The 134,713-nt window shown below is 43.3% G+C and overlaps 1 protein-coding gene across 1 annotated transcript; it reads left to right on the top strand.

Moving 5' to 3' along the window:
- Positions 1-21,893: 21,893 nt before the first annotated feature.
- DNAAF9 (dynein axonemal assembly factor 9) lies at positions 21,894-76,899 on the top strand. Its single transcript, XM_075189712.1, has 37 exons — positions 21,894-22,032; positions 32,303-32,382; positions 33,470-33,589; positions 33,673-33,797; positions 34,112-34,208; positions 34,591-34,697; positions 35,158-35,235; positions 35,455-35,553; positions 36,670-36,725; positions 38,109-38,244; positions 38,730-38,811; positions 40,228-40,264; positions 42,793-42,880; positions 43,848-43,924; positions 45,961-46,005; positions 46,094-46,139; positions 47,080-47,191; positions 52,291-52,361; positions 53,230-53,280; positions 53,743-53,830; positions 54,385-54,488; positions 58,406-58,552; positions 59,866-59,957; positions 62,126-62,227; positions 62,607-62,724; positions 63,717-63,805; positions 64,461-64,628; positions 66,212-66,337; positions 66,880-66,917; positions 67,032-67,167; positions 68,606-68,692; positions 71,578-71,684; positions 72,729-72,803; positions 73,515-73,720; positions 74,156-74,221; positions 74,311-74,404; positions 75,950-76,899. Exons 1-37 carry the CDS (start codon positions 21,989-21,991, stop codon positions 76,060-76,062), a joined length of 3,507 nt encoding a protein of 1,168 aa, XP_075045813.1. The 5' UTR covers positions 21,894-21,988; the 3' UTR covers positions 76,063-76,899.
- Positions 76,900-134,713: the final 57,814 nt, after the last annotated feature.

The following is a 134,713-nucleotide window of genomic DNA, read 5'->3' as shown; positions in this document are numbered from 1 at the left end:
TTCGACTTCCTCCATTCACATCCAACCATTTCCTATTTGCATCTACTGTCTCTCATTCCCTATGTCTGTCCACCTCAACCGTCCCTGATGTTATGTCTTCGGATGAATCTTCTGCTGTTTGTTCGCTCACACAAATGTAATTTGTACCAGTATCCATACTAACTGTAACTAGCTCATCACTATCCTCATATGTTTAATTACACTATGTATCTGTTAGTATGTTTATTATATTAATGTATGTTATATCTGTCAGATGATTGTCTGGCTCTCCAAATTCTGTGGTGCCCTGTAAATAAACGATGATGATTAACATACCATCCACACTGATTTTTTGATAATGACTACACATTTTATTTTATCTCACAATTATGTATTGTTTGATAAATCTAATTAAATCTTACTATCAGACAATGGGTACAGCTATGGGAGCAACATTTTCACTGGTCTATGAGAATCTTTCATTGGGTAGTGGGAATATTTTCCTTGTACACCTTGTTACTGGGTGAACTTTTCAGTTCCTTCGGCCTCCAATACCATCTTTATGCCAATGACATCCAAATCGACCTCTCACTAGGGTGTCCTGCAGCCTCTCTGTCATCTCTTCCTGGTTGTCCTAATGTTTTCTTAAACCCAACATGGGCAGAAGTGAACATGTCTTCACTGCCTCAAGAGTTTCCTCCCCTCCCATTCTCTCAATCACTGTTTGTAATAACAGCCTCTCATCTTTTCTCCAAGTTCAATGCCTGAGTGTCATAATTGACACCTCCCTCTCCTTCACCCCCCATATCCAATGCGTCATCCAATCCTGCCGCTTCGCAACATACCCCATATCAGACCCTTCCTCTCCATTGATGCCATCAAAACTCTCATCCATTCTCTGACCATTTCTCGCCTTGATTATACCAACCTCCTGCTTACTGGCCTCCCCCACACCCGTCTAGCTTCTCTTCAGTCTATATTCAATGCTGTAACAAGACTAATCTTCTGACCGTCAAGCACTGCACTGGCTCCCCCTCCGCTACAGAAGCCTCGTCAAACGCCTCATCCTCATATAGACAAGTCTCTAACTCCAAGTCCACTGCTCCCTACATTTCCAAACTCATTTCTATTCACAACTCACACCCCCATTCAAGATTTCTCCCATGCTGCCCCCCTTCTCTGGAACGCTTCCCCTTCAATCTATCAGACTATCCCCTGGCCTGCAAAACTTCAAAGGATCCCTTAAAACCCACCTGTCCAGGAAAGCGGACTATTCCTCTGTCTAACCTCTCCACTCTCCTCCTCATCCCACCTCTTCATGTGCCTCCTTCACTAATTCTAACTGTTCCTCACTGTCATTCATCCTTCCCACTCTTGTTTATTGCTCCCTTCAGATTGCTAGTTTCCTTACTCTGACTCGCCCTTATGTGTTTCCTGTTCGTCTGCCCCTTCCCTTTAGATTGTAAGCTCCTGCGAGCAAGACCGTCTTACCTTTTCTTACCCAGCTTCAGTTTGCACTACATCACTAGACTCCTGCCCTTGGTCTTCACATCACTATCACTGGCTCTGTTAGTTACACCCACACACATGGACACAGGTAGAGCAGACTCTAGTTGATTCCCCTGCATCTCCCTTCCCTCTTCTAGATTCTAAGTGTTCTGGGATGTAATCATACTTTTTGTCCTGTGTGTCTGTTCATTGCGGTATTGATATTTTAACTGCAATGTGTGTTTATAGTCCTGTAATGCTAGGTTATGTTTCACCCTATACTCTCTCAGTACGGCACTGCGGACCCTTTGTGGCACCCCATAAAGTATAATAATAATAATAATATTACATACACATATAATCACGTAGCATTATTTTTAAAATATGTTAATCACATTATCATAACTTTAATAATTTAAAAACGTTTTATTAAGAAGCAATATGGATGCTCCTATATTTACAGACGTCTCTCGTGAGCCCTATATGACCAATTCCCTCTTAAGAACAAATTATTGCAACCCAAATTTATTTATTTTTATTTCAGTGTTTCCCAGTCAGACAATTCCTGTAGTTGGAGAATTCAAATCAGAAAAGAAACCAATACAGGATTAAAAAAATGTGGGACAGGTTTTATAAACATGGGCATCCTGATTATATTTACAATGTGTATTGGATTAAGCCAAGTCTACAAATATAATACCCCATAATAATAATAATAATAATAATAATAATAGATATAAGAGAAAGACTAGGAAGGCTCTTAGAATATGTAGAGGGAAGAGGGGGAATAAGTTAATGTTTATTACTAATTTTAATTTAGATTACAGGGAAATATGCACAATTATTTCTAAATTCCGTTTGGACATGAATTGCGTTCATTGACGTAAGTCCCGTTCTGGTGTATTCGTAGAGCAAATTCATGCCAGATACGGCATGCAAATAGACTTCATCATCATCATCATCATCTATTCATTTATATAGCACCACTAATTCCGTAGCGCTGTACAGAGAACTCACTCACATCAGTCCCTGCTCCAATAGAGCTTTACAGTCTAAATCCCTTAACACTCAGACTAGGGTCAATTTTGATAGCAACCAATTAACCTACCAGTATGTTTTTGGAGTGTGGGAGGAAACCGGAGCACCTGGAGGAAACCCACACAAACACGGGGAGAACAAGGCTATTTTCGTACCCTTGAAAATTACTTAAAAGCTATTAATATATTTGATGTTTTAAGATATAGTTGTTTATAAGTAGAGATGCTCACTGATCCCCGTGTTTTGGTTTTGGATCTGGATTACCGTCGTGTTTTGGTTTTGCCAAACCGCCCTTGTGTGTTTTGGTTTTGATTTGCTATTTTTGGTCTAAAATAACCTAATTTAGTGCTCCACCAGTTTCTTGGATAAGTGAGGTAATTCTAAAGCTAATAAATTATGAAAAAAAACTGTTTAATCCCTGGTAGGCCGTCCTTAATTCTAACACTTGCCTGCAAATTATACAGACAAACCTGGTTGTCTTCCTCCTCCATCTTTGACTATTGGCAATGTAGCCATCGTCTTTGGGTATTACACCCTCCACTTGTAGTTAAATTTAAGAAAAGCAGCCTGCATAGCCTGAATATGACTGACTGACTGAATATAACAAATAAATGGACCAAGGTAGTTTGGTTGCTGTCTATGACCCCCCCCCCCCTCCACTTGTAGTTAAATAGAAAAAAGCAGCCTGCATAGACTGTAGAATTAGAATATTAAAAGAAATGGACAAAGGCGGTTTGGTATCTGTCTGCATCAGACCCCCTCTCCACTAGGAGTAAAATAGAAAACTATTCAGCCGTTATAGAATCTAGAATATAAATAGAAATTGAGAAAGGCAATTTGGTATCTGTCTGCATCATCCTCATCAATATCCTCATTAGCGCCCTCGTCACCTACACAAATCTCCCAATCATCCTCTTCTAATTCCAAAGTGGCATCCTCAATTTGTGTATCACCGGCTACACTCGGGCTGGTCAGGCACACATCAGCAGAATTGCTGAAAGGGCCCTTCTTTATGGGTACACTAACAGAATGCTCACGATTAGACATACCACTGGTGGATGGACTCTCCACAGAGATTGGTGTCATTTCTGATTCTGAGCATACATTATCCTCTAATGCCTTACTGTTTTCTTGCAGCTCGGCTTTCACGCGTAACAGTAGTTGTGCACCACTTTTAGACTCCAAATTACTTGGTCTTGCTTGGTCACGAGTGACCGTACAAGAAGAAGGCTCAGTAACATTTTTTGATCTGCCACTAATAGAGAAAGGCATAGGCCTCATTCTTTCTTTGCCACTGCGTGTGTAGAATGGCATGTTGGCAAAAAATTTTTTTTATCTGCACTTAACTTTTCCTCAGTTACACTTCTTTTTCGCTTCAACACGGTAATTTTTTTTGGTGTGTTTTTTTCCCTGATTTAAAAAGACTATGTACTTTTACATAGGCTTTACCAGATGACATACTGGGAACACTACCATCAGGACTGGTGCCAGCACCTGCTTGCTGATTCTGCTGATATGTGGACTGCTTTTAATCCATTTTAATGAGCCCAAAGCACTTGTAGTGCAAAAAATTGTAGAAATACTGCTGATAAATATGACTTTTGACAGCCAGAAAAATTAGTGTTTCACACTGGGGAATATGGGACACCCCAAAGCACTTGTAGTGAAAAATATTGAAAAAAAAAAGACTCCTCTTTCCTCCTCTAACAATTGCTAATAGAATTGGAATTAATAATAGAATTGAATAGATTAGAAATGAAATAATACAAAGAATAAGGTGTGCAATTATTGCTCTGTCCCTGCTCTAATACAGCCTGTGACCTAATTCTGCTCTCTCCCTCTGTCAAATGGCGATGGACTGCTGTGGAGGCGTGTATTTATGCATTTCAAATATCGCGAAAACCGAGCTCCGACTACGTCATGATGACGTTTTGCCTCGATTTCGATGCCTGCTCGGCTCGGTACTCGGATAGGCGAAGTTCGGGTGGGTTCGGATCTCGGGGAACCGAGCCCGCCCATCTCTATTTATAAGTCTATGGGTCTTATGTACAGTTGGCCATACATCTGTTTGTGCTCCATAAAATACACATGTCCCTACTGTGCATCTTGTACTTACGGCTGCTTATGCTCAGAGAGGCAGAATGGGGAACAGAATGGGCAGGAAAGCGCAGGCCAAGTACAGTAACGGAGGTTCATGTAATTGGAACCGATGTACAGACAGAGCTCTAAAACCGGGACATTTGGGAGGTACTGATTGGCTGATTGTGGAATGACCGCAGCCCACTGATAGTACTTAATTCCTTAGTGTGGCTGCTATATTATATGAAAGACCAACTGCGAGCTGGTTAGTAGTAACCAAATAGAAGGTCTTCACTATGATTGGTCAGAATATCAGAGCTACTCTGAATTTATATAATGAATTAATTACAATGTATGAATTTAATATACTACTATAAAAATATTACAAATACTATGACTACAGAACCTGCAGTGAATCATTAGACGGAACGGCAGAGGGTTTAGGTGGAAATTAGAATAACAGTTGCCAAGTATTCTATCTTCAGAGCCCTGTAAGATTTATATGAGGTGGTACATGGTCCTTATCCAACATTACAAAATGCCATCCTCATCGCTCATATCCTTAATAGTCCGGGAGGAAAATGTATTAAGCTGAGAGCTTTTTGGCGAGTTTGAAAAGTGGAGATGTTGCCTATAGCAACCAATCAGATTCCAGCTATAATTTTGTAGAATGTACTTAATAAATGAGAACTAGAATCTGATTGGTTTTTCAAACCCGCCGAAAAACTCTCAGTTTAATACATTTACCCCCGGGTTGTATTTACCTATATCAGGTCTTAGTAGCAGTATTGATAATGTTCTATGTTCTGCAGGCAGCAATGTCTGAGACAATCTAACCACCTTCTATTCCAGCTGTTAAGAACAAAATTTGATTTAGAGCTGCGATGGATCACTTACTTTCCTCGTAATAAAGCAGATAAATAGACTCAAATATGGAACCATCGTTCAGGTATTCCTGGTAGCATAGAACAGGAAAGTAGGGTCTTCAACAGTTTTATCTTGTGCAGTTTATTTTATAGGTGATGCGCTCTCTGACAGGATGGACCTTGTTAGAAACTGTCCCATGCTCCTGCTCCACACTCCTGTGCTGCTGATCCCCCTGCCTCTGCGTATAGCTCAGAACTTCCTGGTTCAGGTGGTAACATGATCCTGGCTGGGAAGCGGCATATACAGAGTATATAAAGCGCACCTTGACACTAAAGCTTTGTCAGAGGAACAAGTTACCACTTTGGCTCTCCCTGTGTATCCTTGTGCTACGTTCTGTTCCCTGTGTGTGACCTATTGGATTGTTAGACCTCTGCTTCTAAACATCCACTCTGCTGCCTGTTCCCCTGTGTATCCGACCTGGCTATCCATAACGACCAGGTTGCTGTCTGTGGTCCTGTGTATCCAGCCCGGCTAGTCATACTGACTACTCTGCAGTATGTGCTCCAGTGTATCCAACCCAGTTATCCATACTGACCACTCTGCTATCGGTGCTCCAGTTTATCCAACCCAGCAACTCTCCTGTGTACATGGTTTCTTCAGTGTATCCGACCCAGTGTTCCACTGAATACAGCTTAGGATTCTTCTGTTTGTACTGTACCACTTCAGCTAACTAGATCCTGCTTTACCTTGCTGTACTATACTACCGCTAGAGTCTGCTCCCCCTTGTTCAGCCTGATCTGTTACCAACCATCTATCATGTCAGTTGGCTGACATAAAAGTCCACGACCTGCGGACTAGCTTTGCCGCCGCCCCCTTTCCCTATCCAAAATTTCACCCTCCTAAATGCAGTATGATAGGCTCGCTGCATCACTAGGCTCCTTCGTCAGCACCTAGAACCAATTTCTTCTGTGTAACTTTTGCTGCTAGTGTACCCCCTCACTGGGCACCTAGGCTGGTACACCTGATCTCTTCCTTTAGATCAGGGTTGCTGTGGATGGTTCCCCTTGGCCTATCACAATGGCCAGACTTGCAGGGTAGTGGGCAGAGCGTTGGTATTAGATACTGGGTCCCAACCTCAGAACAGCCGGATAACGGATTAGATTGGTCTAATCTGTAGGTCACAGAAATTACAGAAGGTAAGTAGGCGTCAAAGTAGGCTCTTGAAGTAGTGATGTTTTATTAGCTCAAGTAGCCCTTATAAGGACAGTTACACACCAGTTTGTGGTACTAGTGATCATCCAGAAGTTACAGATGGAATGATACATTACATGGATAAACAAAGCTCTTTTTCTACAGATTCTGACACACATGTTGGCAGGAGATAGCCCAGCCCCCTGATCCTTGCTGGCACTAAAACGTCTGAGATATTACATCAAATTATTTAACATTGGGGGTAAATGTATTAACCTGCGCTTTTTCAAGTTGCCGATAATCAGCAACTTTGCAGGGGAAATTTAAAGCGGCAATGGCTTCAAAGGCAAAACTTGCCTTTAAAGTTATTGCTGCTTTAAAGGCAAGCCTCAAATTTGAAAGTGAAAAAGGAGGCATAGTCAGTGGCAGTAAGAGAGGACGGGAGTGGAGAGGGACAAAGGAGTGTGCTAAGTGACAAAAAGGTGGCAGGAATTGGAGGACTTTGAAGAGATGAGAGAATGATTGTTTAGTGAAGGAGAGGGCGGAACTGTAGGGTGAGAGGATGAACTTGAAATAAAGGAAGTCTGCCCAGGGACGAGATTTCCTCCAGTGGTATTTGGCAGTACATGTGCATTTTTGAAAGAACCAGGAAATTTAGAGTGCCAAAGTTGGGGTTTAGAGCGGAGGAGGTGGACCGAAGAGGACGGGGCAGCAGAGTTAAGAGAGGTGGTGAGGGTGTGGTTGTAGAGGGAGGTCGCTTGGTTGGCGCAGTCCAGGGTGGATAGAAGGGAGAGAAGAGTTTCAAGTTAAGAGGCAAAAAATAGCAGGTTCAAGAGCATCAAGATTGCATCTAAAAAGGGTAGATTTGGTTATGGGGAGGGTTACAGGAGATGAGGAAAGAGTGAAAGAGAGATGGTGGTCAGAGTGTAGAGGGAGAGTTGGAGAGGTCAGAAAGAGCACATTGATGGGAAAATACAATATCAAGGGAGTAACCAGTGGGTAGGGGAAGAGGTCCATTGTGAGAGGCCAAAGGAGATAGAGAGGGTATGAAGTTTGATGGACGCTGGGTCGGTTGGGTTGTCGATGGTGACATCTAAGTCACCTATGATGATGGAGGGGAGGTCTGATAAAAAGTAATGGGGAAGCCAGGCAGCAAAATTATGAAGAAATTGGGAAGTGGGACTAGGGGGGCGGTAGATGAATGAGACATGGAGATGTATAGGGTAGAAGAGACGGATAGAGTGGACTTCAAAGGAAGAGAATGAAAAGGAGGGCTCAGGCGAAATGACACGAAAGGTACCATTGGGAGATAGGAGGATGCCTGCCCCGCCGATGTCTGGACGGTCATCAGGTCTGACTGAATGGGTGAAAGAGAGGCTCATATTGGAGAGAGCAGTAGAGGGAGCTGTATCAGTGGATGAAAGATAGATTTCTGTGATGGCAAGAAGGATAAGAGAGTTGGAGATGACCGCCATGGATAGAGGAAATTTATTGTGGAAGGATCTGGAATTCCAGACTACACAAGAGAAAGGGGGAGTGGGTAGTGGGGAGATATGGATGATTTTGGCGGGGTTGCTGGTGTGTGAGGCTGGATCTGGGATGGAGAAAAGAGCGGGGGGGTGAGGACGGTTTTGAATGCTAAGGAGACATGGTGAAAGACTATAGGAGAAGGGAGAGGAAGAATAGAAGGGGAGAGGATGGACTAGTAAATAAGTGGGTGCATGGTACAGGGGTACTAGAAAGAGGATCAGGTGGAGAGAAGAAAGACAGCAATGTGTAAGTAATTGACTGACGTGTGTGTAACCGACCTACTGGTAGAAATCGAGGTGAGACGTACGGCGGGTCCACAGCAGTATTGGTACTTCTGTTCTGCACTTCAGAAATTAGCTTTATTGGAAATAGTTGAAATTTGGTGTGGCAATACAAATTTGGGGAGCTGCGGATTTTAAGACGGGTGGTTTATAAGGGATGTGCAATTTCCTCATTGTTATAAAAACAATAAAATAACTATTTTTCAGTACACTATAGTTTGTTTTATTAAATCACAACATGTTAATTGATGGTGGAGATGGAGCAAGACCAGACCAAGGTCCTAAACCAGATATCTTAGCTGGGACACCTGCAAAACAAACATGTAATGTCACACATCCCATTATCAATGGGAAAATGTGATAAATGAAGAGGGAAGCCACCCTCAGAGAATTCTATACTACGGATAGATTTATATTCATTACCATTGGATGAAACAGATAATCTCAGGTCTATGCATTGTATATGATTGTATCTACACAGTGGACCTTTTGTTGTAACGTACGACAATTAAAGTAACGAATCTACTTAGACAATACCCTGAAGAGGGAGTTTCCCTTTAAGAGCAGCCTTCGGTCTTCCCAGGATACGCCAAAAGGTTCATCCCCAAATCAAGTTAGCTGCACTTTCGTGTACCATAAATTTAGACTGCCTATTGAAAGATGGATAATTGGGGGGGGGGGGGGGGGGGGGGAGGGACTGCAGAAGTGTCTTCTGCAGCAGTGCCATAAAAAGACTGTGATTAGCTGATGCAGGATTTCACTTAAATGGACAGTATAATGGGTTTTTCCTATGCATTTTGTTATTATGGAAGTGATGTGTGAATAATTCTCCACCTAGTTAGACTAGAAAGAGTTATACTTAGCTGTTTGTTCCCACGGAGCGCTGCCTGCACTCTGTTTGTGGCATCCCGTGATTTTGGATTTCCTTTGATTTAGATGTCCAGAGAGGTGCAGCAAAACACCTGTCTCAAAAGTGTGACTGATCTCCATCTATACTCACAGAATCACTGAGGAAGCCACAACAGGTGGTGAAACGCGTTTGTGTATTACCAGCAGGCTACCACTTTATTTTATATATTTCCCAATTTCCTACTTTCCCCTTGGATCATTTAATTATTCATTCACTATATTGCATTATTCACAATTTGGGATAACCATAAAGGCTTAGTTAACATACTTCAATATTGCCATTCTGTTGATTTATTTCTCAGTTATTTCTATAGCTTGATTTTCATTACTACAGTCTTATACACATATATATTTTTACCACAAGCTCCCAAACAATATTATGGAACTTAAAAAGCCTGTTAGTTTGGCATCACTTTAGAAGGATATCACATGTACTCCTTTAATCATAATTAAAGGATTGTTGGAAACAATAAATAATTAGGTTTTACTGAGTCATGACTCGCATTGCGCGCCAATTTCGAATCTCAAAACAAGGCAAAACATAATTTCCATGAAAGAATCTCATGCAAAATGTGATATATATATGTTCTTAAAATTTTCGTCCAAATCCATCTAGTGGAAGGCTCAGTACAGGCTTCGTGTGTCAAATTTCTGGTCAGTGTACACCAACCGGAGGCCCGACCATGTATGGAGGAGGTTAGCTGCGGAGCTCTGCTCAGAAAATAGCCTTCAGGGTGAAAGAGGGACATAAAAAGCAATAGAATCATGTCATTATGGTAAAGCAGTTCTGTAGAGATTAGTCAGCTAGAATAGTTTGCTGATCAATTGCTTTTAATTTCACTCTTTTAGAGAGTTTACACAGACTAGTGGCTACTGGTTGTTATTAATGCATATATAATAGTACTAGTATATAGAATGAGTTAGATATGATTCTGAACTAATTCGTATATTTAGTGGAGGAAAACAGTGTGCTTATGCTGTATGACAGCTATAGAATCTAAAAAAACAAATCGATTTATTTCCTTTCAAATTTTAAGTTTTTCTAGTGAAAGTAATCTTGTGTGGGGCAGTGGCATCTGAAATAATTTTGAAAAAAACTGGGTGTTTGTGTGGGAGTGTCTATATATCTGCACACCCCAAAAAAGCACTGTATATTCTAATGTTTTTCTATTTTTCAATACTTGTCAATTTCTAAGGGTCATTCAGTGACATCTATATTAAGAAAAAACGGGCGTTTGTGTGTGAGGGTTTTTTCTGGCCATTTTTTTTACATTAGATAAATTAAACAACAAAAATTTAGTGTAAGGTGCAAGAGATAAAAATGTTGAAACGCTACGCACACACTAAATTTGGAACGAAATAATGAAGAAGCAGTAACAATCAGATGTCACTCACCTCACACGCTTCCTTTCCGCAAACAACCTGTTGGATCCTCTTCAGTCTGGCTTTCGTTCTCAACACTCCACAGAGACTGCGTTGACCAAGGTTGTCAATGATCTGATCAGTGCTAAAACTAAACTCCATTACTCTCTTCTAATTCTCCTGGATCTCTCGGCTGCATTTGACACCGTTGACCACTCTCTTCTCATACAAACGCTGCAATCCCTAGGTCTTCAAGACACTGTTCTATCCTAGTTCTCATCCTACCTCTCTAATCGCTCTTTCACTGTTAATTTCTCTGGGGCCACCTCTGCTCCGCTTCCTTTATCAGTTGGAGTACCACAAGGCTCAGTGCTAGGTCCTCTGCTGTTCTCTATCTATACCGCTTCTCTTGGAAATCTAATAAGTTCCTTTGGATTTCAGTATCTTCTCTATGCGGATGATACCCAAATTTATCTATCCTCTCCTGATCTCTCGACATCTGTGTTGTGCCGTGTAACTGTCTTTCTGCCATTTCATCTTGGATGTCCTCTCGCCAACTCAAACTTAATCTTTCTAAAACAGAGTTAATAATATTGCCACCCACCAACAAGAGCATATCTGACATTTCTATCTCTGTTGATAACATGACCATAAATCCCACCCCACAAGCTCGTTGCCTAGGTGTAATCCTTGACTCACACCTATACTTTGTACCCCACATTAACTCTATATCTAAATCATGTTACATACATCTAAAGAACATTTCCAGAATTCGCACATATCTCACGCAAGACACTGCAAAAACCTTAATTCATGCACTTATCATCTTCCGCATTAACTATTGCAATTCCCTCCTTACTGGTCTTCCCCAAACCAGACTCAAACCCCTACAATCTATTTTGCACGCTGCTGCAAGATTGATTTTCCTTACAAATCGTTATTCCTCTGTTGAATCACTCTGTATGTCTCTACACTGGCTGCCTGTTTTCTACCGAATCCAATATAAAATACTTTTACTAACCTACAAAGCCATCAACAAAGCTGCACCAACATACATCTCCTCTCTTGTCTCAAAATATCTCCCAACTCGGCAACTCCATTCTGCACAAGATCTGCGTCTCTCATCCACCCTCATTACATCCTCCCATTCCTGGTTACAGGACTTTTTCCAGGCTGCTCCCACTCTATGGAATTCTCTCCCACGCACAATAAGACTTTCCTGTCTACAAACTTTCAAGCGTTCTCTGAAAACCCACCTCTTCAGACAAGCTTATAATATTCCTCAACCACCCTATTAACCTCATTACATTACCCTATTACCACCCATTACACAATTTCACACAAGACAACTACCCCCCTGACCAACATTTTTGTGTGACAGGATCATGTAGCTTATGAGTCACTTTTACCTTTGCAGCCTGGCTGGACCGAAATGCAAAATGTAGACTTAGCCTCATGTGTCAAACTCCCATTGTCCCATAGATTGTAAGCTTGCGAGCAGGGCCTTGTCACCTCTTTGTCTGTTTTACCCAGTTTATTAGTTTACTATGTTTGTCCCCAATTGTAAAGCGCTACGGAATATGTTGGCACTATATAAATAAATGATGATGATGATGATGTCATTAGATGGACAAAGGCATCAATAGATATTTACACAAGTAGATACCCTATTGTAAAGCACTACGTAGTTTGCTGTATATAAATGTTGATGATGATGATAGACGAATGTGGCCTGCACCCATGCTATAAAACTTCAAAGACTAGTACTATGCACTTTTCGATGGGCAGAGAGAGCATTCATTGGTTATCCAAGAGCAAAGTTTTTAAAAACTTGCACTATATAAATAAATGTGGATGATGATACATGAAGGTGGCATACCCCATACAAAAAACATCAAAAACTAGTACTATGCACTTTTCGATGGGCAGAGAGAGCATTCATCGGTATCTAAGAGCAGAGCTCTCATATCTTGTTTTACTTATATGCTCTGTGCCGTAAAGCTGCCCTTCTGAATCAAACCAGGGGACTTGTATATATTTATTAAGAATCAATCCCCTGGAGGAAATATGCGGTTATGTACAATGTTTAACCTTTTGTAACGTACATTGTACATAGCCGCATACTTACATCACCCCCTTAAGAGCGGCGTTAACAGCGTCGCCTATGTCACTGACGTCATGAAGTCACGCCGGCGTCTTCCTTCATCGGGATTGCTTGAAGTCGGTTCACAGAAGAGTCGTCATGGATCTTCGTCGGGAAGCAGCCGGCCGGACTGAAGATGTCGGTGTAAATGTTGTTGGTGTAGTCAGCACCGTTATGCCGTACCGCACCCGTTTATTATTGTTTGAATTGAATCAGAGAAAACAAATGCAATGATGGCAAAGTTACAAAATCCTTCAATAAGACAGCTCGCTGCAGACTTGGCCAAAATTGGTTAAAATTGGGACAATTGTAAAGGGATTATTAGAAAATAGACTGGAAATGAATGTTAATGCTATAAATAGTAATATAAGAACAAAAAAACATCTCAAATTACATTATTTTACCTATCTTTCAGTTTTTAATTAAATCCAGATCCGAAACCAAAACCTTTTGCGATTTGTTTTGGCAAAACCTGTCACGAAACCAAAACATGGGGATCATCGCACATCTCTATCATTTAATTCATATAATTAATCATTTCTACTAATCAAGATTTCATTGAAATATGTCAGTGTGCGCTAATCAACTTCTAAATGCTTTTCTGGGTAAAGCGCTATTCTGACATTTGTGCAAAGATAAGGCAATGTAGTTTATTCTATGCACCAATACGTTTTAAAAATTATTTTTATCCCACGTTCTGCAAAACACAATATAAGCTTGTCCAGCAGAGCTCTGTGCCCCAGTAATGGACAAGTTGGGACAGATCGCTGCACATTTTTGTCGTGTCACCTATAAGACATCTGCCTCCCTACTTGTCTACTCTGAGAAACACTAAATTGCATGTTTTGAATTATGCTTGTGACGCTGCTTGAGAGGTTACATACAAAATTGTAACCAGCTCTTTAATAACTACACCTGACATCGACATACAGTGAGAACTTCCAGTTTTACCAATAGTCCTGACCATGGAAAAGTGAGTACATTCATTTTACATCAGTTTATATGTAATTTTACATCTGTGTCTATTACACTCAAGGACACAAAATAGTTCAAACTACGAACAGCTAAACTATTCAGAGATCACTATATAGCAGATTATCCGCATAGCAAAAATACACCATTCACTGCAATAAACTCTACTCTCCATCTAATGTAGCTACATAGAAAGTGGTAACTCTTTGATGTTGTTGTTCAGTCTTTTGTAGTCTTTGTATCTTTTGGGTTATTTTCTGTCCTCATGTTATGTCGTTAATCTTTATCACTTAATGTTTTTCGTTGTATTCATTCTTACCCCTTTAAACGTGCACATTCATTCGACAGGTCAGGCAGCACAATTGTGATAAAACAGACTTGTGATATATGTAGAACGTCGTAGCACTTTGATGTACTCATCCTTTTTCAGGAAAAAACACTGTTCTTATTAGATGCGTAGTTAAATATGTTGCACGTCCCCTCACAACTAAAATCTTAACACAGCTCTTAATAACATCCTGATAAATGTATATCATGCAGACAAAAAAAATGGAAACATTTTTTTTTCTTGTTTAAATGTTTTTTCATTAATTAGTGACAATAAGTGATTATTTTTTGTGTGTGTTGTCCTATTACTATATATTCCACATATGCCTTGGACGTATCCTGCAGTGTACTGTGTGTGTCAGAGCAGAGCGTACCTAGACCTGTATTCCGTAACAGACGTATCTTCTGTTCCGCTCCTGGATGAATACGGACGTGCGTATACCCGTTTTATGTGCGTTTTTATAAAAGGCACATTACGTTCCTTCATGAATCAGGCCCAGTATGATCTACAGCCCCATTCTAAGCACTGTACAAACTACAAATCTCATTCCTATGTGCTCCATGTACACAAACTCCATAGTTCCCATTACATTTTTCATACAGTCACTTCTAAATTTTCACTTTGAAAGGATCAGTTAGGGACTAGTAAGTAATGACAATAAGGTGCAGTGAGCACTAGTAAATAATAGCAATACGGTGCAGTGAGCACTAGTAAATAACAAGGTGCAGTGAGCACTAGTGAATAATAATAACAAGGTGCAGTGAGCACTAGTGAATAATAACAAGGTGCAGTGAGCACTAGTGAATTACAATAAGGTGCAGTGAGCACAAGTGAATAATAATAACAAGGTGCAGTGAGCACAAGTGAATAACAACAAGGTGCAGTGAGCATTAGTGAATTACAATAAGGTGCAGTGAGCACAAGTGAATAATAATAAGGTGCAGTGAGCACTAGTGAATAATAACAAGGTGCAGTGAGCACTAGTGAATAATAACAAGGTGCAGTGAGCATTAGTGAATAATAATAACAAGGTGCAGTGAGCATTAGTGAATAATAATAATAATAATAATAATAACAAGGTGCAGTGAGCACTAGTGAATTACAATAAGGTGCAGTGAGCACAAGTGAATAATAATAACAAGGTGCAGTGAGCACTAGTGAATAACAACAAGGTGCAGTGAGCACTAGTGAATTACAATAAGGTGCAGTGAGCACTAGTGAATAATAACAAGGTGCAGTGAGCATTAGTGAATAATAATAACAAGGTGCAGTGAGCATTAGTGAATAATAATAACAAGGTGCAGTGAGCATTAGAGAATTACAATAAGGTGCAGTGAGCACAAGTGAATAATAATAACAAGGTGCAGTGAGCACTAGTGAATAATAACAAGGTGCAGTGAGCATTAGTGAACAATAATAACAAGGTGCAGTGAGCATTAGTGAATAATAATAACAAGGTGCAGTGAGCATTAGTGAATAATAATAACAAGGTGCAGTAAGCACTAGTGAATAATAACAAGGTGCAGTGAGCACAAGTGAATAATAATAACAAGGTGCAGTGAGCACTAGTGAATAATAATAACAAGGTGCAGTGAGCACAAGTGAATAATAATAACAAGGTGCAGTGAGCACTAGTGAATAATAATAACAAGGTGCAGTGAGCATTAGTGAACAATAATAACAAGGTGCAGTGAGCATTAGTGAACAATAATAACAAGGTGCAGTGAGCATTAGTGAATAATAATAACAAGGTGCAGTAAGCACTAGTGAATAATAACAAGGTGCAGTGAGCACAAGTGAATAATAATAACAAGGTGCAGTGAGCACTAGTGAATAATAATAACAAGGTGCAGTGAGCACAAGTGAATAATAATAACAAGGTGCAGTGAGCATTAGTGAATTACAATAAGGTGCAGTGAGCACAAGTGAATAATAATAACAAGGTGCAGTGAGCACTAGTGAATAATAAGGTGCAGTATTAGTGAATAATAACAAGGTGCAGTGAGCACTAGTGAATAATAAGGTGCAGTGAGTATTAGTGAATAATAACAAGGTGCAGTGAGCACTAGCAGTAGTAACATTAAGCAGTAACAGTAACAATGAGCAGCACAGAACACTATCAGTAATAACAACACTGACCAGCAGGGGGCGCTCTGGGGTAATGACACAGTGACCTTAAGCCACTGGTTTGTTTACATGAGAACATACCACATTTCCCAAGGGGTTATGAAACATTTCAAAGACTCCTCTCATGACTCCTAAACATTCCCTATATACGCAGCCGGATCTGTGAGTCTCTGACAGTACACCCGCTCCCAGCCTGGAGGGACAGCTACTTACATGACGAGAGTTCTCAGTATCTGCTCCCCCCTCCGGATAGAGAGGAGTGGTACAGCCCGTTGCCTGGGCTGCTGCTTTTGGCGTTCGCGCTTCAGCCGTTATGGGCGTGAGGCTCGGGGGCGCGCAAGCGCGACAGAGGCGATCCGCGTGCACGCGCGTCACTATTAACCCTTTCATCTCCACAATGCCACTGAGTGTGCCTGGTGCCCCTGGTAGAGGGCATCACTGTGATGGTTACTGCCCAGATCACACCTGTGGCTCTCCAGATGTGGTGGCTGTCTGTAGGACATGCTGGGACCTGTAGTACCACTGTAGCTGGGGAGCCACTGGCTGTCTGTAGGACATGCTGGGACTTGTAGTACCACTGTAGCTGGGGAGCCACTGGCTGTCTGTAGGACATGCTGGGACTTGTAGTACCACTGTAGCTGGGGAGCCACTGGCTGTCTGTAGGACATGCTGGGACTTATAGTACCACTGTAGCTGGGCAGCCACTGGCTGTCTGTAGGACATGCTGGGACTTGTAGTACCACTGTAGCTGGGGAGCCGCTGTCTGTAGGACATGCTGGGACTTGTAGTACCACTGTAGCTGGGGAGCCACTGGCTGTCTGTAGGACATGCTGGGACTTATAGTACCACTGTAGCTGGGGAGCCACTGGCTGTCTGTAGGACATGCTGGGACTTATAGTACCACTGTAGCTGGGCAGCCACTGGCTGTCTGTAGGACATGCTGGGACTTGTAGTACCACTGTAGCTGGGGAGCCGCTGTCTGTAGGACATGCTGGGACTTGTAGTACCACTGTAGCTGGGCAGCCACTGGCTGTCTGTAGGACATGCTGGGACTTGTAGTACCACTGTAGCTGGGGAGCCACTGGCTGTCTGTAGGACATGCTGGGACTTGTAGTACCACTGTAGCTGGGGAGCCACTGGCTGTCTGTAGGACATGCTGGGACTTATAGTACCACTGTAGCTGGGCAGCCACTGGCTGTCTGTAGGACATGCTGGGACTTGTAGTACCACTGTAGCTGGGGAGCCGCTGTCTGTAGGACATGCTGGGACTTGTAGTACCACTGTAGCTGGGGAGCCACTGGCTGTCTGTAGGACATGCTGGGACTTGTAGTACCACTGTAGCTGGGGAGCCACTGGCTGTCTGTAGGACATGCTGGGACTTGTAGTACCACTGTAGCTGGGGAGCCACTGGCTGTCTGTAGGACATGCTGGGACTTGTAGTACCACTGTAGCTGGGGAGCCACTGGCTGTCTGTAGGACATGCTGGGACTTGTAGTACCACTGTAGCTGGGGAGCCACTGGCTGTCTGTAGGACATGCTGGGACTTGTAGTACCACTGTAGCTGGGCAGCCACTGGTTGTCTGTTGCCCCAGTACATACTCATAAGGTTAAAAACACATAATCTGAATTTTAATACATTTTAATAAATATGGTAAATGTACATAATATAGGTCCTAAAGAGCAACACAGTGATATCCTGCCTGAATGTATATCTCGGTAATACCATATTCTGGTCATAGCCATGTGTATCCTTATTTTACATAATTATATGCTGTACTTTATGTGTACAGTACATGCTCTGCCTGTGTGACATTAATTGTAGTCTTATTATCCAGCCATGATGGTCAGTATTATTATTAGTGTGTACATATTATGCTTGTTATCCACTTTTCACACGCTGCATGTGGAACTACATCCTATAAAAATGCACTAAAAGATTTTATAAATGTGCCCCCTCCCCCCTTACCGGATCCGCAGGGGCTGCTGCAGGAAACTTTTTTTCCTGGTAAAATACAGAACCATCCAATCATTTAAACGAAACATCTTTAAATGCCGGAGGAGGGGTGAGCGGAGGATCAATTACAATCGCAACCTCTTTACTGCGGCTTTTGACACTGGACCACCCACTCAGACACCCCCCTCCTGTCAAGTTTTCGGATACGGCTGCGAGAGAAACGCAGGAGCCTGGGAAGAGGAGCCGCTCCTTGGTTTCGACCAGGTTGCAGGGGACACATTAATAAAATACTTTCCTAGGTGGTAGTGCGGCTTTACTGACCTGAACGTAGATCAGGTGAGTGTGAGGATGAAGGGGGACACGAATGATGTGATTCACCAGGAATCGCGTCACGGAGACTCCCATCTTGCCCACTGCAGGAGAGTCCAGAAGACCTTCCCGGAATTTGTGAATCTCCTGGATATTCTGGGAGAGTAGGCGAGTATGACATAGATTTATGTCCTGCAGTTAGGTGGTTGGCATGCATCTCCTTCTGCCCGCCTACACTTGTCACAAACTGGGTGGCCAAAGACATTTGTTTTTTATCCAGAAAATTGCCACAAACAAAATTTCCAGGTTCCAAAGGACGTATTTCACTTCACAACCCTGTGAATCGATACCAAGGTCTCCATGTCTTATTACACCCAGAGAGCTCTCCCCACGCTGTTCCTTATTAGACTTACTGCTATTGATTACATTTATTAAGCAATATAGGTTTTCCAGATTTATGCAATCTATATATTAATAGCATGACTTTTATGCGTGACTTATTTCTATGATGCCATTATCTGAACAGGGCACATCATATACCATTTAAAGGTTTTGGGCTGTAGACTTGCAGACAAATATTGGAGTTCTAACCGGTTGCATCGTTTCGGAGTTATTTCGCAACACGTCCACCTGCCAATGCATTACCATTATCCTCTGGAAAATGTGAGTTGGCATTACACCCGTGCACCTGCTGGTTGCTCTGGAAACTGTGCCAGTGAACTCTCCCTGTGCACCTGCTGGGTGACCTAGAACATGTGACCTGCTGGGTGGTCTGGAAACTGTGACAGTTATTGCAGCCACATATATCAGAGAATCTTGCGGGGACCATGCCCAGCAACGTAACTTCGAAGGAAGAAGTTATAAATATATTGTAGTGTATAAAGAAATTATTTAGTTCCTTTAATATAGTGATTGATATTATAGTTATTTATTCATTATACTCCGTTGTTAGCTTTTCGACATGTAATGTAGTGTAAAAAACGTTATTGAATTGTGTTAATAAAGTAATTTAGCTGTTACATTTCAGTTTAATTTAAGGTGGTTACCACCGGGTTTCTCTAGTTTTTTAATAAATGTAAAGATCATGTTGAATTTGTTCCATAGCTGGTTGAAACTCACAGTTTCAGTGATCAGAACTCCTTAAGCTGCTTTTATATATATCCCTGAATTTGTTTACATGCTGTAAAATGAACATAGATGTCAGTAGCTTCTAAGCTTGTATAATTGCAAATAAAAAGATGCTGAATTAATTACTGAAAAGAAAACAAGTCTTCCTTACTGTACAGAAAAAAACATGAAAACATGTTAAACAAAGAAATAAAATAAAAAAATGTACAAACATAAATTTATTTCAGCCCACAAAAGTCTCTACCAAGCCTGTAATAAAATTCACATATAAATAGTATCCCTACAAATCTTTGAAGTATTTTGTGGTTTAAACTAATGGTGTAAAAGTATCGAAAGAATTGGAAAGTGGAACTTTTTTCAAATTTCCAAATATAATCTTTTTTTTTTTGCCTTTTTCTTCTTTTCCATTTATTTTTTAAATTGTATTATTTTTATCTTGGCGAAAGTAGAACTGGAAGCCTGTCCGGGCACTGGATGCTGCGATGGGAAATCTTCCATGTTGCCATGATAATGATAAGTAGACCCCTTACTGCACACTGTCACCTACCAAAAAAGAAAAATGACTAACTCATAACTCCAAACACTGTTCTTGGAGGAATCGGAACAAGCTCACGGTCACAACACATTAGGGAAGGGGGTGTGCGCGCCCCCCTAACACCCCTCCCCTCTTCCAAAACCCCCCTTGAATGGTTAGCGGGAACATACCTCCATAATACCTCCCCCTCCAACTGGAGGACTATTGGACGATATGCAAACTTGCTCTCCAGGTAGCCGCAGAGTATTACAGAACCGACCCTTCCCTCTTCAGGTCTCAGGAGGAATGGAGGAGACTCTGTAAAAACGTCGGTAGCATGCAGCAGTCTCTACAGCATACTTACCAACTTTATAATGTTGGATTCTGGGACCCTGCGGGGGAGGGGCTCCAAAACGTGCATCATTTTGGACGTAATGACGCAAACGCGTCATTTGACAACGGGGGGGGGGAGAGGGGGGGCAAACACTGTGATTCACCGGGAATCGCGGCGTTTGGGACCTAATTCTGGGCACTTCCTAGTGAAGTGCACAGATGCGGGAGATTTCCACACTCTCCCGGGAGTCCGTGAGACTCTCGCAAAATGCGGGAGTCTCCTGGACATTCCGGGAGAGTTGGCAAGTATGCTGTAATCCAATGAACCTTAAAAATTCATCACCGTGTGCCACCCCTTCAGCGTTGCACCCTGGGCAGTTTCCACTCTTGCACAGTCCTAATTACTGCCCTGACAGGGGCAGGCTGGGCTGGGGGGCATTTGCCCCCCCCCCGGCTGGTCCAATAGTGGGCTACCTTGGGCTGGGTCACTGGACCACCTGCCAGGAGCAGGGTCGGATCAAGGGAAGGGAGGCCCCTGGGCTAAGGGTACTGTGAGGGCCCCCCCCCATGAGGAACCCCCGTGAGTTTACCTCCTGTTGTTCCACTCCCTGTAGCAATTACATGGCGCGCAGTAATCTCCTTACTGTGGAGATCTCGTGAGAGTGAGACTATAACTCATAGTCTCAGTCACTAGATCTCCTCGGTAAGGAGATTACTGCGCGCCGCGTATCTCCTACAGTGACATCAGGCAGCTAACAGCATAACATCTGCTGTTAGCTGCCTGCCATTCTCCTTGAACAGTGACAGCCGGAGCCGGGGGCAGGGACAGCCCCGACCTGGTAAATGCCGGTGGGCCCCCCAGCTGCCCGAGGCCCCTGGGCTGTAGCCCCTTTAGCCCTATTGTTAATCCGGCTCTGGCCAGGAGAGGTGGTAGTACAGCTTTAGTAACATATGGGACAGGGGATGTCATGCTGACATCCAGCGTCACCTTTACACATACTGGTGCACCAGAAAAAGTTACTATATCCCATATAGCAACTAATCACCTTCTAACTCATTTTTTTTAAATTGCATTTTACAAAATTGGAAGCCAATGCTCCATGGGTTCCCACAGGTCACTGCTTATTATCTATCAACCAGTTCTGATAAATGTGACGTAATATCGTGTAATAATAATAATAATAATAACATATTCTAACCTGTGAGTGACAGAGCCCTGGTCACATGACCGGCTGCCTGGAGCCTGCGAGAGGGGGGGGGACAACCTCGGGAACGCGCGCGCAGGAGCCAGCCCCGGGAGCGCGCTCCATCACAGAGACAGGAGGCGGGGACGCGCGGGGCCGGGAGAGAGGCGGGGACGCGCCCTGTGAGAGGTCAGGGGGACGGACGGGGTAACGGGGTATATGCTGAGATCGGGACACGGACACCGTGTGATCGGGACATCTGCAGCGGGATCATGTCCCTGAGGAGCCGGCACCAGAGCTGCCGCCCGGCTGTCAGGTATGGCTGATGCTGCATCATACCATTATATATATATATATATATATATATATATATATATATATATATATATATATCTGCATGGTCTAATAATCCTACTCGGCTGCATTGCTGTAACATCAGTGGGCTGGCTGTGGCTTGTTGTGGAACCACTAGTCCCAGCATGTCATATGCAGCCCAGTGAATGTGTTCATGGTGTGTTGGAGTAACATACACTGCATACATGTGTGGGTATATATTGTACCTATACAGAATTCAGGATTTGTGAAATATTTATGTTTTGCATGTGCATGCAGTTACATTACTATGCATATGTGTCTGTGTGATTGTGTGTAAGTATACACAGTGTATGATTTGTAGAATAATGTGTGTTATATGCAATTATGTCATGATGCATTTTTATATGATGTGTATAATAGTACAATGTGTGTGTATATGTATATATATATATTTCTGCTCTGCATTTGGTAATGTTAGTGCTGTTGTCGGTCCTGTTGCCTGGGAGCGTCAGACACATACAATGGGGCCACACACGGTGGTTTCAGCCTGCAGTTTAGCCAGTGGGTACCTGCCACAGGCAGCAGTCTGCCGGATTTGGTTGGTGCCAGCGACCAGGTCACAGGGGACCCCTGATGTTTGGTCATTGACTGATCAGAGTTCAGTTGCTACAAAGGTTCCAGTTGGGTACAGTGCTCTGACCTCTCACCGATGTCAGTACTTTCAGAGCGCGAATGTGTCAACATTTCAGAATAACGTCCTTTTGTTTGTCACAAACCAATTATTTCTTATGGTGTAAACATGGCACATAGCCGTCTACTTAATAAAAAAAACCAAATAGCATTATATGGCATTCTAGAAGGTAACAGGACCTGGTCAGTATATGTGCGAATGCACTTTGGCTCAGTGGTTAGCACTTCTGCCTCACAGCGCTGGGGTTATGAGTTCAAATCCCGACCATGGCCTTATCTGTGTGGCGTTTGTATGTTCTCCCCGTGTTTGCGTGGGTTTCCTCCTGGTGATTAGGTTTTCTCCCACACTCCAAAAACATACTGATAGGTTAATTGGCTGCTATCAAAAATTGACCCTAGTCTGTCTGTATGTATATGTCTGTGTGTGTGTGTGTGTGTGTGTGTGTGAGAGTCTATATTAGGGAATTTAGACTGTAAGCTCCAATGGCGCAGGGACTGATGTGAATGAGTTCTCTGTAGAGCGCTGCGGAATCAGTGGTGCTATATAAATAAATGATTATGATGATGTTTTAAGTGTTAGACATTTTCTGTTTTGATTGCTGGATGTAAACATATTTTAGTGTCTTGTATAACAGAGTCTGATTTTCCTGCCTGTAAAAGGCCTTGGCCTGGGATTGTTTTGGATTGGGAGGCCTGGATACCAGGGAGGGGAGGGCTGGAGGAAGTCATCAATTAACGGAATCTGAGTCTTGCTGGCTGAGCTCATCCACCCCCCTCCCCTCCGGCTGCTTGAGAAATGTAAGAGGCTGAAGGAAAATGTCTTCCCATGGGTGACAGCCATTGGTTAGGAAATCATTCCTCCTCCACCACCTTTTTGGTTTTTGAATAGCTAAAGGTCATACAGTTCCCTGCCTGGCACTATGTCAGCAGCTGACTCCAGAAAGGGGTTTTCCTGTGATCTCGGCACTGATAACAATAAGCAGATTGTTCGGCTATGTATTCCAGGGCATGGGATGGGAACAACATGGTCTAAAAGGCTTTATTGTTGTCAGTTGCTGGAGTCTGAAATGCAGAAGTAGCTGAGGTATGCCATAGGGGGGGATCAGGGCTGGGAACGGCCCATACTAGGGGATATAAAGTCAGTGGTGTCCCAGCTTTTGTGCTATAGATGGGTAGAACAAGACTCCATTCAGTGTAGTCAGATTGGATGGTCCCGCTGAACATGTGAAAAGCGCATTAGAAACGCATGTGGACTCTCGACGCACAGGGCGGAGACTCCGTTGGTTATTTTTAAGTCTTATATGTACTTCCCTCAACATTCGCTCTGTGTCACTATATTACACTTAAAGGCACGTGTAACACGTTTATATGTGACTGCCGTTCATACATGAAGCTTGTTTTGTTGCGAAACCCTACCCTGATCACATGCAAATGTTATATTACAGTTCTATGCAAACGTTTCTTGTAGTTACAAAGAGAATTTCTGTTCTTGTTTTTATTATCAGACATGTTTCAGGGACTGGCAGGGACAGTGTATTATCAGACACATGTAAAGGACAGTGTATTATCGGACACATCATCATCATCATTTATATAGCGCCACTAATTCCGTAGCGCTGTACAGAGAACACACTTGCATCAGTCCCTGCCCCATTGGAGCTTACAGTCTAAATACCCTAACATACACATACACATAAACATAAACAGAGAGAGAGACTAAGGGCAATTTAATAGCAGCGAATTAACCTACCAGTATGTTTTTGGAGTGTGGGAGGAAACCGGAGCACCCGGAGGAAAGCCACGCTAATACGGGCAGAACATACAAACTCCTCACAGATAAGGCCATGGTCGGGAATTGAACTCATGACCCCAGCGCTGTGAGGCAGAAGTGCTAACCACTGAGCCACCGTGCTGCCCATGTCTTTTGTTTATGGCCTTCGCTGCTTTGTAAGAGATAACAATCTGGTTGGTGAGAGGTCAGGCGGATCAGTATTTATTCAACGCTCAGATTGTTTTCACCTGACTTCATTTAAGTTAATCCTGTTTTGAGCTCTTTGACCAGGGGGTACCCAAACTTCTGCATACACCTATGTAATGTTCTATCTGCCTGCGATGGTTACTGGCATCAATGTAATATTCCCGTGAGCAGCCTCTGCCATTATTACTGCGTGACAGGTGTTTGATAATTCCACATATAATTATGTTTTACTATGAAAGAAGGAAGTGGGCCAAATAGTCTGTAATCCTGTGCCATAATGTCATTGACAATGTTCCAGAATGATTATACCTTTATAGCTTTAAATGTGTAATTACAGCTGGTTGTGAAAATACAACATTCTGCATGATCAAACATGTATAGGATCACCTGTGTTAAAGATACCGCTCTTCTTATATTAACTTCATACTAGAATGGGTTTTAAAGATTTATTCTGTTGTGTACTTGTCCAACCCCCAATCCCTTTTTTCAATACCCCCCCCCCTCCAGTTTAGTTTAGAAAAACAATTAGAAGCAATAATGTTTGATGTTGAAATATGTTTATTGTACTCTCATCAATAAATGATTCATGTCTATTTGGGGACCAATATTCCCTATTTTGTGGTGCAATTTAGCTGTGTCCTGTTCTGGTTGAATGCACCTCAGGGAAACAGAAAGCGGGTGCCAAGATATATTTGGTTAAATTTACGGAACTGGTTCCAGAGTAGTTCTTGCAGTCTCCTATCATCTCCTATGGTCTCTTATCCTGATCATTGATTTATTTGGCTTCACACATTGAAGGTCCAGTAGGATGAAGTGTGGCTGATTGTCTCTGGGCTTGAGCTGCCGGATAACGTCATTGCGGACTGTTTCCTTGAAGCTGATTGGTTGTCTGCCATGCCTGGATATGATCCTATCGTATCCCAGAAAAGATTCCGCTGTTTTTCCTGATTTCTCCAGTAGGGGGCAGCGTTCTATTATACTCTTTCCTTGATATTTCATTTTTTGGGCTCCATACTGGAGAGAGATAGGGGGCTACACACTAGCAGTGGGGATATTTTGTCTGTAAGGACCTCATACCCACTGGCATTGTTGAGGTGATTGGAGGAAACGTTAATTCCTGAATGTGTTTACATGCGGTAATCACAAGTGGATGGTACACAGTGTGTTCGGAAAAACACCCCCAAACACAACGCACCCTAATGCTGTTAGGAACACCAGTTGTATGGGGACATTTATAACAATGGGTGTATGTTTACATGTGTTGTGTTAAATGCAAGTAAAACACATGTGCGTTAGGCCTTATACCGCGTGAAACATCTGCAAGTAGTTTTAGTTTGATTGACAGTTGGAAACCTCGCAGAGGTCCAGTGATTATGTGCACTTGTAGGACTGCTGGTTGCATGCATCTCCTTTCTGGAATCAGAGGCATAATTATACACAGGTTATAGAAATCAATTCCATATGGAGCCGTGTCTCAGCATTTCACCATTTCAGGATTATGAAACTTTTAGGATTTTTTAATTTAACCACCCTGCCGAGAATTTGGCCGTGATCACGAGCCTGCAGGCAGCAGTCTGAGATGGCTGCACTAAAATCATCTTCTCACAAATATCTACACACTAAGGATAGTGTTATTTAGGAGATCCCCTGAGTCTCCTCTTGGTTCAGCTGCTGGACCCATTGATTCTTTGCTGTTGCCATATCTGCCTCCTTGGTGGCAGCATGGGGAAGAATTCTGGTTCTTTTCAGCAGCAGGCATGAAACCAAATAAAACCAGAAGCAACAGACAGCTCCTCCGAGCTGGTGGATAAACACAAGATTGCAGCACGGAAGCTGCAGCCTGCCAAGATCCAGCAGAGGTTTGGTTACTGGACGCGGTGAAAGACCGTTATGGTTACCGGCAGCTGACTTTTTATATGTTTCTTCAATGATCAGTTCATCTTTTATGTCTTGACCTATCGCTGTCTCTCCTGATTCCAATCTTATCCACCTACTGGTCTCTGCACAGAGGTGCCAGTCACCAATGGCTGTAATATTATTGGTGGCGGATAATGCTTCCGTATAACAGCTAGAACTGTTATTCCTCTACCTTATATATTTGTGTCATGATCCCCTCCATGTATGGCGCTGTGTAATATTTTATAAAGCATAATAAGTGATGTAGGCTAAAATAAACATAATAATTACATACTGAGATAAATAGAGATAAAAAAATACATTGTAAATTCTGTAATGGGTAATTTTTTAGAGAATAATTTTTTATATTTATTTTTTCTCACCTGGTTAGAAGACAGAACCTGGTAAAAAACTTACTGGCTTGAGAATTTTTATATTTCATTCCAAAACAATACGTCAGGTTTGTTTGTAAGTTGAAAGATAAAGGATGTTTTATTATTGTCAAGCTCAGTTTACATGACGTTTTTTATCATTTTATGACTTTTAAAGACTTTGTCCTTTTGATTTTATTATGTTTAAAGCTGCACCACCACCTAGGATATGTTAGGAACTAGCCAGGTGCCAGGGAGCTGGCCATTATAATACTGCACTTTGTTTCCTTTTGTGGGATGATGAGACATCCCAGCACTGTGAAACAGAAGAGTCTACGTATTTCCCTCACGAGGATTACGTTCTTCTTCTTTGCGGCTGAAACAAACTTATGCACAACATCCACTAACATTTACACACAATTAGCGGACTGTTAGCGGCTGAAAGCGTTGCAGATTTGTTTAACCATTTAAGGACCACTCTGGTTTATAACATGCTACTATAGTAATAACTTTCACTGGACAGAATAGATTTGATATAAAGGTGATCATGTTGGGGGGGGGGGGAGGTTTTTCTACTATTCTCACAAGTAATGCGGCCTGCGGACTGTTACCGTTAGTGCGGTAATTTACCGTGGACTTCTGTTCGCGGCTCTCCAGAACTGCGAGCAACACTGTGTTGAAATTACCTTACTAACAGTAACACTAATTACTCGTGGGAATAACATGGCCCAGTGTTTAGTTTTTAGAGACTATGTGTAGAAGGTCTTAAGCCGGGTACACACTTTCAGCCGATCTGCGGGCCAATCACGCGATAAACGACCGCTCGGCCTATATTGCAATAGTGTGTACGCTTCAACGATGAATGGTTATCCTTCCAAAGCACATTGTATCGTTTCATTTGATTTTATAAACAAACTAAAAATCTCCTTCAACAATGGAACGGTGGCTCAGTGGTTAGCACTTCTGCCTCACAGCACTAGGGTCATGAGTTCGATTCCCGACCATGGTCTTATCTGTGTGGAGCTTGTATGTTCTCCCCGTGTTTGCATTTGTTTCCTCCGGGTGCTCCGGTTTCCTCCCACAATCCAAAAACATACTAGTAGGTTAATTGGCTGCTATGTATGTCTGTGTGTGTGTGTTAGGGAATTTAGACTGTGAGCTCCACTGGGGCAGAGACTGATGTGAGTGAGTTCTCTGTACAGCGCTGCGGAATTAGTGGCGCTATATAAATAAATGGTGACGATGGAACAATGTCGTTCCAATCCTGCAGTGTGTAAGCACTCGAGAGCAACAGTGTCCATAGATCTCTATGGAGTGTGCAGAGTCATGATCTTTTCAGCAGACGGTTTTGACAAATGAGGAGCACAGATCTGAGGGTAAATCTTGTAAAATGTGTATAGTGTGTACACATGGATCGGCACGCTGATCGGGACTTTGTCATTGGTAAAATTGTTAAAGATCTAGCATCAGAATATCACAGGCCAGAGATTCAGTACTACATGAAGTATTGAGCTTTCTATTGGCAAAAGAACCATTTACAAAAAAAGGTGCATTTATAGGGAAATTATGGCATATTGCAACACTAAGCTCACACAATTGGAGATAACCTAACACATGTGGAAGATGAGAAGTATATAATGGGGACCATATTCCTTCTGAGATCGCTCCTGAATTAAGTGGTTACTAAACAAACGTTTGATCATGAGAATGGGACATTTACTACAGCATGTGTGCATTGAGTTGTCTTTGTTCAGCTTGTCATTGGACTTTGTCCTCCTGATTAGTATGGGGAATTGCGGTCATTATTATCAAGTGATAACATTGTAGTGATTTGGCAAATGTGGGACTTTTTAAGCAATAAGTGACATGCAAAACACCCATTATTTACAAAGAATGTCATATTTGGTGTAACTTCTGACCAGATTTATTCTACAACCTCATTCTCCGATTTGTTAATTTAGTTACAGTCTTTTCCCCTTGTTATCTGTATTGAGGTGTTCGTTTCATCCCGGGGAGCTGCTCGTCCCTTCTTCCACAAGTTGATGTGATTGGTCCCAGTAATCTCATCATTAGACATCACCTCTAGCAGAATGAGCGCCGTATGCCGCTGTGTGTACGTGTCACAGTGACAGTATATAGACACGTCATGGATATTGGAGTTGTGCTAACGGTGTGGTTTGAAATCCGTTACCTGTATCCCAGTCGTCTGATGCCTCCTATTTACAATATATAATTTAGCTGTCACACTCGTCTTACCTGTAATAAATGTGTCACAATACAGCTCCTTATATATAGCTTTAAACTGGTACTGCCTGGTTTTCAGTTCAGGGGGTATATTTACTAAACTGCGGATTTGAAAAAAGTGGAGATGTTGCCTATAGCAACCAATCAGATTCTAGCTGTCATTTTGTAGAATGTTGTAAACAAATGATAACTAGAATCTAATTGGTTGCTATAGGCAACTTCTCCACTTCAAACCTGCAGTTTAGTAAATATACCCCTAGGAGAAGGAAACATTGAGATATATTGAGGGATTGAAGAGGAAGGGTATGTACGGTTCTTTATAGAAGTGGTGATAGATCCAGCAGGGGTGCCGGGTACTGGATGGATGCGTGGGAGACACATACGGCTATTGTTAAGGCTTATTATTAAACCCCCTCCCACACCCCAATAAAAGGAACTGAAATGAGCAGCCCATATGTATTGTTCTTTTATCCCATGTTTCTATATTGACAGCCATGTAGGGCACAGTTGGCTCATTGCACTACTAGTATTACATCACAGGAGTACTTTACATTATTATCATGTTATGACTTGTGATGGCAGACGGGTTTATCGCTATAATCATATGCTGGCTGTATCATTCATATCAATTACCTAATCCTTACATGCCAGGGAATGCCGTGTTTCCATGTCCTATTTCACTGTTTATAGATATCTTGTTTTAATCTCTGTCATACTCGCTTTGTATGCATTTGCTGATATTTTACATGTACAAGAGGGCAGTAAAATATGCTTTAATGTATCGTTCTTTTTCTTCTTATCCTCTGTACATTTAGGGCTAGATTTACTAAGCTGCGGGTTTGAAAAAGTGGGGATGTTGCCTATAGCAACCAATCAGATTCTAGCTTTCATTTATTTAGTACTTTCTACAAAATGACAGCTAGAATCTGATTGGTTGCTATAGGCAACATCCCCACTTTTTCAGACCCGCAGCTTAGTAAATCTAGCCCTTAGTCTTTTATCTGTATATTGTAACAATGGCCACAGGTAATAGAACACAGACACAAATCTAATGTGCGACTATCCAAAATGATTGGAATGTAATGTAATTGGCTGCTCAGGTAGTCACTGCTAAACGGTTCCCAATAATCTCACGGTTGTGCAGATAGCGTCATCACACAGCGCCTCTCATCCTACGTGATCAGTGGCTGATCAGATTTCCGTTGTGTAGGTTGGGATCCGCACACACTGCTGATTGGTGGATCGGTACGGCTGAATTCAACAAACTGACCAACCAAAACCACATGGGCGTCTGAAGTGTCCGAGATGTAGCTGGGTATAGGTTACATTAGGCCAGGATTATTTATTAATGGTGCAATTTTGTTGCTGCTATTTTCTGACGTGCACTAGAAAGGCAAATGCTGATTGCTTTTAATGGCTTAGTGCAAATTTACCCTGATTTGCAATGTTGGTAAATAACCCTCAATCGTACATGTGCAGGGCCCAGATGTCAGCTGGGGCATGAAATAATTATTAATTATTTTAATAATGAAATAAATATTTTATATACATTGCTTTGGTCTACGAATATAGCATTTGTTTTTAATGCTTTTATTCTGTTAGCAAGTGGTTAGATGTATAGCGATAAGATAGCAGCAATCTGACTCTCACCCTTTAACTAATAGACCCCATGTCCTTTGCTTTACCCTGGTGGCTCACAGTATATAGGGCTTTAATACCGTACAGAGAATGTGTAGTGAGTCCTGTGTAGGTCATATGAGCCACAGATCATGTGTCTGAGTAACGTTACATATAATTAGAGCCATTACCCGGGCCGCAAAGCCAAACCCAGGTAGATTTGTGTACATAACTAGCCAACACGTTGCCCCATGCATCAATCTGCGAGAGCCATCAGACCAGCCATTCCTCTGCTAATAGTCCACTGCAGCAGCCAGTCACCACTCCATGCCAGCGGTTTTGAATTTAATATGTTCTTAGCCTTTAATCAAAGCTCCAGATTACATTGACTAATTGGAGACTCCTGTATAATTAAAATAATTATGATGAGCGACGCTCGTTCAGAATGACTGTACCTCTTAATTTCTGCTAAATTCAGTAGAGTCCAAACATGACTGTGACTGTCTCTGAATTATGCATTTACTAGGATTCGATTTATGCTGCATTATGTATGGGACAAGCGCATACATTATAAATGAGTGGAAGCTAACACATAGGTGTTTTCTCACGTTAATGAAACGCTTAAGGAATTATTCCCTAAGGTGTGTTGCAATCTGAGCCTGGGTAATCGTTGTTTACTCAGACGCCCTACAGGAATCATATGATGCTGTCCCTGTGTGCCATGTTCCTCTCTTCTGAAATTTTGTATAATATCTCATTCTTCCCGTTTCTGCTGTATGATGTCTGTCGATGTAGCGGCTTCTGCATATGCGGAGATCTTTGAATATCCCTTAGGGAGGAGGTGGTAGCATCTGGTGTAATTTACAGAGCAGTTTTATTAGGATATACGGCTGTGATTTAGTACATGATGTAGGACAGAAGTGTTGCATTGCGGCTTCTATTCACCTCTATGATTTATTATGCATTTTTTCTAGTGTGATTGCTCCAGCAGCACAGCAACCAATCCACTATTAGCTTTTATCTGTCCAGTGCCGGCCAGACAATGAAAGCAACCGTGTGATTGGTTGGTATGGTTTTAGTGCAGGTTGAGTGTAAGATGTATGTAGAATTTCCAGACAATGTTGTGTTCGCTACTGACGTTCTTGTTCATCCCTCAGCAGAGTTATTTTTGATTAAACTAGTGATGGTTTTACACCTGTCAATACTTTTGTCAGGAAATAAATGTTTGTACGTGTATCGCCCCTTTCATCACTTGGTAGGTTCCTGTTGGTTACTAGCAAAGTATAAAGTGGAACGTACCACATGTCTGTTCTAGGGTCGGCTAGAACCATAGCGTATGTCTAAGGGTTTTCCTTTCAGCTATAAGCTTTTACATGATGTGTAAGGACAATATGAAGGGCATTGTGTTTGTTCTGTAAAGCTCTTATTCTCCAGGATCTTTTCATCTTTCTGTTGTATGTCTTATTTACCTGCAGCTGCAGCCGTCTAAGGAGAATACAAGAAATCCTCACACACTCCAGCAAATCAACTCCGGACGGCATCCTCTGTATACTGGGTAAGTGACTGCAATGAATACTGTATTAGCCCAGAGCAAGTATCCCTATTTTGTACACTCCTGGGAGTATATTTACTAAACTGCGGGTTTAATATAATACAGACCATATTACTAGCGTTTTATGTATCCAACATACTAGTACAGCTTGTACCCAACACAGTAAAACCTGCCTGAGCACCCACCTCTGATGCAGGAGAAGACATGGGAGTATATTTACTAAACTGCGGGTTTGAAAAAGTGGAGATGTTGCCTATGGCAACCAATCAGATTGTAGCTGTCATTTTGTAGAATGCACTAAATAAATGAAAGCTAGGATCTGATTGGTTGCTATAGGCAACATCTTCACGTTTTCAAACCCGCAGTTTAGTAAATATATACCCCCATGTCTTCTCCTGCATCAGAGGTGGGTGCTCAGGCAGGTTTTACTGTGTTGGGTACAAGCTGTACTAGTATGTTGGATACATAAAACGCTAGTAATATGGTCTGTATTATATAAAATATTTTCAGCAGCCGTTTGCAGGTCATTGTTGGGAATGATCCACTTTAGATAGGAGCAGTATATAGAAGATGCGGCTCTCTGGCTGTTGTAACACAATATATCGGATGAAAGGCACCTGCCATTATCTCACTTCTTCTCATTAATTTGCTATAGTCATGTAATGCTGGTTTCTATGCTGTTTGGTGGCAGTTCTCTCTTTATATCATGAATTGAATCACATATAATTTGGATCCAGCAGGCCTTGCCTTTTACAATGATGTAATTTAGTAGAGATTTAATGACAGGTAGAGGACTGTAAACAAGTATAGTTCCCCCACACAGATTATTCTGTAGAGAGGCCTGGGGGTAAATGTATTATGCTCCGATTTCTGCAACTCGACGATATTCAGCGAGTTTGACAGCTGAATTTAAAACAACAATGTCTTTTAAGGGCAAGTTTTGCCCTTTAAAGACATTGCAGAATTGCAGAAATTGGAGACATTGCAGAAATCGGAGCATAATACATTTACCCCCTGGTCTGTGCATGTTACACAGCCCTGACTTGTGTTGATTTGTTCGACAGTTTGCTTATCAGAGTTTGGTTTCCAGGGATCGACAGCCGCTACAATGAAGGATGCCTGGAGCTGGCCAATTATCTGCTCTTTGACTTGTACAGCCACAGAAACGCTGAGTTTGAAAGGACCGGCTTCCCGGAGGAAGTTCTCGATGGTGAGATGATCATAAGTGTCTCAGGCGATGTTCTCGTCTCCCTGGAAGATATGTAATCATTGCTTCCCTGTTTCCTCTCTTAGATCTTATTATCTTAGTAAAAGCAGACAGCGTCCACCTGTACTGTAATCCTGTGAACTATACCTACCTGCTACCGTTCCTGAGCTGCTGGAGGAACCTGCATTTCCACTGTATGACTGAAAACGAGGTATGCATTATCTTCATAGCTCCTCAAGGGGGCAGCAACATGAGGGATAGATGCAATTGGCTATTAAGGACCACTAAAGATTATATTTCCACCGCCCCGACATAAGCCACCTCCCCTGCCCCTCTTCTACAAGGCTTCAGGGAGAAGGACTGCTGGGCTAACACTCACCCAAAAGTAAGATGGAACACATGTTCAGCTAGTCCCGTGACCATGCAGAAACCCTGCCCTTGTGATGAGCTGACAGTCGCTATAATTAGTATACCACCTTGTGTACCTGAAGGCTTTAATAATGAAGGGGTTTTTATTTTTTGCAGTATGAAGATGAGGAAGCAGCAGAAGAATTCAAAATCGCTAGCTTTGTCAATATGGTCCGAGACTGCAGCTGCATTGGCATTCCTTACAGCTTCCAAGGTGAATCTCCCGAACTGCGAAATGTCGAATGATTTATTAAAGTGTGCTGAACACGTATCTCCATCAAGACTAGCAAATACGACCTTCCTTTTACAAAACGTGTTGCCGAGAGGCGTACATCAGTGTTTGAGTAATAAGCTGCCAGTAAGCGCCTGTTGCAGAATCTGACATTACTGGCTGATCTACCTGGCGTTTACTTAGTGTGATGCTGCGCGGACAACACTCTGACATCCCGCGCTCATATATTTACGGCATGTGAGTCGGTGACGCCAGTGTGGCACGTTATCTCGTCACCGACGCGTTGCCGCATTACACCTTATATTCCCTCTGTCCGTATACAACCTGTTACACAGTGTAACTGCCTACCTGCTGTCATCCTCAGGTCACCTGCAGATGTTCGACATGTTTATTGTGGAGAAGTGGCCGATCGTGCAGGCGTTTGCGTTAGAGGGCATTGGTGGCGGCGGTTTCTTTACAATGAAATACGAGGTACGTGACCTCTTATAGTATTCCTGTACTTTAATAACATTTTCATCCCCTCTTGTCCAGTGTCTGATCTTCAAACAACTTGTACTCGTCCTGTCATCATTATGTGTCTATAATGAACTGCTAGTGTCTGTCTCCCTCTTATATATTTTCCCTTTCTCTCTCTTACCCTCTCCCTTCCTCTCTGTTTATTGTCCCTGTGTCTCAGGGATTTGGTGAGAGGGTGGGGGCAACATGTACACTTGGTGCTTAGAACCCAGTGTTGGTGTTATGAAGGAGAAGGAAGACTTCTGCCCCCCGCCTCCTGCTCTGTTGGGTAAGGAGCGATGTTACGGTGTGTTGTTATTTGTTGTTCACCCCCCTGGGGAACATTGCATGTAACACAACAATGGCAGGGAGGAGATAGTGGCTGCGGGGCCGGTGTTACGTCTGTGTGATTGTCTCTCCATCCTGTATCTTGCAGCTGATGGACGTGAGCGAGTCTCTATGGAGGGCATACAGCGTCATGGATCCTGTGTCTCTAGAGGCGCTGCTGATGGAGGTGAGGTTCTCCGGCTTCATTTCATGTCAGCTGGGGTACATAGAGCTTTATCATCTATACACCTACAGCTGTGGTGTGTTAAGGGGGGTTACAGATTGCTGGAGTTACTCCCAAACTACAAATACCGTCCAATAGACACTAAGAAAAACTCTTTTAATGAAAACATTTTAGCTTTTGTGGCCGTTCCAGCTATACTAACGCTCCTGCGTGGTGTTGTAGGATCTTATTGCCTTCCAGCATCAGTGGAGCGGCTTCCTATCAAACTACGAGACTGAGATTCCCTTTCTCCTGGAGCTGTCAGAGTCTCAGGCTGGAGAGGTACGGTGTCTGTTATACCTGTGTATATAACCCTAATTAATGGTCCCATCCTTAATAGCTGAATGTGTGTCTCTGTGTTTCCTCCTCGGTAAGGAGAGGAACATTTATCATATTATTATTATTATTATTATTATTATTATTATTATTATTAGTGTTGTTTATATAGCACCAGCATATTCTGTAGCGCTGTACAATTGAGATATGATTTGTAGTAGTAGTGGCTTCAATTATACAATGAGATTCTAAAGCTCTGTAAATGGCTATGTTTGAGTCTGTTATGAATCTAGAGCACATCAAGAGATGCATGTGGTTTCAGGCACTGGTATCCTTGTGTAATACAGTGGGTACTCTCTAGCACAGTATTATATGGTGCTAATCACGTAGTAGACAGTGTATTGAGATTGCAGTATACACATTATACTCTGACTCACAATATGTTTTATATTTCTTCATATATTGATATTTATGCTGCATACTTTATGGCTGAGGATGTATTCATGCCTTGTGTCCTGCATGAACTATTGATAGTGTTGTGTATGAGGTCACTCATATTACACATTAGAACACACGGACTCACAGAATCATTGTGCCCGCCTGCCTGCGAGCCTCTCAGCCTAGTGCAGTTCAGAAATCCCAGCTCATTTTCCTTCACGTCACTATGGGAGGCGAGGAAATGTGAGTGAAGACTTTAATTAAAAAAAAAAAAAAACCCCTCGGACACGCGATGTCTCCGCAGACACATCCAATTGAATTACCCCCATTGTATCCTTATTCAGAGCTATATTGTTCTCAGAAAATAACTGCGCGTTTTTGGTTCTGATAATATCAGCAGATACCTCTCTGATTACAGTGATCTCTTTTCTTTCATATTTTCTTTCATATATTAAATCAATTTCACAAGGACACATGATAAAGGATTGTTTGATTTGTAACCAGTGTATTAATAAAGCTTGTGTATGAACATCCTTGTAATATCTGCGGCCAGCGTCATCTGTACTCTGGTTTTCTGTTCTTTCATGTATATTGAGGATTGTAAGACCTAATGATATTAATTTTGTGTGTTCCGTCTTTTTCTTTTTTTTCTTTTCTTTTACATCTTTCAAAATTTGACTCTAGCCTTTACGAAGTTATTTCAGCCACGGGATGCTCTCCAGCCACATTGCAGATAACAGGTATGTTTCAGGATATTTAGCTTATTTTAAAGGGGATGTTCCACCCAAACCCCAGTATTCCGCAGTCTTTTGTCCTCATCTGGGGAAAATCATTGACCTCCTCAACCACTAGTATGGTGCAGACCTCCCTCTATATACTGGTGACCTCTGCTAGCGACTGGCTGTTCTCTGTAGCAGTAGCACAAAGTACAGCCTGGTACTGATTGAACAAGGACACTGGTGTGCAGCCCTGGGCCAGCTATCACTTTGGTCCCTGGGCCACGAACTAGCTGTCTTTTTTTTTTTTTTTTTTTTTTTTTTTTATTATTATTTTATTTCAAATAAATTTTTCTTATTGAAAGAATAGCATTTTTGTTTTACAAAAAACAAAAACATAGAAATAAACCAAAATGCTAAACACTGGGCACTGCAAACTCACAAGTAGAGAATGATATCTTCAAAATAATAAAGCAAGAATAAAAAAAAAAAGTTTTTTCCAAATGCTGTAAAATATCTATCTATAGCACATACAAAATATATACCGTATTTCCCCATGTATAAGACGCACCTTTTCCCCCCAAATTTTGGGTCTAAAAAAAAGGTGCGTCTTATACACTGCAAGTCTTACTTACCTCAATGAAGAAGCCGGCACCTGGATGTGAGAGAGGAGTCCTCGCTGGCTGTATGGAATAGCGTGTCCCCGCTGGCAGGAGCCATCCCTATGCGAGCTTTAACCCAGCGATTTATGAGGAGCAGTGGGGGTAACTTGCACTAGAAGCTCCAGTGATGAGGTGCTGACTCCGATCGATCCGGGTGAACCGGAAGTCCCGCCGCGTAATCGGAAGTAGCGGGTCCGCCTGGCTGTTCCAACTCCACCGGAAACAGGCCACAATTGCCGTGATAGGTGCTCCGAGAGGTAAGGCACTCAGCTAGGAGCCACCAGGGCCAGGGGGGACTCTCAGAAGGCGGGGGCACCCGGGAATCTGGAAACCGCCAGGAGGGCAGCATGCTCAGAGCATCAGATGGCGCGGGACGTCCAGCCGGCAGTGGGAGACCCCAGTTGTCTCAGGAAGCTTTTTTTGCATTTTGGGCCCCAAAATTAAGGTGCGTCTTATACATGGGTGCGTCTTATACTTGGGGAAATACGGTAATCTCAATAGCCACGCACTAGCTGTGGCTTCGGTCCCCCCCCCCCTGGCCACGCGCCAGCTGTGGCGTCGGTCTTGGCCGGGGGCCAGCTGTGGCTTTAGCCCCTTTGTAACTACTTGTGTGTCCTGTGTCCAGCCTGTTCTGTGGCCCTCTGCTTCCCTGTTACCCTCCGTACATTGTACAGCTCTGACCTATGTCTGTGTAACGTGTTATCCCAGCTGAGTGGCCTTGTCTAATGATGGGATTTCCATCCAGTCCCTGCAGGCAGCCCTTCGTCCTGTTTGGCAGTCACTCCACCAGAGAGAACTTGATGCCTGGCAGCTTTATCTTCCCGTCTGAAGGTCACCTGGTCAGGAACACGGGTCCCGGAGGCAGCACCGCCAAACACATGGTAGAGGAGATTGTGTAACCATGAACCTCGTTGTGAGGATGTGTTCTAGGCCCATCTATTCCAGGGTTGTCATATAAAGCTTTGTCGACTGCAGTTCCTGAAACCTCATGATAGATCTGTTCATACAAAAAGAGCTGTAAAGATTGTGCGAGTTTACATGTGTGTACAATTAGCATGTTCAGATTTTCATGAGTGTATAGAGATGTCATTTGTGTGTGTTGTTATATATTTTGGCACATGGGGGCTGTATGAGAGACGTGTAGTATGACTTAAGTCAAAAGGTCCAGTTTTGAGTGGCACCAAAAGTTTCTTACCCTGAGGGCTGCTCCTGGATGGCGTTGACACCAATACCTGTCTGCCCTCCTGAATAATGACTACATGCAGGGACCTTTATTGTTAGGTCTCCTTTGTAAGAATACTCACATGTAATCGATGTGTCTCTATCTGCATGTGACATGTTAAATCTACATGTGTTGTGTTAACAGGTGGTGCAGTGTGTCTCTCCTAAGGGCCCCTTAGCCTGTTCTCGGACCTACTTCTTTGGCAGCACACACGTCCCTTACTTGGGTGAGTTAAACATTTGAAACTTTTTTTTTTCCTCTTTGCATTGATGTTTTTAACAAATATGGCTCCCGCTGCTTTCATTGTATTTACAATGAGTGGTCGGTACTATTCTAGGGTCTGGTTTATACCAGAAGCATTAGTTATAACTATCAGTCTTATGCTGACAAAGCATCATTTATTCTCCTGTCTTCAGATTGCTGAGGATCATTCAGGATCTAGTGACCTGGTCATGTTGTGGGTGCAGTGTCCTATGTCTGTATACAGTGTAATAGAATTGTATTATGATCATGTCCAGTTGTCAGGTCATGTTGGAGGTGTAGTGTCCTATGTCTGTATACAGTGTAATAGAATTGTATTATGATCATGTCCAGTGGTCAGGTCATGTTGGAGGTGTAGTGTCCTATGTCTGTATAGAGTGTAATAGAATTGTATTATGATCATGTCCAGCGGTCAGGTCATGTTGGGGGTGTAGTGTCCTATGTCTGTATAGAGTGTAATAGAATTGTATTATGATCATGTCCAGTGACAGGTCATGTTGGGGGTGTAGTGTCCTATGTCTGTATAGAGCGTAATAGAATTGTATTATGATCATGTACAGTGGTCAGGTCATGTTGGAGGTGTAGTGTCCTATGTCTGTATAGAGTGTAATAGAATTGTATTATGATCATGTCCAGTTGTCAGGTCATGTTGGAGGTATAGTGTCCTATGTCTGTATACAGTGTAATAGAATTGTATTATGATCATGTCCAGTGATCAGGTCATGTTGGAGGTATAGTGTCCTATGTCTGTATACAGTGTAATAGAATTGTATTATGATCATGTCCAGTTGTCAGGTCATGTTGGGGGTGTAGTGTCCTATGTCTGTATAGAGTGTAATAGAATTGTATTATGATCATGTCCAGTGACAGGTCATGTTGGGGGTGTAGTGTCCTATGTCTGTATAGAGCGTAATAGAATTGTATTATGATCATGTCCAGTGGTCAGGTCATGTTGGAGGTGTAGTGTCCTATGTCTGTATAGAGTGTAATAGAATTGTCCAGTGGTCAGGTCATGTTGGGGGTGTAGTGTCCTATGTCTGTATAGAGTGTAATAGAATTGTATTATGATCATGTCCAGTGGTCAGGTCATGTTGGGGGTGTAGTGTCCTATGTCTGTATAGAGTGTAATAGAATTGTATTATGATCATGTCCAGTGATCAGGTCATGTTGGGGGTGTAGTGTCCTATGTCTGTATACAGTGTAATATAATTGTATTATGATCATGTCCAGTGGTCAGGTCATGTTGGAGGTGTAGTGTCCTATGTCTGTATAGAGTGTAATAGAATTGTATTATGATCATGTCCAGCGGTCAGGTCATGTTGGAGGTGTAGTGTCCTATGTCTGTATAGAGTGTAATAGAATTGTATTTCTATTTTTATAGGGAATGACAATGCGACACACAAGAAAAATGAGCAAATGTAAGTGTTTTTACCCTTTTACTAACCTAACAGTCATGGCCTTATCTGTGAGGAGTTTGTATGTTCTCCCCGTGTTTGCGTGGGTTTCCTCTGGGTGCTCCGGTTTCCTCCCACACTCCAAAAACATGCTAATAGGTCAATTGGCTGCCATCAAATTGACCTTAGTCTCTCTGTGTGTTTGTATGTTAGGGACTTTTATTAAAAGCAGTTAAGAATGATTCAGTGCATGGACCTCATAGTTAGAAAGGTAGTACCTCAATATCGGGATATAATAAATAAATATATTTATATATATATATATATATATAATGATGGGATATCGGGATATAATATATATATATATAGTGATGGGATATAATATATATAGTGACAGATGATATGTTATTTGAATAGTTTTGTTCACAGGAGCAGTTACAAGCTGTGAATGTGCATCTAAATCACACATGGTATTATCTCAATTAAGAGAACATCTCTATATAATTATCTACTCGATTAGAGAGAACCCAGCTAAGTACATAGATTCCATAGTAGGAGAAATGAAGAAACAAACTTGATACATATTAGTCACGGTTATATTAATAACTGTGTTTATTTTGCAACATGTAACAATTCAAGTATCAAATTACAGTAGTGGGACCAACTCTATGTAATTGGTATAATGTATTGGAGACAGATCCTGGCAAATGATACAGATTGTTTATTAGCTATAAGAAAGATAAAAATATACCCCTGAGCTTTTCATGAACTCCATATTTTAATATTTCGCTTTATATAATAAATATTTTAATAAAACATTAAGAAAAAATGGGATTTTTACATTTGTCAATGTTTTCAGATTCATCATGTAAGCACAGTGATGGATTTGGGTATCTACTGTTTATTATCCTATGTAGTTTAATATATTAATCACAATAGTATTAGTTTGTGTAAAGATTAGAAGACATACTTTAGACCAGGAGTACTACATTACCTTACTATATAGTACAATTCTGCAATCTTCATCCTTATTTAGTTTTTACTTGAATAAATACATTTTGTAAAATATTCTAGGCAGGCGCACAGTGGTGATTTTCCTGCAGCTGTGTGTAGTGGGCTAGTTATCACCTTCACCTCCTTTGTGGGGGCTGCACCTGTGTCCTATCTAAGAGCATCTTATTATCCTTCCTGATGGGCTGTGCTGTTCCCATAAGCCCGATATGCTGCCCCCATGTATTTCTGTGACTATTTCCTGTGTCAGTCGTATATTAGACACTACTTTCAGTCATTTACATGTCATTTCCCTGCCAGTCTCTCAGTCACCAAGCATTCCTATAGCGTTAGGAAGCAGAATGTTAGTTTGAATCCCCCCCCCACCCCCTCACTCCCTGTTGCTAATGCAGGTGACAATCACACTTAAAATAATGTAAGCCCAGCTCATGCCAGTTCTTACACTTGTAACTTAATATTTGAGAGTTTCGGGAATAACACTTCGGCTGCCCTGGACAGGGTACTCTCCTGTACTTGTTGGTGCTCTCCTGTGCTTGTGGGTGCTCTCCTGTGCGTGTGGGTGCTCTACTGTGCGTGTGGGTGCTCTACTGTGCGTGTGGGTGCTCTCCTGTACGTGTGGGTGCTCTCCTGTAGGTGTGGGTGCTCTCCTGTAGGTGTGGGTGCTCTCCTGTAGGTGTGGGTGCTCTCCTGTGCTCGTGGGTGCTCTCCTGTAGGTGTGGGTGCTATCCTGTAGGTGTGGGTGCTATCCTGTAGGTGTGGGTGCTATCCTGTGCTCGTGGGTGCTATCCTGTGCTCGTGGGTGCTCTCCTGTACGTGTGGGTGCTCTCCTGTATGTGTGGGTGCTCTCCTGTGCTCGTGGGTGCTCTCCTGTAGGTGTGGGTGCTCTCCTGTGCTCGTGGGTGCTCTCCTGTACGTGTGGGTGCTCTCCTGTACGTGTGGGTGCTCTCCTGTACGTGTGGGTGCTCTCCTGTACGTGTGGGTGCTCTCCTGTGCTCGTGGGTGCTCTCCTGTGCTCGTGGGTGCTCTCCTGTGCTCGTGGGTGCTCTCCTGTACGTGTGGGTGCTCTCCTGTGCTCGTGGGTGCTCTCTTGTACTTATGTCATAGCTGGCAATCACTGCTGGAACATCCCTGATAATGAGATTATTGCTTCTCTTGTGCTCTAGCTGCACTTCTCTACAAGCACCTGTCTACATGAACTGAAGTTAACCTCCAGTACTTGCTCATCCACCTAGTGCAGATTGTTATTTGCTGCCCCTACAGTGCCACTGTATGAATTACATATGTATATTCATTATCAATGCTGCGGTGTTTTGCCCATTAGTAGGGGATGGGAGGGTGGTCAGTCCACTGCTGTTCTGTTGGTTGGGCAGCTGGATTCTCCTTTTGCTCAAGATAACATAATTCCTGCAATGACAGATGGGTGGAGTCTGTTAGTGACTCCTCCCCTCTTTTGTGCATTAACCGATCCTATGATATACACATTTATTCCACCTTTTAGATTGCCTTAATATGATGAATTTTGTATTTTTGTCTCTTTAAAGTACCTTGCTGTCCCAAATCTATGCAGCGGTTGTTGAAGCAGTGCTTGCTGGGATTGCATGCTACGTCAAGTCTTCAAGTTTAACAAAGGTAACAAGTTTTTATAGTGTACAGTTTGGTCCTATCACTTCCGGTACTAGTCATCTAAAGCAGTTGTTTACACTCTTCCTTGTGTCTATACACATCTATGAGCACAACTGAATCGTTGTGTGTTTATATAACACACCTGCAGTAATATGGACTGGATTCATTAATAAAAGAAATCCCGCCAGTGTAATTTCAGTGATGTCACTGGTTCCTAGTGAGTGGATAGGCTGCGTTCTCAGTGATGTCGCTGGTTCCTAGTGAGTGGATAGGCTGCACTCTCAGTGATGTCACTAGTTCCTAGTGACTGGATAGGCTGTGTTCTCAGTGATGTCACTGGTTCCTAGTGAGTGGATAGGCTGCATTCTCAGTGATGTCACTGGTTCCTAGTGGGTGGATAGGCTGTGTTCTCAGTGATGTCACTGGTTCCTAGTGGGTGGATAGGCTGTGTTCTCAGTGATGTCACTAGTTCCTAGTGGGTGGATAGGCTGTGTTCTCAGTGATGTCACTGGTTCCTAGTGGGTGGATAGGCTGTGTTCTCAGTGATGTCACTGGTTCCTAGTGGGTGGATAGGCTGTGTTCTCAGTGATGTCACTGGTTCCTAGTGACTGGATAGGCTGTGTTCTCAGTGATGTCACTGGTTCCTAGTGGGTGGATAGGCTGTGTTCTCAGTGATGTCACTGGTTCCTAGTGGGTGGATAGGCTGTGTTCTCAGTGATGTCACTGGTTCCTAGTCAATGTATAGGCTGCGTTCTCAGTGATGTCACTGGTTCCTAGTGACTGGATAGGCTGCGTTCTCAGTGATGTCACTGGTTCCTAGTCAATGTATAGGCTGGGTTCTCATGAATTTGAATTCAGTCCATATAATGGCTTCCACGTCTTGTGCTTATATGTGTGTACTCGCTCCCTTTGGATCTAGTGACTGCAGTGACCTTGATGTACTAGTCTGACTTTATTTTATGTTTTCCTACAGGCAAAGGAAGTGGCAGAACACAATCTCTGGACGCTGCTGGACTCCTTTAATCTCGTTCAAATGAAATCCGCTTTGAGGTTTGCTGAAAATTTCCTTTTTATTTAAAAATAGAGCTTCAATGGGAATACACATGGGGGACACGGTGTAATTATACTGTGCTTGCTGCAATAGGACGGGGCGTGTAACACATGATTAGCTGTCGTAAAGCTCTTTGGTGTCTCATTTTCTCACTCACACTAGGAAGATTGCAGTTTATGTTGGGGCCCTCCCAGAGAGATCCTTCCCTATCACTGTTTGTTTTACGTTAAGAGTTCCCTCGCACAAGCCGGATTTATGGAGGCACTTTTGCTTGTTGAATCATCCGCTCCTCCTGGCCCCTAGGATTCAATAAGGCATATCCCATAATCATTATGGATGATGCTGGAGGGCTGCTGAGTGTTGGGGAACCAGATCTCCAGAACAAGGCTGCTCCCATGTGACACAAAGACCCTCACACCTGTAGATCAGTGGGGAAGCTGCCAGTGAGGGTCTTTGTGTCACATGGGGACGCTCCCGGTGAGGGTCTTTGTGTCACATGGGGACGCTCCCGGTGAGGGTGAGGGTCTTTGTGTCACATCGGGATGCTCCCAGTCTGCTTCTGACTTGGACAAAATGAAAAGGTTTGCAGCAGGACTGAGTTTGCAGTTTTAGTGAGTAACCCCTAGCTGCAGCTCTGTCACAGGGGTCCCGTGGACAGGAAGAGGAAAAAAACAAACAAACAAAAAAACTTACCAATCCGACGGCGCCCAAGACCCAGCATCCTCCTCCCTCCTCGCTTGACGTCATCATGCCCGACATATTCAGTGAGAAGCGGTTGGATGCAGAGGGGGCAGAAGCGGTTGGATGCAGAGGGGGCAGAAGCGGTTGGATGCAGAGGGGGCAGAAGCGGTTGGATGCAGAGGGGGCAGAAGCGGTTGAATGCAGAGGGGGCAGAAGCGGTTGGATGCAGAGGGGGCAGAAGCGGTTGGATGCAGAGGAGGCAGAGCGAGTGGATGCAGGGGACACAGTGTGTGTTAGCTGTAAATTATTCTTTGACAGAAATATAATTGAAAAAAATATATAAAAATATTATTTTCCCTTGGATTTATGTGTATTATTTTTGCATACAACTAAATAAGTATTTCTGTTCTGACCTAAATACTTATTACGTTTTTTTGACTACTTATTAAACAGGGCTGCTCGGTAATTATTTTGGAGGGTTGCCTTGAAAAAATTATGGAGACTCTAAGGGTGCTGCGAACTGCAAAAGTTTGGGAACCACTCGAGTAACCAGAGATACAATTACAGATCCTATTTGGTCATTCAGGCCATGATTTGCAAATAAAAGCGTGCTCTCCATTATGCTGGGGTTTTTTTTTTTTTCGGGTGGGAGGTATTTGCCATTTTGTAGACAACTCAAAATGTTGCATTCTGTGCATCCTTAGAATGAAAGCTGGGACATTAAATAATATGTAACCGTACCTCTCTGGTCAATGATTCTCTGCTCGTCTGCTGCGTAAACATCTTGGGGCTTATTCAATTAGGTCCAGAGATCGCTGGCCGTTCTGGAGCGTAACCGCGAAGGTACTACCTTTGCGAAGGGAAATCTGCGTTGTTGCAGTACCGTATTACCTAATGTAATGCGCAGCTGCCGTGCAGCCACGATCTCCAGACCTAATTGAATAAGCCCCCTTATGTTCCATCCAGCAATTATAATCTTAAAGGACTCTAACCTCAAGCATTGTCTGTGCTTAGTTGTGCACTGTAGACTTCTAGACGTCTGTCTGTTTGTATAGGCGTTAGGAGTTCTGTCTAGATCTGGGCAATGATCTCATGCCACGTGCTGATGATTTCTGTGTCTACCCGAATTACTTGGCTTTTTCTCCCTAACTGTTTTCTTAGAGGAAAAATAATACTGAGGACATAACAAAAACAGATCTGTAATAAAATAAACTCGGACAAACTCGGTGACCTCTCCGTAGAAGTTAGGACCATGCCTAGAACATGATCGTCGTCTCTGAATAATTACCTAGGAATGTAAAATAAAAATGGGGATAGTGGGCCTTACTTTTGATAATGTTTTTCTTTTTTCTAGGTCTAAAGTAACATTTCAAATTGAAGCTGTGAATAGTCTGGGCAGGTAACGTGTCATTTCTGTAGTAACGTTACACAGGGGGATTATTAGATGTAATCTGACAAATGTTTAAAGGCTTTTTCTTTACATCTAGGATCGTATCACTGGACCACAATGATAGCACACATCTAATAAAGTCTGTAAGTAAAAATACACATCTACCTACTGCATACGTGTGCGCTGGAAACACATCTGATCTGTTAGACTTGATAGTCTTGTGTGTGCTGGCACCGGACTCCCCACATATAAACGTCTTTCACAGAAGCCTCCTCTCCTGTCTTGGATATCTCCATGTTGTCACTGGGGCGTATATGTGATCCTTTTATGTCCCTCTCCTGTATTCAGTGTTGTTCATAGGTGAGCGAAGGAGGCCGGTCCTCACAAGAGACGACACATGAACACTTTATAGAATAATGGTGTTAAGTGTGGGGAAAATAAAACCTTCAGTGCTGGTTATCTCTACGTGACGGTATTTCTCTCTCGTTCACCCATGAAATAATGCACCGCGGAGGAGGCCGATATAAAGCCTGAGGGCCTGATTCATTAAGGATCTTAAATTAAGAAGTTTCTTATTTAAGTCTCCTGGACAAAACCATGTTACAATGCAAGGGGTGAAAATTAGTATTCTGTTTTGCACATAAGTTAAATACTGACTGTTTTTTCATGTAGCACACAAATACTTGATACCTTATTTGTACACTGACATTTAAAGTTGATATTTGTGTGCTACATGAAAAAACAGTCAGTATTTAACTTATGTGCAAAACAGAATACTAATTTTCACCCCTTGAATTGTAACATGGTTTTGTCCAGGAGACTGAAATAAGAAACTTCTTAATTTAAGATCCTTAATGAATCAGGCCCTGAATGCGTAACATCTAACTCTTGTACCAATGGGGTTTGCAGCGTATGTTAATGCAAAGCACTCCGATATCTGGAGATCACATTGAGTAACTCTTTATTCGATCAGTTTGATCACCGTAAGGTTTATGAGAGAGAAGCGATACATTGTGTATATGAAATAGCGCCATAAAGTGAGCGATTCGGTAATTGGCGACCTTATGTGCGCTCGTCTTTCAGGCTTCCATGGCCGTGTACGACATTCCTGACCTGCAGGGTACAAGAGGAAATTTGGGATCCATCGTGTTCTCTGAATCGTTTTTGAAGTCAGAAATTCTTGTTAGAGATAAAGGTACAAAAAAAAAATCTCACAATTTTGTTTCCCTTTATACCAATAGTTCTTTAATGTGGAGAAATGATAGGAAACCGTCCGTCAGATCTGTAGAGCAGGGACTATGTTACCATGTTCCCAACACTGCTTATATAAACGCAGGACCAGTGGGAGAAGGGATCATTGCTGGGACAGGGTGTGAATATTTATTTTGGTGATGCCTTTTTGGGCGGATAAACACCCCCTGTGTATTTTAAGGTGTTTGTACTGACAGATAAACAAGGAAGTGGGAGAGTAAATAAAAGATTGGGTTTGTGTTTCTTTATAATTATACACTTGATGTCCTTCTTCCCAAGTTCCAGAGGTGGTTTTATAGGACAATTGTTATCTATGGGAGATTACATCATATAGAAGCAGATTGTAATGAATCATTCGTAACACTGTCCTGTGTAATAGTTGTGTCTCTGTAAGTGTATATAGTAGATGATGTAAGTACAGACAGCAGTCACACCATTCTATGTGTGTGTGTATATGGCTGTGTGTCTGTAAGTGTATATAGTAGATGATGTAAGTACAGACAGCAGTCAGACCATCCTATGTGTGTATATGGCTGTGTGTCTGTAAGTGTATATAGTAGATGATGTAAGTACAGGCAGCAGTCAGACCATCCTATGTGTGTATATGGCTGTGTGTCTCCTGTAAGTGTATATAGTAGATGATGTAAGTACAGGCAGCAGTCAGACCATCCTATGTGTGTATATGGCTGTGTCTGTAAGTGTATATAGTAGATGATGTAAGTACAGACAGCAGTCAGACCATCCTATGTGTGTATATGGCTGTGTGTCTCCTGTAAGTGTATATAGTAGATGATGTAAGTACAGGCAGCAGTCAGACCATCCTATGTGTGTATATGGCTGTGTGTCTCCTGTAAGTGTATATAGTAGATGATGTAAGTACAGACAGCAGTCAGACCATCCTATGTGTGTATATGGCTGTGTGTCTGTAAGTGTATATAGTAGATGATGTAAGTACAGACAGCAGTCAGACCATCCTATGTGTGTATATGGCTGTGTCTCTGTAAGTGTATATAGTAGATGATGTAAGTACAGGCAGCAGTCAGACCATCCTATGTGTGTATATGGCTGTGTCTCCTGTAAGTGTATATAGTAGATGATGTAAGTACAGACAGCAGTCAGACCATCCTATGTGTGTATATGGCTGTGTCTGTAAGTGTATATAGTAGATGATGTAAGTACATACAGCAGTCAGACCATCCTATGTGTGTATATGGCTGTGTGTCTGTAAGTGTATATAGTAGATGATGTAAGTACATACAGCAGTCAGACCATCCTATGTGTGTATATGGCTGTGTGTCTGTAAGTGTATATAGTAGATGATGTAAGTACATACAGCAGTCAGACCATCCTATGTGTGTATATGGCTGTGTGTCTGTAAGTGTATATAGTAGATGATGTAAGTACAGACAGCAGTCAGACCATCCTATGTGTGTATATGGCTGTGTGTCTGTAAGTGTATATAGTAGATGATGTAAGTACAGACAGCAGTCAGACCATCCTATGTGTGTATATGGCTGTGTGTCTGTAAGTGTATATAGTAGATGATGTAAGTACAGACAGCAGTCAGACCATCCTATGTGTGTATATGGCTGTGTGTCTCCTGTAAGTGTATATAGTAGATGATGTAAGTACATACAGCAGTCAGACCATCCTATGTGTGTATATGGCTGTGTGTCTGTAAGTGTATATAGTAGATGATGTAAGTACATACAGCAGTCAGACCATCCTATGTGTGTATATGGCTGTGTGTCTGTAAGTGTATATAGTAGATGATGTAAGTACAGACAGCAGTCAGACCATCCTATGTGTGTATATGGCTGTGTGTCTGTAAGTGTATATAGTAGATGATGTAAGTACAGACAGCAGTCAGACCATCCTATGTGTGTATATGGCTGTGTGTCTGTAAGTGTATATAGTAGATGATGTAAGTACAGACAGCAGTCAGACCATCCTATGTGTGTATATGGCTGTGTTTTCTGTAAGTGTATATAGTAGATGATGTAAGTACAGACAGCAGTCAGACCATCCTATGTGTGTATATGGCTGTGTCTCCTGTAAGTGTATATAGTAGATGATGTAAGTACAGACAGCAGTCAGACCATCCTATGTGTGTATATGGCTGTGTGTCTGTAAGTGTATATAGTAGATGATGTAAGTACAGACAGCAGTCAGACCATCCTATGTGTGTATATATATATATGGCTGTGTGTCTGTAAGTGTATATAGTAGATGATGTAAGTACATACAGCAGTCAGACCATCCTATGTGTGTATATGGCTGTGTGTCTGTAAGTGTATATAGTAGATGATGTAATTACAGACAGCAGTCAGACCATCCTATGTGTGTATATGGTTGTGTGTCTGTAAGTGTATATAGTAGATGATGTAAGTACATACAGCAGTCAGACCATCCTATGTGTGTATATGGCTGTGTGTCTGTAAGTGTATATAGTAGATGATGTAAGTACATACAGCAGTCAGACCATCCTATGTGTGTATATGGCTGTGTGTCTGTAAGTGTATATAGTAGATGATGTAAGTACAGACAGCAGTCAGACCATCCTATGTGTGTATATATATATATATATATATATGGCTGTGTGTCTGTAAGTGTATATAGTAGATGATGTAAGTACAGACAGCAGTCAGACCATCCTATGTGTGTATATATATATATATATATATATATATATATATATATATATATATATATATATATATATATATATATATATATATATATGGCTGTGTGTCTGTAAGTGTATATAGTAGATGATGTAAGTACAGACAGCAGTCAGACCATCCTATGTGTGTATATGGCTGTGTGTCTGTAAGTGTATATAGTAGATGATGTAAGTACAGGCAGCAGTCAGACGATCCTATGTGTGTATATGGCTGTGTCTCCTGTAAGTGTATATAGTAGATGATGTAAGTACATACAGCAGTCAGACCATCCTATGTGTGTATATGGCTGTGTGTCTGTAAGTGTATATAGTAGATGTAAGTACAGACAGCAGTCAGACCATCCTATGTGTGTATATGGCTGTGTGTCTGTAAGTGTATATAGTAGATGATGTAAGTACAGACAGCAGTCAGACCATCCTATGTGTGTATATGGCTGTGTCTCTGTAAGTGTATATAGTAGATGATGTAAGTACATACAGCAGTCAGACCATCCTATGTGTATATATGGCTGTGTGTCTGTAAGTGTATATAGTAGATGATGTAAGTACATACAGCAGTCAGACCATCCTATGTGTATATATGGCTGTGTGTCTGTAAGTGCATATAGTAGATGATGTAAGTACAGGCAGCAGTCAGACCATCCTATGTGTATATATGGCTGTGTGTCTGTAAGTGTATATAGTAGATGATGTAAGTACATACAGCAGTCAGACCATCCTATGTGTGTATATGGCTGTGTGTCTGTAAGTGTATATAGTAGATGATGTAAGTACATGCAGCAGTCAGACCATCCTATGTGTGTATATGGCTGTGTGTCTGTAAGTGTATATAGTAGATGATGTAAGTACAGGCAGCAGTCAGACGATCCTATGTGTGTATATGGCTGTGTCTCCTGTAAGTGTATATAGTAGATGATGTAAGTACATACAGCAGTCAGACCATCCTATGTGTGTATATGGCTGTGTGTCTGTAAGTGTATATAGTAGATGATGTAAGTACAGACAGCAGTCAGACCATCCTATGTGTGTATATGGCTGTGTCTCCTGTAAGTGTATATAGTAGATGATGTAAGTACAGGCAGCAGTCAGACCATCCTATGTGTGTATATGGCTGTGTGTCTGTAAGTGTATATAGTAGATGATGTAAGTACAGACAGCAGTCAGACCATCCTATGTGTGTATATGGCTGTGTGTCTGTAAGTGTATATAGTAGATGATGTAAGTACAGACAGCAGTCAGACCATCCTATGTGTGTATATGGCTTTGTCTCCTGTAAGTGTATATAGTAGATGATGTAAGTACAGGCAGCAGTCAGACCATCCTATGTGTGTATATGGCTGTGTGTCTGTAAGTGTATATAGTAGATGATGTAAGTACAGACAGCAGTCAGACCATCCTATGTGTGTATATGGCTGTGTCTCCTGTAAGTGTATATAGTAGATGATGTAAGTACATACAGCAGTCAGACCATCCTATGTGTGTATATGGCTGTGTGTCTGTAAGTGTATATAGTAGATGATGTAAGTACAGACAGCAGTCAGACCATCCTATGTGTGTATATGGCTGTGTCTCCTGTAAGTGTATATAGTAGATGATGTAAGTACATACAGCAGTCAGACCATCCTATGTGTGTATATGGCTGTGTGTCTGTAAGTGTATATAGTAGATGATGTAAGTACAGGCAGCAGTCAGACCATCCTATGTGTGTATATGGCTGTGTGTCTGTAAGTGTATATAGTAGATGATGTAAGTACATACAGCAGTCAGACCATCCTATGTGTGTATATGGCTGTGTGTCTGTAAGTGTATATAGTAGATGATGTAAGTACAGGCAGCAGTCAGACCATCCTATGTGTGTATATGGCTGTGTGTCTGTAAGTGTATATAGTAGATGATGTAAGTACATACAGCAGTCAGACCATCCTATGTGTGTATATGGCTGTGTGTCTGTAAGTGTATATAGTAGATGATGTAAGTACATACAGCAGTCAGACCATCCTATGTGTGTATATGGCTGTGTGTCTGTAAGTGTATATAGTAGATGATGTAAGTACAGGCAGCAGTCAGACCATCCTATGTGTGTATATGGCTGTGTGTCTGTAAGTGTATATAGTAGATGATGTAAGTACAGACAGCAGTCAGACCATCCTATGTGTGTATATGGCTGTGTGTCTGTAAGTGTATATAGTAGATGATGTAAGTACAGACAGCAGTCAGACCATCCTATGTGTGTATATGGCTGTGTGTCTGTAAGTGTATATAGTAGATGATGTAAGTACAGACAGCAGTCAGACCATCCTACGTGTGTATATGGCTGTGTGTCTCCTGTACAGACCTGTCTCCTCTTCTCATGTTCTCAGATGGAGCTATTACATCAGATAATAACTATATCATTCTGACGGCTGCTGTTCCACGGTTTATCTCATGGCTGGTTAGTATTGTGTCTAACAAGAGCGTAGGTATGAGAAGCAGCTTTCTTTTTCTCCATTACAGGAGATGGCGTGTGGCTGTATAATATCCATCTCATCTGTAATAACTGAATGTATGAAGCCATAAAGGACCATTATAAGTGCAAGTTTCTTTACTTGAAATAGCCAATAAAGCATCTCCCCTCTGTAGGACTATTTGTGAGCTTATTAGGGAGAGAATTATTTGAGCTGTGATTACGGGGCGGTAATGTTAGCTCATGTGTGTTATAATGCTCCAGGAGCTTGTCGGGCTGATAAAAGGGAACAATAGCTTACAGAGTAGCAGTACCAGGCATCTTACTTCCTGCCTTGGTGTGTGTTATTAGAATATACATTTGAACATAATCATTTATGCTCCATAGTGAGGGCGTCCTATGTTGTGTCTCTGTAAGAGTTCAGGCTTTATCTCCAGGAGAACCGTAGTTATTTCCTTTAGGGTGGTACTCGCCATACACAATTAGCCGGAATACTCCTGAACGTAACGGAACACAGGTAGAAGATAATCTGTACGTTCATTCCAGATCAGTGCAGGTCCATTCAGTGTAATAAGCATTTATACTAATGGGAGGCGCAGACCGAGCGGACTGCCCGTGTGTGTGAATCCATAGGGATCTTTATGCTGTCCTGTCCATATTGAAGTTTAGTACACATACCCTTTATTAAAATTCAAACTCGTTTACCCACCGGCATAGAATTGACCTCCTATGACATAGGCACTGACCACTTCTATTTCTTCAGTTAACCGGATGTTTAAATTGTCTGGATTTTTATCTCAGTAAGTCATTCTAAACTGTGTGTAATTATTTCTTTGCAAACTCCATTGTTTTCTAGGTTGAAGATAATGAAGTTAAACTTTCTGAGAAAGCTCAGAATACTGTGAAGGTGAGAACGACTGACGGACCATTCTCTTCAACTGGGATGGAAGTAGGGGGTATACGGGGAATGTCATACCGCCACTTCTCCTACTGCCTTCATTGTAGCACTATCACATTACAGTCACTTACATTATATATATATATATATATATATATATATATATATATATATATATATATATATATACACATACACACACACACACATACACACACACACACACACACACACACACACACACACACACACACACACGTGAAAGTAGGGGATATATGGGGGTATGTCATACAGCCACTTCTCCTACTGCCTTCATTGTAGCACTATCACATTACAGTCACTTACATTTTCCATACCACCACTTCTAAATTTCCACTTTGACCACTGATGTACAATAAATATAGTCCTGATTTCCATACGTTTTACTGACCATCTATGAAGCTGATATAATCGGTCATTACTGCTTTTTAGGAACATGAATCGTTTCTCGGGAGTTTCCTGTCCGGCGGAGACGGAGCCTTCATGTGTTCCAGTAGCCAACACATATCTCCTGAGGAAGGTAGGACGTTAGATCTACAACCACAATGAGGCTTCCGGCGGTGTGTGCCGCTAACCGACACATTCCTTGTGGAAGTCGGTGACTAGGGCACCTACGGTTGTAGAGTACCAGTAAGAAGCGGTAATCGTCATATTGGAGAACCTAGTGATGTCAGCGATGTACTTTATATATCTAGTTCTTAGGGAAACGGCAGGTTGTAGTCTTGTGGATATTGGTTCAGTACACAGTGACTGTCTCTGCTGTGTGTAGGGCTCATGTAAAGCAGACTCCCCCTGTCCTCCTATCCCACCTACATCACTGTTATGGATGTATCTTCAGCATGGTAGTAGGGGCTGATTGTGCCCTGTCTTATAGCGTTACGTGTTCCTTGTTTATTCCTTTCATAATTACAAATAAAAGATAAAAGCCTTATGCACCGCAATGAACACAATGCTGGTTGTCGCGATACATTAACTGCAAGTCCTGTGGATTAAAGAGTCTTTTGTTTATCTGCTGACTGTTTCCAGCAGACAGGCCACTGACTATGTTAATGATTTGTACGTTCATTTCCGCAGGTAAATTGTATTTCTTTTCTGATGGTGTCCTGTTCGTTCACCCTAACCACGGAAGTGTTACAGTACCGAGGAGTCACATGACTTCGGTCAAGTTTCATGATGGCGTAAGTACCTGCGCTGTGTGGATGATTATAGCACAAACAGGTGGTTATGTTGATATACTCTATAGCAAGCATCTCTCTTCCTTGTTAGACCAGGTCTGAATTTCACCGGTCTGGCATCCAGGAACTATGGAGTTTTCTATAGCGCATTTATGCATTTAACTATGTGTTTATTGAAATAAAACCCACACACTTCCACCAACTATCCAGCTGTCCCTGCTTTGTCCTACAGGGACCAACACACTGGAGAATTTTAATGAATAGGAGTGGTAAACAAGAATGCTGATTGGCTGCCAGTCTGTCCAATCAGGGTTCTCCATCACTTCACTGTATTCATTCAAAATTCTCCAGGGTGTTGATGACTTAACTTTCTAGCTGTATAATACAATTTAGTTGCACAGTGATCGATCACCGACTGCTGTATTTCCCCTGAACTGCATGGTGTAATGTTCACTATATTGGAGCACTTGTTTTCTGTTTATTAGAGAAAACAAATCCTGGAAAGTTCATCAGACAGGTCACCGTTCACCATTATGTGAACAAATATTTTCCATGTGCCGAGTCCTATAAGTGACCGTACAGCTGTTTTGCTGGAGGTGAATGCAGTGTGAGATTTTCCATGAGAGATGATTACTGAGTGAGGAGTTTGATATACAGTGTGTGGAGGGTTAGAGTTAGGCCACAGTAAAATATACATGTGAGTCCTTCTTCCATCCTTAAAAAAAGATACTAAAGTGACATTTCATGGATGAGCTGTATGAAATATTTGTAATGTGTGCTTGGTATGTATCTTATTGTTACTCTCTCGTGTAAAAATCTCTTTCTCACAAATACAATGAGCCTATCGGTACACTGCTGACCAGTGACATTACTGAGAATGCAGCCTATCGGTACACTGCTGACCAGTGACATCACAGAGAATGCAGCCTATCACTATCACTACACTACAGACCAGTGACATCACAGAGAATGCAGCCTATCACTATCACTACACTACAGACCAGTGACATCACTGGGAATGCAGCCTATCCCTACACTAGTGACCAGTGACATCACTGAGAATGCAGCCTATAACTACACTAGTGACCAGTGACATCACTGAGAATGCAGCCTATCGGTACACTGGTGACCAGTGACATCACTGAGGATGCAGCCTATCCCTACACTAGTGACCAGTGACATCACTGAGGATGCAGCCTATCCCTACACTAGTGACCAGTGACATCACTGAGAATGCAGCCTATCGGTACACTAGTGACCAGTGACATCACTGAGAATGCAGCCTATCGGTACACTAGTGACCAGTGACATCACTGAGAATGCAGCCTATCGGTACACTAGTGACCAGTGACATCACTGAGAATGCAGCCTATCGGTACACTAGTGACCAGTGACATCACTGATAATGCAGCCTATCAGTACACTAGTGACATCACTGATAATGCAGCCTATCAGTACACTAGTGACATCACTGATAATGCAGCCTATCAGTACACTAGTGACATCACTGATAATGCAGCCTATCGGTACACTAGTGACATCACTGAGAATGCAGCCTATCCCTACACTAGTGACCAGTGACATCACTGAGAATGCAGCCTATCCCTACACTAGTGACCAGTGACATCACTGAGAATGCAGCCTATCCCTACACTAGTGACCAGTGACATCACTGAGAATGCAGCCTATCGGTACACTAGTGACCAGTGACATCACTGAGAATGCAGCCTATCGGTACACTAGTGACATCACTGATAATGCAGCCTATCGGTACACTAGTGACATCACTGATAATGCAGCCTATCAGTACACTAGTGACATCACTGATAATGCAGCCTATCAGTACACTAGTGACATCACTGATAATGCAGCCTATCAGTACACTAGTGACATCACTGATAATGCAGCCTATCAGTACACTAGTGACATCACTGATAATGCAGCCTATCAGTACACTAGTGACATCACTGATAATGCAGCCTATCTGTACACTAGTGACATCACTGATAATGCAGCCTATCTGTACACTAGTGACCAGTGACATCACAGATAGCGGCTCCCTCCACTGTGTAGGCATCAGCCATACCGGACATTATGAAGCATTTTATGTTTGTCCTCCACATGCTGCTGGTTTATCAGCCGTGGAAGTGCTGGCGACTGTCTGTCTGGTGACATCCCGGTGCAGCGTCCGTCCACATTATCATTATCTATACATCCAGCGAATGTGTGGTGCTTACAGTTTATCATCCTTGATTTTCTTCTCAATAATAGGAAATGGTTTTGTTGCTAAAAGCAGAAAGTGAACAATAAAGACGGGTTATTTTATCTCGCGTGCATCATACTCCAGTAACGTATTTATCTCTCTTCGTTCTTACCGAGTGCTGACCTTCCTCCTATTGTCACCGCCAGCTTATTAGCTGCATGTTGGTGCTAATTATAGTGTGGGCACAGTGCCAGTTGTCTATCTAAATTCCTGAGAGATAACATTATACATGTGCTGATTGCGGGATTGGGGAACTAGACAAGCTATTGTCCAGCTGTACAATGTATGGACATTTATCACCCAGCGGTTGTTACAGATCCACTAATCTCCACATACAGCTTTCTGACATGAATTATGAAGGTATAATACATTGCTCAGTGTCACCCTGACTCCGCACTGCTGCTCTGTTGTGTACTAAATTACTACCCCAGCCACATGTATGTAAAGGTGTCACTGTAGTAGTTATATGGTGTCCAACCTCTTCTGTGATACCTTCCCCACATCCACAGCGTGCCCCACTAATAAACCTCCTTGCTGGGGGCATTGTAGTACAAGGCAGCTCTCCTATAATAAGTTCATGTAAGTGAGACGATAGTCAGGCATTGTGCAGATTGGGTGACGGGTCACTGCCATGTAGTGATGTTCCATGATGAGCCTGTCTTCAGTAATTCTTTCTCTAGTGCTATGATTTATAAGCTTCTATACCATTAACATTTTATAAGGGGGCACACTATATGTGATATCTATATGTTACGTCAGTACTGTGCATTATTTTAGATTTGCACAAACTGCAGTCTCCATAGCAACTAAGAATTGCACCCTGGCTACTGAAGTATGGCCCCCTGTTGACTATCCTTCGTCCATCTTTTCCCGATGGCTTTGCATGGGCACATTGTGGGCAAAGTGGCACTTGCTGGAAAACTCCAGTCACCTCATAGCCGGGGTTTGTGTGTATAGAAGCACAGTCATAGCTAACCTTGCATGTGATGTTTCATCGCCGTAACATTCCTGGTCGCTGTGATTATATGCCTATGCTTATAGTGTGTGTCTGTGTGGCCAGGTTTAACATTGCTGGTTTTTAACATTTGGCCCTAGCTCCTATATGTGGGGTAGATCTGCATTATTTACTTACAGAACCAATGAGCAGCCCGATAATGGTAGCTACAGACAGGTCTCATGTATTGTGTAATGAATTGGATACACGTAGTACTTTAATGCTGAGCTATGTTCCCGGTCGTGGGAACACACCATTGTGCAACCTTTGCGTTCTATGTTTAATTTTTCCCACCGAGGATCTAAAAACACATATCACAATGGTGGTCATCTCATGAAAAGTCTATAAATGCTAATCTTCTGACAGCAGATCTGCAGAATGATGTCTTACCCAGTGACCTTGTGTCAGAAAGGTGACGATAAATGTTCTCTGCATAATTAGACTGAATGACACTAGAGTGGCTGAATTGTGTCTTCCTGTCGCAGACCATTCTCTCCCAGCACTGCAGTTATTAGATGAGCTACATTGTGGGTCTCTGGGATAATGTGAAAGGCTTTATTGTAACGCAGGTTACCTTATATAACTGCAGGATCAGTGAGCCCCGTACCTGTCATGTAACTGCTGTTACTCACCTGCTGTAAATAAAGTTGTTTCTTTCTGCAGGACTCCAGCGGCGTTGTGGCTCTTCTGCTGATTGAGTATAAGAGCACCCTGCTCGCCCACCTCCCAATTCATTTCTGTGCCCCCGGCAGCTTCATCACATTTGCACTTTTACCCAAGTCCAAGAGCTATCGGGCTTTTTACTCACAGGTAATGTATACATTAGTGTTCAAGCTCCTCACTCTTACTTTCAAGGCCCTCTCCAACTCCACTGCTCCCTACATCTCCAACCTAATCTCCATTCACGCTCCATCCCGCCCTTTGCGCTTGGCTAACGACCGCCGCCTCTCTTCCCCCTGGTTACCTCCTCCCATGCTCGCATCCAAGACTTCTCCCACGCTGCCCCCCTCCACTGGAACCAGCTCCCCCGCTCCATCAGAACTTCCCCCAACCTGTCTAGCTTCAAACGGGCCTTTAAAAACCCACCTCTTCCTTAAAGCCCTCCAGTCCCCACCTAATTGACCTCCTCCCAGTCTCCCCCTACCCCCCTCCCACTCCTGCCCTCCCTCCTGTCCCCCTCTTACCTCCCTCCTTTTTATTCTCCTCTTCCCCCCTCTCCGTCTCTGTTCTCCCCATTCCCTCTTCCTACCATTGCGTCTCTGTCCGTCCTACCCTCCCCTTAGATTGTAAGCTCCTTCGAGCAGGGCCTCCTCTCCTTCTGTTCTCCACCACCTTAACTCTGCTCTCCCGCTCCTTGTCTCTTCCACGAGGTCCTCCTGCCCTTCTACCCCTCTCTCTACCCCGCTGGGGGCTCTCACCTCTCATCTAGCTGTACATTGAGCTTCGGAGTTACTGTGATTTTTGTTAACTGTACCGTGCTGTCTCACCCTGTATCGTGTTTCTGTCTATCCCTGTACGGCGCTACGGATAGCTAGTGGCGCCCTATAAATAAAAAAATAATAATAATTACGGTAGGACACTGTAGGGTTAGGTCACATGTTCGGCGATCTTGTGTAATGCATGCGCATCAAACTATTGTCTGATATAGCCGCGTGCAAGTAGAAGGGTGATGGTGACTACTTAGCTATTCAGAATACTTATTCTCTCTCATCCATCACTAACCACCCCTGGGTACATCGCACAGCACATAGCCAGTGGACAGAACCTGCTCACCTGCGTCAAAAAGCTCTAATAACAAAGCTTATCATGTCAGTTAATCCCTTTCAAACTTACAGGAACATCACTTGACAGATTATTTGTGAATCCATTGATATATACTGAGCATTTTTGCTGTGTAAGTGACTGCAAGCCCCATCGCTCATAGTTTTATATACAGCAGAGATGCAAGACACAGACACACCACCCTCCTATTGTTTATTTGTAAAGGGTTACCCATGGATTGGGAGTCTAGTATGATTAATAGATTTACATATATTTGTGCCACACTGTGGGACCTCAGACGTGACAGAGACCATCACATCATCACTCTAATAAACATGAGCTTTGTCTTTAATGCCCTGTAGGTCCTGAAGCAATGGCAGCAACAGACGGAGAGCTCAGGGACTACTCTACAATTGATGGAGGAGCACCAGCTCTCGGAGGAACAAAGGAAAATGTAAGTCTGATCCTCGGTACTGATCTACGTGTCTGTGCTCCAGATGCTCATTATCCTATCACATGTTTTATCTGCAGGTCACATTCACGTCCATTCATTTACTAATCAGGTCCTCGCCTGGAATCTGGGCATAGATTACATTATAGACATATGTGTTGTGTTCATGCCGGGACATATAGATTGTTCTGCTTTTCCATTAGTCTGTGGCCTTTTCCTCTAATAAGAAGGTAGTTGTCAGAGACATGCGCTTTGTAGATCTCTCCTTAATAAGTAAACCGAGAGTTTTCCCATGGCTGGGAAATGCTGTTGCTTTGTTACACAGGCACATTCGCCACTAGGTGGCGTAGTTACACCATCCTGTACGGATGATGTCTCTCTACCCATTCTATAGAAAAAAAATACATTGAAAATGAACTGGTAAAAGTGACGTAAATGTTCCATCATATTTAATTACAATCCAGGTACTTAAAGTTTGTAATGTGGGTAAATTACTGAAGTCAATGTTCAATTAAACCCCCCCCTCCCTCAAGAAGGCGACCTCTCAGGTAATATTCCAGTAGAGGTCCCTGCCTTGACCAGATGCATGCATCTCTCCCGTTGGCCACTAGTAGGCGCAGCCATCATCTGAGTCCAGCAGTGACAGAAAAATTGGAGCATAGTGTAAACTTATTGTTACCTGCGAGTGTGCACTGTATGGTGATGCAATAAGGTGCCGGTGTCAGTGCGTATACAGCTCCGGCAGAGCTTAGAGCATGTCACCACGTACGTAGGCTTGGGCGATCACAAAAATGTCCATCATGATAATCCTATATATCTCCATAAATCTACATTTAGTAGAAAGTACATATATATCTCAGAACTTCAAGCAAAGGAGGTTGAGGCAGTGTGGGGCAATGTTTCTGTCTGCCAGATCATCTTCACTCCACGCCCTGAAAGTCTAGGCTAGTTCAGGGAGTTAGGAGATTGGGGCAGGTGGTTGGTGAGGTCAGGGAGTTGGGAGAAGGGGACAGGTGGTTGGGAGAAGGGGACAGGTGGTTGGGAGAAGGGGACAGGTGGTTGGGAGAAGGGGACAGGTGGTTGGGAGAAGGGGACAGGTGGTTGGGAGAAGGGGACAGGTGGTTGGGAGGAGGGGACAGGTGGTTGGGAGGAGGGGACAGGTGGTTAGGAGGAGGGGACAGGTGGTTGGGAGGAGGGGACAGGTGGTTGGGAGGAGGGGACAGGTGGTTGGGAGGAGGGGACAGGTGGTTGGGAGGAGGGGACAGGTGGTTGGGAGGAGGGGACAGGTGGTTGGGAGGAGGGGACAGGTGGTTGGGAGGAGGGGGCAGGTGGTTGGGAGGAGGGGGCAGGTGGTTGGGAGGAGGGGGCAGGTGGTTGGGAGAAGGGGGCAGGTGGTTGGGAGAAGGGGGCAGGTGGTTGGGAGAAGGGGGCAGGTGGTTGGGAGAAGGGGGCAGGTGGTTGGGAGAAGGGGGCAGGTGGTTGGGAGAAGGGGGCAGGTAGTTGGGAGATGGGGACAGGTGGTTGGTGAGGTCAGGGAGTTGGGAGAAGGGGACAGGTGGTTGGTGAGGTCAAGGAGTTGGGAGAAGGGGACAGGTGCTTGGTGAGGTCAGGGAGTTGGAAGAAGGGGACTGGTGGTTGGTGAGGTCAGGGAGTTGGAAGAAGGGGACTGGTGGTTGGTGAGGTCAGGGAGTTAGGATATTGGGGCAGGTGGTTGGTGAGGTCAGGGAGTTAGGATATTGGGGCAGGTGGTTGGTGAGGTCAGGGAGTTAGGATATTGGGGCAGGTGGTTGGTGAGGTCAGGGAGTTAGGATATTGGGGCAGGTGGTTGGTGAGGTCAGGGAGTTAGGATATTGGGGCAGGTGGTTGGTGAGGTCAGGGAGTATATATGTCTCAGACTTTGGTGAAGCTAAGTTGGTTACGTCTAATATCGTTTCGGAAACTTACTGGAGAACATGGAGTATGTTTGTATGCACTGCATATTATTATAGACTGCATATAAATTATGGGCCTGTGGTGCATCTTGTATTGTCTGTAAACCTCACTGTACTGATGTGTAGCAGACTGATCCTTTCACCTCCTGCTTTTACAAGGTTATTCACAATTCCTGATATATGCACCGTTGCTAGTTTACTTCTGGCTTGTTTAAGTCGATTTTTATTTTCCTTTTCAAGCCACTTGAACATGCAGAATCTATTTGAGACGTTATCCTATCCAACCACGGAAAGATGGAGTCATCGAAAAATGATCACTGCTAACCTACCAGGACTGGAGAGGTGCGTTACTGGGGTGTTATCATCACTCCATTAGTGTCAGGTCTTTACAGATATAACTCTATATTGATACATTATATCTCCTCTAATATATGTCATAGAACTTGTGCCCATAGAGGTATTGCTTTGTGTGGATCCCTCCATTAGTGAATATACTGTATCATTGGGATCTATGTGTATTATTATCATTCTGTATTATCCTCTTCTACAGTATATTTATTATTACTGAAGTCTTTTGATCTGTTTTGCACTCTGCAGTTGTATTGATTATGGCTGCTTTTATTTTATTTATTTTTAATCTTTTTCGTACTGCACGGACTACAGCACGATATACTGTATAATTTGTCAGTGATTATTAATTACTGGTGTCTTGTTTCACCAGCTTCCTCCAGCACCTGTCAGTCAGCAGTGTGGGGAACGAGCCGGTGCCCAGAGCACATCTGCCGGCATTGCTCCAACAATCCGAGACCATCTCTGGGAGCCAGGCGGAGACCGATAAGGTGATTATACATGACCAGAGTGTGGGGGTTTACTAAATTACAATGTATGTTCCATAGTTTGCAGCTAATAATTCCATTTTTATTTAAAAGTTACCCTTCCCCACAACTTCACCACTAAGTGGCAGAACAGCAGAGATCCTTTGTACAAGACCCCTACTCTTCCAAAGTAACTCCTTCCTGCCAGCGCTGGTAATGTTCCCACGGGCTCCACACCACAGAGGAGGTGATATAATTACTCCTCCCAGAGTGGGCGGCTCCCGCTGGGACCATAGCAAATGTCCAATCAGTGTTCTTAAAATACTGGGCTCAACGCTGCCTTCATTCAGCCTTCTCTGGAGACGGGACAGTTCCCGGCAGCGGTAGATGTGAGCAGCCTGATGACTGCAGGTCGCCCCTCTCTGCTTCTGTCACTTGGGACGAGTCTGGTTAACGCCAAAAAATAAAAATAAACTGGCATTTATCAGGCACTAAAAATGTATAACGTACTCTACACTAATAACGAGTATGGAGTATAATATAGTGTAATAACTGATCTCTACTCTCTCCAGTCTTCATCTGGCTCCTCTTCTAAAGTTAGTGCTTGTCTATAGTAACTGTGGATTGCGCAAGGTAGTATTAACATAGAATGAGGCCCACAGCATCTGTCTAATAATCGACTATTGTTGTTTTAATTTATTTGTTCTTTTAAAGAACCATAAAGGCAATATTAGACACTTAATATATATCAACGCTTGGTGGTTTACTATGGGAAACATCTCCGGATAATAGCTCTAGGATGGGGAAGGGGAGCAGTGGCCGCGCACAGAAGCCTGAAGCTTCATAAACCATAGGCCTGAGCTTGTCCTGTACAGATGACCGGTGATGTAACTGCATGGCTGAAGAGACCTCCCCTTTGCTACTCTCTCAGCATCTGTTTAACCATTGACTGAAATTGGTGGTATTTTCTTTATTTAAATACAAATACGTCATTGGATCCATTGTTTGTCTTTTAGGTGACTGTGAACATTCTAACCGGATTGCCGGGTAGTCACTGCAATGACCTGTGTGATTTTCTTGTGTCCTTCCAAAAGGAGTATGGCAGGTGGGATAGTTTTATTCCGTAAAAATGACATTTTTCAGAAGAATAGTTTTAGGACTTGTAATTTTAGCGATTACATAGCAGATTTACAAAATGTCCTGTATGTATTTACTAGACCCGTGACCTGTTCTTTTATTTATTTCCCACTAACAGATACAGAATTACTCTGTAAGTTTTACGCATTTAGTTGTAATATATTTTGTCATTACATATTTAGACCTAAACGTTCCCCCTTGTTTTGATGCCTAGTGCACAGGACCTATGCAGTTATAAGTACAGGAAAATGGGTAACCCTATTCCCCCATAATTGAGCATTTAGTTTCTCTCCTGACCATCAGCAGTAGAGCGGTACAGAGTGAGCATAGCGCAGTCTGATAGCTTATCTCAGGAGGAGAGTCCAGCGGTCAGAGCTCGCTCACAGACTGGCGCAACTGTGTGCTTGATTACATGCTCTCTTCTGGGGGGACAGGAAGCGTCGTCCTCATACAAGAATACCCGTGAACGTTTTCTCTCGGCAGCGGAAGGACAATCTGGCCACCGGCTGTTTACATGGCTGATTTGTTTCTGTACCTCTCCGTCCTGTCCGCCGATATGAATAGGCAGTGTAGCAGGATGTATAGAATATGTATGGAAGGTAAGCTGAGTTCTGTCTCTCCAGGTGGATGGTGTATCGTCAGCCCAGTGATGACTCTGAGGAGTTCAACAAAGCACAGAAAGCTCAGTTTCAGCGCTTCCTCTCCAGCGTCCTGGAAGCGCAGCGCAATCGCAGCGCCCGTCAGGCTGTCTATTCCAGGAAGAAGATGAGGCTCCTCGTCGTTCTGGAGGGGTGAGAAGTGTTCTGTTATCTGAATCCCTGAAGTCTCACAATCTTTATATCACAATCCAAGGCTGTATAATACTTCAGGCTAAGACTGTTGTCCAGGTAGAAGGCAGAACTGTACTCTAAATATTGGTTTGAGGCATATTACCCATCTAGCTTCACATTGCTCTGATAAACTTATAGTATTGTCTGTCATTTTGGAGCGGTGTCTTTTGGGCCGATGATATCTAATATCAATACAGGGTCACTGCAGGTATCTAAACCATCAGATCTAACCTTATCATAAGTCATCTGCAGGTAAATCCCCTGGTAATCCAGACTCTGAACCAGTAATTACTGTCCAGCACCCTCTCACTTATAGCTGCCCCCTCACCCCTGTGTGCAGGGCTTTTGTGATAAATCCAGATGGGTGAAATGGGTTCCCCCATACAACTGGGGGCCCATCTTTAGACAGAGTGTCAGAGAGATTGGGGTGAAGGGAATTCTCCAAAATTGGAGGAAGCCGATAGATAACGCAAGTTTTACTCCACCAAAACACAGTGTAACATTGGAGGAAAGTTGTGGTACTTGTTCTAGAATAAGGAGCACATTTACCACCAATTTGTCCCTATTTTCCTGATTTCCGCCCGCCCCCCACCCAAGGTGCAATGCGGTGTAACAGCCACATATGGGAATATGGTATATCAGGGAAGGAGAGGGGAAGAGGGGAAAAAAGACAGTGTAATGTGAGGCACTACCAAGATGCTCGTTAAAATATAACTTTTATTAGTAATTGATTTAAAAGGAAAGAATTGAGCGAAATAGTTAAAAGAAAATAGAATAAAAAACGAGATGTGATTAAAATGCAAAATAATTTGCAATGTCCCACTTGTCCTCCTAATCGTATCAATGCCCGCTACATTAGCACTTAAGGCTGCGTTTAAGAGATATACAGTTGGTATATAATATAGCAACCCTAGATTACATGAATTGCGGAGACCAGTTAGTGTTATATCTCAACACTAACAGCCCGAGGTTTCTATCCAAATATCCTTAAATAGTGCTAACCTGCATCGGGCTGAGCCTATAATGAAGGCATCGGAGGTGGAAAAACTGATTGTGATAATTGCCCTGCCTCAAATGAAACTGGGGAGCGATTCCTGCTTGAATCTAAGCAATCTAAACAAGGGGGAATATGGGAATATGTCAGAAATGTAACCCGGGGACCAGAGTGCGCACACACATTAATCCTTTCCTGGCTCACATACAGATCATTGCTATCTATGGAGAGATGCAGTTCCTGAGCACACGAGCTGTAAGAGAGGCCTCTCCTGTCTCCGCTCTCCAGAGATATTAATGTGAGATCTCCCGTCTCCTCCATTCACTTGTCTACAAGTAACAGAGATGTAAATTCTTAGCAGCCGTCAGCCCAGACTGTATAGATGGTGTTAGAAGGTCGGCAGCATAAAGAGAATTTCTAGGGATGTTATCTGACAGTGGCTGAGATCTGCTGACAGATAATTGTCTCTATGGAATGAATGTCTGGCTGCTGACAGCTCTTCTTGTATTCAATGGTCACCTTCTACATCTCCACTTGTGTCTTCTCCCAGATATGCGGATGTCATTGATGTAGTGCAGGCCATGCAGACTCACGCCGACCCTCTCGTCAAGTCCTCCTTCGTTGTTGGCGCTGTGACCGCTTGTGTAGATCCTCTGAGCTGCACTATGGAGCACAGGTGAATAGCAGAACCCCACAGTCCAATGATCTATGTTCTACTGATATCCTGTTCCTCCCTCACAGTTATTTAACTTGCAATAAATTAAATCATTTCATTTTGAGGTTATTCCAGAATAGGTTTGATTTAAAGCTGGAGCTACTCAGTTCTTCTCACATCCCAGGCTGAAAACCGGGGCTGTCCGGCGCTGCGGAGAGGATGGCTGAGCGGTAGCACCGATCGGATGAACTACGGCTTGTGAGGCTTCATCCAGCTCAGCCGTCCTCCGCTGCCATTTTAAAGTGGCAAACCGTTGATACGATGTCTGATGACCGTGTACCTGCAGTAATGGAAGGCTTTAAGCAGTTTGGGGGATAAGATATAGCTTCTGCTTTCAGGTTTTACGAAGCACATTATCCAGCAGTATACCGCCATAGAGCAGTGCAGGTGTTCATGATATCCCTGTATGAGCAGCCAGTCCTGCATTGTCACATGACTTGTCTGACGTGACCTAGAGGACACGTATGATAACACAGGTTTCCTATCTTCCTTTCTATTTTAAGGTTTTATTTTCCCAAGTTTCTGGAACAGTGTTCACAAGGTATTTATCTCAATATCCATGATATACTTTCTAGTAAATAATTTGTATCTGATAGCACATAATCATCACACCTGATGCACATACATATATTGTCACCTGTGTGTTATGTTGTAGGTATTGTCAGCAATGTGGTGTTTACCAGCCTGACGTCTGAGCAGAGACATCCGTCCCTGGGACTCCTCCAGAAACTGCTCCGCACTGTGAACCCCGGGGCTGCGTTTATTCTAGCAGAAAAGGGTGTGGTCACCAGGTAATGAACCCTGAGGTTGTACTCATTCTAGAGAAGGTAGCGACACGTGCTGTACTCATTCTAGAGAAGGTAGTGGCACATGTGCTGTACTCATTCTAGAGAAGGTAGTGACGTGTGCTGTACTCATTCTAGAGAAGGTAGTGACGTGTGCTGTACTCATTCTAGAGAAGGTAGTGACGTGTGCTGTACTCATTCTAGAGAAGGTAGCGGCACATGTGCTGTACTCATTCTAGAGAAGGTAGTGACGTGTGCTGTACTCATTCTAGAGAAGGTAGTGATGTGTGCTGTACTCATTCTAGAGAAGGTAGCGGCACATGTGCTGTACTCATTCTAGAGAAGGTAGTGACGTGTGCTGTACTCCTTCTAGAGAAGGTAGTGGCACATGTGCTGTAGTCATTCTAGAGAAGGTAGCGGCACATGTGCTGTACTCATTCTAGAGAAGGTAGCGGCACATGTGCTGTACTCATTCTAGAGAAGGTAGCGGCACATGTGCTGTACTCATTCTAGAGAAGGTAGCGGCACATGTGCTGTACTCATTCTAGAGAAGAGTGGTCACCAGTTAGTAGTGGCACTTGTGCTGTATTCATTCTAGAAGACAGTGGTCACCACTTTGAATACAGCACAAGTGCCACTGCTTTCTAGAGAAGAATGGTCACCAGGTAATGACCCCTGATGTTATATTCATTCTAGAGAAGAGTTGTCACCAGTTAAGTAACCCTGGAGCTGCACACATTCTAGAGCCGAGGGATAAAGCGATGAACCTTGTGCTGCATCCATTCTAGAGAAGGGATTAGTTGCCAGATAATGAAACTTGTGGCTGCATTCTATAAAAGTGAGTGGTCACCAGGAGATGAACCCTAAGCCGGTGTGCCCTCTTGAGACGCGAGTGGTCACCAGGAGATGAACCCTAGGCCAGTGTCCCCTCTAGAGACGCCACTGGTCACCAGGTAATGTACCCTGGGCCGGTGTTCCCTCTATAGACATGAGTGGTCACCAGGTATCTAACCCTGGTGCTGCATTCATTCTAGAGAAAGGAGTTTCTGATGGGTTATTAGGAGTACTATTCACAGTATATGTAAAATATCTGCTTGAGAATTACTTGGTCAAAAAAGACTTTTTCCCTTAACGGACCTGGTGCTTTCCAACATACATCTTACTAGTACACATTGGGTATTGAGATGTGTGATTGTTGGGGTTGGAGCTGGTGTCTGTGTGTGTAGCTAGTGACTCGTGTGTCCTATGTTATATGTATGCGAGTTCATTTTGGTTATATAAAGCCACTGTCAGTCTCAGCTCAGGCACGTATGGCCGGTACAGTTTATAGTACAGGTATAGTGCCATAAATTGCTTTTGATTGCTGATAAAGACGCTGTTAAGCTGTCACAAAGGAGGTACAGACTGTACTAAAATGCCTTTTTGTGCTTCTATTCTCCGGCAGAAACGAGGACATCGAGCTCGTTCTTTCTGAAAGCAGCTTCTCCAGCCCTCAGATGTTAAGGACACGTTATTTGATGTACCCTGGCTGGTAAGTGGAGCTGAATTCTTACATCTCATTCTAGAAGCATGGACTTCCTTTGTTGTCTTTAGTTGTGTTCTAAGTGATCTCAGTATGACAGTATCACCGAGCTATATCTGCACTGGCTGAATATATTAATAATGACATAGCAGAGTGAAAATTATGGACACTTGCTGGCAAACTGGCAATAACATTTCCTTAACATTCACTTTGTAAGAGTTACATGTCTGCATTTTATAATAAAATTATTCCAGTTTCTCCATATAGTGGTGACAGCAGGAGGAGTAGAGACATACAGTAGGGGGACACATACAGTGGATTATGTTTCACCCTTTGGGAGGCAGGATACTTTGCCCAAAAGGGAAAAGGTCTTTACTGAAACCTCTTTCTGCTGCCCAAAAGGGACAGTTCTTATATCCCGAACTGTCCTAAAATACCTCAACAAGTTCCACAATCACAGGAGAGATTTAAGATGCCCCTGATACATTCCATGAGGGACGGGGACAAAACCTTGAGCAGACTATGTAGACCTTGGAAGTTGATGGTTGGATTGTAGTTGTTCCTGGTGCCATCTACCTCCATGGGGGTTTTGTTCTTGCCTCCCTGGGGTTATGAATGTATTTGTCTCCTCTATCAGGGGTGAGGTTTCTCTCTGTTCCCTCTCCTGTAGAACTGTGTTGGAGTCTGGTCTATCGATCAGTGTCTAGGAGCTCAGGATTATTTATCTGTCTCGGAGCACTTGGACATTACTAAGGGCCAAGGAGTAGGGTCCAGACTGATAAGACCACTGTGGCGGCTCATCTGAACCTCCAGAGGGCACCTGCTACTCCCCAGCCTGAAGGAGGCTTTGTGATGGGCAGAGCGGTTTGTTCTCTCCGCAATCTACTTTCCAGAGGTGGAGATTTGGGGAGAGGACTTCATGAGTTGCCGGTGCCTAGACACGGCCAGTTGTTTCTCTTTCCCGAGGTGTTCAGCAGACCAGGTCTACAGAGCGGCCACTTGACTTTCCCTGCCTACTTTGTTCAAATACTGCAAAGACGCCGCCTCTGCGGGCATTTTTATGGCATCCCTCCCCTCCTATAGAGGATTTGAGACTTCTTGTCATCTGTGTTTTCCCAATTACTTTCTGGCCCTTCGTTTCCACTCTACGTCTTTTGGAGAAGTTGTTTGTTCCCCAAGTGTCTGACCTCCATAGGGGTTGAGCATATTTCTTGTCTGTCTCTCTTCAACATCAAAGAAAAGGATTACCTTTTTATACTTTAATCCCACAGTATACTGAATATATATATATATATATATATATATATATATATATCTCTATCTATCTGTCTCTACTATATAAAAGCCTAGTAGCGTGTCTCTGTGTGTGGAAAAAAAACCCAAGCTGCAGCGCCACCTGCTGGGCGGAGTTATACACTGCCCTACTAAATTCTTAGTGTGTGTGTGGGGGAAAAAACTCAGAAAGGGCTGAAATTTGGTATGCTAAGATGTTTTTAATTTGTTAATTTAAATTGTTAATTGTTAAAAGTGTTTATAAAGATTTAAAAAAAATATATATATATTTCTTGAAGGAGAAGTGACAGTGGGGAGTGGTTGGTGGTTGCCGGGGGTGACAGTGGGGAGTGGTTGGTGGTTGCCGGGGGTGACAGAGCGAGAGGAGTGTGATACTCAGGACCGCTGAGAGAGATCCCTGTGTCTGGATAGACATCTGGATAGATGTGGCGATAAAGATGAAGGATGAGGTGATGGAGAAAAATGATGAGGTGGTGACATATGGACAAAACCACGTTAAAAAAGGGCGCTTGCGTCGGGAAGTAACGCTCTTCCCCTGAGGAGGCCTGGGCTAGGCCCAAATGCATGACAAGAACCTTTTTAACACCTTAAGTAGCTTGATTTGACTAGAATGCATGAGTATCATGCACGGGTTAATTTGTGTGTGTGTGTGTGTGTGTGTGTGTGTGTGTGTGTATATGTATATATATATATATATATATATATATATATATATATATATATATATATATATATATATATATATATATATATATATATAAACTGTTGGATGTGTAAAGATGAGTAGTGCAATTGGTCATGTCGCACACTTCATCCCTTATTTATGCGACACAAATAATCCCCATGTAGTTATGCATCATTTTATGTCTTGAAACATTAAGAGTAGCGTGGTGACATAAGTTGTACAATGTCAGCTATTACCGGCTTAGACCTGGGATGTTGTAAAGGCCGTTTCTTTAATCTTGCAAGTTAGTGACTTGGAACCTGGTGTAGGCTTTCTATTAAATATAGCATTGTTCGCTGAGCAACTTATACGTTATTTTCTAAATAAATAAAGCTCTTTGGCATCCAAAGACAAATAAGGCAGTATCATTCACATTAACCTATTACCTGAATCTTTTTTTTTTTTCTTTTTTTTTTTTATCGCAGTTCTGTCATTCATATATGAATTTTAACATTTTGCCTTCAGTTAACGGCTGCAAATTACATTTAATACTCCTTCATTTTCTTACAATTCAGCCAGGAACAGTTTTGAAAACTTCTATTGAAGTGTTAGTTTTACATGATTAAATAATATAGTGATACATTGTACATGTCTGTTCCCTACAGCACACGGATTCCGCTATAAGATTAGGTGCGCATTAGAAAGGCGTTGTCTGGGCCCACTGATAAGTCTCATTTGGGCTGGAAACTTTGTGGGGTTTTCTTACCTGCTCTGTCCTGATCCTCAAAAGTTATGCTGCAGGCCGATAAGTCTTCATTAGTATTAAATATATTCTTTATAATACTGTCTGACAAAAGCAATTACTTCTCTAACAGCACAAAATAAATGTGATCTTTTAACACAAAGGGCAAAATTATTATTTTTTTCTAAATTCCAGGTATGACGGCAAATTCTTAGCCGGACCCGTCTCGCCCAAGATGGACCACGTCAGTGTGTGGTTTAGCCGACACCTGGAGAAACCTCTGTTTATGACCAGATGTAAAGGTGAGACGTTATCTTCATAAAGCTGCAGCAACTGTTAGTACAATTGTTGGAAATTCCTCTTCAGGTTTTAAAGGATCAGCAAAATGTGATTTAAAAGCTTAGATAAAAAGTCCTGTTCTATATCAGAATCCCCCATTGTTGGTTAGGTACACTCCTTAACAGGGTATATCTAGGGGTGTCCTCTCCTGTTGCTGGTTATAAATGGTCATTTGAACCATTGGGACTGGGTGTACCATCGTCATGTCCACCTTATGATCTCTCTGAAAGTCAAACACCAGTTGTAGAAAACTATTTGTTTGCACTGCAGAGAGAATGACATGGTGACGAGAGAGGACCTCCTTTAGAGAGTGTATCTAACCAAGCACCTAGGTGGATCTTACCTGCACATGGGTGTAAGCTTTAAACGCATATGTTTTGTGCAGCGAGCCTTTAATAAGTGTGTGTGTGTGTGTGTGTGTGTGTTTTGTGCATTGTGTATATTGTTTGCACACATTTCTGTGACGTATGATTACACCACCCATAGTCATTTACCTAATATAGAAAATGGTAGAGGTGTTTATGGATATGTTGGAAGGAAATTGGCTGCAAGAGTTTATTAGATGATTGGAAATTATTGTTTCACTGTGTAAGATCTGATGTTGTGAAAGGATAGTTTGTGTAGAGTTTCTGCAACTGATGTGAGTGAGTTCTCTGTACAGCGCTGCGGAATCAGTGGCGCTATATAAATAAATGATGATGATGCAATCTGCCACAAGTGGGCAGTTGTTGTTACAGTCCCCTGATTGTCATGTATACTCTCTATTGGGGTCCGTCTCTTCTGGGGTCCAATAACAATAGCACATTAACAACTTAAAATAATAAAATGGTTGAACACGACAGCAATAGAGAAAGCAGTAAACAACTTGTGGCTCTCCAGCTGTGGTGGTACTACAAACCACAGCATGCCCTGCCACTCACAGCTGTAGAGCCACTGACTGCCGGCTCTTGTTTGTAGAGGTGCCTTGTATGTACGTAACATATGTCCTCTTACTATCGTCCTTACAGCCATGAAGTCCTCCATAAAATCCTTCCCCTTTTTGGGGAACATATACCATATAAAGGGGAGAGTCAAGTTTTCAGGTAAGATGATATTGCTAAGTTTGTGGTCTGTTAACGTAATGTTGTCCCTTCGGTTACCTTTGCATGTCGAGATGTCTGTACGCCCATGTTTTTTTGTTTTATTTTTATTAATGTTTGAATGATTTCAAAGCACACTAATGATATTTGTATAATTTAACTTTATATTTGTGTCAGATAAATATTATGAGATAAATGTTTAATAAAATTCTTGTGGCAGAACTTTGAGATTTCTGTTAAACTTGCAGCAATCATTCAGTAGAGTACTATAATCCCCCTATCGCCTTCCTGCTTGTCACTTGGCTCCCAATACTAAGTTCTGGTGGTGTATTGCGGCTTAGATGCAGGGCTGGGTATGATACCGGCGTGGACATTTTTGTAATGGCTTGTCCAGACTTGCCGAAAATATGACCGAGCGGGAGAAACGGAATGGACACAAACTCCTAATTTGGCCTACAATGTACACAGAGATGATGCAAATCTGTGTCTCTAGCAGCCGTACTAATGGGTGCAATGTGAGCGGTTAACCAGTAGGTGGCGCCAGTAAAGGCTCTAGAGGCTGCACACTTATTGAATGCTGTTAATGGTGTGTGTGTGTGTGTGTGTGTGTGTGTGTGTGTGTGTGTGTGTGTGTGTGTAGATAGAGATGTAAATAAATATTTATTCATTTTTAGTGCAGTCAGGCTAATAAGTACATGTTCTGCTCTCTCCTAGACTCTGAGCAGATGGTAGAAGTTTGCCATAACACGTTGGCCAACTCTTTGAGTCTGGTCCCGTTGGAGGAAAGACCAACCCCGCCACCTAACCCCAGGCATGAGCTGAGAGAGAACAGCATCCATGAGCAGTGTGTCCTAGTGTTCATTGGCTCTTCCCTCAAGGAGGAGGGTATAAAGGACTGGCTCCGGCAGTGTGCCAAACAGGTGAGACCTTATATAGTGCCGGGTGGTCTAACCCTGGATAGATAATTATATCCTCAGGTCGGGATGTGTATATATTCTATATATAGTCATTCAGGTCCTTACTGATCAACCATGTTTGATTCATATTAACGGTGCAGTCGCACTCTAGTGGGTTTAGTGACACGATTGAGTGTGTCCACCGCGCTTCGGAGGTCTTCATGGCATCATTAGGCTATAAGCAACTTGTGCTCCATTCTATTTGGCCGTATATCGGGCTCAGACAGCCGGTGGCTCTCCAGTCCCAGCATCGCCTGCTAGTCACAGGTTACTGGGAAACAGCTAGATAATCACAGACTAGATTTGTAGTACACCTGAAGAACCACAGGTCACTGGCAGGGCGAATACAGTCTATTAATTGCTTTATATCTTAATTACTTTGTCTTGAAATTTGTACAGAAACCCCAGAAGAAAGTTTTAAGAACAAGAAGATCTTTAACTGTTCAGGAAATCCGGAATATACATGTAAGTCAAGATAAAGAATATATGTGTGTACACATGAACATTACGTTTCTCAAACCAGTCTGTAAGTCTCCCCCTCTCTTTATCCATAGGCGAAGCGTCACTTGGACCTTCTTCCGGAGGGATATTTCTACAACGGAACTCAGTTTGTGAACTTTCTTGGAGAGAAAATGGATTATCATCCATGTATCCTTTTGTGCTGCATTAAAACACTTTTGCTTTAATATGGAAATAAAATAGTGGTCCAGCTCTTATGTGGGAGTGCAGATTGATGTTACATGATAACATTTGTCGTTTGTTATTGTAATATGGATTCTGTGGCCCAGCTACTTACATACGTATCTGAGGTAGGCTCTCTGCTGCCATCTCTGTCTGACTTCCAGCACTGCAGGCACTTACTAATCCGCTACATGAGCTGTTGGATGGAAGTAATTTGGGTAAAGTCAGTTTTCCTTTAATTTCACCATAAGAAAAAACACATTTAGGTTACACTTTGTATGCAGTAGTCTATAAACTACATCCATCACTATAAGATTAAAGGGAACACTGTTCCAGACTAACAACCATGCCTTGGGCAAGGGCCTCTACCTGTAGGGTCCCCCGGGGGGCAAGGGCCTCTGCCTGTAGGGTGCCCCGGGGGGCAAGGGCCTCTGCCTGTAGGGTGCCCCGGGGGGCAAGGGCCTCTGCCCTGTAGGGTGCCCAGGGGGGCAAGGGCCTCTGCCCTGTAAGGTGCCCTGGGGGGCAAGGGCCTCTGCCCTGTAAGGTGCCCTGGGGGGCAAGGGCCTCTGCCCTGTAGGGTGCCCTGGGGGGCAAGGGCCTCTGCCCTGTAAGGTGCCCTGGGGGGCAAGGGCCTCTGCCCTGTAAGGTGCCCTGGGGGGCAAGGGCCTCTGCCCTGTAAGGTGCCCTGGGGGGCAAGGGCCTCTGCCCTGTAGGGTGCCCCGGGGGGCAAGGGCCTCTGCCTGTAGGGTGCCCCGGGGGGCAAGGGCCTCTGCCTGTAGGGTGCCCCGGGGGGCAAGGGACTCTGCCTGTAGGGTGCCCCGGGGGGCAAGGGCCTCTGCCCTGTAGGGTGCCCAGGGGGGCAAGGGCCTCTGCCCTGTAGGGTGCCCAGGGGGGCAAGGGCCTCTGCCCTGTAAGGTGCCCTGGGGGGCAAGGGCCTCTGCCCTGTAAGGTGCCCTGGGGGGCAAGGGCCTCTGCCCTGTAAGGTGCCCTGGGGGGCAAGGGCCTCTGCCCTGTAAGGTGCCCTGGGGGGCAAGGGCCTCTGCCCTGTAGGGTGCCCTGGGGGGCAAGGGCCTCTGCCCTGTAGGGTGCCCTGGGGGGCAAGGGCCTCTGCCCTGTAGGGTGCCCCGGGGGGCAAGGGCCTCTGCCCTGTAGGGTGCCCCGGGGGGCAAGGGCCTCTGCCCTGTAAGGTGCCCTGGGGGGCAAGGGCCTCTGCCCTGTAAGGTGCCCTGGGGGGCAAGGGCCTCTGCCCTGTAAGGTGCCCTGGGGGGCAAGGGCCTCTGCCCTGTAGGGTGCCCTGGGGGGCAAGGGCCTCTGCCCTGTAGGGTGCCCTGGGGGGCAAGGGCCTCTGCCCTGTAGGGTGCCCCGGGCAAGGGGTTTCCCCTTATGATGCCGCCTCCCCTGGGTGGAGGTGGACGGGGGGGTGACCCTTCATTTGTAAATAGAACCTAAATGCAGTTTGAAAAAAATGTGTTATGGTTTTATTATAATTACTCCTTAACGTGACCACATCAGTAATGGATCAGTTTATATACGATTATATCAAAGAGGCAAACCGAGAGATCGAGAAGTACAACCGGGAGCTGGAGCAGCAGGAGTATTACGACGTCTTTGGACAGAAGCTGTGAGAGGTCTGCAGTCTGGTTGATGCACGGTTCAGCGTTACCCGTCATTATTGAAATGACTGCAGAACCGGGATCACATCTGGAAGGAGCGTTTCTAACCTGTTTAGATGTCATTACTTCCTCTTACAGTCTGCTTCTTTTTTGGGGAGTTTATAAATCAATTTGCACCTTAAGTATCCAATCTGCTCACAAGAGCGTCGCTGGTTTCCTTGCGGGCTTTGTAGCCAATTATCCGATGTATGTTCATAAAATGAAACCAGCTTTTAATGAACCACTAATTACTGCAGGTCCATGTGTCTGAACATCGATCATCCGTGTCCGCATCCATTCGCTTCATGTAAGCAATCGGCGCCAGCCGGAATTGTACTTTATTCCTGTATTTCACACTATTTCATTCCTTGTTATTGATATTGTTTCATTCCCTGTTAGTACTGTTCTAACTACTTTATAGAGTATTGAACGGCTGCTTTCTGCTCTCTATAAGAGAGTGTCCAATAAGCACTTCTGATTCAGGTCCACCGCACAGAGGGATCGTTCTTATTAACCTGTAGCTTGCAGCTGTCAATTGTGTTGCTGACAGCCACGTTGTGGGCTCAGTCAATATTCATGAGAATACAGCGCATTAGTTCACAATCACAAATTGCCTCATTCATATCACCGTTTCCTGGTGAATAAGCCCCATTCTCATGAATAATGGCTTCTGCCCTCAGGTTGACGTCTTAATGAGTAGTTTAGGATAAAGCTTTAAAACCTCTGCTTTCCGTAAACCATAAATTTTATGTCAGTGCATGTAAAAGGACACTTTCTCTGTGATATAGATAGATAGATAGATATATATATATATATATATATATATATATATATATATTTATTTATTTAGTGTTTAGGTATCTCATTAACGTTTTATTTGATTACTCCGTTTAGATCCTGAACATTTATAATGCACTAATTGTAGAGATACAAAACTAAACTTGATAAATGTTGGGTTCTTTCCCCTGCCGTGTGCAATATGACCTCTAAGATTTATTCCATATCCTTGGACGCGTGGTCAGGGTACAAGAGGGTCCTCTGTAACGTTCACAATATGGACTGTTACACATCTGAAAGCCTGACAGTGGCTGGGCCTGCAATAAACTGTACACATTTAGCATCTAATGTGGATTATCACAATATAACGGATGTCCATCGTATGGCAGACACACAACCACCATTATTCATGTTGTATTTTACCAGCGTTGTGTAGTCTGATAATAGGTTCAGCGTTTCAACATTGAACATGAGATGACTTCGCTCATTGTCATGGTGCCGGGTCAGCTGTCCCACATCAGAGCCATATCCAGTATGGTGGAAAGCTTTCTGATATGACCCTGAGGGTTATCCATGAAGAATATACTGCTCATCTTCCCATGTCTCTGCTAGTGATTGGAATAAAGCCATCAAACACCCAGCGCTGAGGCAGTCATAGGCTCCACCGGGGGTATACAGAGGTGTGCCATGTTTACTGTGGGCTGTTACCATGTGAGACGTCTATCCTAATGAGCATCTGGTCCCTACACGGCCATGTTGTGTGCTGGACCATTCTTCATAGCCTATCAATTCACCAGACTCAAGTCACCTGACCAAGGTGTATACAAGGAACTATTGACAACATAACGTTTCCCAGTGATGTCACCAGTTCCTAGTGAACGGATAGGCTGCATTCTCTGTATTGGCCCAGCCCACAAAAATGGCCACACCTCTGTAACTATGGCTCCCGAACAGCCTCTATATTACATTATTCTCGTGATACCATCCGTTCTATATTGCTTTCTGTGTATTGTGACTTTTAATGCTAATACCAAGACTTTAAACATGTGTTTGTGGCGTAGATGTAGACTGATCTGTACATTGAGGTCTGGGACATGTTGGCATCGGCCCTATCTGTAGGAACCAGCATGTGGCCTCATGGTAATTAGAGAGCTTATCTATGCATGAACTTGATTTATACAGTGCCTCTGAATACGAATAGGGATTAGCAGATGTTCCAAAACAATTGATAGTTTACAGTTTCATCGGCAGTCCCACATATATCCGCGATAGGGATCGTTTTTATTATTGATCTTTCCAGTAATCGGATGAACGGTGCAGTGTTCATTTTGTCGTGGCTGGTAACTGAGTACCTTTCTGGATTTTGGAAAGGTATAAAGGATTTAGCTGAGAAATATTTTGTAGCGGAGCCAATTCTTCTCCGTAATAACACTGCTAGTCTCTACAGGAGGATAGAATCATTCGTGAAAGCCATACTGAAGTAGAATAGAGTCTTATATAACAGTAATTATAGTAGAAGAGGCATGGATTGTATAGGAAATGTCTCCAGTATAACTGTGCAACTAGACTCCTACAGCTGCGTTGTTTAGTGATCGCTCTCTAAGCGACGCAAATAAAATAAATTCAACGTTTGACAGTCTTTGTTCAAACATGTAGATATGTCGCCACTAGTGGAATAGACTTTAAATTGTATCCAGTGCCTACACACAATGAAGGCAGCCATTTTGTGGGAGGAGCATTCACGGCAATGCAGCCTGTCGATTCACTAGGGGCTAGTGACATCATTGAGGCACATGGAGCCTCGCGCCTCACTCATGCTGCTAGTTCTGAATGAAGGGATAGGCCACACTCTGACGAATATCCGTGTAGGCGACGGGGTCCGCACACATTCGTTGGCTTGTCACGAAATCTAGTGCACTTTGTATTGTTTTGTAGTTTTGAGCTGTAATAAAACAAAAAATCCCTTTCACCAGACTGGTACTTCTTCTATTAAGAAATTTGATGCGTCTTCGTATCAGAAGTCCGTCAGTTTTACCTCATTTTGTAGCTGTAATTGTTTTTTAGTAAATGACAGGAGACTGGTGCTAATCTTTGTGAGATAGCAGTGCCTTGCGTGTGGCGTGGAGACGCCCAATTAGTTCAACGGCTCCTTCCCCGATTTTACGGGACTTACAGTGCTGGTGAAAGGATTTTCAGTTTGCTCAAATTATTATTATATATCTTTAGGAATTTAAGAAGAAAAAGAAAACTCTTTGAGGACTGAAGTGTAGAAAGAGGATTTGTAAAAATACCGAGAGCAGGGCGGTTTTTCCAAAGCGTCTGCTGAACGGATTGCGGATTCCAAGCTGTTGTTACAGCTGAATGGTTTGTATTCTTATTAAACTTGTACATACTGTAACTTCAATAGAGAGAGAAACCTGTTTTAGATTTAAAATTGAATGACCTAATTCTGTTTTAACTACTGTAAAAGGCAATATCTGTAAATTGAAGCCACTCCAACGAGTACAAAAAGTGCCATTACACTGTGCGACGACCGCCGGGCGACAGCGGCCCAGCGGCTGGATAGTACGAGTAGCGTCCTCAAGGAGTTTACAAGCTTTGCTGACCTTCTGTGGCAGCTTGTGTTTTTATCACAGAGTGCGTGCGTCTAGGATTGCTGAAGTTATAGGGAGGTTAGAAACAATGTGATAAAACGAACACAAATCGACATTTGCACCCAAAACATTTCCTTCCTACAAATTCTCTTACCCTTTTTTTCCAATTTTTGTTGTTGTTTTAAAGGAGATCTCCGCCGTTACAAAATTCTATTGCCCAGGTAGATTTGCTGTTTGGCTTCAACCACGCAGGAATTTTTCTGTTGTCTAAGGGCCACGAAAATAAATATGTCTGGGCAAATCTAATTATCTAAAGGAGGAGTTCTATAGTTTTTTGTTTTTGATTGGGAGAACTGACCCTGTATACAGTGGTAATAACCGTATTACGGGACATAACTGCTGCGGGGAAGCTTTTACTCAATCTCTTGATTTTATTTTGCACAAACCCAAACTGTTGAACGCCTGGCGGTGTTTGGAAAAAGGGAAATTGTAACTTAGGAAAACTAGAAACTGTGACTTAGAGATATAAAATGTGTACCTCAGAACAATAGTGTATTCACAATGGTGAAATGCTAATATATTAAAGTCTCACTCAACAGTGTGCCAAATTCACTTTATTTTTATTTTATGTTGCTGGGTTTTTTACCTATTTTTAATTGTTTTTGTTATAAGGTTGTTGTTGTTTTTTTGGTTTTTGTCCACAGACACTACTGTAACTTCAGTAAAACTGAACTGTGTGATTGAAGCTTTTGCTAACTATTGTATTTATTACTACTTAGTATAGAGAAATGTACGAAATGACCTTTCCATTTATTTTTGTATTACTTTTAATGTTTTTACTTGCCGTTGTGCAAATCTGATTTTTACACTTAACGCCAGTGTACCGCTAGATAACAATAAACTATTTTATGTCTGTTCCCTGCGTGTCCGTGTCACGTTTGTTATTTGCTGACTATTATTGTTTCTGATTTCATTTTCATTGATGTGTCAACACCTTCCTAGTAATCCGTCTTTCAGTCCCCATCAGAGATGCGGGTTGAATGGAACAGAGCTCGGTTGGACGGTCATTCAATATCATCATCATCATCATTAATTTATATAGCGCCACTAATTCCGCAGCGCTGAACAGAGAACTCATTCACATCAGTCCCTGCCCCATTGGAGCTTACAGTCTAAATTCCTTAATATAGACACACACACACACACACATACACACAGACACAGACAGACAGAGAGGGAGACACTAGGGTAAATTTTGATACCAGCCAATTAACCTACCAGTATGTTTTTGGAGTGTGGGAGGAAACCGGAGCACCTGGAGGAAACCCACGCGAACACAGGGAGAACATAGAAACTCCACACAGATAAGGCCATGGTTGGGAATTGAACTCATGACCCCAGTGCTGTGAGGCCGAAGTGCTAACCACTGAGCCACCGTGCTGCTCTTATCATTTGTTAATTCAGTTCAAATGGTCTCCCTTTAATCTTGAACATGTTACCACTCAATGGCATTGTTGTATTGCTTATCTATAGGTAATATATCAGCCAGCAGTCTCCACTCCTACCAATAAATACATAGTGTTTCCAAGCTGTACCCCAGCAGCCAGAACCTGTCTCCTGATTGTCAGCGCTGTACACGCGTTCTGACTTAATGTGTGGATAAGCATAAATGTTATTAATATTTTATTTTACACGGAGGGAAACATGTTCAACAGTAAGTTACTGGGAATAGTCTTGTACAGTAAATATTTGTTTTGCTGAACATTTCTTTTTTAAGAACTTTATTTCTAAAACACCAACACACATTTTCCACAAACAAAGAAAGGACCGAAAAAAAGGCTATTATAAATTACAATGTATATATCCAGCAGGGACTGTGCAATTGCTTGCACCAATACACAGAAAAACATAAAGTTCCACATCCATTTAGTTAGTCTGAAATGTGCAGAAAAAGGTAGTATAATACCTCTAACAGTTGTGTAAGAGTGTGAGGTTTTGGTTTTTGTTCCAATATATTGGGAGTAGAGGGGGGGGTTGTAGATGTAGGAAGGGATGGGGGGAGGGAGGTGGCAATTGGAAGAACAGACTGAATAAGGGACTGCCAGTGGCCAACAATCCAATGGTGAAGGGATTGAAGACAATACTGATCAGCACTCAGTCAACAATCAACACAAGTTATAAGAAGAGGGAAGAAATATCTTGGAGATGAGCGTGTGAACTTGGGTAATTATATATAGACCAATCACACCATATCTAGGAGAATTTATAGGATAGCATTCAAATATGCCAAAAAAAATTCTATTGATGCCAAGAACCAACTTTTATTTAGGAGTTGTCTGGGGGGTGGTCTGGGTTTTTCCAGCTCTTGGCCACCAAACATCAGGCCACCTTAAGGATTTATACAGAGAGCTTCTCCACGTTCTTGTCAAGAGCCTTCAAGGGGGAGCCCAGAAGGAAGGAAGGACCAGGGGCATTTAGAGATTTGAATTTGAGTGACCTCACTGAGCAAAGAAGCCATGTCAACCCGGAACAGAGCAATTTTTGGGCAGGACCACCAGTTGTGGCTAAAGTTTCCTTGTACTCCACAGCCTGGTCAACAAGGGTCAGATGTGGTTCCATATTTCGTTTTCAGTTTCGTCTGGACCAAATACCATGAAATAAACTTCATAAGCGTTTTCGTTCACAAGGGAGCAAATAGAGGTTTTCAATATCTGTTCCCTAATTATTGACTAGGTGTCCTAATCTGGTGGCCTGCCCAAATCCGCCTCCCTTGTAAGTTCTTGGGCTGGAATTTTGGTCTGTTTGGAGCTGACGAGGAGGTTATACAAGTTAGAAATAATACCCCTTTGAAGGGGGTCTCGTACACAAAGAGATTCCAGTGGAATCGGCTCTTTCGTAATAGGTTTTGAAAGAGATTCAACGTAATTTCTCACCTGAAGGTATGCATAAGGGCTGCTAGACAGGAATCAAATCTGTCTTGTAGGGACGACAGAGGCATACAGTGACCAGATTCCAATATGTCTTTAACCATCCCGATACCTCTCATGTGCCAAGATTGAAATTGAGATAGACATTTCCCTGTGGAAAAAGCAGGTTAATCCCAGAGAGGCGCTATGGGGGAGGTTACGGAGGTGGTTACAAAATGTAATTTACAGTAGTCCCATATCCGTTAGGTGAAAGAGGTGACAGGATGAGGTTTGCTAAACATTTGTTTGTTGATCAAACCACACTTACCTACGGTAGCCAGGTAGTCTCATACCTTAGGTTCTTTATAGTGTGGGGCCCATGTTTAAGCTATTGAAAACTAGAGCGTTGTTGCATAGCATAGTGTCCTTTTACCACAGCAAGTGAGAAATGAGAGGGGCTTGAAAAATTCCCATTATCCTCCCCATCATTGGCTGGAACTTGTCTGAGATCCATAATAGCTCAAGATTAATTTCCAAAGCAGATGCTAAGCCTTTGTAGAGATATAACTAGAACCAAGAAATATAAGTGCCAAGGACTCAGAGGGATTGGAGAACAAGAGCTAATATAGTGATTCAATATGTGTGAATACTTCCCTTTAGATTTACAGGTATGTAGACTATTGGGCAATGAACAGGTTGTGTCTAGTGAAGTATAGTAAGTCATTAGTGTCTAGAATTTCAGTTAGTTTAAAGGGTGAATAGGAGTAAGGGTGGTAACTGGAAGGTCGGATTGGGTCCAGGGAGTTATTCCTCAATATGTCATACAGAGACCATGACCTGATCAGTAATGTGGCTAATGGGTGGCACATATAAATAGGAGGGGGCTAGGGTAGTGACAGATACAATGTCCCCATAATACTCTGGTGGAATAGAAAGAGGTCGAAGTAGAGAACCAAAAACTGGGAAGAGCCAATGTGGATTTGATTTGTGTTTGTTGATGAATGAATTGAAATGTGTTGGCTTGGACTGCAGGAGAGGCGAGTTAAAGCATGACAGGATACATTTGTAACGGGGAGAATCTGGAAGATATTTGGATTTCCTACAGAGCTAGTCAGCAGAACGAGTACAAAGAAACGTGTCTTATTAAGCTATGCCTGGGGGTTTGAGCGTTTGAGTTTTAACAGAGCAACTGTTAATAAAGCAGAGTTGTAGTTTTGTACCAGAATGTTTACGTTGAAAAGAATTAGATGAAGATAAAAGTGTAGATTTGATATCGGAGTCGAGAAACATTGGATCAATAGAGTGCAAGGTATGAATGTGAGAGAGGGGTTCCTAACAACGGAAAAGATGCAACAATATGGTTAGAAAATGTGAAAAAGGAGCAATTTTTAGTAAATACTAGGTCAAGGAAGTGACCATCTAGGTGTGTGCTGGAGTTTGATTTGGACAACATTTAATACTACACAAAGGCTGAGTGGTAGGATGTAGTTGAGTGGCCTATAAATAATTGCAATTCTCAGGCGAGAACAAACAGAATACAAGGACCTCAAAATAATTGAATTTAAGGCTTTTATAAAATGTCCATTGGGATTGTTGGATAATGCATATGGTGGATAATTACGTTGCGACCTTGTTTGACCATCATCCAATCACAGCTATTGGGCATTTGAGCCTGAGCACCAAATGGGTGTCAGATTTTCCCGACAAAACCTAAACTTGTCCTTCTATTATGATGCTACGAGACTTGTCACACCACGGTCTGCTTGTGTGTGTCTTAGAATGTCCGAAGTTCTTGGGGTATTGTTACACGACAATTAATCAGACCCGAATCTTTTCCATTCTAAAAGCAGCTACGTCTCATGAACTGATGAGATTTTCAGCCATTTCACACGCAGGTCGCAATTTTCTCTGAGTATGGATTAATTTAGCTGCTGACAGAAGGTTTCTCCTCGATAATTCTCTGTGCCAAATCTGTAATGAAATGTAGGGTAGTAAATGATGGGGCGGAGATGTGTGACAGTTCTTCTAGAATGTGGTGTGCTGAACTAAGCATAAAAAATGACTTCTAAATAACGGAGCGGTGGGAGAGATGGAGGACTAAATTACTGTCTAAGACTTTTTATCTAAAGGAGCACCAGTCACCATGATCTTACAGTTGTACATGGAAATCTAGATTTTTTTTTTCATTTACATTTTATCACCTTTATTCTTTGCTGGTAGTCTGTGGCCAGAGTCCATGGCATTATATGCATGTGGGGAAACTAGGTATTAATATCGCCTTAACCTGTCTGCACCTCGTTTCTCACAAACTGCGGACTATAAAAACATGTAATTTTTCTAGCTCTCTGGTTCCCCATATTTCTCAGTCATATTTAGACTTGTATGTATTCTATTTTCAAAGTAGTAAAATGTCTGCCAGCATGTATTGTTATCTTGCAGACTAGTCCATTGTTTCAGTCCTGTATGAATGTACATCACACCAGGGGGTCTTTTGTTTTTGTTTAGATGTGAGCTCTATGTTTAATTACAGAGGACTGTATTGTGTATTTAAATGTAAATGTGTCTGGATTGTGATCTCTCCTGTTTTAACAAACTCTGCTATATAGCCACAGAACAATTCCTGTCCCTAATTAAATCGGGAGTGACTCATCTGCTATCCCTTTGTCAGTATGTTTACCTGTGAAAAGGTAAACAAAGAAAAGCACCAATCAGGCATGTCCTGAAATTGCTGATGAGCTCGTTTTTTGGGTTTAAAAGAGAGCTCTAGAGGACAGCAAATTGGCATTCACTTCCAAGTGATAGCTGAAGTCAGGCTGGCGTTGAGATATAGATCTCTGCCCCTGACAGGAAAGGGACAGTCGGTCCCTGGAGTACTGACGTTGCCCTGATCTACCTCTCCAGGTCTTGGGGAGCTGTGTGTCCGCCGAAAGCGGAGTGACAGTGACTTAGGGCTGCTACGTTTGCTGGTAGTCTTAATGGAGAGAGGGGAGAAGCTTGGATTGATAGACAGCAGTCCCTGAAAGTGACAAGGATACTGGTGAGGTGTTTTCATTATACCCTGTATGTTGTCTGTGCCAGACTGTAGTTTTATTTGTTGCAAGTTATTATTTAAATATGTTTATTGCTGTTTTGTGCTACCATTTTGTTAAACTTATTTGCATTATTTTGGATATTTGACTGGGTGATTTTGAACCTTTGGTAGGTACCGGGTAGGCCAGCTGTGCGCCCCAGAAGGTTATGTTAAACCCGGTATCCTCACAATGCAAATGAGAAGAGATTGGCTAAATCTGATGCATCCAACCATTTGCCGAAAGGGCCACATGGACACAGGTCCCATGGGGCAGTCAGATGGTGATCAGAATAAGATGTTGTTTTGACCCGCTTCTCTTTCCTGATGGTCGGGCTTGCTCTCCCACCCATTTATCCCATGGTCCTAACTTCCTCTTTCCCTCAGTTCCTCTGCTGCCTGCCCTTATCTCTATGTGAGCCAACCCCCACCTCCATCCTTCACTATTTATAGGGCTGATACCGTGCCAGAGACAACCTTCCATAGCTAATCGTCTACAGAACTACAGGTAATGTGTGTTGGTGAGATATTAATGTAATGTGGGGATCATTAATGTAACGTGGGGCCAGTGGATACTATCTAATATGTGGTCTCTTTTTTTTTTAATAATGTTTTTATTGATGGATTATTAGAGATACAAGTCCCAAGTAAAATCCATAGTAGGTACAAGTGAAAAATGGTCTCTTTTTACCAATGCATGGTACCCACCACTCATCACAAGGGCATTCTTTACATCCTACGTATAAATACTTCATAAAACATTGTGGCATAAAATTATGAAGTTGTCGCAGTAAATATATTTTTAAGAATATATTTAGACTCCTCCACTTTTATCGAAACGCCCTAATGGCTCCAGATATGTCATCTGGTCCAACCAGTAATGAACAAAAATAAAAATTGGACGATAGGACAGCATGGAGGCGAACGCGGACACGTTAAGCGATCAATAGTTACGTGCTTTGGTAAATCGCCCCATTAAAAGCTGTCCAATATCACAACCTAATATCAATCAACTAAACTCAAAAGAAAGAAAAATCCAAAAAACATTAGTGTTAAAACAAAATATAAATTACATCTATTCCATCACCTAAAAGCAATAAGTGAGTATTTTTCCTGATTTCTGCCACCTCTGTGCTGCAAGAGGCTACTGTGTATTTTCTGTGCAGCATATCGAGCAATACAAAATTCTATGCAACAACCTGTTTTGTTTATTATGCAATTCATATTGATCTACTAAGGCCCACTGCTGTTAGACAACGTGTATATTAGCATTTATAATGCTCCTACAACAAATGTAAACGGGTGTGACAATGGCACAGTTTTTTTGCAACCTCTGCATACACACTCGTCTATTTACATGCGTTTGGACGTGTTACTTGAGCGTCGTTTCTTGTTCAAATGCACAGTTTGACTTTACGTTTTTAATCGAACATATAAAGCCTGAATATAATGCCTGATTTGTAGCCTTAAGGAAGCTACAGATCTTTATCATACCTGATAATTGGTGTGAATGGGGAGAATAACCTCTCAATGGTGTAAACAGTGGACCTGACCTACAATATAGTATGGGCTTTTATTCTACTTCCTTTACATATTTACTGTAGGGTTTTACCAGGGACTGGCTGAGCTTGTGCACCTGGGCTGTCTTGGGCTGTGCCACCTGCATTTATTTCCTTTAAAATAGGCTGCTGAGCTGACACTCGCCCCCCATCGGGCTAAAAATTAGCCATCCAGCCCCTGGTTTTTACCCTGTAATTATAATATAGTCTGCAAACTAAAGAAGAACAAAGTAGAGTAAAATAATATGGATCAGGAGATATTTCGGGCAGACAGAAGACCCGGGATCTGCTTTGTGTTCGTCACAGTCCCTCTCTCCAGAACTCTGCGCTGTGTCCTCTTATCTGTTCACACAGAGTTTGGGATAGGAGCTTACACCTACTCTCGGTCCTATTTCTGTCCACGGCCTTGACGGTGGTAATCTCTGCACTAACAACAGTAGGAGCTCAGTGTCTCTGCGGCTTTGAACATTGTCCTGGTATAGACGTGGTGCTGAGTGATGGGTGATGTGGGAAGTTTTCAGTGTTCTTGTTCCCTAGAGACGCTGACGCTCTTATCTGAGTCCCTAAACTCTGTGATGGCAGTGATGTATTTTTGTCTTGGTTTTCCTAGAAGGTAGATGGGACCAGCACTGGTAGTAGGGTCTATAAATACCTCTTATAGTACTCCAAAAACATACTAGTAGGTTAATTGGCTGCTAACAAATTGACCCTAGTCTGTGTGTCTGTCTGTCTGCCTCTGTGTGTGTTAGGGAATTTAGACTGTAAGCCCCAATGGGGCAGGAACTGATGTGCGTGAGTTCTCTGTACAGCGCTGCGGAATTAGTGGTGCTATATAAATAAACGGTAATAATATCAATAGTAGCTCTTACACAGCGGCTACGGGTGAATGTGCACTAGGGCGATGTAACCAATCCGATTATTGTCATTTATCTAGTGTAGTCAATAAAGTTGGACGTCTGACAGTGTTGCCGTGGGTTACGGTACATTTGCGCACACAGCACCATTTTGTTATACAAAACCCTAAACCAGGAATGTGAAAGTCTGAACATAATACAAAATATCATCAACTCAATTGATAATTATTTCTTTAAAAATAAAAAAAAACAATTGTATTTAAAAATATGACAGGTGCAAAGTGAAATTGTAAAGCGCTATAAAATACATTTATTTATAAAGAAATGTTCATTAATAAATAAAGTGCTTGCTGCTTATGGCAAAATAAGTGAAATAATTATTATTTTATTTAGAAGTTGTCCCACAAAGTGACATTGTGGCAAATATATTTTCCAGATAAAATTATGTTAATTTCCCTTTGTAAAGAATCTACATAAAATATAGAGAAATCTACCATAAATTGAGGGTGGGCTGAGGAAAGCTACAGATTGAGTGGGGAGAGAGAAGCGATTGCATGAGAAGCTCTGCAGAAGGAATATTAACAATAAAACAATCGATAATGCAGTGTTATATGCTACATATTGTATTGGGGATATTGTACGCTGTATTGTAGACTGAGAAGGATATTAGAAGTGTGGTCTTGTGCCTTTATATGGGTGATAGAAATTAAGTTTGCTTAAAATATCCTTGTAATCAAATAGTACATGGCCTGTTATCTCTTATAATACTAAGATTGCATACTTTCTAATAATTAATATAAATAGTCAGTTCAATGTATACTGTTATTAAAAAATAAATAACTTGTTAATTATACGGGCACCACTTTCAGACAAACGGCTCTGAATAAATTGAGACATCAAGTAGGCAGCGGAAGAAGATCACTGATGTCCTAAATGTAACTTGATAATTAGGCAGGTACCACTTCCAAACAAACGGCTCGGAATAAATTGAGACGACATTTAGACAGTGGGAGAATGCCACTGTTGTCCTAAATGTAACGTGTTAATTATACGGGCACCACTTTCAGACAAACGGCTCTGAATAAATTGAGACATCAAGCAGACAGCGGGAGAACATCACTGTTGTCCTAAATGTAACTTGTTAATTAGGCAGGTGCCACTTCCAAACGAACTGCTCTGGATGAATTTAGACAGCAGGAGAAGGCCTCTGTTGTCCCAATTATAACTTGTTAATTATACTTCCAAAACGAAGGGCTCGGAATAAATTGAGACATTTAGACAGTGGGAGAATGCCACTGTTGCCCCCAAAACCTAAAAGACTTCATAGAAAACTACCCCACCCCCAACAGGGGGTTCAACCTGCCATTGTGAATTGCCATGTAAAACACACTTACATGTTAGTAGCATCTCAGCAGCTGCACACTGAAAGGGATTAAAGTGCATAATACACAAGTGATGCTAATATGTGTGTAAACGACTATAAACAACTATAATAGCTCTGTTGTCATTGGTAAGTTTCTAATCACTTCATTGTTTGTTAGGGAAATACGTTGTGTAATATTAGCAATAACAAAGCGTCTACTGTAAATTATCACAGAAGTTGTCTCGGGTTTCTGTGACCGGTATAAAAGCCCCTAGGTCTCTCTCTGCAACTATAGTGACGGTGAGTGACAGGGAAGGATCATGTGCTCTTCGGAGCAGAGCTGACAGCACTGAAATTTTTCAAGTATGATAATGTACGCCAGCTCAAGCTTTATATTGGCATCCTGAGCGTGGTTTGTGCAATACAAGAGCACCAGAGTGAATTCCCAGCGACATAACTATAACATACTGATGGGTTAATGGATTTCTGAAAAAAAATGGATCCTAATGTGTTTGTGTGTGTGGGAATTTAGAGTGTAAGCTCTAGTGGGACAGGGACGGATGTGAGTGATTACATATTCACAGTGCAGTGTTGTGCAATATGATTGATATAAATAAATAATAGCTTATAATGTAGATGTGTGGTAAAAAATGTACACATACAGTGACCTTTGTAAAATGTGAACTACAGAATACTTGATGAATTGAGTGTCAGATATATGGGATGTGCCCATCACAGGATTAACAAGAACTTCCGCTCCTAGAGACCGGGCATCGGAGAAGGGGGATGGGAGAAGGGGTGTGATACTACTCACCATGATCGAAGGTCCTAGAGGTTGATACGAGAGTGAGCAGTGTTTGAGTTAGGTTCAGGCTTTGACCTTAGACGTGTACGCAGAAACAGAGCCCATGACCGGAGCACAGGAGACCCTCTAGGCAGAGTACTGGGGGAAGGTTAGGGAGAGCTATGAGGAACCGTAGAGATATTGAGCATTGGTGGACTTCCGTATGTCCACCCACCAAACCCATAGAGAGATGCATGTCTGAGCTAGCCTAAGGTACACGGAGGAGGTGGTGGGTGCACTGATACATATCGGCACTGACGTGGGGCATGAGAACCTACAACGACAAGTTATGCACCTCCACAAACACCACCAATGGATAAAGGGGCGTAACAGAGATAAATGGAAGGATTGTAGCTGGGGGCCTAAACCTGTTTTTTTGCCTAATGCCCCGCTCGGTCATAATTTCAGATAAAACAACCAATGTTATTTCACAGATGATGGTCAAGCTGGACACACACACACCTGATGGATCCATGGACGACAGGGGTATACTTTTGCTGCTGATGTAGAAAGGGTTAACATAACACTCTGCCATGATTGTAACACGCCATAGCTTTTCATGGAAACACATTGCATCATGTTGCTGAGGTTTCGTTAATTTTTTATTAAATAGTTTAACATGCAATACTCGTAGTCTACCACCAGATGTCATGATCAAGAAATTGATGTGCGCGTACACCAGTAAAGATCATTCCCATTTTTTGGTTTAGTCTGTCTTCTCTGCATCCACAGACTAAGACCCTCTTTATAAGGCTATGTATGTACAGGTGGATAGAAAGCCGCACATTGTACATTACCGTATGTTGGGAATTGCTGTGTTTGTTATCTAGGGCTAAAAATCTGTAAAAATATGTTAATAGTTATCAGCTTCTATGCCTGTCTGCATACTGTGCTATGCTCTCTCCTGACCGGTCTTCATCCATACAGTTCTGGGTTCTCTTTGCAGTCAGCTTTGTGAGTAATGACAATCCGGTTCTTATTCTGATCAATATATGGTTTTACAACCACTACCACATCCCTGCAACCACAATTTAGTTGGTGTTTTCATAGTGTGAGGATTCACAACACTAACTCCAGATGACAGTCATCAGAAAATAGATCACAATGACAGCTACAAACATCTCTCAATTTCTGTAATCAGCACTCTAAGAACATTGATCTAGCTAGACACCTCACCTGGACTACTGCACAGCTTCTCTGCAATCAGCCCTTCAGTGAAAAGGTGAAATCAAAAATATATCTCACCTGTTTGTAGCCTTTATAATGTCCCTAAGTTCTACTAAACATGTGCAGGAGCAAAGTGTTGTTATAATTTATCTGCATGTGCTTTGAAGATTTGTTTTGTTAGACTGTACATCACGATTAATCCTTTTCAAATCCTTTGACCTCAACTTTGTTCCCCTCTATTCTACCTTCCCCAACCCCTAAACTTTGGCTTCGTCCACCACTATTCTACCTTCTCCAATCCCTAGACTTTGGCTTTGTCCTCCACTATTCTACCTTCTCCAATCCCTAGACTTTGGCTTTGTCCTCCACTATTCTACCTTCTCCAATCCCTAGACTTTGGCTTTGTCCACCTCTATTCTACCTTCTCCAATCCCTAGACTTTGTCTTCGTCCACCTCTATTCTACCTTCTCCAATCCCTAGACTTTGACTTTGTCCTCCACTATTCTACCTTCTCCAATCCCTAGACTTTGGCTTCGTCCACCTCTATTCTACCTTATACGATCCCTAGACTTTGGCTTCGTCCATCATTATTCTAACTTCTACAATCATTTGCATTCAGCTCGTACCTCACTACCACTTCTCTCAGGACTAAGTGGTTTGGATAGATGGGGTGTGTCTCTGGCAGCTACTCCAGGCAAATGGTTCTTACCATGTCGCTGCCGGCACCGTGACAGGGGACCCCAACTATTTTATGTCGCCAGTTGTAATGATTCTTAATATTTTGTATTTGCATAAGCAGCTAGGTAAATGTGTTGGTGGCTTTATTTCAAATATGTTGAAATCCCTTGTACATAATGCAGAATGCAGTTATACCTGAAATCTGACTTTAAAATTTCAGGGATAGTCCTAACATTCTAAATATTTGCCTCTGTAAAAGTCCTTGGTTTTCAGTATTGCTCATCTACACCATGCAACCTCAGTGCAAATATGTGAAAAATGTTATCACAGTGGAACTCAAAGCCCAGATGGGGCTCCCCAATTTATCTCATCCCTAGACCCTCTCCATTGTCATTGTCGACCGGGATAGAGATTTGCCTGCAAACCATGGATGCCCATTGAAAAAAGATTGCAGCAGTATATGTATTGTATCTATGTATATGCATTAGGGGGTGTCTAAGTGTATGATCTGTGTGAAACTGAGGTTTTCAGATGTGTGCAGCATTTTCATAGAAACGTGGCAGCGTGCACTGAACAAATGCTAAAAGATTTTCCTTTTTCTTTTTTGTAACTCTTAATTTATTATATTCCGGATACAGACATTAAAGTAACAATATAATGGATACAATTTAACACCATTTCAAAATTTACAATATTGAGTGAAAACAAATGCAACAAAATATTGTAACTGTTTCTAAAAATTAAACATAGATTTACATCAGTAATATCTATTAAGAAAACTTGTTCAGGGAGTAGGATCTGGGTGGAGAACAGGTAGGAAGGGAGTAAAAAGGGGAGTGGTGGGGATGACACAGTAGAGTCTCTTGTTAGGTAAGTATTGAATTGTGTAGTAGGGATATTCTATATTAGTCTTGGGGCTAGATTTACAAAACTGCGGGTTTGAAAAAGTGGAGATGTCGTCTATAGCAACCAATCAGATTCTAGCTGTCATTTATTTAGTGCATTCTACAGAATGACAGCTAGAATCTGATTGGTTGCCATAGGCAACATTTCCACTTTTTCAAACCCGCAGTTTAGTAAATATACCCCTTGGTCTATGTTTGTTTGCTGTTTGCATTACTTTGTTTGAAATATCATCTGAATTGGGTAAATTGCAGGCAGGGGAGGCAAGACTCGACTCAGCAGCCTATTGGGAACCTTTTTAAAGGGGGGGCGGGGAAATGCAAGTGGTCCAGTGATCCAGCCCATGGTAGCTTACTATGGGACCGCCCCCGTCCCCCAGTCCAGCCTGCCGTGATTGCAGGATACCCCAGAACCTAAGCTTTAGCTTACCAGGAAATATTATGGAAAAACTGTGGGGTCCAAAGCCGGGTAAACGTGTTATCCTTATCGTGTAAATGGTAAGTAATATTCCCATGCAGACAATTAATCAAATGTAGGATTTCATAGAAGAAAAAAATTGAATTAACAAGAATTATGCAGACATTCAATATAAGTAAAGATTATTCTGATTAGTTTCCTCTTCAGCCCATCAACATACTTTCTTCACGCTTAGTTCCAGAAGTAAAAAACAGCATGCACGGTAATAATCACCATCTACACTTTAAATGTAATCCCATTTGCTAACTACACCTATATTTTTTCATGGTGGAGCAAAGTAAAGTATTTGTAAGAATGATAAATATGTGTAAGACTTGAAAAATTGCATGAAGGAGCACAAGAACAGTGTAGACGCACCTTTTCATACTCCCATGCACCCAAATTCTCTCTAAAAAAATTTAACCTAGCGTTAAATTCACCATGTATTCAAGTCAAAATTAATACGGTCAAATTTGACTCTGTTTAAATAAAGATAAATTGCTCTGATTCACCTTCGAACACAAGTCCATTTGCGTGCCGTATCGTGTGTGAAATCGTTCTGTGCATGCGTCAAAATGGAAGTTACGCCAGTGAACGCAATTGCATGTCGGCACGCAAATGACACTTCAACTGCCTACGATTTGAGCAGGGGGGGAAGGGGAGGACTAACGTAGGCTATGTACAGTAAGGACTGAGGCCGAGTGCCAAGGTCTAGTCAGTAATATATTCAAGTGGTGGTGATGTCTTTATTAGCAATAATAGCTCTATGGTATGGGGAAACATGCCTTCTTATTAAATGTGAGTGCTTTTACTTTAATGTGGGTCTGAAGACCTATCTTTATATGTTAAGATTATTTCTTTAATGTTAGAATGGTTTGTGGTAAGGAGGCGTAATTATTAAACGTGGATGCTATCAATTTAATGTCAGTGCTGCTTGGGGGTAGGGTGACCTAAAGTGTTGACTCGTTGCTCGGCTTTCCAAGAGTCTCTTTTCCAAATAGAGCCCCAGCAGTAACTGATTTTTTGACACCAGCAGCAGGACAAGATGGTCAAACCTGTAAGGGGTAGGATTGAGCAGCACCAGAACTCTCTCTCGCCCAGGGACCTAAAATATTTAATTATGACACTGTCTATTACATGCTTGAAAATATCCATTTTTCTTGTTCTCTAATTTTCATGATTTTGTATCAATTCTGGTCCCAGTTCTTTGCTAACCCGAGGATTTATGAAGCCTGGTTTTCTGAGTTTTAAATGACATCACAATATCCATTTCTGTGGAGCTTGGTGTAAATTTCACCGCTATTTTGATAAGTGACCCAGCAGTGCCTGTGAAGACCTTTCCCTGCCAGATCTTATTCTCTGTGAGCTGAAGTTCTGTCTTTACCGGACCAATCACAAGAACTTTGTAAGCTCCAGGAATTTTCACTCTAAAATTCTCCCAACTTTCCACCGGCAGTAGTCCAACTTGCGGCTGCAGCAAATTACATCCGTGTCTCCACGCACTATAAACATTCGGGAAAGGAAGTAAAGATTTATTGGAGTAGCAGCGAATGACGTAGTCACAGGCGTGGGAAAACTCCTGGGCTCTCTGGCTTTTAGTAAAAATGCTCAACTTGTAATGTCCCGACTCTGGAAGGTGAACACTCAAACATATCTTACCCTCCAGGTGAGTAAGGAGACAATATCTGTCTAGCGAGTATGAACTGTTATTCTCTTTACCGTTTTCCAGAACGGGAAATACTTCCAGGTCCCACAGTGTGTAGAAGGTGATATTACATTTACCGGTCGTTGTCCTTATGACCGGAGATGTATGGCTGGGATTGGTGAGACCGTTCCTTCTCGTGTTGGTTCCAGGTCCGCAGTGAATGCTGAGGTTTATCGGAAAAACTTCATTATGGTTAATAGGGTTCTTGCATTGAATTAATATGTTAGCAGTATTTCGGAAGCTTTCTGTTTCTAGATCCCTCACAAATAAAGACAGTCTGTAGTATCCATGGAAGGGTAGGAGAAGTTTACATCCAAGTTGCTTGTCCTCTATTTGAGAAACCAGGCATTTTTTACTAAATGACTCGGACATCTCTGGGTGTGTAAGCTGGTAGGTAGCCTGCAAGGGTCTGGACGTCTTAAAGATGAGGTTCAGACAACTGGTTTCTGCAACAATAAGGTCCTCATCAGTGTTATAGCTGATGACCCCCAAGTCTTTGGCTTTTTGATGTAACCCCCAAAAATGAAATGGATTGTCTGGGAGTCCGATCTGAGATTTTGGCTGAGTGCAGTCAATGTGGTAGGAACAAACCCATTTGTAGGGTTCTTTGGTGTCGGTGGACTTGGCAAATATCATTAACTCATACTGTCCATCTGTAGGGGGAATAACACGTAGGGTCATGCAGGACTCCTGGTTAGTGAGTATCCCAAATTTCTTCTCTACCAAACTTCTACTGTCGTTGAGAAGTCTATAAATCTTATAACTAAATTCCAACGGGAACAGGCAGCTCAGGGACACTTTGACTTCGCCGTCTTCTGTAAAGAAATAAGGTACACGGTGAAATAATTTCACTGGGATTTAAGAAACAAAACAAAACACAGATGCACATATATGAAATACTTTATACACGTGTACTTTATACACGTGTTACCCTGAATGTTTTCCTTGACCATACAGAAGTGGACATTTTATTAAACAACCATGGGATATGGCAGACAATGTTTGTCATCCTATACATATATATATTTTTTTTGTAATCAGACAATAATGAGGTGTAGGTGAGAGCATTGGAAATTGTGGTGTTCTTGCCTGACCTCACCATTAATGGAAGTGGCTGAGTTATTTTAGCATGATCCAACACAAACACCACACTTTGGGTGTCATTAGATGGGACCTTTTATTTTCCTCACAGAACCATGTTGGATGGTCACTCCTTCACTTGTCAGCCAATATATTTTCAATTCTCCAGTCTTCAACTTTATATAGTTAAAGAATACACATTCACCCAACTGAATCAGGACTTCTGGTTGTCCAACAGCAGAGGCACCGTTGACATCACCTGACCAATTAAATTAACCTATTTTATGATACAGTTTTTAACAGGGAGGGTACGAAGTGGAACCTTCACAGTCCTATTAGTTTAAGGGGTAGGAAACTTGTGCAAAAGACCACTAATACCCAAAATGGCAAGAAGGTAAAATAATTATTCAGCATGACTCCCTGCAGATCTGTAAAAATAGTCAAGTTTATTAGAGTATTACATCCCAACTGAAATATAGACAGTTGAAGCCACATCCTGCAAATTTAGTCGAGGGTCTTAATGGGGTCTGCTACAGGTCAGAAATATGAAATGTCAGTCAGTTAAGCTGCTGTGACATCAGTTAAGCTGCTGTGACAACAGAAATATGAAATGTCAGTCAGTTAAGCTGCTGTGACATCAGAAATATGAAATGTCAGTCAGTTAAGCTGCTGTGACATCAGAAATATGAAATGTCAGTCAGTTAAGCTGCTGTGACATCACCAATCTTGCCCCACATTTATGAAACCACTAATCTACACAGTGCATTACTGTTGAACTCTGTAGGCTTCTGACGCGCACTCTAACTCCCAGCGATGTATGGTAGTGATGCAGCACCCCTCTAACTTCCATACTTCGCCTAATATGTATATTATTCAGCTCAGTAATACACAAGCTATAGACATGTGAAAGAGCGGCTTTACTTCTTGTTTTTTTTACAAAGTAATAAATATCATTTAATAATATTAACAGTAATAACAACGGTGATTTTGAATGCTGTGTGTGGATGTAGATATGATTTGATTTAAGCAAAAGGAGAAAGAAGCCATTGGTTCTCCACAATTTACTTTTCCATTGTCCGTCTGTTGATTGTACAGGATTTACAGTTACGTATCACCAGAGTCCCTATCCTGGTCTGTGCCCGGTTAGCCAGAGCTGCTCTTATCTCTGTTCAGCACCGGTGCCCTGTGAGGGCACTGATAGCCGTAATGAAAACACAGCGGCCACTGGCACATTCTGATAAGTGAGACACAATGCTGACCGTCGCTGAGCCCCGCCGGCCTGTTAAATCAAGTATTCAGTGTTTGTTCTGTATAACAAGATTACTTCTGATAAGAAATTAACTGTGACTGGGTCATACAGATTTAGAAGAGGTGGGAAAATATTTACGTCTATTATATTTGCCTTAGTTTTCTACTGTGGGCACCTGCCCCATGGTCTAATGGTGGCTGCTGCAGTTACCCAAGGGGCACCTATCGGTTTTAGGCTACCGTCCCGAATCTAAGGACCGGAGAGTTGCTAGAGGTCCGCTCAGCATCTATGGAAGGGTACTAATCAGCCTGGAAGGGGTATCACAGGTGGAGAAGTGCCTGGGCAGAGGTCAATGGACTCCAGCTGCCCGTGGGATCTGGATCCCGACCTCCAGTCGACTGCGATTGTCTATGCACGTTATAGGTCATCACATATATATGCATTTTTCTGATGTATTATCTTTATGTAATATGTTTTATATCTTGAATTCCAGACTGAAAGGAAAGCCCCCCCCTGATCAAAACGTGTGGAGGGGGCAGGCCCAATCGCGGTTGGTGGGTGGGATTTTCCAGGGCCAGCCAATCAGAATGAAGGAGGGGTGTGATTATGCAAATTCGCCCCCCTAAAAATTACATCTAGGTCCGCCCCTGATTAGGACCCTGATAATGCAGGGGGGATATTAACAGGGCATATCATCAGGGTCCTAATACATATGAGTTTGACTATCTAGGCGAGAGTGACCATGGGAACCCGGGGTAAAATGCCACTGGGCAGCTGTGTCTCCAGGGATGGGGTGCAGCTATAATTCCCCAGACGGAGGTACAGCTTTAAAATCTTGTTTTTATCCTGATCACCTTAGAACCGAATCTGGGCAGTACTGACAACTCAATGAGTAAACAATTTCTACACATTATTGGCTCATGGGCTTGTGTTCAATTGGGCTACTAACTGTGACCAAACACAGACTGCAGTCATCAGACCATTGTTGGGTTTTTTCTCTACAAGGAACAATAAAGATCTAATGGGATGTTTGTAGCTCTTGGTGAAAGCTCTCACATGTGACAAATTGGCACCTACTTGCTCCAAATCAGCAAAATAATCTGACATAATTGCTGTGTCTGTGGCCAGCTTGAAACCACTGCTAAAATGGACTTCCCAGAACTACAAATGCTACAGAACTGCCAGGCTGGCCCTATTATGTCACTGTCAGAAATCAGAGTTTGATAACCGGGGTCTTCTGATCCCGTCTTGCACTCGGGAGGCGGCCGGCTGATCGCTGCGTTGTACTAAGGGATATATGAGAAAGGAGCGCTCTGTTCTCATCCACAGCCTGCTCTAATCATTTATCCTGTACACTGGATACGCTTGGCTTACTCTGTTTGCATCTCGTGTAACATGCCCAGTCAATTTAAACAAAAATCCAATTATAAAACAGAAGGCTTAGAATAAAACAATCTGCTCAAAGAGCTTGTGGGTGTTTTATGCAACCAGTCAACTTTATTCTCAGCACAGAAAATGGGCTTAGTGTTTCCCCTCTTAAATACACCTCTTGTCGAACTTTTGAGAATATAAAACTTACTGTCTTGTATATAATAATAAAAAAAAAAAGTACAATCTGTTCGGGATCTCCATGGAAATTTATCCATAAATAGATGTTCGTTTTCTTAAAGTGACATTAACCCTATATTTTTTCATGACCGTGGCGCTCCCCGACTCCTCGCGCCCGACATTCAGTGAGGACTGGCGCAGAGAGAAGTCGGCAAGAAGACAGAAGAAGAGAAGAAAGAAGCCACTAGAAAAGGTAAGTGCAAGAACGGAAGCAAGGGGGAGTAAAGGCAGCATGGCAGAGAGTGAAGGGGGAGCACAGACAGCATGGCAGAGAGTGAAGGGGGGCCAAAGCAGCATGGCAGAGAGTGAAGGGGGAGCACAGACAGCATGGCAGAGAGTGAAGGGGGAGCACAGACAGCATGGCAGAGAGTGAAGGGGGGCCGAAGCAGCATGGCAGAGAGTGAAGGGGGAGTAAAGGCAGCATGGCAGAGAGTGAAGGGGGAGCACAGACAGCATGGCAGAGAGTGGAGGGGGGCCAAAGCAGCATGGCAGAGAGTGAATGAGGAGCACATACAGCATGGCAGAGAGTGAAGGGGGGCCGAAGCAGCATGGCAGAGTGTGAAGGGGGGCCAAAGCAGCATGGCAGAGTGTGAAGGGGGGCCAAAGCAGCATGGCACAGGGTGATGAAGAGGTGCCCGGAGGAGAAGGAGGGGAGCAAGAGCAGCATTGTGATGAAGGAGCACAGTAATGTGTCAGTGATGGCACAGCGGGGTTGTGGCAGTGTAATGTGTGTGTGGTAGGTGGTGGCTAACTAATGGGTGCTATTTTGTTTGTAGGGTGATGGTGGGGCAATTTAATTTTATAATGGGGACTATTAATTTAAGATGGGGTGGTTTGTGCGCTATTAATTGAATGCGGGGCTGAGTTTGAGGAGCATTTATTAAATGCGAATATGAATTATTTAATGGCAGTGATGGTTGCAGGAAATAGGTATATTTATTATACGTAAATGCTATTCATTTATTGCTGGGGCTGGAGGAAGGCCTAAGTATTATTTTTGGGTCCTATTGATTAAATGCAAGGCTGGTTGGAATTTTCTAAATGTACGCATTTTTTTTTCCAAATAGGGACCCCAATATTCCAGGATCCAGACAAGCTGCAACTAAAGAAACCAGCAGCCACAGGTGGTAAAAGTGACAAGAACAGGTAGGACAGTCTGTCAAATGTTCTAGTGCAGGCTTGGCTAACCTGTGACACTCCAGGTGTTGTGAAACTACAAGTCCCAACATACCCTTCCAGAAAGAAGCTGCTATATATTGGCATAGCATGCTGGGGGTTGTAGTTTCACAACATCTGGAGTGCCACAGGTTAGCCAAGCCTGGTCTAGTGGGACAATTCCGATTTTTGGTGACTGCTCTGCCCAATCTAAGGGGCAGGTCAAGACTGTACTCTTTATATACACACTGCATTCTTTAAATACTATACTATGGTGCTAGCTGTCCTTCGTGGGCTGTCCACTCCCCCTCTAGTGTCTGGTCTCGCCTCTGTGATGGTTGGCCACACCCCCTCTGGTGGGCCCCTAGCGTTACAGTCCCCCGGTGGGCCCTTCATGCCCAAGTCCGACACTGCTTGGGGGTGTGACTTTGTGGCAAGGATCAGAATGACGTCATTAGGGGCAGGGACTGTCAGGTCTGGAATTGATTAAAAATATGATAGATGACATTCACACATCCAAACTGTTGTCAAAAATATCATACGTGGATAAGACTGAAGGGGCTTTGGGAGAACATATGTAGAATGGGGACAAAGATTAAAACACTGGCTCTATGCTTGTATAATTTAGCCTTTAACACCTTTATAGAAGATAGATGAAGTAGTGCAATGAAATATAATTATTTGTTCAGCACTTAATATTTGCATTTGACAACTAGGAAAAGAGGAAAAAAATAAATTAAACTTGGACTTATCTTTCAAATAGTCTTTTACCCCTTTCCATTTTTTGCTAGTTTCCATTGGCATCACAACGACGTGATTTAACATTTTTACAGCTGGCGGTGTTACAGAGTGTTCCATCGCACAGTTGCGGTTTCCCCTGCCATGTCGTACCTGTAGTGAGGTAGAAAACATTTGGCGAGATGATGGAAAGTCGGAGCCTGAAGAACTCGGATGTCTTGAAAATTTTCTGCTCGAAGTCTTTAAACGGAACTGTGCATTCCAGGAGCTGCCAAGAAGGGTCATCGGGCCAATGAGTTTCTATGAAATCCTCAGGGTCGGTGAGGAAGAAGAAATCGTCGTAGCTGCAGGAGAGAGGAGAGAGGATTCATGTGGAATCTACAGAGATTGCTGGGCACTATTAACCCTTCTGTGCCCTTTTCACAGAGGGGGTGATTTTATGGTTGGTATATAGCAATACTCTGCATCTCTCATTTTATTCAGTTCTAAGGTCATTTCTCTACCTTTCTTAGAAAACCGACAATCCTAATGCACGTTATGTGAGTAACCCCATCTAATAACTTCTATAGGTAGACTACATTAATATCTTACTACCATATTGCTGGATATAATAATAATCCTTCAGTAATACAATGATAATTGATCCCAACTTACATAGTGTCATCCCGCCAACGTTGCTCATTGGAAATCCCAATGTCATTAATTCAGAGACATCAGTGGAGTGAAACCGAATCACGTTCAAGGACCTATGCCTATCATCCGTCCTTATAAACCCCTCCCACTCCTGCCTTCAAGAATTCTCACATGCTGATCTAATATTCTGGAATGAACATCTCTGAGCTACTTGTTTAACCCCCTACTCTTCAAAGATTGAAGAAGTTTGCTTTCACGGAGCAGTACAGAGAACCTTATCAAACTCTTAGATTACATACCTGATAAAGTGCTTGTCTGGCACAGCTAACATATAAATTGGAAACTGCACACCGTCAGATATGATGGAGCCCTCATTTTACTCAGCAGTCAAACAAAACATCTGTCATTTTAAACAAGGGCATTTTTCTTGAAATGTGTCTTAAAATATGTTCCCACAACATATAAAAGGATACCAATGATTATGATAATAATAATAATAATTACAGTAGAAATAATAATTGATAATAACTAGGGCAGATACAATATAATGCGACAGAGGTTTTCTCAGTTAAATAAAAACTATTTTTTTATAATTTCTGGAGATACTCAGTTAAACATGTTACTAAAAATTACTGCGAACACAAAACCTTTTAGCCAACAGGGTAACAACAATACTAGCAGGGGGCATGTGAATTCGGAAGGGGGATAGGGGGAGTGTGCCCCCTTTCAAAGTCCCAAATGTATATGTGATTTTTCCACCCTTGGGAGGTACAGGGGAGCCAACAAATGTCTAGTTATCACCCTGCTTTGTTTCATTCGATAGTACGAGTTCAAATATTCCATGTTAATAGTGACACCAAGTCAAACCGGATAAAGTGCTTGTATGGCACAAGTAAGAACTATATTAGAAGCTGTACACATCCCAGATATGATAGTGTCCTTATTTTACTCAGAATTCAGACAAAACCTCTAAGGACATTTCTCTTGCAATGTGTCTTCAGCGGACACTGCCCAGTGTAGTCAGATTATTGGTTGTGCATTTACAGTAATGTTTTCATGTGAATATTAAATTTCATTTATAGGATGGAAATATCCAGTGTACAGCATTGATCAATCTCATGAGTCTCATCATATTAATCTGACCTTGGTATAAATATTCCCTTCTGAAGGTCAACAGTCCCGGCTCCCCAGCAGGCGTCTAGAAGGTGCCACTCTCCGGCCAGATCCACCACGTTCCACATGTGGTTAGACTTTGTCCTGTGGGAAGTGACGCTGTCGCTGTACTCCACACCGCGACTGTACCCTGAAATCTCACGGCACCCTATTCCTATCTCCCTGTGAGAAAGAAAGTTATCAGCTGTAAAAGGCTTTTATCTTAATTACATCTGACACCCCCACAGTCCTCTCTGCGCCTACTTCCTGCGCTGTGGCAATTATCTTAATTACTGCAGCTCAGTATGGGGCCACTTCATTCATTTAAATGGAATTTATTTCCTCAGGACTGTACTAGTTACTTGGCATGTAGAATATACTGTATATGCTGTAGTACAACCTTTCTTTTAGCTTTTAAAAGATGTTGTTTTTCAGTGCCAGTATGTAAAGTGCCTAACCTACATACCTATTTGGCAGAGCTGTAACTTAGAATTCTAGCGCCTGGGGTGAGAAAGACAAATGCCGCCCCCCTAGCACTCAATTTTAAACAATTGAACCTAAAATATTCCTGTCGCACAGCCCTAGTTATGGCCCTGCTATTTGGTAATTACTTATATACTGCAAGGGTACTTGACAGTCATTTGTGCACAAATTAAATAGTAGTCATATATTGATATAAGGTGTACATGTCACACATTCCGAAACAAAATATTTACATAAGAAACAGAATACCTGCAAGCATGTACAGATGTTAATGGGTACATTTACTAAGACTTCTTAAAAGGAAAAGTGTAGGTGTTGACATTATTAACCAATCAGATTCTAGATTCTATTCATCTACTACATTCTAGATAAACGACAGTTAGAATCTGATTGGTTGCTATGGGCAACACTTCCACTTTTCCTTTTCAGACGTTTTAGTAAATATACCCCTAGGTGGTATTTTGGTAATATTTACAAGCATTACAGGGTACAACATAGGAAAAGATTTATAGAGATTAACAGTACTCAGTAAAAGATTTAAGGGATAAGCTTTAAATATAGGGACTGCCCCATGAAAATTGGGACTGTTGGGAGATCCGAGGAAACGAAAGATAAGTTATCTGATCAATAACGTTGCAGGATTTAGTACAAGTGACTGTTACATGCAACAAACTCTCTTTATAGAGACGTATTATCGCGACCTCTAGTTCTTTGCAATCAAATTTGATTTAAAAGGCATTATAACTCCTGTGTGGAGTTTGTATGTTCTCCCCGTGTTTGCGTGGGTTTCCTCCGGGTGCTCTGGTTTCCTCCCACATTCCAAAAACATACTGGTAGGTTAATTGGCTGGTATGAAAATTGACCCTATTCTCTCTCTCTCTGTCTGTCTGTGTGTGTGTGTGTGTATGTGTGTGTGTTAGGTAGTTTAGACTGTAAGCCCCAATGGGGCAGGGACTGATGTAAGTGAGTTCTCTGTACAGCTCTGCGGAATTAGTGGCGCTATATAAATAAATGGTGATGATGATGATGATTATACATTCTGATGCCGCAGGTACCAACTTACAGCATTGCATATAGCGATTAGTTAAACCTATAAAAACAAACTCTGCACAAATCTGTCAGTGGATCTGGAGAGGTTAAATGATTTAATGTATTAACTAGTTATCTACCTGCACATGGCCTTACACAGTCCGGCATATCCAGCGCACACAGCCTTCCTCTTCTCCAGGACATCGTCCTCTCTGTATAACTTTTGGGAGCGTCCGAGAAACCCGTCTACGTCATAGCCTGGGGGGAGGCGATGGTCAGAAATGCACAATGTGATCATGGACAAAGAAACATTATATATGAGTGGTTTAATACTTGTATTTACCTGCAGAAAATAGAAAAGCTTCATAGTTAAAAAAGCAGTTTTTAAAAGTGTTTCCCAGAATTTTTGCCTGTTGTACATTAGCGTCATGTTGTCCTGAAGCCGGCGCTACTTACCTGAACGTACGGCCACCAGCCAATAACATTACAGAATGACGCTGGTATCAGAGAGGAGTATTCTCGGGTACCATTTATATATGTTGCATACATGTGGCATCTTAACTAATTAATTAATAGCAAAAAAGAGGACGTGGCCCAAATTATTATAGATTATATTTTTAGTGTCCTAGGGGGCAAAAGCGTAAATCCAGGTTCTGGTTGGTAAAATGTTTTGTTTCGTTGACCCTATTAATAGGGTAGTGCTAACTGATATATACTTACTGATGTTATGGCAAAGCCAAATCCATATTGCTCGTATCTTCTCAAGGTTATTTGTGGACGTTTCTGTGATTTTATGGACAATTTCTTTTACAGATAACTTTTGTGACTGAATCTGAAAAACAAGTTCAAGATTATATGTAATAACTATTGTCTGGCTCAAGCAATATGAATTGCGTCCTATCAATACACAAGGGGCCAGTGACATCACTGAGAGTGCAGCCTATCCAGTCACTAGGAACCAGTGACATCACTGAGAGTGCAGCCTATCCAGTCACAAGGAACCAGTGACATCACTGAGAGTGCAGCCTATCCAGTCGCTAGGAACCAGTGACATCACTGATAATGCAGCCTATGCAGTCACTAGGAACCAGTGACATCACTAAGAGCGCAGCCTATCCACTCGCTAGGAACCAGTGACATCACTGTGAGAGTGCAGCCTATCCAGTCGCTAGGAACCAGTGACATCACTGAGAGTGCAGCCTATCCAGTCGCTAGGAACCAGTGACATCACTGAGAGTGCAGCCTATCCAGTCACTAGGAACCAGTGACATCACTGAGAGTGCAGCCTTTCCAGTCTCTCTAGGAATCAGTGACATCACTGAGAGTGCGCCCTATCCAGTCGCTAGGAACCAGTGACATCACTGACAGTGCAGCCAATCCAGTCACTAGGAACCAGTGACATCACTGAAAGTGCAGCCTTTCCAGTCTCTAGGAATCAGTGATATCACTGAGAGTGCAGCCTATCCAGTCACTAGGAACCAGTGACATCACTGAGAGTGCAGCCTTTCCAGTCTCTCTAGGAACCAGTGACATCACTGACAGTGCAGCCTATCCAGTCACTGGGAACCAGTGACATCACTGAGAATGCAGCCTATCCAATCACTAGGAACCAGTGACATCACTGAGAATGCAGCCTATCCAATCACTAGGAACCAGTGACATCACTGAGAATGCAGCCTATCCAGTCACTAGGAACCAGTGACATCACTGAGAACGCAGCCTATCCAGTCAGTAGGAACCAGTGACATCACTGAGAGTGCAGCCTATCCAGTCACTAGGAACCAGTGACATCACTGAGAACGCAGCCTATCCAGTCACTAGGAACCAGTGACATCACTGAGAACGCAGCCTATCCAGTCACTAGGAACGAGTGACATCACTGAGAGTGCAGCCTATCCAGTCACTAGGAACCAGTGACATCACTGAGGATGCAGTTTATCTACTCACTAGGAACCAGTGACATCACTGAGAATGCAGCCTATCCAGTCACTAGGAACCAGTGACATCACTGAGAATGCAGCCTATTCATTCACTAGGAACCAGTGACATCACTGAGAATGCAGCCTGTCACTAGGAACCAGTGACATCACTGAGAACGCAGCCTATCCAGTCACTAGGAACCAGTGACATCACTGAGAACGCAGCCTATCCAGTCACTAGGAACGAGTGACATCACTGAGAGTGCAGCCTATCCAGTCACTAGGAACCAGTGACATCACTGAGGATGCAGTTTATCTACTCACTAGGAACCAGTGACATCACTGAGAGTGCAGCCTATCCAGTCACTAGGAACCAGTGACATCACTGAGGATGCAGTTTATCTACTCACTAGGAACCAGTGACATCACTGAGAATGCAGGCTATCCAGTCACTAGGAACCAGTGACATCACTGAGAATGCAGCCATGTCACTAGGAACCAGTGACATCACTGAGAATGCAGCCTATCCAGTCACTAGGAACCAGTGACATCACTGAGAATGCAGCCTATCCAGTCACTAGGAACCAGTGACATCACTGAGAATGCAGCCTATCCAGTCACTAGGAACCAGTGACATCACTGAGAATGCAGCCTATCCAGTCACTAGGAGCCAGTGACATCACTGAGAATGCAGCCTATCCAGTCACTAGGAACCAGTGACATCACTGAGAATGCAGCTTATCTGTGCACTTGCCACCAGTGACCTCAGTGACCTCGGTTATAAATAGCACAGGTTTACCATGGTAAAGCGCACACATTTAATTATGGATCATAGTAAGATGGTTATTGCTCCTTTTATGTCTTAGGAATTGTGTAGAATAACAATATTTAATCTTTCTTCATTTCTATTCACCAAGATGGTGACTGTGAACGGCCTTCAACAAACAGGAACAAATGAGCATATTTTTCTGAAGCTAACAGCCTGGGTGATACACTCTGTACCCGGGTATGTACGAGTTGGCACGGTGAGCATAGTTATTGTGGCATAGACTGTGTATGTTTTATATGTTGAGTTCTGCTGGCATAAGTTACCAATATATTTTTTGACATGTTAAATCCTTTAATACACAACTAGCTTTAGCTACACATACAGTTGTATCTTGCATTGAACTGTTTATTCAGAAGGAAATCAGTCGACTATATATGGAACACTTTACAAAAAAACAAAATGGCCACCAGGAAATAGTATTGTACAATCAGGGATTGGTCTCCAAATTGTACATTACCCACCAGGGAATGGGCGCTATATTGTGTTCTTGGCCATAAAGGACCTGGCTACATATTGTGTACTTCGCCACCAGCCACTGGATTTGTATTTTATGCTTTATCTATCAGGCTCTGTGTTATGCTAGCCATTGGGCAATGGACTTTGTATTGTACACTAGCCACCAGAAAATGAGTTATGTATTGCACACTAGCAAGCAAGAATAAAGTCTGTTTTGTGCATTGATCAAAGGAATTGGCTTTGTAGAGTTTAAGTGTACATGACCTCCCTCGCTCCATCCGTCTCGCTCCCAAGCTGTGCTCCTTCAAACGAGCACTTAAAACTCACCTGTTCCTTAAAGCCTACCAATCATCCACCTAACCCCTCACCTACTCTGCTCGCTCTTCCCTCTCTCCCCTGGTATCACCGCTCTTTCTTGTGTCTGTTTCGTCCACCCTCCCTTAAGATGTAAGCTCGTTTGAGCAGGGCACTTCTTCCCTCGTGTCTCCACACCTGTTCTTCTGCTCCGTCCTTACTCCATTTGTCTGTCCCGGAGTTTCTGAAGCACTGGTACTTTGTGTTTACTGTTCTGTACTGTTTAACCCTGTATGGTTTACTGTTTGTACTATGTACGGCGCTGCGGACACCTTGTGGCGCCTAACGAATAAATGATAATAATAATAATAATAATACTTGTATACTGTGTTGGTCATAATTCTATGCTGTTCTGATATACTGTGTCAGTATCATTGTTGGGTTACGCGTGTAGGGACACCTATGGTGTCATGTGGGACTAATAATGAGTTGAATAGTGAGGGATTCTGTGGAGACCTGACGCATTTTGCCAACTTTGTCTTAGATGTCAAAACAGCTCCTCCCACCACTGGAAATTACTACAGGTTTACCAAAGATTTAGCTGGTGACTTGGTGTGTAATCAGCATCTTCCTATGTTATTCTACAAAAGTGGAGAAGTCTGCAAGTGTTGTTGGAAATTATCAAACATTAGAATGGTGTGAAAAATCTTTGTGTGATGTTTCCTCAAAATGTCATCACAATTTTCCCTATTCTAAAAAGTTTTGTCAAATTCCACTTAATTGTTTTTTAACTTGACACAATTAGTTTTAAAAAGTGATACTGCAGTTAAAAAGTTTAAAATGGAAGTTTTAACTTTAGTTTTACAAAGGATAAACATCTCCACAGTGGACTATATCCTTTATCTTAATTTTTTTGTAGAATTATTTAGCAAATTCTATAAATCTGCTGTATTTTTGTTCACTAACTTTTGCACGTTCACTTGTGATTTGGAGTTTGTGGTATTAAACTGGAGATAAAAGTGTTCTTTATTTTATTTTTATAGAATAAAGTTTTAATTTAACACAATTTTATTCCACTTTTTGCCCTTGCTCCTTTATTACAAAATACTGCCCCTCTGAGTCTGTGGCTATATAAATCATCATAAGTCAACATAAGCGAACAGAACCAACACACGGTTTTGAAGATACCTGATTGTGTAAGGAAAGAACATAATCATCAATGTGGGTAAAACCTTTTACTGGAAAAACCTCTTTCCTCTTCTTCCTCCCAAAGGATTTTATCACCAAAGAGTTCTTACTGAGATCGCATCCTTGACCTTGGTCAACAGTAATGCTGTCTGCAGACTGTTTTGACAGGATATTTTTGTGATCTTCACTAGATTTTGACTTGGCCATAAAAGTCTTTCCATCAGGACTCTCATGAATATTAACCTTTGTTGACCAGAACTGGAAAACTTCTTTCTTCTTTTCAGAATTTGCTCCTTTTTTGTCTCGATGACTTGCGACCTTGAGAGTCCTTGACTTCTGCTCAATTACCACCTGGTGAGATGTTCTGCTAGAGTTCTGGTTGAACCTATGGTTACTCCTTTGTAACTCATATATATTCCCATTCTGAAAGTCAAGAGTTTTAGACTTGGCTTGAATAAGTCGCTCATGCTCTTGATTGGACTGAGAGGAACCCTTTATGCATTTTTTGTAATTGCTGGGATTATTGACATTTTTTGGCAAATGGATTTTCACGGGAAGAGGTTTATCATGTTGTCCGTTTTCAGAAATTGTCCCAATACCGTCGCCATGACCCATTTTCTTGTGTATAACCAGAGGAGGAACCTGGTGGTGATAGACAAACAGTTAAACATTTTCGTTCAAAACAAGCCAAGACATCAGGAACATTGGTCATTGGACAACAGTGGGCGACATCATTCTGTCGGCAGTTTCAGTCAAATGTGATGAAAAGCTCTAAGACAGGTTTAGCCAAACTAGGGTTATGGGTTGCCAAAAATGTACAAAAGTAGAATATAGGTTTAATCCTGATGTGATGTCCACAACAGGAGAGGAAATGGACCTTAAAGTCTCAGATGATATGAATGTAAGCAAACAGTATGATTAAATTGTGGTGAAAGCCAATATAATACTAGTACCATTGCACGTTATAAAAAAAACCCCCAAAATATCAATACATAATTGCAAATTTATATTATTGTGGTACACAAACTAAAGGTTAAAATCCCACATAAACAAGTTTTATACCTGTTTAATATGAATCGGACTATTCTAGGATGTTTTCCTAAAATTCACTCTTATCTTTGACAAACCTTATATAGCTTTTAGAGACTCTCAGGTAGAAGTTTAGAGTTTAAGTACTTTGAGCTTGTTCACCAGGAAATGATAACCTGATCTCTGAGTCACAGCCCTCCCTCCATCTAGGGGCCTGGGGGATTGTGCTGAGAATGTGCATGTTGTTCTCCTCCAACCTGATTTTTCCCATTTTATAACTGCACTATATTATCCAATATAGTCCTGCTGCTACCTGTAGGGGCTGGCAGGGCTGGGGGGCATCTGCCCCCCAGGATAGTCCCATAGTGGGCTACCTTGGACTGGATCACTGGACTACATGCATTCTTTTTTTACCTTTAAAATGTTGCTAAAAGCCTGCTGAACCGAGTCTCGCCCATCGGGCTAAAATTTGCCAGCAGTCCCTGGTGCCTGGATTTACACCTCTGGATAAAGGGCTCAAAATAAAGCAGAAAGAAAATATCTCTTAAGAAAATTAATTTCCGTCCAGTTGCAGAGTCTCCGCATTGTCAGTTTATGTGCCTGTGGAAGGTCCAAAAGATCTGGCTCCCAATAGGCGTATATACGTGTGTCTGCAGGTCTAAATGAGCCTAATTTGTGTAAACACTTTTATTGCACTTGGTCTGCATTAGATTGCCTCTTCCCTGTCCTGCCACTCTAGGCACAGGTGGCCGTAAGTACAAGAATCCCACAAATCTGTTTTGGAGAATGTGTGTGCTTCCACTTTCTGGGCATGCATAGAGCGATTTCATGCTAAATTGGCGTCAGTCCCACAATGCACCAGTCCCTTAGTCCGTAGATTACACGCAGAACCTGCTTTCCTATGTGGCATTATTATGCAGCCGGAAGACTATACCTCCCTTCTAAGGAACAGGGCCTTCTTAACAACATTATGGGCCCCCGGGCAAAGCAGTGCACTGGGGCCCATATATATATATATATATTATATATATATATATATATATATATATACAAGTTAACCCGTGCATGATACTCATGCATTCTAGTCAAATCAAGCTACTTAAGGTCTTAAAAAGGTTCTTGTCATGCATTTGGGCCTAGCCCAGGCCTCCTCAAGGGAAGAGCGTTACTTCCCGACGCAAGCGCCCTTTTTAATGTGTGTTCATGAGGTAAAATTACCTCACGAAAATGAGTTTGAGCCCTCAACTCGTAAATTTAGCCTTTACTACCCCTCCCACGGGGTGAAGGGGGGATGATGGAAGTTAACTGACTTCACTATTCTAATTTCTTTGTCAAATAATGTCAGTATACCAAATTTCAGGTCAATTGGATGAGCCCTTTCTGAGAAAATAGTTTTTTCCACACACAGACACACTAACACACGCCACTAGGCTTTTACTTTTATATATTAGATAATGCTAAGAATTTAGTAGGTCAGTGTATAACTCCACCCAGCAGGTGGAGCTGCAGCTTTTTTTTTTTTTCCCACACATAGACTAACACATGCCGCTAGGCTTTTATATTATATATATATATATATATATATATATATATATAGAGAGAGAGAGATATAGAGATACAGATATAGATATATAGAGATAGAGATACATAGATGTACTTGCTCAGTGACCCTTGAAGGTTTTTTTTGCATGTTTTTTCTTTAGCAGGATTATTTATTCTAATTAAGAGCCCTGCTTATGGGGCCCCCTTGCCCATGGGGCCCCCGGGCACCTGCTCATCATGCCCAATGGAAAAGATGGCCCTGCTAAGGAACCCTACACTGAGAAAGTGCTATAACATGGTTGGTGTAGTAGCAGGAAATCTGCTCCGGGCAAATTTAAGTTTAATATTCCCATTTTCTTGCAACTTGCTTCAAGTCGCTGTAATTTGCAGGATCCCAGCTGAAATTATCCCCCCCAACAATTTCTTTGGGAGCAGCTGTCAGCACAGCTAGCAAGAACTAGGATGGGTGCATGACCCTTAACTTTTAAGTTTTTTTCTTAGCACCAGAGTATAAATAGGGTATAGCGTTATTTAAAAAATAATAGCGACTACTTTCTTGTCATAGCGGTCCCGTGCAGCATTCCACTCTACTCCAGCTGGATGAGTGTCAATGTCATCCCATGCACCTGAATATGACAATTATTGGAGGAGGAGCATTGACAATTATTGGGGAGGGGCACTGACACCTGTCTGGTTTGCTTCAAGCAGAAGAAGAGGAGAGTGGAGGAGGGCTGGTAGACTCATCGGGGAGCATACTAGGCAAGTAAAACTTTAATTTTTGGTGCAGATCTCCCTTGGTTAAATTTTTGTTCGGCTGTGCTATTGGTGTGTGGGTGGAAAAGAAGTGAATAACTTATAACACAGCCCAACAAAAAAAAAAAAAAATTTAGTTGCTAATTGAATTTGAACGAATTTATGGTATTTTGTGGTTGTGGAATTAAAAAAATTAAAGTATTTTTTCCCCAATTGGCTTTAGTTCTTGAGTCAATTAATAGGGAACTTAGCCATAATATGAGCATATGGGACTCTACCAGAACATGAGAGACGCGACTATTCTAGGTGTTCACTCCGCGATCATTCTAGAATATTCCTCCTCTGTTTATAAGTGATCGGTCACCCAACCAGCAAGCGGTTGGCAGTGGGATATTATCATAGTATCATATGACAGTATAATCTGCTTGTGGCCTAGTAGGGCGAAGCAAGATCATTGGAAAAAAAGTGACCTTAAATAGAAAACATGAGTGTAGGTGCAGCGAACATCATTAACGATTTGTTAATGATTGTCATTGGTTGACAGGGAAAAAATTATTCTCCCACCACTCTATTAGAAGTTGGGGTTAATGAAACAACTGGGGTCATGAGTTCAATTCCCGACCATGGCCTTATATGCAGGCCTGGCGCTCCCATTAGGCAACCTTAGGCAGTTGCCTAGGGCGCTGGGTCCTGCAGGGCGCCGCTGCCTCTGACTAGATTTGAAAATCTTGCCTAGGGCGCTGAGAACCCTAGCACTGGCCCTGCTTATATGTGTGGAGTTTGTATGTTCTCCCCGTGTTTGCGTGGGTTTCCTCCAGGTCTCTGGTTTCCTCCCACACTCCAAAAACATACTAGTAGGTTAATTGGCTGCTAGCAAAATTGACCCTTAGTCTCTTTCTGTCTGTCTGTCTGTGTTAAGAAATTTAGATTGTAAGCCCCAATGGGGCAGGGACTGATGTGAGTGAGTTCTCTGTACAGCGCTACGGAATTAGTGGCGCTATATAAATAAAATGATAATGATGATGATGAAAAGTAGGGAAAAACTAAAAGCTGGAATCTTTGATAACCCTCATATACCTAAACTTATCAAGATTCTAATTTCATAAAAGTTATGATTGAAGCTTCTGCCTGGTGCAGTTATGTCTCAGTTGTCAAGAACTTCTTGGGTAACCACAAAGCAGACACTTATGAAGAACTGGCGCAAAACATGCTTACAAGCTTTAAATATGTGGGCACTAATGTGAGCATAAAGGTACTTTCTCCATAGCCACTTAGACAGATTTCCGGATAATCTTGGTGATTTTAGTGAGAAACAAGGGGAGAGGTTTCATCAAGATATAATGGTGATGGAGGGAAGGTATAATCATCATCACCATTTATTTATATAGCGCCACTAATTCCGCAGCGCTGTACAGAGAACTCACTCACATCAGTCCCTGCCCCATTGGGGCTTACAGTCTAAATTCCCTAACACACAGACACACACACAGACTAGGGTCAATTTTGTTAGCAGCCAATTAACCTATCAGTATGTTTTTGGAATGTGGGAGGAAACCGGAGCACCCGGAGGAAACCCACGCAAACATGGGGAGAATATACAAACTCAGATAAGGCCATGATCAGGAATTGAACTTATGACTCCAGTGCTGTAAGACAGAAGTGTTAACCACCGTGCAGGTATCCAGGCAGATGGGATGGCTCAGTGGTTAGCACTTCTGCCTCACAGCACTGGGGTCATGAGTTCAATTCCCGACCATGTCCTTATCTGTGTGGAGTTTGTATGTTCTCCCCGTGTTTGTGTGGGTTTCCTCCGGGTGCTCCGGTTTCCTCCCACACTCCAAAAACATACTAGTAGGTTAATTGGCTGCTATGAAAGAAAAATAATTGACCCTAGTCTCTCTCTGTCTCCCTGTGTGTCTATGTGAGGGAATTTAGACTGTAAGCTCCAATGGGGCAGGGACTGATGTGAGTGAGTTCTCTGTACAGCGCTATGGAATCTGTGGCGCTATATAAATAATGGTGACGATGATGATGATGACACATGATGGCTGACTATTATTGGAGGCTCCAACAAGATTGTCCTGATAACCCACATAAAAGAAAATCTGTTATTATACCGAATAAAATGCCATTATGTATTTCAGGTGTTTACTTTTGTATAATTTGAGACAATTTCAGTGCGATTTGTAAGTAGCCTCTGCCTGACCATGAAATTTTTAGCATTGTTATGTTTTTCAACGGGGCACCAATTATCTCAAAAATTAGAGCCAATCTAGCAAAAACCGATGTCCTATTCGGACTCAGCACCACACAGTTACCCCAAAATCACTCTATGATGATTGCCAATCAAATGAGTGTTGACCAATGTAATCGTTACTTACCCATTTTATATAATCTTTTACAGAAAACAGTTCCATTAAGAGTAATGCACAGCTGAGATCTATATAAAGTAAATTATATGTATAGAAAAGATTATATAAAACTAATACAGAATCCAATTTTTCTGATGCATAACACTGTGTATGATTACTTTGTACTTTTTTCTAATGCATTATCACTATTATCTTTATCGCGTCTCTCACCAGCTCTGATCGAGTCCTTTACATAGAATTTGGCAGCTGTTGATAGCCAGTGTAATTGTAGACAGGTTTGTTGCTATTTAAATGTTACTAAATGTCTGTTTGGAATGTTGATTAATGTCGCTTTCTGCATTGCACACAGGCAGGTTTACCATAAACAAAGAACGAGAGATTTACTAAACTTAGCCCAGAAGGTTATCTCCGTGTATTATTAGCTGTGCTGGGATTCTATACCTTGGGTGTTTCGAGGAACCATTAAACATCCTGTCATCGTGCCTTCTCGTATAACCTTGTTCAATAGATGTAACTGCTCGATCCTCAATTGTTTCTCAACACAGTAACAAGTGTTTGATTTCTTACAAAACAAGTCATCCATTTTTGACTATTGCATCTTTATGTAAATATCTTTACTACAGCGGAACTATTGTTTTAAAAAGCAGCAGCATGGGGCCCTAATGCTATTAGGGGCCCAACACCACCACCACCATTTTTAAAAGGAACCCTATATTATATATGAATGTTCAAATTAGAGGATCCCTCTTTCTGAAAACGCAAATGGCTATACATGAAGAATATAATAACATTTATGCAAAGTTACACCGATCAGCCGCAACATTAAAACCACTGACTAGTGTAGTGAATTACATTGATTATCATCATCATCATTTATTTATATAGCGCCACTAATTCCGCAGCACTGTACAGAGAACTCACATCAGTCCCTGCCCCATTGGGACTTACAGTCTAAATTGCCTAACACACACACACACACACACACACACACACACACACAGACTAGGGTCAATTTGTTAGCAGCCAATTAGCCTACTTGTATGTTTTTGGAGTGTGGGAGGAAACCAGAGCACCCGGAAGAAACCCACGCAAACACGGGGAGAACATACAAGCTCCACACAGAAAAGGCCATGGTCGGAAATCGAACTCATGACCCCAGTGCTGTAAGGCAGAAGTGCCAACCACTGAGCCACCGTGCTGGCCAATTATTATCTCACTACTATGGCACTTGTTAAGGGGTGGGACATATTATTAGGCAGCGAGTGAACAGTCAGTTCTTGAAGTTCATGTGATGGAAGCATGAGAAAGGGCAAGCGTAAGGATCTGAGCGACTTTGACAAGGTCCAAATTGTAATAGCCAGACAATTGGGTCAGAACATCTTCAAAACGGCAGGTGTTGTGGGGTGTTTCCGGTATGCAGTGGTTAGCATCTACCTAAAGTGGTACAAGGAAGGACAACCGGTGAACCGGTGACAGGGTCCTGGGTTCCCATTAATGCATGTGGGGAACGAAGACTTACCCATCTGGTCCAATCTCACAGAAGAGAGCCTGTAGCACAAATTGCTGAAAAAGTTAATGCTGGCTGTGATATAAAGGTGTCAGAACACTTATACACGTACCACTTATCTAAATATTGTTACAGACCAAGTACACCCCTTCTTGGCAACAGTATTGTCTGATGGCAGCGGCCTTAGTCAGCAGGATAATGCGCCCGGCCACACTGCAAACATTGTTCAGGAATGGTTTGAGGAACATGACAAAGAGTTCAAGGTGTTGACTTGGCCTCCAAATTCCCCAGATCTCACTCCGATCGAGCATCTGTGGGATGTGCTGTAAAAACAAGTCCGGGCCATGGAGACCCCACCTCGCAACTTACAGGACTTACAGGATCTGCTGCCAACATCTTGGTGCCAGATACCACAGGACACCTACGGAGGTCTTGAGGAGTCCATGTCTCAATGGGTCAGAGCTGTTTTGATGACACAAGGGGGAACTACACAATATTAGTTAGGTGGTTGTAACATTGTATGGTGTATATGTAAAGATCCTCACAACTTGAATGCAAACTATTGTTTTTAATTACATTAGTCTGAGGATGTCTGCAGTGTATTTTAAGGGGAATCTTAAAAGGAAGCTGAGATCTGGAGAAATATATTTCCCCCCAATCACAACCGTATCTTAAATATCTTCAGTTCTGATATGCGTCTGAAGCTTTTACATGCACATACTTCTGTGACTGTTATTAGTATTAAATACGAGAGCTTGCATTTTAAATGCAGTGGTCATTTCATTTATAACTCACCAAATAGTATCCGAAGCTTCTGGCAGAAATTACATGTAAGAAATAATATAAAACAGGAGCACCGAGTGCGAATGGACAAAAAAACATGTAGGATTGAAGTCACTGTCCCAAAGAGCTGACAGTCTGTTGCGAGTAAGTATAAATGAAAACCTAATCATGCTTTCTGAGAAGTATGTGTGTTTTATTGTATGTCTTTATTTTCTTACAAAGACCTTTTTATGTTAAATCAGTCACTGTTGACGGATCTAACGAATGAAACTTCATACGGTCAAAATCCAAAAAACAAATTCATTTGTTATACCTCCTGTGTACATTTAGCCAGGAAGTAAGAAGATAACACAAATTACCTTATGGATCTCACCCACCGGAAATATAGGCTACAAGAGTCACATTACAGACAAGATCAGGGTCTACTTATCTATACTTATGTGTCCTAATCAATATCACTTACATAAACTAAGAATGTATCCATGAATAATAGATACTGTGTTTGCTATTGAAATCAATGAACTGCAAGTACCTCAAATTGGGTCAGTTAATGATGAGGACAGATGTCATCTCCAATGTTGTAAAGTAAAGAGAAAAAAATAGGATTTTTGTACTTACCGTAAAATCTCTTTCTCTGAACACGAATTGGGGGACACTGCTCAACTTGGGGTATAGAGGGTGCTGTTTATTTACTAACCGAGCCACAAGAGAGGGTGAAAACACAACCAACAGAACACACAACAGAACTGTCAGAACAAAGGGTGGGAGCGCAATGTCCCCAAACTCGTATTCAGAGAAAGAGAGTTTACGGTAAGTACAAAAATCCTATTTTCTCCTTCACACTAGTTGGGGGACACTGCTCACCTTGGGGACGTTCCAAAGCTGCTCCTATGGGTGGGAATGCTCAGAATGAGCGACACATAAAACTTTACGGCCAAAACTTGCATCTTTTGAAGCAAAGAAATGATAAAACCTGGTGAATGAATAAACAGAAGACCAAGTAGCTGCCCTACACAACTGCTCAGCCAAGACCCCATGCCGCATCGCCCAAGAGGCGCTAACCGACCTCGTGGAATGAGCTGTCAGACCTTCAGGAACTGGAGAGCCCACCAAAATGTACGCCTGCCGGATAGGAGCGGTGATCCATCCAGCCACCGTCTGCTTTGTGACCGGCCAGCCACGCTTGCGATCGTCATACAGGACTTACGAACCAAAGCTGTACGGTCCACATAAATCCTCAGAGCTCTGACCACATCTAAAGAGACAGAGTCCTGACCAGGCGCCAGCGAATACTGAGAAAGAACCGGCAGAACAATATCCTGATTTATGTGAAACCTCGAGACCACCTTTGGTTGAAACAAAGGCTTAATTCTAAGCACCGCACGATCGTCATGGGAAATCAGAAGAGGATACTGACACGACAGGGCTGCCAACTTCGAAACCATTCTGGCCCAAAGCAATGGCCAGCAAAAAGGTCACTTTCCACGAGAGAAGATTTAAATAAACAGACTCCAAAAGTTTAAAGGGCGACTTTTGAAGCACCAAAAGGACCAAGTTTAGGTCCCACGGAGCGACTGGTGGAACAAAAGGTGGTTGTACATGTAGAACACCCTGTAGAAACTTCTGCATCTCTGGTAACAGAGCTATACATTTCCTCTGACCCTACTTCCCCCCAGTGTCAGTACATGTCCTCGTGTTCTAATACTTCTCTTCCTTTGTAGAATGTTTCTCTCCTGCACCTTGTTAAAACCCTTGATATGTATGAAAGTTTCTATCATGTCCCCCGTTCCCTTCTCTGCTCCAAACTATACATATTAAGATCTCTTAGTCTTTCCGGGGAAGTTTTGTGCTGTAGACCATGCACCATTTTAGTTGTTCTTTGTACAGTCTCTTATGTATTTATATCCTTCTGGAGATAAGGCCTCCAGAACTGAACACAGTATTGTAGATGTGTTACGGTTCAGGTTACCTTAGTCAGTATTTTCGCAAGCCTTCCTAGGGCGCGGAGTCTAACGGCCCTCCCGGTCTTCACCAAGAACCACCGCAAGGCAGGATGGGCTTTGCTGCCGGAGAACCGCAGGTCGCGGCCCCTAGGTTAGCCGTGAATTCCGGAGGATGGTAGTCTAGAACGGAAGCCGGTTCGGTACACGGAATCTGTCCAATGCGAAGTACTATGGATGAGACCAGAGGATAGTCAGGAACACAGCCGGGTCAGTACACAGGAATCGGTCCAATACGTAGTGCCAGGGATGAGTCCAGAGGATAGCCAGAAACACAGCCGGGTCGGTACACAGGAATCGGTCCATTACGCGGTGCCAGGGATGAAACCAAAGAATAGCCAGAAACACAGCCGGGTCGGTACACAGGAATCTGGAACAATGCAGGAGAACACAGGAGGCAGGAACAGAGGGGTCAGGAACACAGGAGAGGGAGCCAGAAGCAGGAAAACACGTTGCTCTGACACAGATAGTGTGTCAGAGCAGAGTAGATATAGAATTTGAATTCACCGCCCAGGAGTCACATGACCACTGCCGAGAGAAGCCGGAAGTGGGGGGGCGCGAGCAGAGGAAAGCGCTGACACCCGCCCAGGAGATCATGACAGCTGCCAGGACATCGCCGGAAGCACGGCGGAGCGGGGAACAAGTAAGCCCGTGACAAGATGAGGCTGTGCCAATGACCTATACAGTGGTATTATTACTTATTTGTGCTACTGATTCCTCTTCCTCTGTAACCAAGCATCTGACTTGCCTTCCTCATTGCTTTCTGGAGGAGTGCAAATAATGACAGCTTGCAGTCACAAAATAGCACAATTAAATGTAATTATTACTTCAGTATCTAAACTCTAAATACATATTTCTGAGTGTTATATATATGTGCTTTTATATTCATACTTGCCAACTCTCCCGGAATGTCTAGGAGACTCCCGAAATTCGGGTCGGTCTCACGAACTTCTAGGTGTAGAGACTCCAAGGATAGGATTTTGTACAGTCTATCCTGCTTGCTGACAGAGGGACTAATTAAGTGGTTTACTGTCTTCTTATAACAGATGGATTTGCTTTATACAAAGGTTATACCAGCAACTTACAGCTAAGTCAGACGTTGTTGGCTGCAGAGCAGACAAAATTAATGACACATCTCCTGATCGATAGAAAGAAATCTATGGACACAAACTTCTAGTCAAACCTTATTAAGAGCTGCAAATACAAATGCACAGAACACAGACAGCAGCCAGGAATATAATTACAATTCTGTGTCCAATCTGCACAAAAAATGTTTGACTTATGGCAGCAGCCGGGATGCTGTAGGTTCACAGATGTTAATTTAGCTGTGAAGGTAATTGGCAAACATGTGCCAGGTAATTTGTTGTAACTGCAGCCATTATCTGACTTCACCGTTTGGCAAACTGACTTATGTATCAATATGAACTACACTCTGATGTAGTTTTATGCTAACATCCAAGTCTATTGCACTAGGGTTATCATTTATTTGGTTTTACATCTTTTTAAATAATATAAACTTTAAGAGGCAGCCAGACTCATAAATGTAGCATGTCTTCTGATATATCACAAAATAATCTTTATCTTTGAAACTTTAAAAAACAAAAGCACAAATAAGCTGGATCCTGACACAAATTACTGGAGTCAGACAGGCACTTTCCAGCTAGCATTATGGGAACAATATATCACCGCATAAGCACCTCACTCTCACAGCACAAGCACCTCACTCTCACGACACAAGCACCTCACTCTCACCTCACAAACACTTACCTCTCATTGCACAAACACCTGACTCTCACTGCAAAAACACTTACCTCTCATTGCACAAACACCTCACTCTCACCGCACAAACACCTCCTGACTCTCACTGCAAACACCTCACTCTCATGCACAAGCACCTAACTCTCACTGCACAAACACCTCACTCTCACGGCACAAGCACCTCACTCTACCTCACAAACACTTACCTCTCATTGCACAAACACCTGACTCTCACTGCAAAAACACTTATCTCTCATTGCACAAACACCTCACTCTCACGGCACAAGCACCTCACTCTCACGGCACAAGCACCTCACTCTCACCGTACAAACACTTACCTCTTACTGCACAAACACCTGACGCTCACGGCACAAGCACCTCACTCTCACTGCACAAGCACCTCACTCTCCCTGCACAAGCACCTCACTCTCACGGCACAAGCACCTCACTCTCACGGCACAAGCACCTCACTCTCACGGCACAAGCACCTCACTCTCCCTGCACAAGCACCTCACTCTGCCTGCTCAAGCACCTCACTCTCTCTGCACAAGCACCTCACTCTCACCGCACAAACACTTACCTCTCATTGCACAAACACCTGACGCTCACGGCACAAGCACCTCACTCTCACGGCACAAGCACCTCACTCTCACTGCACAAGCACCTCACTCTCACTGCACAAGCACCTCACTCTCACTGCACAAACACCTCACTCTCCCTGCACAAGCACCTCACTCTCCCTGCCCAAGCACCTCACTCTCACGGCACAAGCACCTCACTCTCCCTGCACAAGCACCTCACTCTCTCTGCACAAGCACCTCACTCTCACCGCACAAACACTTACCTCTCATTGCACAAACACCTGACTCTAACGGCACAAGGACCTCACTCTCACGGCACAAGCACCTCATCTCACCGCACAAACACGTACCTCTCATTGCACAAACATCTGACTCTCACTGCACAAACACTTACCTCTCATTGCTCAAACACCTCACTCTCACTGCACATACACCTCCTGACTCTCACTGCAAACACCTCACTCTCATGGCACAAGCACCTCACTTTCACCGCACAAACACCTCACATTCACTGCACAAGCACCTCACTCTCACTGCACAAGCACCTCACTCTCACAGCATAAGCACCTGACTCTCACGGCACAAGTACCTGACTCTCACGGCACAAGCAACTTACTCTCATTGCGCAAGCACCTGACTCTCACGGCACAAGCACCTCACTCTCACCATACAAGCACCTCACTCTCACCGCACAAACACTTACCTCTCACTGCACAAAAACCTGACTCTCACGGCACAAGCACCTCACTCTCCCTGCACAAGCACCACACTCTCACGGCACAAGCACCTCACTCTCCCTGCACAAGCACCTCACTCTCCCTGCACAAGCACCACACTCTCACTGCACAAACACCTGACTCTCACGGCACAAGCACCTCACTCTCCCTGCACAAGCACCTCACATTCACCGCACAAGCACCTCACTCTCACTGCACAAGCACCTCACTCTCACAGCATAAGCACCTGACTCTCACGGCACAAGCACCTGACTCTCACGTCACAAGCAACTCCCTCTCATTGTGCAAGCACCTGACTCTCACGGCACAAGCACCTGACTCTCACGGCACAAGCACCTCACTCTCACCATACAAGCACCTCACTCTCACCGCACAAACACTTACCTCTCACTGCACAAAAACCTGACTCTCACGGCACAAGCACCTCACTCTCCCTGCACAAGCACCACACTCTCACGGCACAAGCACCTCACTCTCCCTGCACAAGCACCTCACTCTCCCTGCACAAGCACCACACTCTCACTGCACAAACACCTGACTCTCACGGCACAAGCACCTCACTCTCCCTGCACAAGCACCTCACATTCACCGCACAAGCACCTCACTCTCACTGCACAAGCACCTCACTCTCACAGCATAAGCACCTGACTCTCACGGCACAAGCACCTGACTCTCACGTCACAAGCAACTCCCTCTCATTGTGCAAGCACCTGACTCTCACGGCACAAGCACCTGACTCTCACGGCACAAGCACCTCACTCTCACCATACAAGCACCTCACTCTCACCGCACAAACACTTACCTCTCACTGCACAAAAACCTGACTCTCACGGCACAAGCACCTCACTCTCCCTGCACAAGCACCACACTCTCACGGCACAAGCACCTCACTCTCCCTGCACAAGCACCTCACTCTCATGATGCAAGCACCTCACTCTCACCGCACAAACACTTACCTCTCACCACACAAACACTTACCTCTCACTGCACAAGTACCTCACTCTCACGGCACAAGCACCTCACTCTCATGGCACAAACACCTCACTCTCCCTGCACAAGCACCTCACATTCACTGCACAAGCACCTCACTCTCACTGCACAAGCACTTACCTCTCACCGCACACTTACCTCTCACTGCACAAACACCTCACTCTCCCTGCACAAGCACCTCACTCTCCCTGTACAAACACCCCACTCTCACTGCACAAACACTTGACTCTCACGTCACAAGCACCTCACTCTCCCTGCACAAACACCTCACATTCACCGCACAATCACCTCACTCTTACTGCACAAGCACCTCACTCTCACTACACAAACACCTGACTCTCACTGCACAAGCACCTTACTCTCACGGCACAAGCACCTCCCTCTCCCCGCAGAAGCACCTCCCTCTCCCTGCACAAGAACCTCACTCTCATGAATCAAGCACCTCACTCTCACCGCACAAATACCTCACTCTCCCTGCACAAGCACCTCACATTCACTGCACAAGCACCTCACTCTCACTGCACAAGCACTTACCTCTCACCACACACTTACCTCTCACTGCACAAACACCTCACTCTCCCTGCACAAGCAATTCACTCTCCGTGCACAAACACCCCACTCTCACTGCACAAACACCTTACTCACATGGCACAAGCACCTCACTCTCACCACACAAACACTTACCTCTCACTGCACAAATACCTGACTCTCACGGTACAAGCAGCTCACTCTCCCTGCACAAGCACCTCACATTCACCGCACAAGCACCTCACTCTCACGGCACAAGCACCTCACTCTCACCACAAAAGCATCTCACTCTCCCTGCACAAGCACCTCACATTCACCGCACAAGCACCTCACTCTCCCTGCACAAGCACCTCACATTCACTGCACAAGCACCTCACTCTCCCTGCACAAGCACCTCACATTCACTGCACAAGCACCTCACTCTCCCTGCACAAGCACCTCACATTCACCTCACAAGCACCTCACTCTCCCTGCACAAACACCTCACATTCAGTGCACAAACACCTCACTCTCACCACAAAAGCATCTCACTCTCCCTGCACAAGCACCTCACATTCACTGCACAAGCACCTCACTCTCACTGCACAAACACCTCACATTCAGTGCACAAACACCTGCATTTTTTTCAGGCAAGTGTGGTTTAAATATTTTATTAATACATTGTATTTATGCTCTATACCATATGTAGTATTTGAAGAGTTATGATTATATATGGAATATGAATATTTTGGTGAAAGGCAAAATTGGAATCTCCCCAATCAATACCCTGTGCTCTACCCTGAGTACATTCCAATATAACAAAATATAATATAATATAATATGTTTCATACGTTATTCTTACTGTACACGTGATTTTTCATGAAATAAGTAAAATAAGGATTTGACTGCATATAAAATCACACAACTTCATATTGAAATAAATCTTAATTTGGTGTAAGGTTCAGGAAAAGTAAAATTAAGGTTTCAGTTACCTAAAAATTTCCCCATTTTTCTTTATTGACAATATTCACAGAAAAAAAATCCTTGAATTCTCAACATTCTCCTTATCTACTTTTATTTATAGAGGAGGAATATTAACAAAATGACATAATAATCTGAGTCACTAAACATTTTATAACGAGGATTGTGGAGATCTTAGATGACCGCCCACATATGCACACCAATAAAATGATAAAATAAGTCTAATACACAAGTTAGTCTGTATGCAAAAGTTTTTTTTTTAGTTTGTGAGTATTGTGGTTAATTTTTCTAAGTCATCTCCATTACATATATCCTAACTACATTTGTCTTTAGACATTCTTATACCCTCTTCTTAATCGTTTGTCAACAAAGGTCCTGACATATATATAATAGTTCTGATCTGATAATCTCCTGCTACCTGTTATAATGGTAAAGTTAGAGGTGACCTAACAAGATAAAGTACTTACAGTCCGAGGCTTGTGGAGAGCGAGGCCAGATCTGTGCCACTTCCTCTGGATGTTCAGTAACGTCCCAGTGAATTGTCCTTTTATACCCTGCGGACAGAGTCCTGGGTTTCCCTCGCACACACCTCTCATGTTCAGAAAGGGCTATAAATACTACAAAGGCTGGTTACACACTTTCCGTTCCCTGGGAAGGATAACGCACTGTTGTATTGATAAAGAAGTTTGAACGTAAACACACAGGGCACAGATTGAACCAAACACTTGATGTACACGTTACTTAGTGATACCTCAGCAGCTTTTTAGGATATGTTAGAAAAACACGCGCAAAAAAAGAAATCCAGGGAAAATAATGACTAAGAATCATTGATAGCTTATTTAAAGTTGATAGTAAGTTTCCAGCTTAGAAACGCTGCGGCTCCTCTCCCTGTGCATTGATTCTGAGCAGAGGCATTGGTGCTCTGGTGCGGTGCACCGGGGCCCATGGAGATAATGGGGTCCGCTGCACAGAGAACTAGTGAGCTGTGGGCTCCGGTTCTCTCCTCCCTGCTTCCCCTGCACCAGGGCCCACAGCTCGCTAGTTCCACGTGCAGTAGACCCCATTATCTCCATGGTCCCTGGTTCTCTCCTCCATGCTTCCCTGCACCAGGGCCCACAGCTCTCTAGTTCCATGTGCAGTAGACCCCATTATCTTCATGGGCCCTGGTTCTCTCCTCCCTGCTACCCTGCACCAGGGCCCACAGCTCGCTAGTTCCATGTGCAGTAGCCCCCTTATCTCCATGGGCCTCGATTCTCTCCTCCCTGCTCCCCTGCACCAAGGCCCACAGCTCGCTAGTTCCATGTGCAGTAGACCCCATTATCTCCATGGTCCCTGGTTCTCTCCTCCCTGCTCCCCTGCACCAGGGCCCACAGCTCGTTAGTTCCATGTGCAGTAGACCCCATTATCTCCATGGTCCCTGGTTCTCTCCTCCATTCTTCCCTGCACCAGGGCCCACAGCTCTCTAGTTCCATGTGCAGTAGACCCCATTATCTCCATGGGCCCCGGTTCTCTCCTCCCTGCTTCCCTGCACCAGTGCCCACAGCTCGCTAGTTCCATGTGCAGTAGACCCCATTATCTCCATGGGCCCCGGTTCTCTCCTCCCTGCTTCCCTGCACCAGTGCCCACAGCTCGCTAGTTCCATGTGCAGTAGACCCCATTATCTCCATGGCCCCTGGTTCTCTCCTCCCTGCTTCCCTGCACCAGGGCCCATAGCTCACTAGTTCCATGTGCAGTAGACCCCATTATCTCCATGGGCCCCGATTCTCTCCTCCCTGCTCCCCTGCACCAGGGCCCACAGCTTGCTAGTTCCATGTGCAGCACACCCCATTATCTCCATGGGCCCCCGATTCTCTCCTCCCTGCTCCCCTGCACCAGGGCCCACAGCTCGCTAGTTCCATGTGCAGTAGACCCCATTATCTCCATGGGCCCCGATTCTCTCCTCCCTGCTCCCCTGCACCAGGGCCCACAGCTCGCTAGTTCCATGTGCAGTAGACCCCATTATCTCCATGGGCCCCGATTCTCTCCTCCCTGCTCCCCTGCACCAGGGCCCACAGCTCGCTAGTTCCATGTGCAGTAGACCCCATTATCTCCATGGGCCCCCGGTTCTCTCCTCCCTGCTCCCCTGCACCAGGGCCCACAGCTCGCTAGTTCCATGTGCAGTAGACCCCATTATCTCCTTGGGCCCCGGTTCTCTCCTCCCTGCTTCCCTGCACTAGGGCCCATAGCTCGCTAGTTCCATGTGCAGTATACCCCATTATCTCCATGGGCCCTGGTTCTCTCCTCCATGCTTCCCTGCACCAGGGCCTACAGCTCGCTAGTTCCATGTGCAGTAGACCCCATTATCTCCATGGCCCCAGTTTTCTCCTCCCTTCTTCCCTGCACCAGGGCCCACAGCTCTCTAGTTCCATGTGCAGTAGACCCCATTATCTCCATGGTCCCTGGTTCTCTCCTCCCTGCTCCCCTGCACCAGGGCCCACAGCTCGTTAGTTCCATGTGCAGTAGACCCCATTATCTCCATGGTCCCTGGTTCTCTCCTCCCTGCTTCCCTGCACCAGGGCCCACAGCTCTCTAGTTCCATGTGCAGTAGACCCCATTATCTCCATGGGCCCCGGTTCTCTCCTCCCTGCTTCCCTGCACCAGTGCCCACAGCTCGCTAGTTCCATGTGCAGTAGACCCCATTATCTCCATGGCCCCTGGTTCTCTCCTCCCTGCTTCCCTGCACCAGGGCCCATAGCTCACTAGTTCCATGTGCAGTAGACCCCATTATCTCCATGGGTCCCGATTCTCTCCTCCCTGCTCCCCTGCACCAGGGCCCACAGCTTGCTAGTTCCATGTGCAGCAGACCCCATTATCTCCATGGGCCCCCGATTCTCTCCTCCCTGCTCCCCTGCACCAGGGCCCACAGCTCGCTAGTTCCATGTGCAGTAGACCCCATTATCTCCATGGGCCCCGATTCTCTCCTGCCTGCTCCCCTGCACCAGGGCCCACAGCTCGCTAGTTCCATGTGCAGTAGACCCCATTATCTCCATGGGCCCCGATTCTCTCCTCCCTGCTCCCCTGCACCAGGACCCACAGCTCGCTAGTTCCATGTGCAGTAGACCCCATTATCTCCATGGGCCCCCGGTTCTCTCCTCCCTGCTCCCCTGCACCAGGGCCCACAGCTCGCTAGTTCCATGTGCAGTAGACCCCATTATCTCCTTGGGCCCCGGTTCTCTCCTCCCTGCTTCCCTGCACTAGGGCCCATAGCTCGCTAGTTCCATGTGCAGTATACCCCATTATCTCCATGGGCCCTGGTTCTCTCCTCCATGCTTCCCTGCACCAGGGCCTACAGCTCGCTAGTTCCATGTGCAGTAGACCCCATTATCTCCATGGCCCCAGTTCTCTCCTCCCTGCTTCCCTGCACCAGGGCCCTCAGCTCTCTAGTTCCATGTGCAGTAGACCCCATTATCTCCATGGGCCCTGATTCTCTCCTCCCTGCTCCCCTGCACCAGGGCCTACAGCTCGCTAGTTCCATGTGCAGTAGACCCCATTATCTCCATGGGCCCCCGATTCTCTACTCCCTGCTCCCCTGCACCAGGGCCCACAGCTCGCTAGTTCCATATGCAGTAGACCCCCTTATCTCCATGGGCCTCGATTCTCTCCTCCCTGCTCCCCTGCACCAGGGCCCACAGCTCGCTAGTTCCATGTGCAGTAAGACCCTCTTATCTCCATGGGCCCCGATTCTCTCCTCCCTGCTCCCCTGCACCAGGGCCCACAGCTCGCTAGTTCCATGTGCAGTAGACCCTTTTATCTCCATGGGCCCCCGGTTCTCTCCTCCCTGCTCCCCTGCACCAGGGCCCACAGCTCGTTAGTTCCATGTGCAGTAGACCCCATTATCTCCATGGTCCCTGGTTCTCTCCTCCCTGCTTCCCTGCACCAGGGCCCACAGCTCTCTAGTTCCATGTGCAGTAGACCCCATTATCTCCATGGGCCCCGGTTCTCTCCTCCCTGCTCCCCTGCACCAGGGCCCACAGCTCGCTAGTTCCATGTGCAGTAGACCCCATTATCTCCATGGGCCCTGGTTCTCTCCTCCATGCTTCCCTGCACCAGGGCCTACAGCACGCTAGTTCCATGTGCAGTAGACCCCATTATCTCCATGGCCCCAGTTCTCTCCTCCCTGCTTCCTATCTCCAGGGCCCACAGCTCGCTAGTTCCATGTGTAGTAGACCCCATTATCTCCATGGTCCCTGGTTCTCTCCTCCATTCTTCCCTGCACCAGGGCCTACAGCTCGCTAGTTCCATGTGCAGTAGACCCCATTATCTCCATGGCCCCAGTTCTCTCCTCCCTGCTTCCTATCTCCAGGGCCCACAGCTCGCTAGTTCCATGTGTAGTAGACCCCATTATCTCCATGGTCCCTGGTTCTCTCCTCCATTCTTCCCTGCACCAGGGCCTACAGCTCGCTAGTTCCATGTGCAGTAGACCCCATTATCTCCATGGCCCCAGTTCTCTCTTCCCTGCTTCCCTTATCCATGGCCCACAGCTCGCTAGTTCCATGTGCAGTAGACCCCATTATCTCCATGGGCCCAGTTCTCTCCTCCCTGCTTCCCTTCTCCAGAACCCACAGCTCGCTAGTTCCATGTGCATTAGACCCCAAAATATCCATGGGCCCCGGTTCTCTACTCCCTGCTTCCCTGCTCCAGGGCCCACAGCTCGCTAGTTCCATCTGCAGTAGACCCCATTATCTCCATTGGCCCTGGTTCTCTCCTCCATGCTTCCCTGCACCAGGGCCTACAGCTTGCTAGTTCCATGTGCAGTAGACCCCATTATCTCCATGGCCCCAGTTCCCTCCTCCCTGCTTCCCTTCTCCATGGCCCACAGCTCGCTAGTTCCATGTGCAGTAGACCCCATTATCTCCATGGGCCCAGTTCTCTCCTCCCTGATTCCCTTCTCCAGGACCCACAGCTCGCTAGTTCCATGTGCAGTAGACCCAATTATCTCCATGGGCCCCGGTTCTCTACTCCCTGCTTCCCTGCACCAGGGCCCATAGTTCGCTAGTTCCACCTCTTATTCTGAGGCTATATTAAGATAATCGTGGGATTCTGGTTGGGGGGGTGAGACATCAAAGATGTCCTACACTGTAGGGCTGTCTCAGTGTGGTTAGTAAATTACTCCTGAGGCTACTGCTGATTATCTTGATCAGCACTAGAGATGAGTGAAGTTGCAGCGGACGTTCGCGCTAATTGAAATTCAGGTTGGGCGTTTCGCAGAAATGTGAACTTCCAGGGTTACAATCTTTGAGTTTATATTTACAGAAATTATTGTCTTTAAATATGGCTAGTATAACTGTATCAATTCTGCTGTGTGGTTTGAGTCGAATGGAAAAATTCTGCTAGAGAAACGCGCAAAACCCTGCACCCAACTGCTGAATAGTTTTGAAAGTTTTGCTGTTCTCCAAATATCACTGTATGACGGCAAAAAATACTGGTCCCTGGGATGTTCATGACATCAGATTGCGGTTAAGTACAGTTATACCAGATACTTCCGCACTGAGGGTCCGTTGACATGGGAGCACTGTAGCTATATGCAGTGTCACCATAGCCCTGGACACTTTACTGATGTCAGGCTTTATATAAAGTACACATATTTAGTATCAATATACTGGGTTCCACTGGGCTTTTCAGGGTTAATATGTGGTGTTAGATAGTGTACTGAGTTAAAATTTCCAACTTTATTAAAGGATTATAATAAAGTACATGGGAAACAAATTATGAACATATCACTTATGAACCCACCAAATGCTACAATCGAGGTACTTACATTCTGGGAGAGTAGGTAAGTGGTAAGTGTGGTTTAAATGCTTGCTTCAGAGCTAGAGCACTTCCCACCCAATACCATTCTGATATAGCAGAAACAAGGAATAGTGACAGCTGCAGGGTGACGGATGCATATCAATGTATCTGCCGAAAGGGAGACTCATTAACTCTACTGTAACAAGTTATATGTAAAACAAATAAAATACATGTATTAGGAAGTTATTAATGGCTAAGGCACATAAAATACATTGTTACAGTTGCTCCTGATTGCAAACACATGTTGTAGCTGTATACACAGCCGTCATCACTGTCACTCGGCACTTACACCTGACCTGTAGCTGGTGCAAGTGATACGGCTGATAATCACGCAGCTTTGAGATGCCCAAAGCTTGATTCAGACGCTGCTGTGTGCTCTGGAGCTTGGCTCGTCCTTACTGAACATTGACTGCGTCCATACACCCAGTCCCCTCCCCGTTCCACCCCTGGAATCGTAGGCTGCATTAAGGGTCTTTTGTGCTCGGAGATGAATTGGACAATCTGTGGCCTGTGGTTCGTTTCTAGGCAATGGCTGTGCGGTTTTACACGAAATATGTCAAGTATCGCCATTTACTTTAGCTAATAAATTAGACCCAGAGAGAGGAGCCCGTGTAAAGCGTGGCGTTATGAGATCGGATGTCGCAGCCAGGCCATGTGCTATCTGTCTGGCCGGCTAGTGATTTGAGAGTATGAGGATGTGGATGTCTAAGAGATGACAATAAGTATAAGTGACGGAAGAGGTAGAGTGGCCAAAGAGTGAACCCTATAGAGAGAAGAGATCAGGGCCAGAGGAAAGACCCTGATACCGTCATTTATGTTATGGTGAGAAGAACTGTGATGACCTCATTGTGTCAGCTCTTGGGCCACTGTGTAAAGTGATATTACTGAAGACCAAGCTCTGTGCAGGAGGAAAAAATGTGATAGCAGCTTCATTAAACCAATGTTCGGGGACCTGTGCGTGTAACCAGGGCCCTCTTTTCCACTGGGCACGATGGGCAAGTGCCAGGGGGCCCCACGGGCATGGGGGCCCCATAGGCAGGGCTCATTCTTAATTAGAATAAATAATCCTGCAAAATAAAAAAACGTACCTTTTGCGATCACGCGGTCAGGTCAGGTGGCGATCCGGCTCCCTCCCTGTTCCTCTCCTCCGTGATATGTTTGCACTGAATGTCGGGCATGACGTCATGTCTTACAACATTGAGGAGCGCGGCACGGAGGAGCCAGGACACGAGAAGCAACGGAGAAGCAAGCGATATTCAAAGAAGCAGAGAACAGAAAATAAGAAAAAAGAAGAGAAGAAGGGGGAACAATCAGAGGCGATTGAGAGGTAAGCGAAGGGGGGATTTGATTTTTTAGTTGCTGTACTTCAAGAGTATATATATTCATTCTGTGGTTGTGTAGGTAGGGGCCCCAGTGCACTGCTTTGCCTGGGGGCCATAATGTTGGTAAGATGGCCCTGCGTGTATCCTGGGCAGATGAGGACCGAGCTAGACCTGGGCATGGAGTAGGAGGCTCTCCAGACGAAGGAGCATGACAGTATGAACTCACACCACCCCCCAGACAGACAGGAGGCTACACAAATGCATCTTTAAACTCAGGATAATAGTTTTATGTCATTTCTTACACTATCATCATCATCAACATCATCATCATCACCATTTATTTATATAGCGCCACTGATTCCGCACTATATATAAAGTTTGGACCAAGGATAGATTTTTTTACAAAAACACTTTCTGCTCTTTAACTTTAAAACTTATTAGCACAATGACATTTTCAGGAAACTATAATTTCTACTAACTGCATTAAATTGCCCACTAGTTATCTATCTATTAACTAATGTGCAAGGATTTTCTTGTTAATGGATGTAGTGTGGGCACTGCGGGATTTGAAAATGACTCATGATAATGGTGAGAGGATGGAAGCCATTATTTCAGTAAGCAGCCAGCTGTGTCGCGTCACGGGGACCGCGGTCCCCCTGGGAAACAGAACATGGAAAAATCAATGCGATACTAAAAGGAAATGAGCTTATATGTTCATAAGCTAATTATCCTGAGCACTTCACTCCTACACAGAGAGTTTCTGGAACACAAAAAAAAAAAAAGAGCAATTAATAGACAAAGAAGAATAAAGGTTCACATGGGCCGCAGAAGTAAAATGACGTTTTTGGAAATCATGGCAGATAAATATTATAAGACATCTCCAAATATTTTATGATGCTGCCCTATATTTTCATTAGCAGCCCTTGGAATAAATGCCATCACTCAGGCGTTAGAATCTAAGAGGTGTCACTAGTTCCTAGTGAATTGAAAGGCGGCTTTTTCATGAATATTATTTTGATAATGTGATAAAATTAATTTTATATTCAACAGTTGAATACTTTTTGGACATCCCCTCTGGGAGATCCTGGGACGGGAGAAGTCTTGTAGGCTGCAGTGAGAGGTGGTTACTGGAGATGAACCTCGAGGCTCTGGTCCGAGGTTGATCTAAGAGGGCGGGAGGGAGAGTATTTGAAGATGACATTTGATAAGTATGAAAGAATGGTGTTGTTGAGGGGTATAGGTGAGGGAGAGTAATTTGAACTAGTTTTGGAGGACACGGGGAGCCAGTGTGGGCAGGGTGGCGCTATGGATGTTGAGCAACAAGGGAGGAAAATAAGCCTTTCTGTAACATTTAAGATGGATTGTAGTAGGGATAGATGAGTGAGGGGAATGCCACACCTGGGCGTGCCAAGGTCGGGTGCAGACATTTTTGTCCGATTCAAACTCTGGGTATCTCTCGCACACGCTACAGGGCAGGTGTAAGTGCCGATTGATGGTAATGATGGGCTGTAAATATGTTAGAACAGGTTCTGCAACTGTAAAAATGCATTTTATGTACCAAAGGCATTGTAACATCATGATATATGTATTTAATCTAAAAAATATATATATATTTTTCAAATGGAAACATTTCTTCAGTTCCGCTTAGAATTTAATACGGTAGTACAAACATGCAATCTCCGTCCATTTGAAAAAAAAGAAAAAAGAAGCATACTTTGCGTTTCTTGTTGAAATCGAGGGAGTAAATAACTTTTTTCTGCTGACACAGTTTCCTGATCTATATATATATATATATATATATATATATATATATATATATATATATATATTCCTTTTATCATCACTAGCTGCCTGAGCAACTGAACTGTTCATCGCTGTGAGAGATGAGTAATAATATTTACACTACTGAGCCTGATAGCAGTTATGAGCAAATTCCCCAGTGAAGTCCCCTGAATGCCGCTGCTTACACATGTGAGATATATTATATAATATAATATCTGAGCAAAGCAGGTGGATTTCCTCTGAAAATTCTGATTAAAAAGATAACGTCAAAAAGTGTTAATGAAAATTTCTGCTACGAGTGTAGACACTAAGGGCCATGTTCAGAGATAAGTCTGTTTGCGTGCCGTATCTTGCAAACAATATCGCATGCTCAGAGACGGACCCGACGCCAATGAGCGCAATTGCACGCGATTAATGTCTTAAGGCAGTGGTTCCCAAACTTTTGCAGTTTACGGCACCCTTAGAGTCTCCAAATTTTTTCAAGGCACCCCTCCAAAATAATTACTGAACAGTCCTGTTTTAGAGGTAGTTGGGTCAAAAAGTTGTAAAAAGTATTTAGGTCACGACAGAAATTCTTATTTAGTTGTATGCAAAAATGCCCCTCTGCATCCAGGCACACTGCCCCACTGCATCCAGGCACACTGCCCCCTCTGCAACCAGGCACACTGCCCTCTCTCACGTTGCCCCCTCTGTCACGCTGGCCCCCTCCTCTGCCCTCTGTGACGCTGGCCCCCTCCTCTGCCCTCTGTCACGCTGGCCCCTCCTCTGCCATCTCTCATGCTGTCCCCCTCCTCTGCCCTCTCTCCCCCTCCTCTGTCCTCCTCCTCTGCCATCTGTCCTCCTCCTCTGCCATATGTCCCCCTCCTCTGCCCTCTGTCCCCCTCCTCTGCTCTCTGCCCCCTCCTCTGCCCTCTGTCCCCCTCCTCTGCCCTCTGTCCCCCTCCTCCTCTGCCATCTGTCCTCCTCCTCTGCTCTCTGTCCCCCTACTCTGCCCTCTGTGCCCCTCCTCTGTCCTCCTGGTCTGCCCTCTGTCCCCCTCCTCTGCTCTCTGTCCTCCTGGTCTGCCATCTGTCCTCCTCCTCTGCTCTCTGTCCTCCTCCTCTGCCCTCTATCCCCCTCCTCTGCCCTCTGTCCCCCTCCTCTGCCCTCTGTCATACTCCTCTGCCCTCTGTCCTCCTGGTCTGCCATCTGTCCTCCTCCTCTGCCCTCTGTCCTCCTGGTCTGCCATCTGTCCTCCTCCTCTGCTCTCTGTCCTCCTGGTCTGCCATCTGTCCTCCTCCTCTGCTCTCTGTCCTCCTGGTCTGCCATCTGTCCTCCTCCTCTGCTCTCTGTATCCTCGTCTGCCCTCTGTCCCCCTCTGCCCTCTCTCCCCCTCCTCCTCTGCCCTCTGTCCTTTTCCTTTGCCTCTGTCCTCCTTCTCCTCTGCCCTTGGTCTGCTCTCTGTCCCCCTCCTCCTCTGCCATC

The sequence above is a fragment of the Mixophyes fleayi genome, chromosome 1 (genome assembly GCF_038048845.1).
Source record: "Mixophyes fleayi isolate aMixFle1 chromosome 1, aMixFle1.hap1, whole genome shotgun sequence".
Lineage (NCBI taxonomy): Eukaryota > Metazoa > Chordata > Amphibia > Anura > Limnodynastidae > Mixophyes > Mixophyes fleayi.
This window is presented reverse-complemented; position numbering and strand designations above follow the sequence as displayed.

Excerpts from the sequence above, each read along its gene's own strand:
- DNAAF9 (XM_075189712.1), top strand. The coding sequence starts at position 21,989 with ATGTCCCTGAGGAGCCGGCACCAGAGCTGCCGCCCGGCTGTCAG. Across the intron at positions 58,553-59,865 it reads ATCGGGCTTTTTACTCACAG|GTCCTGAAGCAATGGCAGCA; the intron begins GTAATGTATACA and ends AATGCCCTGTAG. Across the intron at positions 74,222-74,310 it reads AGGAAATCCGGAATATACAT|GCGAAGCGTCACTTGGACCT; the intron begins GTAAGTCAAGAT and ends CTTTATCCATAG.